Source organism: Bombus vancouverensis, chromosome 7 (genome assembly GCF_051014615.1).
Source record: "Bombus vancouverensis nearcticus chromosome 7, iyBomVanc1_principal, whole genome shotgun sequence".
Classification (NCBI taxonomy): Eukaryota; Metazoa; Arthropoda; class Insecta; order Hymenoptera; family Apidae; genus Bombus; species Bombus vancouverensis.
In genome coordinates, this window is record NC_134917.1 from 3,772,601 (window position 1) to 3,916,779 (window position 144,179).

Below are 144,179 nucleotides of genomic sequence, written 5' to 3' on the forward strand. Positions count from 1 at the left end.
CGAGGTTACGCGGTCGCTATAATTTTGTGATTAAACTCCTTCTGCCATGCTGTGTGTGCGTGGCCGTTCGCCTGTTTCCTCTCTACATATGCGTTTATCCTGTATCGACGATAAGGAAAGAGGAACGAAAGAAAGGTAGCGAAAGAGAGACAAAAAAGAGGGTGAAGAAGAAGGGGGAACGCGAAGGCCGTGGATCGATCGATGATAATGATCCCGTTGATGATAGCTCGCTCGTTATTATACGCGTCTCATCGGTTAAACGAAAGAGGAAAGACGTACCTATAAAGAGATGCAAAAGGAAGAGAAAGAAGAAAAAAGGAAGGGAGAGTGGGATAAGAGGTGCGTTCGTGTTTTAAGAGCTGGAAGCGATTGGTCGACGCCATTACTCACACCGTTTGCGCCTGCCACATGGCTCGATGGATCTTTTCTTCTCTGCTCGAGCCCCTGTTCCACTTTCTTCGTTCTTCTTTTGAGTTTGTAACTTGCACTTTCACGGGTATCCGATGTGCATGATTGTTAGGCTACGTGCGTGCATTTGTTGTCACGTGTGCTTCAATGAAAAAGTTATGGAAGTTTGTTAGATAAATGGAAGATTGTCGGATAGCGTCGGATAGAATTTATATTATTTATCGCATTAATACACTGTATCTCTGATCTTTTATATCCTTGCATTATATATTTCTACATATTAACACGAATTACCTTTGTATTAACGCTTGCACTCCTATGTCGAGTGTGACTCGACATTAGTTTTTAGCTCAGGAGCTCCTTTGTCGAGTCCGAAACGTGCGAAGGAAAAGCAGGATTGCGTCCTGGAAATTGTTTCAAGATATATCATACACTTAAAAATTACAAAATACAACAATAGCGTGAATAAAACTGGTATTTAAGTGAATTTCTTTCTTACCTTATTTATTTAAATTGTCCTATTTTTTAGTTAAAGTAAATTTCAAATAAAACACTTAAAAACGTTGGGAGCTGCTGCTAACGAAATTGAAACAAATTTCGGAGTGCAAAGGGTTTAAGGAACGAAGTATGCCGTGTTTGAAACATCCTTTCCTTCTTCCAGAAAAATAGATAGTTTTCACTATAAAAAAGAAGAACATAGAAGACATTATTTATTCTTGTTGAAAAATCAAACTCTGGATACGATAGAATGAAATTTTAACGCTAATTTTTATAGATTTGAACTGTTTTTTGCTTACATACTGCTAAATCTGATTTTATCTCTTGCACCTTGTATTTGTACGAGTATGAAAAATCTTAAGCTGGTTTTACAGTTACTTTTTTCCTTAATACGCGATACTTCTGGTACTTTGACATTTCGCAAAGGACATAATCTGATTGCATAACGCGCGATTAATTTCCGATGTCTTCACACGACAACAACCGTCAGAAAATTCTAACTTTCCATTTCTCGGCCGTCTATTTGGATTCGTCATATCGTCTCATATTCACAGACAAACAATATGGTGGCAGCTCGTTGGCTACGCGAAACGATCCGTCAAATTGGCCTTATCGCGCTGTGTCTGTGCGTTTATGCGAACCCTGCCATTAGCGGGAAACCGACGCGCGTCAATCCGTTTTAAAAGTGGTGCGTCAAACTCGCACGCCAGCACCAGGATCCCAAGGAACACGTGCACGCTCGTCGAAGGGAAACGTGTTCATACGACTCGTCAACGGCTTGTTAAACACGACGATGGCGCGTGAACACTGTACACGAACAGAAAGTTCAACAAGGGTTCATCGACTGGAACCGTGCATCATTGCAAATGAATTCGCGTGCAGCATTTAGGTAACTTAATCGTATAATAGAACGCCTATTAGTATCCAGAAAAACTGGAAACCACTTTAAAAACGACCATCTATTACACGTGTATTCGATTTCTGAAGATTAACGATTCTAGATAGTTTAAGACTTAACTTTAACCTTTCGTAGTATGTGATCACGTTTCAGCATCAATGAATTTTTATTTAGTTAACGAGGCAAGCGAGTAGGAGACAATTTTACTCGAACGTTCTTTTGATATAGTAGCGATGAAGCAGCGTGGTGTTGCAGAAGTACAAGAAACGCGGCTTATCTTTGTGCGCTTTGGAAGACTACGAGTATCCGAGGCTCTGCAAAGATTAGCTTCCAATCTACGAGGCAATGTATTAGGTCGTTCGAAAAGTTTCTTTCATTTTATAAGGAAATAATGGATGCACAACATTTTCCATTTTATATTATGTTATCGAATTACGTACGATCCATTTTGTTCTATAAAGATATAGATCACAACATTCGACAGAGCAGGTTTCATGTTTCTATAAAGATGCATCGTTGTAAAAGACGTGTCTATGAAAAAAAGACACTTTTCGGACAAACTAATATTTCTCGATACATTGCTTCTATTTTGTAATATTTTCTGTACCATTTCGATCTTCCGTTCCATCACGGCATGTAAAAAGTATGTTTCTGTGCAGCGCACTAAATAATTGCAAACAATTTCTTCATACTCGAAACGAAGTATCAGAATAGTAGATATGTTACGTCCGGTGACTCTTTACATCAAACAGAATTCATCCCTCGGTCAACGCGACCACTCGCTGTGCAAATATAATTAGTCGGACCGTAATAATCGTAAGGAACTGTCATAAACCTAAGCTTTTCAATTTTACCGTTAAGGCCGTTAATTGGTATAAAACACCTTCAACTCAAGAGGTTCCTTATGGCTATTGCTCCATCAGGTAAAAAATGAGAAAGTCGGCTTTTTCCCATATTCGACGGTCATTTCCACCCGCACGCAACCGGTGGTGGGGCGACCAGCAATAGTTTTCCTCTGCGACAGCATCGTCATCGAACTTCACTGATTCATCATCTTCAGATCAGTCAACATCTCTTCACTGTCTATATCTACTTTAGATCAGTCATCTGTTTAACCTATATGTCTACAAGTTGTTGAAATAAAGTGTAAATTGTAATTTGTTAACTCAGTGTTATAATCAATTTAACCACCTCTATTATCCTAAATGAAATAGGGGATCGATCATTTCGTGGCGCCGATTGTATAATCGTAACGAGAATTTACGACTCCTGTTCACGCGCTTCCTCGAGATCGCGTCTCTCCGCGAACGGTCGAACAAGATATAAAATATGAAATAGACTACGAATAGATTATATAATATAAATAAATAATATAATATAAGTAAAATATTAAAAAATCAAGTTAAATTACAAGTTAGAAAAAAGTACAATTATACCGGTGCTTGAATAACTTACTTAACTTATTTTTAAAAAAGTGATCAAGAACAGGCTAGAAGGACGTAATTAAATAATCGTCTTCTTATTAAATTTCCATAAAAGTTACACCATTCGATTTTTCTCGTCATCAGTATGGAATAAAACGTGTCTCAAAATTGCTCTTTTCCGTCAAACACGAACCTGTAACCTAAAGATTTTCATATTATTTCATATTATTCGACCAAGATCAAATAAATCTTAAAGAACTTAAAAAAATTTGTTCAATAAGAATATTGATGATGAACGTTGAATAATTAAAAAGATAAAAAGGTGGAACATCAGATACGAGAATTTTTGGATCGATTGAATCGATGTTCATGGGCCATGACGCAACGACGCGACGCGACATGACAGTCTTTTTGTCCAGAACGTTATGAAGATGTCGCTGAACAAACGCCACCATGGAGACGTGCGAAGCGTTTACAAAACGCTTACGCGTACCATGGGCCGCGTACACATCAACGCCGGTCGCATTATCTGATGGCACCGACATACGTCTTCGCTGTCAGCCGATCGTTAAGGGAACAATCAGACATGTCGGAGACGGATCGGCTGCCAACCACTTCTACCCTTCCTCTCTTTGATCGCAATCCTCTTTTTCCTTCTTCACTATTCTTTTATTCCTTCCTGTGACACGTCTTTCCATTCGCAAACGTCGAATCCGTCACTTTGTTTCGCAGCTTCTTCGACTATATAATAAAAAATAAGCGATAAAAAGATTCATCATTTACATGAATTGACATAAAATTTTACAGAATTTCGCTTTTTTGCTACGGTAGAATATTATATGTTTATTTATCTGCTATAAAATCTAATTTGTAACCGCGTGAGACATGGAATGATTTCATCTGTTCACAGTGTTATAAGGTTATACTTTGTTAGCGTTATAAAGTGTCATAAAGTATAGGAAACTAGACAACATCGAAAATTCTACGTCAAAATTTGTAATATTTGTAACGTCAGATCCAATAAACGTATACTTTTAAATGGATAGCTGCTAAATTTTAATTAATAATTGCGCTGTGTACAATAACATTTAAAACTTACAAAGTTCGTAGTATACATATATTATTGTTGTCCTATCTCTCACATCCGCTAAATTGGTTTTATTTGATCAATCAATCCATGTTATTAGTTAACCTTAACCTATAATTCATACTACAAACACGACAAATTTTTCAATTTTGGTCCAGAAATATCACAAATTTCCACACAATATCATAAAACAAGAAGTTAAATTCAAAATTACTAAAGGATTGCCATTTTTCATTTGGTAGGGCGTATCATTCTTATAAAACGATCTATAACCGTTTTACGCAACGCTGGAAAGATCCAATGGCGACCGAATGGAAATTCGATTACTCGTGTCCCGCAGGTGTTTCCCTCGCGGTGTCCCTTTATTACGTGACAATATTGCAAACGTTTCTTGTCGGCAATAAAGCGTCTTAAGATCCGTGCCAGATGTCACCGTAGGTAGCGTCATATACGAGACCGAAATCTCAAATATTAGCAGATTCCCGGCCGGATAGAGAGAATGGTGCACGTCCACGCTCTAATATCGCAGCTTTTTTCCAGCCCTCGGCGATGCGATGCGCGCCGCGACATGTGCGCGAAACGGCTTATGAAACTTTCGTCGAGCACAGCCATCGCGAATAGCTATCATCCCCGACATTACTTATCTCCGACTGATGAAACTGGAGTATACATGAAACAAGTGTTTAAAGAAAATAAAAATGACGTCCTTAGTTATACTTTCGATGTGTGTACTTATATCGTTTATTCTTGCTTGATGAAATTTTTAGAAAAAAACTTTTTCTTTTTATATGAAATAGGATATTGCAATTTTGATAAGGTAAAATATATTTAACTTTGCTATTTCTTCACAGTTTCGCTATTTAATATTTAATTATTAAAATTGTATATTTTCATATACATACATATTTTAGATGATCAGAAGAATTATTTGAAAAGGTTGTAAATATCTGTAATTCGTGGAATATGTCATGCACTGCCATCTATTCATATTTCCTCGAATCTGAAATTTTTTGACATTTAACCATCTGTCGATAAATTAGAAGTGAGAAATAAATCTTTATTATCACGACTGTCTTACCGCATCGCAATGCTGATAATCAATAATGTTCACGCGCCATTATTTCGCGCACCGATGATTCCAGCGTTATGTAACGATGTCAACGAAGTCTACTTCGATTTTTCTTTAATTTCATATCGTAAATTTGTGAAATAACACGCAAACAACATAGTGTCCTTAGTGTATTTATTTTTTTTTCATATGAATTATGTATATACATGTGAATTCTTTTGAGACAAACATCACGGTCTCCATGCCTCTTAGTATTCGAGCTTAATCCTTTCAACGTGTAATGAGAGAAAAAAAGGATGATGTTCTTTCCTGATGACGTAGTGATAAAATAAGATGATGTCACAATGATAGCTACGACGTAGCATACCCTACTGCAAAGTAGCTTCATCACATTGTCAATTCCTGAAATCCGACAAAAAACAAAGTATAAGTTTTTAAATGATATAGGTGAAATCGTTTTTTTTTTATACACAGATTTAATCAGTCTGCCAAGATTTTCAACAATATTATAAATCTGATTATAAAATAAATGCGAAACCGTTGGTAAAATCATCACATAATTGTGTTCTATAAAATTTTGTATTTCCGTTTGTAAACTTACCATAATAGCATTGACAATATCATTCTGATTATTTTTAAGAGCTTTAATAGCCTTCCCTCGAGACACATTGGCTTGACACATTACTAGGTCAATGTCTTTTTCTTCGACACCCGTTTCGTCTACTTCTTCTTCTGATTCTTCTTGTATTGGTGCAACAACCTTTAAAAATACAAAGTTAAAAGATAAAGTTAGTATCAAATATGAAATGTTGCGTTAGAGTTTTTTATAGCAACCAAATACGATATCTTACCGTAGTACTACCGCCAGCTTCAGTTGCTGGAATAACCGGTGGTTCCTTAAACTTCTCAGCTGCTGCTACTTGAGCTTGTTGGCTCAGATCCTCAATCTGTAAAACAAATAATTTCGTTAAATAATTAAAAACCATAATATTTGAAAAAATATACAATTATTAAACGTATCAGTCTGCCAAGGAATTTTTTCTACATTTCTTTAATTCATAGTATGCGAAACACAAAACTAATCATCACCTTCTCTGAGATATTATTTCTCTAACATACTACTTCAAGTTATTTCCAGAATTTTACCTTGGCTTCGCCAAACACTATGTAAGTATCTGAAGCTGGATTCTTTAACACATCTGGCTTATTGATTACAAAGAGAATATTTTTTGATTTACGAATAGTCACTCTGTTAACTCCTTGCACCTGAACAAAACAATTTCAAGTATTTATTTATTCATACATATAAAACAATATATGGCATATTGCATTCATCTAACATACAGGCTTTAATCCCAATTTGCTCATAAGCTTCCTGGCTTTTTTCTCTCCTCGACTTTGTTTTGCTTTAGAAACCATATCAATGGGAAGACCAGTGACGGTTGTCCCTGGGAAACCAACAGTACCCCCAGCTCCTGCATCGTCCAATTCCGGGATAGTATCATCTGAATCTGTATCAGTTCCAGATCCTGTTGCAGCTGCTTCGACCTTAGTAGGTTCAGAGCTTGCAGCTTTGTCGAGTTCAGTTAGTTCTGGCATATTTGTTGATCTGTAACAAATAATTACATTAAATAAATAATAATATACATTTACCACTTTTTATTATATATTACAAACTGAAACAAATTGCAAAATATATATGGTCAGCATTTACTCTTTTTGTAAAAAGTATAATTTTATACGATATGAACGAATCTGTATATTAACATAATTTATACATTGATACAATCATTCTCCATAAAAGTCGGCCACACGTGTATTACACCGGGTTAACAAAATCTGCCCCACCTAATATACCCTCGTTTGTAGTATGACTTTCAATGAACATGAACGACTTCGCAAGTGTAGATAAAATAACGATGAGATTGATGAACAAATTGTATGTTATTAATAAATATAAAACAATTAAATGGAGAAAATAAACACTTATCACACAATGATTGTAACAGACAAATGGACGTTGTTATGGCGCCCACTGAAGGTAGTCGAAAAATACTTGCAAAGATACGACCGACAATTCCCGTTGCTATTTATGTTTAACTATCGTGACAAGATTAATTGCGTTCCAATAATTGTGAGTGACACATTTTCAGTCTATCCGCGTTTTTATACGGTGTTTTATATCGTTATGCAGCACGATGAATTTCGTGCGTGAAAATCATCGAAGCACAAACATTTCGCACGTTCATCGTTGACAATAAATCATTACACGCGATATGATTCACACAAAGGGATATGTTTGTTACTTGTCTCTCGATATTCGCGCTCTTTTACTATCATTACAGAACGATGCCGAAAAAATCGTTAGATTTACCTCGAACGATAATCCGTCGACGACCGAGCACTATTTTTACCATGTAAACTGAGACCAATTCACACGTGTACTCGTATGAGCATAATTTTGTACTTTTAAGAACACAAAGCGCAAGCAGACATTTTGTTAAATCAGCACCCGCAATTGGCTACGCAAACCAAAAAGAAAACATTGCGTTTTACGGAATTCATTTCGAAAATAATTTCAAGAATATTAAACACGAATAAATATTAAAAAGAATATAAAAAGTTTATTAAAAAGGGAAATATTTACATGTATGTATATCCGTACATTTATATGTATGTATGTATATCTCCATGTATAGTATAATGAAAACTATAATATATGTTTATAGTGTACACATATTGTAGTACGCATATTTTATAACAGTTTTACAATGGAAATTACTTCTACATATTTTTTTTAAGGTTCATCGGAAATTCATCGATATCTATTTTTTCTATGCTTTCTTCACGATTATGTACCTTTTTTCGTTCCGATTCCGCAGTATCTAGTTAATCTACATAATTGCAATTATTTTTTTTAGAAAAAATATTGAATTATAAACATGTTTAATTGTTATTAACTCTATTGAGTTCCTTACCACATGTATTTTTTTCTGATTTAGTATCTGTATCAGTATCTTTAGTATCAGTAACAGATTCAATCTCTTTCAACGTTTCTGTAGATCTTTCAACTGCTTTCATATCTAAATTTAAAAATAATTTAAAAATAATTGACTCAGATTATTTTTTTTAAATCAACAAGATCATAGTAAATATACTCGTAAGATCACGTATTTATTTTCCTTTCAAACCTAAATCAGATGTATCCTTTGATTCAGTTTGTTCATTTTCCAAAAGTTCTGTACTGGTGTTAGCTGATAAATGTTCAGAATTGTTTAAAGATGGATTACTAAGTGTAATATTGTGTTCTAGTTTTGGAGCAGATGGCTTCTGTTTCCTTGCAGGATTCAAAAAATTGCAGTAACAACATCTAAATCCTACAAAATAAAAATACATATATTTTGAATATTTATTATTATAATTAAATTTTTATACATAATTCTTGCTGGCAGATTATAACAAATATTTACCAAAATATTCAAATTCCTCTTTGAGAGCCATTCCATTGTGCAACTCACAACCTCGACAAATTAATGCATATCGATTAGATGGACCATCCCCAATGAGATAATCAATTATTCGATCCAAATTAGTCCTTTGCGGCGATAATATTGGACGTGGTAAGATTGATGAATAGAATAAAGGAGACTCTATTATGTAAAATTTTGCTTTGATAAATTTACAATAGAAGGTAATAAAATACAAATGAAATAAAAAAATAAAAGTTATTAACTGTAATCCACAGGATACTAACTATGATTCTGATTTGGAGTATTGACTAGTTTATCACTACTCTGAAGAGGAGTATTTGGTAAATTGCGAACAGGAGTTATGCCAGCTGGGGCAGGGCCAGTGTTAGAAGATACGCAGCTTTGCGCATTTAATGCTTGATTTTGACTTATTGTTACACGCTTCCTCAGTTCCCCAAAAGGAGATCTAGCAAATTTTATACATTGTGGTGTACTAGATTGTTCAGGAATTTCTATTGCAGGCTAAAATGAAAGATTCTTTTAATAGATGCATTGCCTTCCTTTTCAAACTGTTTTCATATAACTAACTGTTTGAGATATAAACCTGTATATTATAGACAACTGAAAAATGAGTTAAAATAAAGAAAATTATATTAATACTATAGTCAATGCACTTACTGGAGTCATTTTTAGTTGATCAGGCGCAAACTTTAACAGAATTTCTTTAGCTTTTTTATATGTTTCAATCTCTGCAACTACATCCAGAATTTTCTTTTTTTCAGATTGCATATAGATTAATCTATCTTGATTTTTAGAAATTTTATATTTATAATACCAGGTTACCATCTTTTTTGTAAGCAATATTCTGTGACAATGAGATACATTTTGTCATACCTCTTGAATAATTTAGTAAAGGAAATAAATACAATTAGAATACTTACAAAATTGGAAAAATTAACAGTGGAATGATATAAAATATTTGATCATATAGTGATGCAGGGGAGAAATAGAAGTAAAAAATGAATGCTGTTATAATATAAAGTATCGCACTGTATAATATCAGAATTCCAATAATTTTTTTATGTCTTTGTTCTATACTATATCCATATCTTTCTATCTCTTTAATTTTCTGTTAAAGAAGGAATTTTCGATTACTTATCTAGTTATCAACATAAATACAAGTAAAAGAATATAAATATTTTACCGCATCAAGATCCTCCAAAATTTCAATTGTTGTTTTCTTCCTCTGAAATGTAAAAATAATTTACATTATAAATTTATATTACAAATATTGGCATATTTATATATGAGATCAATTTTCTAGAAGTATTTATTTTACTTTATGAGCATTACATTATATACATTACATTTATTCTCTTTTTCCCTTAGTATATATATTTACATATTTTAAAAAAGATGAATTTCAATTATTCAATTGAAATGAATTCAACACAATGAACCAAGGATGTTCTTGGCATAATAATTAATATGAAACTTTATAAATAACTACATGCATAGCATATTTAATTAAAACTTTTGTTTGGAAGTATGATATCATATTTTTATATAGTAGTTTTTATTATGTGACATGAAACACATACGTTTATACCATATTTTAATAAAAAAGGTTCTCATATATTTCTATTTAAAAGATATTTACAGATATCTCTATGTATATAATCTTTCAACTGTTTTTAATTCAACAGTGACAAAATTGAAATAATATGGATGTAATGTCATTGTATAGTAATTTCGTATTGCGTGACCATTCTATATGAATTTCAAATCGATGTTGATTAATCATTCAATATTATGAATCTTATTCTAATTAGGTTAAAAAGCTTAAATCTCCTCTTTATAAAAATTAAAGGTTATAAACTTTTAAGTCATAAATTTGTACTACTTATAAAATAATAAGGTATGTACTTATAAAAAGTTGATGCACTGACTTACGCTAAATCTTGATAGAAATCTAAACAAGATTTCCATCTTAACCAACCGTTGGTGCCGATCGATCCAAATTTAAACTTAAATCACTTTGTGTTTTGTTTCGATGTTTATAGTTTCAATATTTATAAGTGTCATGATTTCTAACATATTTGTCATGACCTTTATAAAAAAGTACTTTTATGGCACAAGATGTTCATTTAAATAATATATCGGTAAATTAGTAGATATCAAAAAATTTTCTTTTCACTTGTCACTTTCTGTTGAATAAATCAATTGAGCATAAATATATTGTTTTCAATTAAAATGTGTATTAAGTTACGTTCCTTGTTATTTCGTGTTCGTTCCTATCGGCTATTCACCAGTCGAGATACGCTCCGTTTGAAACTACAAATCAAACTGATACGAACAACTCTACATTGTATGTATATGTTATAGAATAACGACTCGGCTTGTGCATCAATAAGAAAGAAATGCAAAGAAATAAATAAAATATATGTTAATATTATATATCACTAAAAATATTATAAATACTTGTAAAAATAATTGCAGCTATTCTTCCGAGAACGACCTTTAATTTAGACGAAACATTGAAAATATAATAGGTTCCTTTTAGATAAAAACAATGTTTAGGAGACAAATTTTTGACGTCTCAAAAATTAAGGCATCTTTTTAACATTTTTCATCTTTCCTACACATATTGAAGTATAATTTTTATGTATACAGTATAAACTTCAAACATGATATTATTATACATACATAAATAGAACAGAGGTATTATGGTCGATCACATAATAATCGATACATTCCTATTACTTTTATTGTATACGAAACAGTAGAGAGTAAATGGTAAAAATTTAGGCATCTTTCCTGTTAAATTACCTGAAAAAAAAGCTAGTTTGCATTTAATAACAAAGATATTATTATAACAACTCCATGGAGTTGTATAATTTTTATATAAGATGAAATCATTTATAAAAAAAAAAAGATGAATTTATACAGTTTTCAGTGTGATATGTCTATTATTATGTACTGTTTTCGATCCCATTTCGATATATTCATTGATAGAAGGGATTGCCTGTTCTACAAGTACTATTTCCGCAGCAGACATCTTTGGTAGTCCAAAATTTTTTTGTATGCCGCCTGGGCCGAATTGCAATTGGCTGGTGAAGTAGCGACATCCCGGCAAAATATTTGATCGTACATAAGCAGAGGAAATAACATTTTTATAACCGCTAAGTCCTTCGACAAGCGCAAGGATTAATTTGGCAGCTGCAGCTCCATCAGACAGCACTGGACCTTTAAATTCAATATTTGCCATTTCTTTATCTGCGGCACGTAATGATTGTAACAACATTTCTTGTTGTGCCTACATGAATTTTTTATATAAGGTGTTAGAATGTGCATAAAAGAATTCTCTCCCTAAATATATATAACAGTTTAATGTAAATGACTACATTTTCATACATTGTTAAATCGATTGATTGGAGAAGCACACGACAAAAGGGGAACAATAGTGTTTGAATCTGCCCCGCCAACCATTGGAACTGATAAGAATGCAGGATTTAAATCCAGAAGATTCGCGGTTAATGCCTCCATTCGCATACGATCATGTGCAGTGGAACCAATAATTCTGTCTGGATCCCACCATCCAGCAAGTTTGTAAATTTCTGACACCATGGGAAGTATAGCCGTTACTGGCCGAGTAAAAACAGCTACCAAAGATTCTGAACTCAATTGCACCATTTGCTCAGCCATTTCGTTCACGTATGTTGATGCAGCCTCAAATTGTGCTGCGGGACTTACATCAATATTAGCATTTGTCTCATCCATCAATGCGATAATATCTATCTGTAAATCATATCGATTTCTACGTATCAATTTTATCAACGTTGGGTCAGTGTTGTATTGGAGACTGTACTGCTCATTTTGTTTCATTGTTTAATAAATAAATACATACTTCTTTAAGAGCTTCTTTTAAATGTTTTCTTTTAAAATATTTTACACGAGGTGATGTGTCAATATGACTAATATCTAAAATTGCATTAGCCAATGAATCTTTTGTATCTACCACATGTATTCGTTTTATAAGACGAAATTGTTTTAGAAGAACAGCAGCGTACATCAATGACTCGCCGCCTCCAATCATGCAAACTTTTATGTCACCTTTATGATCTGGTGAAAAGGAATCATAATTTTTTAATTGAGGTTTGATGTTAACATTAGCTTCTTTTTTCGATTTTTGACCATTTCCTTTATCTTTTGCACATTTTGATTTTTCATCGTCAATCGGCATATTTGAAATGTTGCGGTAAAAACGGCGTGGAATGCATTTTTCCATAGATACCAAAAGATATCGCTTTGATCCAATCATATCCAAACATTAATTTTTATGTGAATCATTGACGATAATTTCTTAATACTGTCGAAGATGATAAAAAGATAGAATTTGGAGAATGCTTAGGTTATTGACTTAAAAGTACATTGATTCTAACATAAAGATATAAAGATAGAGTGCGTGAGCGAGCCGAAAAAGTGACATTAGAATAGAAAGAAAACAATAAATATACGTATTGTCTATGTTGTTTATATTTTTCATTTATTCACATTATATTTACAAAAGTTAGAAATTTTTCGTTCATATATATATATGTACTTAATGTAATTAAAGAATAATGAAAAGAACTAGACACAACTAGATATTAATAAAACTCTGTTTTAATGCACGATTTATATAACGTCATCACAATATATAAAATAATATTTGCATTTTATTATGGACTTAATATTATTCTGTTATTTTATTGTTGATTATAGTATATATGTACTTAACTTGCTTCTATGATAAGATCAGACATATCTGGAACAGACTGTATTTTTAATGTCTTTTCATTTGCTAAATGTAGCAATGATACAAAAGAAATAGGAAAACTTAGGACTTCTATATTGGCTTTTGTTAATAAATTCGGTAATGTTTTACAAACCTCACTAAAACATCTATTTTCTTTCATTCTATTTTCTTTTTCTCGGTTTTCAATATTTTCTGTATCATTGCACATAGTTAGGCTTTTCCAAATGGATTTTTTTAGTTGTCGCATATCGATTCTTTTAGCACGTGTACTATATGCAATGGATATCTTATTTGTTAATTTAGGAATAGCTACTAAGTTATCTCCAGTAAAAATCATTTGTGCTTCTGCTTCATCATTTTCAACTTCGTCATTATTTTCAAGATCATTATTATCTTCATTTAATGCATAGTCTTCATTAGAGACACATGGACAATAATTTGATATATCATTTTCATTATCATAATTATAATTCTCTATATCAGATACATGAGTGGCATCTAATTGATCCTTTTTCATATTTATATGTATTAATTCATGAAGGTACAATTTAGCAGCACTTGCAATATCATAATGCATATCTCGTGGTAATGTAAGTCTTTCTTCATACCACTCTAAATTGGCAGCATCAAACTTTGTAACTTTACTTACTAGAAATTTTGGTACTACTGTTGTTTTTATACTGTCGTCATAACATATTTCTATTTCTTTTCTTTTTCTACCTGGCTTCTGTGGACAAGCGGCGATAATTTTACTTCCAGATAGTTTTGAAAAATTACTTATTCTCCAATGAGATGGACCAGCCCAGTGTATATTCAAACTTTTCTGAAGGAAGGAATACTCAGATGTTTTAATCACTCCAACATTAGATAAAACTTTACATAAGTCTACAATTTTTTCTGTTGATTTTTGTACCTCTGCACATTTCTCTGTATTTTCCACATCATCTTGAATATCTAAATAATTCATATCATCATGAGGCACTTCTTCCTCAGATGGTAAGCTAGCATCTAAATCAAACTGAAATCCACTTTCATTGTCACTCTTTGACTTTATACCTTTATCTTCTTCTTCTCCTTCTCCTGTTTCTTTCTCAATATCGTTGATCCAATTTTGAAATTCAAAATTGGTTAAAAGTGGACATATTTCTAATTTAGAAAAATCTTCCATTTGGGGAATAATTATTTTTGCGTCTTTTTTGTCTATTTTTTGTTCTACAACATCCACAATAACATCATGATATAAATGTAAAGAATAGTTTGAATTTGCATGATTTGACAGCATTACTTGATATAATGCATCTGTAGTTTGTGAATCCTCATTTTCCATTATCCACAAAGAAGGCTTCATAATTTCTACAGTTCCTTTTAAGCTATCTGTCGTACTAAAAATCTTCTGTTTGTTTTTCTTTTTCCCCTTTTTCTTATGTATTCTTATATCTTTCACTTGATCTCCTTGCTCGGTATTTAGCTCTCCATTTACTTCATCAATTGAGCTATCATTTTGTTGCTTATCTATTCCACTAGCTATTTTCATTATTTCAGTATAAACTCCATCTACACGAAAACCATAGATTTTTGTGCTTACATCTAAAGATGTACTAGCTGCTTGCAAATTAGATATGTTGGCATCTTGTTTTTTTATCATATAGGACATGAAGTCAATTATTTCAAGACTAAATGCATTTTTCACATTAATCTTGTTTTCAATATTAAGTTTTATACATTCAGCCATACGATCCTTTATCTCATGTGTCGGCATATGTGCTAGAAAACCAAGACCCAAAGATCTTCGTTTTTTATTTGTGCTTAAATTTTCTACTGATGCTGTGGAAGCATTTAATTCATGACGTCTAGCCAATCTTTCAGCTTCGTCATTGTTTTCTACCAATTTGGGTGATAATGTACTTTGTAGTACAAAAGATTTTCTTCGCAGAGATGATGACGATGATGTTCCTAATATTATTTCCTTTTCCATTTTGCAGACTTATTTAAATATATACACAGAGATCAAATATATATAAATGTATTTAAAGATGCCTTTTCTCATTCATCTAAAACAGATATTTCCGTTTATGTACTTTACCAAAGTGTTAACAAAGTTTAACGAAAATGAACGAAAACAAAAAATACTTACCACTTAACGAAGTAAAATTGCCTATAATCTTTTCCAAATCAATCCTCATTAAACGTAACAAAGTATAAAGTTGTTGGAGTTCGAGTTGCATTTGTCGAAGTGCTATCAGTTCGTTAAAAAGCTCCTGAAAGTAACGCATTAATATTTACATAAATTCAATGAAACTTTACTTTTGTATACCTTATTATCCATTTAAAAGAAAGTTTGTAGAAATAGATACAAGAAAAATAATTTGAAAATTAACTTAATATTATGCATTCATTCCACAATGTTTTTCTTTGATCAACCGAAATTATCACAAATTCAAACAAGTTTGAATGCAAGTGTTCTTAAAACCATTTTATTTGGATAATAATAAATAATTCTTATTTTCATGGTATATTTACTATATTATTTTTCTAAATATATTGTTTCTGATAAATAAGAAATCAACTACAACAAAACAATTAAAACAATTACATTTATTTAATAATTTAAAAATTTTATTTGACATAAAAGAATATAACATAGCGACTACTAACAGCTGCTACTAAGCACATAGAAAAGCGCCAAGAGGCTGCGACATTAGCGCACCCCATTTCTAGCGCGGAACTAATTGAAAATTATAAAATACCTATAATTATCCTCCCGCGTAAAGACAACAAATAGCCGATCAGTTTTCGAAAAAATATTCTTAGATTATCTATGCTTTTCTTTTTTTTTACAGGTTGTTTTTTTGTTTATTTGTTTTTTTATTCCTAAGAGTTCAGATTCATCACTAGTAAAGATGGCAGATTTGGATTGACGTAACTATGAAAGATTTATCTCAGAGAAAAATTTGCAAAAGAACCCAATATCACGATTATTTAGTAAGTATATATTTTACTTATATAGTAAGGATTCATTATAAAGCATGGACTTAGGGTGGACCTTTTGCAGATCTTACGATTGAGATTGAACAAAATTTCATGTTGCACATTATTTCAAAATATATTTTGTTAACACATAACGTTTCATAACAAAAAGTTTCGTGTTATAAATTATTCCAAAATATATTTTTTTAAGACGATGATTCGTCGATATCCATTTTTTCATCACTCTCGTCACAATTATGTGCTTCTTTCGTTTCGGACTCCATAGTGTCCGATTCCGCATTGTGTGGCTCGGCATTGTTTGGTTCATCTGTGATTGTAATTATTTATAATACCAAAAAATATATTAGATTATGAGTATGATTAACAACAACGTTACTTACCACATGTATCTTTAACTGGTTCAGTAACGTGTTCAATCTTTTCCAATGCTTCTGTTGGTCGCTCAACGACTTCGATATCTGAATCTAAAAATTATTTTCGATTGATTCCAATTATTTCTTCAATCCCAAACAGTTTATACATTAGCTTTCTTTTTATTCAAACCTGTATCCGATGCATTTATTGATTCCGTTTGCGGAGGTTTTAAATGTTCGGCTACATTTGGATCAGATGCTACATATTCAGAAGTATTTAAAGATGAACTATTATGTGCAACATTATACGTTAATTTCGGAGCAGATGGCTTCTGTTTTCTTGCACGATTCCAAAAGTTGCAATAACAACATCTGAATCCTACAAAATCAAAATACATATATTTTGAATATTTAGTAACGTAATTAAATCTTTATACTTAACTCTTTTTGGCAGATTATGACAAATGTTTACCGAAATATTCAAATTCCTCTTTGAGAGCCATCCCATTGTGAGACTCACAATTTCGACACACTAATGCATATCGATTCGATGGACCATCTCCAACAAGATAATCAATCAATCGATCCAAATAAGTCCTTTGCCGCGGTAATACTGGACGTGGTAACGGAGTTCCTAGTAACAAAAAACCTCAATAAAAAAAATTTTACTTGAATAAATTAATTTTTAATAAATTAAAAAAATAAAAATTAGCAATCGTAGTCCTGAAAATACTAACGATAATCACGAATTGGAGTATTAACTGGTCTAATACCACCCTGGAAGGAAGTATTTAATGGATTCTGAGTGGGAGCTGTGCCAACTGGGACAAGACCAGTGTTAGCAGGTATACCACTATGCACATTCAGTGGTTGATTTTGATTTATTATTATACGTCTTCTCAGTTCCGTAGAAGGTGATACTGGAGATATTATATGCTGTGGTGTACTTGATCGTTTAGGAGTTTCTGCTGATGATGACACTTTAAAAGTTGTCTAAAATGAAAGAATCTTTTACTAGACTTTTTATCTTCTATATATTCAAATGTTTCTCTAGTACTTTCTTATCCAAAAAGATACTCATAATTATCAAAAATTCATTCTTCATATATTTTATCGTGTAAAATACAAACCTGCGGGGACAACTGAAAGATGTAAAAATAATTCAATTATTAAAAATTTGTAAAGATTATATTATGTAACTAAAATAAAGAAATTATATTATAGATTTACTTACTGGAGTCATTCTTAATTGATCAGGTGCAAACTTTAACAGAATTTCTTTAGCTTTTTTATATGTTTCAGTCTCTGTAACTTCATCTAGAATTTTCTTTTTTTCAGATTGCATACTACTTAATCTATCTTGATTTTTAGAAATTTTACATTTATAATACCAGGTTACCATCTTTTTTGTAAGCAATATTCTGCGACAATGAGATACATTTTGTCACACCTCTTGAATAATTTAGTAAAAGAAATAAATACAATTAAAATACTTACAAAATTGGAAAAATTAACAGTGGAATGATATAAAATATTTGATCATATAGTGATGCAGGGAAGAAATAGAAGTAAAAAATGAATGCTGTTATAATATAAAGTATCACACTGTATAATATCAGAGTTCCAACAATCTTTTTATGTCTTTGTTCTGTACTATATCCATATCTTTCTATCTCTTTAATTTTCTGTTAAAGAAGGAATTTTCGATTACTTATCTAGTTATCAACATAAATACAAGTAAAAGAATATAAATATTTTACCGCATCAAGATCCTCCAAAATTTCAATTGTTGTTTTCTTCCTCTGAAATATAAAAATAATTTGTTTTAACCCAATTACATTTGTAATAAAAGGAAAAGTATTTCCATATATAATATTCTCTTTCTCTCTCTCTTCTCTCATTGTACTTATTTATATACTAACATATTTTAAATGAAAATGAAATTTAATTATCAAATTCAAATGGAAATTTATGTTATGTTTCAGGTTATAATACTTTATTTTTATATAATAATTTTTATTATACAACATAAAATAGGTAAGTATCTTTATACAATTTTTTAAGACAAAGCAGTTACAAACATTTGTATGTATTTTCAAACATTTTTATTTTCTTGTATTTTTACTTTGTATGTATATATTACTTTCTGCCTTTTTGGTTTGACAAAATTTAAATAATTTGAACGTAATATCATTGAATAATAATTTTATATTGTACGAGAATTCTGCATATATTAAAAGTCAATGTTAATTAATTATTCAATATTGGAAATCTTATTCAAATATGGTTATAGACATTAAGCTACAAAAATCATAAATTATAAATGTTTAAGAATTTATATTGTTATATATTATGATAACAAAGTTATTCTTTAGCAAACTTATTCAAAACTTCCTTATTTTCGCGCCTAACCTAAAAATTTGTCATATATAAAGAAATGTGTTTGAATTAATTGCATTTAAATATTATAAAACATAATACATTATGCGTTAAAAATTTAAGCATTTGTTATAAAATATTATATCTAAATTATTTTTGAATGCTTAGTAAAAGATTTATAACATGACAAAATGTTAACCTCAGTAATACAGTATTAATGTTATTTACATACTACCGGAGACTTACGCGAAATCTTGATAATATAATCCCCATTATGTCCAAATTTTAATAAGTTCTCGTCAAAGATAAAACCGATCAAACGTAAGAGATTCATGCAATTTTTTTCTTTTTTTTTATTGAGCAGACTTCGAACAGCTCCAAATTTGTAAAATATTCTTGGAATCGAGCCAATGCTGACCCATAAGCGAAGATACATAGATATTTAACATAATATATATGTATACAGGTGAATATATATGTGTGTATGACTAGAATATGTATTCTGTATAATGCAGCAGAAAATGCACGGTTACGCTATGCTGACAATGATATATATATATATATATATATATATATATATATATATAACACCTGGAAAGAGTGCAAAGGAATCGTTAAGGATAATTCCTATGTAAAACTAAAATTTTCATTTAGAAAATGTATCGTCCTAGGGATTATAATATTTTCATGTTACAAACGACAATAGTAATAAACTACTTACATAAAGAGATTAAATTTATCCTGATTTGTTATAACCTATAAAAATTTATGATTAATTAAATTGTAGAACATTTAATTCATAACACCTACCTAATGTACCAATTTCATTATATGTTTTTTCATTTTGCAGATTTATTTAAATATATACACAGAGATCAAATATTTATATTCAAAAATGCTTTAACTCACTCACCTAGAAGAAATATTATTAAATTTATGTACTTTACCAAAGTGTTAATAAATATCATTAATCTAACCCCGTTAATAAGAATAAAAAATTAATTATAATTTAACGAAGTGAAATAATCTATAATTTTTTTCAAATCAATCGTCATTAATCGTAACAAGTTATACAATTTTTGTAATTCGAATCCTATTTGACAGAGTATTTTCAGTTTGTTTAAAAGTTCCTGAAAATAACATTAGTATTCAAATAAATTTTGATAGTGACAGAGAATATTTTCAAAATATAGCGAGACTTTATTCTTCCATACTTTATCATCCATTTGAAATCTGAAATAAAATTACTAAACATAAAACAAGACAAAACATTAACGCTTATTTCCGTGGATTGCTCTTTAGTTTACAGTATGTTTTGGATACCTGAAATTGTCATAAATTCAAATGCTTGAATATAAACGTTCTTAAAATCATTTTATCTGAATATATATTTTCATTGTATATCTACACATGATTTGTCTAAATACATTTCATCTGATAAATATACAACAATATAGGAGATTTTATACTTATTCAATAATTTCAAGACTTTGTGAGTATATAACTCCTGTTTGACGTAAGGGGAGCTTCTCAGGGGTTAATTTTTGATACGAGGATTATGTAGAAGCTTCTACTGTTGGCAGTGCCGTTAAATGTGACAGGTCAGTCTGCAAGAATGGCGACCATGGTAGAAGAACAGAATTCGGTTGACATGGGCGAAGATAAAGAATCACAGTGAGTTGTGATATATTAATTGTAATAGAAAAATCACTGATAACTAACGTGTAATTACATGGAAATATTAAAATAAGAATGTTACGTTTACAGCTAGGCTTTGGGAAAATAACCTAACGTATAACATTATTTGTAATTCTCGGCGATATTTTTTAATTTTTATATCTATTTACATTGCAGATTCGACCAAGTTACTTACAATTGGGTGGATATTACCCAAGAATTTTTCGATGCCATTACAGGTGCTTATTTACAAACTTATTTTCTCCTTTGCAAATGCTTGCTTTACAAGTTCTTTTTTATTTCTTTTTCTCCCCCTCATATTTTTTTGTTTTATTATGGTAGAGACAATTTAGTTTTCATTTGTATACAACTTGTTTTGTTCAAATAATCATGTAATTTTATCCAATAACATTGTTAGCATTTAAGTATCACTATTTAATGGGAAATTAATTTATAATGATTAATGATATGAATTAATCGAAACAATATTTTATATACAAAATATTTATTTAATACAATACAAAACACTTTATTGTTATGTTTATTTAGAGTTGGAATTGGGTGAACTATTGCGTGATGAGTTATTTGGATTATTTGAGGCCATGTCTGCAATTGAAATGATGGATCCAAAAATGGATGTTGGCATGCTATGTAATAGAGGCAACAACAAACCATGCACTTTTACACAGGCTGTTGACTCTGGTGCATTGAAATTGGACAATTTGACACCATCAGAAGTTATAGGAATAATAGATTCAACATATGCGTGCATAGTGTCTTGGCTTGAAGGCCATAGTTTAGCGCAAACAGTTTTCACTAATTTATATCTTCACCAACCGAGTCAAATAGTGGATAAACCTTTGAGAACCTTTTGTTATGCTGTATATAAAATAATTGAAATAATTAAAGATTGCATCAATAAAGCATTAGTTTTTGAGGAAGAAGATTTCCAGAGTGTTACTTATGGTTATAGATTGCAACAGGATATTACAGAACAAAAAATCATATCCATGCTGAGAGAAGTAGAAGATGAACTACCTGGGAAAAGAATAAAACCAATTCATATAGTATCAGAGAAAGAAGTAGGTGCATGTTTTGGAACACAAGATACATTTATTGAACTTTTGTGAACGACTAAGGATATAACTAATTACTGAAATTGTTATTATTTCTTTCAGTATGGTGATAGATTAGCACTCTATGCCAGAATTAGATTTACAAAAATATTTTATCAAATTTTATCATTAATGGGAAAGAAAGAACAGTTGCAACAAAATTTAAACGATTGTCATACATTGTTATCAAGATGTTCTTATATGATTCAAATGATGATTAAAACAGTAAACAGTGGAGAAAAAGCTGATGAAATATGTAAGTTTTTCAAAATTTATAGTTTACGTCATAGTATATAGTTTACATCATGTATTATGTAATGATTGTAGCAAATTATCCAAATATTATGGGGTTTGACCCTATGGTGAATCAAAGATTATTACCACCAACATTTCCACGGTATACAAAAATAAAGCCAAGACTAGAGGCTTTAAAATATTTGGATGAGCTATTAAACAGATTTCGAACAGTTACTACGATTACTAATCAGAATGGTTTTCATGCAGCTTTGGTAAGACAAAATCTATAGGTTACTAAAAATTTTTGGCATAAATTCCAAGTACACTGATTTCTTTTTAGGACTTTTTTTTAGAATTTTCACGACGAAGTCCATGTATATTATCCAGATCAATGTTGCAAATAGTTTATTTACCTACAACAAATCGAGTATTTGGTGTGCAAAATTTTGCCGATGTTTTGAAAGATGCAGCGCGGAATTTCATAGCACCTCCGGTACTAATGCCAAAGAGCACGTTACTTCAAAATCATCAAGCTAAGGAATATGTTGATAGTTTTTTATCTCATTGTGTGGGTCTCTTTGGTAGTTTGTTGCAACTTACTGGCCATAATAGAGCAAGACAGAGAGACAAATTAGCACATTTATTGGATGATTTTGCAATATTACAGGATGAAGTGAGTTTAAAAGCTAATTTATATTTCATAACATTGGAATATTTCATAACTTCAAACTAATGTATGTTTGAAATTTTGCCAGGCTGAAAGAGTTGATGGATTTTTACATGCCTTGTCAATGAAAAGTGATACACCAAGGTCACATTTAGCTTGTTTCGGAACATGGATCTTGTATCATACACTACGAGTTATGGTCATGTATTTATTAAGTGGCTTTGAATTGGAATTATATTCGGTGCATGAATATCACTATATATTTTGGTACCTATATGAATTTCTTTATGGATGGCTAGTATCGGCTATTACAAGAGCCAATACGTTCTTGATGGAACATGATGTACATAATGATACACATAAAGGTAGAGGTGGTAAGAAAAGTGCGAAAAACAAGAAGAAAAAATCAACATCAAGACCGTACAATTTAGAAATATTAATGTATCAAGCGATGCAAAATATATGTGGAGGATATTACAAAGTAAATTGCGCATGTCTGATTTTTTTATAAAATGTTATCTTCATGATTTAATTTCATCTATAAAATTTGTTTTATAGGCTTTAGTTGGTTTTCGTATGGATGGTAAAATACCACTTCCCGAGTCGCCATTTGATTCAGAACGAGTACGATATGAGCACAGGTTATTACCATTTTCTTCGTTACTCACTCCACCTCCGGTACATTATCAAGAATTCTTAGATATGACGAATGCACAGATGCATAAAAGAAACGTGAGTATAGTGGCCTATTCTTCTTGATTTTAACTAGCATGGAGCATTTTTTCTTAACTTCTATTTTCCTAGGAAAAGGTTACTAGTGAAATGCTGTACTTAGCCGGTTGTCGTCATTTTCATCAAGCTAGAAATATGTTAGAACGAGCTTTGTCTTTTTATCCACAAAATTCTAGTACTCTAAATGAGGTAAATATTTTTAAACCTTTCGATTCCTATGTTTGTATTAAACATATTTTACTCATTATAGCGCTTGATTTACAGATCAATGATTTATTAAAAGTGGCGAAAACGAATTTCGTGGTTCTAAAGTTACTCGCTGATGGGCATAAAAAGGATTCCAAAGAACCTCCAGTATTTGACTTCTCGTATCATCAACATTTCCCATTGATAAAATTGATCTAAATCATTTGCAACGGTCATCATTTCATGCTATAAATGACATATTATTTATTCTAGCTCTAATCGTGCAGAAAATATTTTTGTGTTGTTGATTTTGGATGCCTTTTTTTGTCTAATACAATGTTTAAAGCTCCCCCCCTTTTTTGTTTTATTAACGATACACCCTTCATTGTACAGATATATATTATTTATCATACATATTTTGTGGATAAATTTCTATAAAGAATGAAAATGATATTTGTATATAGTTTATCATAAATCGTATGTTTTAAGTGAATTCATGTGGATATTAAGAATGAATGCGTCGGTCGTTTGAAGATAAGGTTCGTGAAATTTACAGATCGTTATGAAATGTAAATAACAAAAGTATAGAATGTATAGTCTCAAAATGTTGTATAGTAACACATCTTATCAATGAAATTGTTAACAGTTCTTGTTAGTGACATCTGCAACATTTTGAATATATATTGCAGGCTTCAGCTATGTAACACATGTTCCGATAACAATCTTTTTTATAATAACAATCCGTAACATTATTAATCAAACGTGATCTAAATTGTTTGCGTCTATGAGTATTATATTCCCTACATTTTAGGAAGACATGATTTATACATTATTAAATTCTGTATTGTACAGGAACGAGAGAATATTGTAACATTAAACTGAAACACTAAATTTCACTGTAAAATCAGAAAGAAGAGAAAGTGATGTATGTCTAATAAAAATAATACTCTGAAATGGTTGTGTATTTAATAAATAACATTATCCAATAATAATACATTATGTTATATATATATATATACATGAATATCAATAAAAAAATGAATAACCAGATTTGTTTGAGTTTGCATCTATATTCAACATCTAATCTATTATTCCTTAAAACCAAGTCGTTTTAACTAAGCAAATATTTTTTTGTTTAAAACGTTTAAAACGCCTATTAATATATACAAAATTTCAAAATGGTTTGCTGCCGTTCCGTAGAAGTGGAAGATCGAAGAATAAAAAAACCTTATTTGGGAGGATGGAAGCATAAAATTACCCAAGTAGAGTATTTAAATGCCGAATCGCAAACAGGCCCCCTAAGGAAGCCAGAAAAAGAAAAGTGCAGTAAAAAAGTGCAATATATTTCTTGGACAGATGTATTTACGCAAACACCATGCGTTCACCCAACACAGATGTGGCGGTATACGTGGTTTTCTTCCATTTAAATTAAAACAAATACTTCTAATTTTATTTTCAATTCCTCCTTTAATTTCTTAGTTTCCTTTGCTTGGTTTCAATAATCGAGAATTTCTTTTATCATTCTTTTTCGTTAATTTATATCTTTCTCTCTGTTTAGATCTGATTACTTTATATCGGCCGAATCGGATAAATATGTAACATCAAAACCATACGAAACATACGAAGAAATGATGAAACGGCTGGATTACGATGGAAAGGCGCGAATTATCCAAAGAAACTATAGAATATACAAATTATTGAAGTATATCAAAGAATATGCGAGACAGTACCGAGAGTTAGTCAAAGGTTGTAAGCTATACGAAGCAGAAAAGATAATGTTATACAGGTATGTAGCATTTAAAACACGTGAAATGTACAAAGTCGCTCAAAACCATATTATATATATCGATTGACGTCTCAGGAAGAGGCATCAGCAGGAAATTCTTCGAACAATTCATCCCAAAACTCGATCGGATTTTGATCTGTTATATGGTTTGGTTGAAAAATGGAGACGCGATCGCCTTGAATGCGCGAAGCTACGTTTCTTTAAACCTGCCAGATGTGCAGAAAATCACGAAATTTTGGAAAAAACCATAGAAATGTTGAATGTAATCGACGAGAAAAGACAGGCGGTGAGGCAGCGCTACAGGAAGCGGAAACGCGCGAAATTTGTTGCAGTTAATTGCAAGCCTATTTTGTGGAACGGTTACAAGAATAAATTGCTGGAAATGGACACAATGAGAAACCAGAAGGCAAGAGAATTGAAAATGATTTACGACTCGTTGATGAACTACGATGTTACTCGCGAGGAACGCATGGAGATGCTCACGATACTGAAGAAATCGTTGGAGTTACACAACTGTGTGTCTGTTTTCCATTTGATACGACTCTTGGACGAAGAGCTGACCTACTTGGCAAGGGGGATGAAACGCATGTCACTAGGCTACTTTCGAGAAAGGATAGTTTGTAAGAAAAAAATAATATACGAGATTTTGTCCTGTGACGTTCCAAGGTGGCAGAAGAATTGTTAACAAAACTTCTTTCCGCTTTCTCTTTCACGATGTAGACAGTTACTTGAACTTTTTACGGACGTCGCACTCGTGCTGTTGCGTGAACAACGACAGATACTTTTGTAAGAACGTAGATGACGAAAAATTGCGAGAACCAATTGAACCTATAACGAAATTGTGTCACAGTTGTTTGAAATTGCTTCCTATTCACCAGTTCACTGTTCATGGAAGGATGAAAAGGCTGTCTACTTGCGTTGGTACTATCGATCTCGTTTGACGTTAAATTTCTCGAAAAATTTAAACGGAAAATATGCATTAAACTTTTTCTTTTTTACTGCTTTAAGGTTGTACTTGGTTGCGTGAACGAAATATTAGACACGTGAACTACGACCCTTACAAATTTCTACTGGACTGTGTGCGCTATGAGGAAACGAAAAGAGAATCACCTTCGGCCATCGCGTTTATGATGCAAAAACACGACATGTACCATTTGGTGAACAATATTTGGCACGGCCACTCTGTAGTCAGTGAAAATAGAGATATGTTCCTATTACGGATCGTTCGATACGACGTAAACGAGGAGTGGTCACCGTGGAATTGTATCCTTTTAACCGAGGAAGAGGCTGACGTTCATTGCAGTATCAAGGATCTCGCGAGCGTATACTCGAAGCCACTTATCGAAAAAATCTTGTTGTCTCATCAGTTAGCGAAAAACCAATTCAAGTACGTGCACATACGGTTTCAAAGATAGAGAAGTGGAAATAACGTATCGATTGAACTGGTTGCAGGCATTTGAGACAGTTTGAGAAGGAGTTTCAAGGTAAATTTCAGAAAATCGAGGATAAAGCGGTGTACAATGCAGCGATCAAAGTGGACGATTATCTTTTTACGTGATATACTTTGCTGTATCTAATCGTCTGTTCGCTCTTTCAATATAATCAAATTATAAGGTTATTTTCTACTTAAATATATTTATATATACATATAATTAATTGTTATAGAAAATAAGTATGTCGGGTTAACATTAGAATTTAAGGCGCGTAACGATTCTTCGTTTGAATTAGCCATCGTTTTACAAAACAGAGATTATATTTACGCATATATACAAGATTTTACAAAATATTACGAATATCGAGTTTAATGAATAATAAGGTTAACAAATAATAAGTTTAACTAATGATTAGATTAAAGAATAATAAGTTTAACGAATAATAAGATCAACGAATAATATGTTTTACGAATAATAAGTTTAACGAATAATGAGTTTAATAAACGCTATTAACAATGTTCTTGGGTTCAAACGAATCCACGGTCAGCGGGATAACTCTCTACTATGCGCAGAATAATTTTAGACACAAAAATACGATTGCTGAGATGCTCGGTAAACTGCTCGATGTATCACTTTCCAAGGCGATCACACGAATGATGATCTGATGAAAATCTTTCTCGCTGTACGACTGCATTTGTTTGTTATATGCTCGCTGGAGGCATCGAGAAGGTTCTAATCGCCGTTGCTAGGCAGTTTCTGCCAAAAGTTTGTTGTATACTCTTTGGAAGCATCGAGAAAGATCCAAACGCCGTTGCTAGGCAGTTTCTGTCTGGAGTTTGATTCCTAATACAACGTGTGTCCCATTATATCGACATCTCCAAAATACAATTCTATGTGATTTCTAGGGAGAACAATACAACCGATCCACACCTTCGTCAGGCAAAACGTTTATCCCGTGACCGTGGCTACGTTTGGCGACCGGTTGTCACCTCGAACCCACTTTCGCTATCACAAATATCGAACAATTACAATCAGATTGAATGACAACAATTGCTTAATTACAGCTATGATAGAATCTAGGCTAAAGCATTAGAAGACTTTCCCAAAATTGCAAAGGGAGGACTCCGGTTTTCCTTTCATCTCCGACAAGTATATAAAAAGAAAAAAATAGACGATTGCAAGATAGACGATCTTCATCTAGATTTCTTCTATCTTGTTCTTGTATCTGGCAGCGATCGAGGGGAGGAGAGTTGGAGGATGGTGATTTCCTTCCTTTTTTGAATGTGCGATATATAAAATCGAAAAATAATGGACTAGAAAGTGCTTTCGATCGACCAAGCAGGTTGTCATTGGCAACGGTGGATTTAAGGGTTTGACCTTTAAGATGGTGCAGAAGTCTCTTATATGGATTGCGTCGCATTGAAAGCTCCGTTCTTTCTTTTCAGTCTGATCGTTGCCGGCACCGATTTCACGTTTTTTATCTGTGCAACGATGTCGTTTTGATAAATCTAATAGCATGCGTTATTTCAAGGCACGCTATGCCGCCATCGCCGTTGCCGTCGTTCGCCTCTTGGTCGTTAGTGCACGCGTCGTTGGGCAATTTATAGCTGAACAAGACGAGAGACAATAAATTTCTCGGTGACGACGACAAATCACGACGAAACGAACGATGAATAATCGTGAGACTAAAAGCAACTGATAAACAGAGGCGTTATAAAAGTAACACAGAGCGTCGTAAACTATACAAAACAAGAGTAACATCGAGTGAGTTGAGGTATAGAATAGCTTAAAGTAGCTTTAGTGTAGAGTACAACAATATTATTTGAATCGAAAAAGGACGAATTGTATTTTGCATACGTTGCAATTCAATTCTTTACTTCTTCTGCTTCTTACATTTATACATTTGCTTTGTCGAATTTTTTATGTCACGAGTTACTTAAATATTTTCTCGTTTATCTATGTATAATGAGGTTAATTTTTAAATTTGATTATTAATTTATCGGAAAAGAATCATTTGTTATTCGCGCGTTTCGAGATAAATACAGTGTGTTGCGAATCCATTCGTCTTTTTTTCGACGATGGGTGATAACATTATCAACGAAACCCGACTCTTAATTATCATTTATTTATCATCGACACGAACCTCCGTTTTTGCGAGTTCGTCTCTTTTCTACTTTCTTTTAACGATAACGATTTAATCGAAATATTCAGTAATATTTCCTCCGGTTATATCCTTATATTTATAAAATGTATCTTTCGTTGGGTTTGGCTCGAAAATGTTGTTCATTTTCGACGCAGAACTCTTCCGAACGTGAATTTCAATGGAATTTCAGCAAAATGGAGTTTTGCAGTTATCGTTTCAGGGTATTGGAATATTATTTTAGAATATTTATATTTGATTTCGAAAAGGAAAAAAAAACGTTAATCCCGATGGAGGGATGAAAAACCATCCACTCGGCGGTTGAGCGCGAGTGCGCTCGCAGATGCAGCGGTTACATTGGCGATTCCCTTTTTGCATTTCTTCGCCATTCCAGTCAATTTACTCAAATATTTTTGCATTCGTATCGGTATCTTAACAAACTTTGTTTTCGTTTCCCCGTTAAATAATTCATAATTCACGGTGAGTGGAAAATTTCGAAAAATCGTACGTAATAATTTATGGAAACTTTTACTCGGGCGTTCTTTCGATCTTGGAATATCTTCAGATGTTTCTCGTTGCTTGAGAAGATAATAGATTTTTCTGACAATTTCGTGACACAAAAATCTCTATAGAATATGAAGATACATGGTGGCAAACATAAATATTAAAAACCTAAATAAACAAACAAATGCTTGCAATGTAAATAAACAAAGCGAGAATGTTTACGAACAAGTTGGCAGCGTAGACAAATAGAAAATACAACGTCATTCTGTATTTCATAAATTGAGGAGAAATATGATGCCCGCTATTTTTATTTCTTGTTAACACAAAAAAACAGAATTGTGGATAAAACGCGATTCGAAGAAGATGCTTGCTCGCACTTGCTTAGTTACGATTCGTACATTTTTGACTTCATCGCCTCCTCGCAGAATCACGAATGTTTCATGTGCAGATGTATCTTTAGTCAGCTGCTGGCGATCCAATTAAACACAAATTAAATTTCCGTGTTCAGTCGGCCACAAACGTTTAATAAGCGAAATGTAAACACTTAGTTCATGGGACTAGTTTACACGTGCAAAATGAATTCTCCATGTTATTACACGTTCCACGAAATCTAATTAAATTACAATTCGTCCAATCCAAAATCTATAGCGAGTCTTACTATGTATATAATCCAGCCAACCTCCAACCAACTAAGCTTACTATTTCTCTGAAGCCTGCGTATCCTACGTACAAATTCAGAAAATCGTAATTTTCATTTTCCATCTTTTACTCCAGTATCATCTTATTCCAGAGTTTCCAATGTTTCCGTGAGCAAGATGAAAGACAGACAAAGAAAAAGAGAGAGAGTGAGATATCTGGAACGACCCGGTATTCTATAATGACTCGATTGAAACTGTGTTAAACGAAAGAAGGGGGTGGAAAAAAAGTAGAAAAGTTAAAATCATTTTAAACGAAATAAGAGGGTGCAAAAAAAGTAGAAATAAACTACACGCGGGCACACATGCGTGTTTTTCTTGTTTAAAGGGTCAAATTATACGCGATGCATTGAATGCATCGACCGTACAACGCGCGCTGGTACACAAGTTTTACGGTTCTCCGCGTTCTCGCCGGTGCATTTCCGCGCACTCCGGAATTACCAGCTGGATTTCCATCAGCCATAAAACCTTGAAGGGTGCATTCCTCTGTTCGCCGCAGATGCTAAAGCTTTAGCCGGCGTTTGGCAGGATAACAAAGAATTAAGCGCTGCTCGGGGCCTGAATTAACAGGTATTTATAATTTGGAAGTCTGTGGAAGTTAAACTTCCTCACATAGTACGTCATATCCTTTCGTATCTTTAGTTGTGTGCGCAAAAAGATAAAAATTAAGCTGTTCAGAAAACATATTTTTCGGTTTTTTTCTGAATTATGATATTTATGTTTATGGAAAATTGAATCATAATTTAATCATGATCATAACAGAAGAATATAATCAGTGTATTTTTGTTACTCTTCTGATGTAAATGTCTCTTTTTTTATTAAATAATAGAATTTTAATATAATATATGTCGGGTTATCATTAGGATTTAAGGCGCGTAATGATTCTTCGTTTGAATTAGCCATTGTTTTACAAAACAGAGAATATATTTACGCGAATAAACAAGATTTTACAAAATATTATGAATAATGAGTTTAATAAATGATAAGATTAACAAACGATAAGTTTAACTAATAATTAGATTAAAGAATAATAAGTTTAACGAACAATAAGAGGAACGAATAATATGTCTTACGAATAATGAATTTAACGAATAATGAGATTAACGATTGATAGGTTTTACGAATAATGAATTTAATTAACGCTATTAACAATGTTCCGGGGTTCAAACGAATCCACGGTCAACGGGATAACTCTTTACTATGCGTAGAATAATTTTAAACACAAAAATACGATTGCTGAGACACTCGGTAAATTGCTCGATGTATCGCTTTCCAAGGCGATCACACGAATGAATATCTGATGAAAATCTTTTTCGCTATACGACTGCATTTGTTTGTTATATGCTCGCTGGAGACATCGAGAAGGTTCCAATAGTTATTGCTAGGCAATTTCTGTCAAAAGTTTGTTGTATACTCTTTGGAAACATCGAGAAAGATCCAAACGCCGTTACTAGGCAGTTTCTGTCTGGAGATTGATTCCTAATACAACGTGTGTCCCATTATATCGACATCTCTAAAGTACAATTCTATGTGATTTCTAGGGAGAACGATACAACCGATCCACACCTTCGTCAGGCAAAACGTTTATCCCGTGACCGTGGCTACGTTCGGCGACCAGTTGTCACCTCGAACCCACTTTCGCTTTCACAAATATCAAACAATTACAAATGACAATTGCTTAATTACAGTTATGATAAAATCTAGGCTAAAGCATTAGAAGGCTTCCTCAAAATTGCAAAGGGAAGGCTCCGGTTTTCCTTTCATCTCCGACATATAAATTGAAAATGAAAACAAGTTGGTAGGTTTATAGTGCATGTTTTTTAAAAATAGCTCATAGGTTGACGAAATTTTGTGCAAGCCAAAGTTATAATTGGTACTTGTCATGATATTTAGTGTACGAAACTAATTTCTGCTCTGGTTTTATTTCTTCCGTTGTATTCATAAAAATTTAAATTTTCATAAATCTTCATAAAAAGCCACAGTCTACTCGTAATTTATTTTAATTGATTAGTCGCGTGGAATATTTTGGCGAACGAAACGATAGTTTTCTGGTTCCAACTTATTTGCGGTCAAATTTACGTTTGCAATGTACTTATTCCTAATCGAATTTGTGCCAGTCCATGTTCGTTTACGGTGAAATTTATGCTACACTAAGCGGTCACCGATAACATCTACGTTTATGACTGAATTTATGACGCAATACGCGATACGTCGATGATTGACGTTATAATATTTACGCTGTTTACTTATTTCGGATATCAATGGCTAACTTTATATGCTTATGATTTTTTCATTGGCCATTACGCGGCGAAAACTAACGGGGAAGAAAACACATTCGACCACGATGTTCAAGACTAATAACTTGAAAGCTACTCGTGCCACGGAATATTATACTTTCATTCTCTAATGGGAAATTTGGACCTTTGCTTCTTTCAAAGAATTAAATACAAATGAAAACGCTGTACCATTAAAAGCATACTAATTTCTGCAATTATCTTTATTCTAACGGAACTGAACAATTTTAAATTGATAATTTCCTAAAAACTTTCTTACATTCTATGTATGCATAAACATCTTTTGTGAATCAGTAGAGAGTATACGAATAAGTGATAAGTTTAGTAATCGATGTTTAAATTGCATTTAATAGGGACCCACTGCATTGATTGCATTTGCGGTATTTTATGAGGTTGCCAGATTCACCAGACAGCCTGTTTGCCCTTTGTGATTTCTAATGTCACATCGGTGCTTTACACTGTTAATGGCACGTGATTATGTTTACAATGCGCCACGTGTCCTCCAACGTTACTGTTCGTTGTTTGTGCAGAGTATCATGTGACTTCTGGTTTGCGATACATTTGTAATGGACAATACCGAATTGCATTTACCCAGCCTAAATTATGGATTTCGTGTAAATTCGACAATTAGACCAAGTGGAATATTGAGTTACGGTAAATGAGATTCAAGGACAACGATCCTTACATTTATTTACAATTGATCTCTTATTTTTCCTAGAGTACAATGGGCTCGAATACAAGTATTCCACATTAAAAAGATGAAAGAATAAAAAATATCAAGAAATCTCTTGTATTTCCAGGTGCAGTTTGGTTACAAGCAGGAGAAGCTTCTAGGAGGAAATTATCGAAGATCGAGAAAAGTGAAACGACATAAAGATATTGGCACTATTTTACAATCGCTGGTCTTCCATTTTTACCAGGTAATAATAATTTTATTTATCACACCAGGAAAAGAAAAAGACAACAAGATTAAGAATCTTTTTGTATTCCAAAGATCAGTTCGATTTTAAAATCGAGAAGAAACTTACACAAGGAAATTATCCAAAGATAGATAGAGGAAAGTAAAACAAAACGATTATCAACGTGGAAAACGACGGTGGAGGTCGGAAGACACGCAAAAACAATTCCGGCGATTAAATCCGAGTAGTCAGTTTCGGTCGCTCTTCCTCTCGTGGAGTCCAACAACGCTCGTTTGGAATTGTAAAACGGCGGACGATGCAATCCTCCGAACGAATCCTTTAAACCTTGGCACAGTAATTTTCTTTACTAGCCACATTACCATTATCTTCAGGCTAGCTCTTAGCCGATGGTTATACTTTCACAACCGCGTTTCTTCTTTTTTTTCATAGTTAATTCGATCGACCGTGTAGCCATACCACTGATGACTAATTAAAGTTCAAATGGAGAATTCAGAGATTAAAACACAATCATACTTAGTTGGCTGGAAACACAAACTGACTGGAACTATTTATCGGAACACGTGCACGCAAACTGGTAAACATGACGGCAAAAATGACAAAAGAACGCAGACAAATTTTACTGTGGATAAATTTACGAATGTGGAATGCGACGTTGAAGTGCAGACGAATTTCTTTCCTAACGTCCGCGACAGATTTATACAAAGTTTTAGAAATTCCAAGGAACCGAGATTCAAGGATTACTCGAACGAGAAGATTCTAGAGAGCATCGTAAAGATACAGAGGTTTTACAGGTAAAGTAACGAACGGCGGATATTAAGGTAGCGAGTAGAATACGAGCAGGACAGGGCAGGTTTTCGCCATATCTCGCGACTGGCAGAAATAAAGCCACGAAGCTTCGTTAAATCAGTTATTTTTATTAATTAAGTGCTCTAGCCGGTACGAAGAGAAGCGTAAAGCTCGATGTTACGGTAAGATACACAATTTACTCGCGTTGCATAGGTAGGTCGAAGAGAAACTGGTTAAGAGAACAGAATTTCTCTGTTCCGGGTCTCGAAACTTTCTCACGCCATTTACAATAATTTAACGTAATATAGATCAATTTTAAACCTCTCCAATCTTATCGAATTGTTACTTCGATTAACTTACACAGTTTTACAATTCAAAGTATTAGTTTAGTACTTGGCGCTTAATGCTCTCCACTGACTTTCCACCCGATGAAATATTTCCAAGAGCCCAGCTTTCAACCCCCGAACTTCGCCAAACCGTCTGCTCCCCAAAATCCTTTGGATTTCCTCGAATCGAACGTGTCAACGAAGAACACAGCGCGCACACGAGCTCGTAACTCCGTGGCGTAAACTTTTGGCGACGAACAAAATCTCCGAGGAACACCTGTTCAAACGTCTGTTCGACGTTGCCCGCAGAGCTCACCGCGGCCGGCAAACCACGATCTCGTCGAGCGGCGTTTCAGCCTGCGCTAAGAACACGAACCGGCGGCAAATACAGCCAGTACCGAGATTCTATCGCAGCCGGGATTTCGTGATACTAAACCGCACGTCGCCGAGTACCAGGGCGGACTTCGAGTTGCTGTACAATCTGCTGGATCGTTGGCGTATCTACGAGACGAAGAGTGCGAGTGAACAGCTGTTCGTGTCGTCCAGGATCGCATTGTGCAGTTTAATCCTATCAAAGGAGGTAGAGCTATTGCGAGCTATTGATTCGAGGAAAACCACTATCAAATTAAAAAAGAGAGAGCAATCGTACAGAAAATTCTTGGATGAGTTGTGCAAGCCTGTCGTATGGAAAACCAGTCATGGAGAATCGATTCCTGTAATTACACCGTTTGTACAGCACGCCAGATGCTTTAGAGGCACGTTCGAAGAGTTGTCGAAGGAAAATATGACTGTTAAGGAAAGAATTGAGATGTTGTCTAAATTGAGAAAGGATATAGAGCCTCATACGTGTAAGGAATCTGATGAACTGGTACGTCTGTTGAATCAAGAGATTGATCTGTTGACCCGTAACGTGGAGGAAAGTAAGTTGAATTGGTTAAGAAGTGGCCTGAAGATGGCTTTTTTGAGATTGGCAAGGGAGTCCTTGAGAAACGAGCGAGAGGATTCGAGGCTGATCAGTTGGTTCCGGACCAGTTGTAAAACTATCTGCAGGAGCTGCGGCAGACTATTGCCTCTCGAGAAGTTCCCACGCGAGAAATGGTCCCGTTCCTCTTCGTGCAATTACTGTCTCTACGTGAGAGTTCGCACTGGGCCTCGGCTCGTATACGAGCCCTATCAAAGACTTCTTCGTGATATAAGACGTCGCGAAGCTAGAATCTATTGTTACACCAGTCTGGCTTTTGTTATTGATGCAAAAACCGTTTACCATTTGGTGAACGATATTTGGCACGGAAAATCGGCCATTTCTGAAAACGATAATTTAGAAGAGTTGAGGTTGGTGAGATTTCGAAATGACGAAGAGTGGTCACCGTGGAATTGTCTTTTATTAACCGTGACGGAAGCCTCGTTGCATCGAAAGGTAGTTGACCTCGATAAGTTTTACGGACCGATGATACTACAAAAGTTCTGCACGAAGAATCTTCAGGCCAAACTTCGGTTCGAGTTCGTGGCCAAATTCAAGAGCCTTCGTGGGAATAAACAATGATATTAAACGCTCATTTATTATTGTTCTTCGTGGGAAGTTAATTAACGAGTTGCGGATACTTTCTTCAGCGTACAGTAAAAGGATAGAGTAAAGAAAGCGAAGTTTGATATCACGTTGAGAGTGTTGAGCGAATAGTTAGATGCTGAGAATATTTAATTCGTATACATGGAATATCTGATATAAAATAAAAGTATTTTCATGATCGTCTAAATTTATTCAATATGAAAAATCTATCACCTTACACCTGCACGCGATCTCAATAGAAAGATATTAAAGGATAACAAGTACCGTGTATTTCTTGAAGCATCCAATAAATAATTATTCTTATAGTAACTTTTACATCAACAAAACAGGATATGTTATTTGTATCTTTTATTTTTTATCGCAGTTAATCATCTGACTTTCTTAGTTCTGTTCGTGTGCAAGTTTATTAAAGGAATAACATCGACACCAAAATGTGATTTTCTCATTTAAGAAAGTTTAAAATTGATATTATATTGGTATTATGATATATTATATTATCTTCTGTCATATGTGTTATAGGAGAATTTTTCGCGTTGAAAATACCTTACATAGCGTATGCATAGAAACTGAAGAAGATCTCTGCTGTACGTTTCTTTTTCAGCAATCCTGCAGTCTGTTTCTGTAATTTCATTCTGGGTAATCCTAAATATTTTCCAACCATTAGACGAAGGTCCAGCTTTATGGAGGGGAAGTAAAAAAGATATCTATGTGTTTATCCTTACAATTTAAAAAGATGGAAAACAGTAATAAAGCCCAACGAAATGGTCGTCTTATGGTTTATCGCAGGGTGCGTAACGCGCATGTCCTCATAAAGCTGCCAACTTTTATTTCCTGGTGAACTGTGTCGTAACGTGAAAATGTTCCGTGATTTAAATTTAAGACCGTAACCTCGTGAAAGTTATTCGTTTAAAATTTTAATTTGTAGACGAGGTCTACGATCCCAATTGTTTATCAGAAATTGTTAAGATACTACATCGAAATGTATGTAGGACGTGGAATGCCGTAATGGATCTTATTCCTTCTGCGGTCAAGGCTTCTAATATTGATAAGGAATATGACACCGCATTCAATTTGCTTAATAAATGTATTCACTGAAGAAGCTTTCAGCTGTATACGACGTCTGATCAAATGGTCGCTAAGCCAATGCCATAAATTTCAAATACACTTTGAGTCGTTCCGCGTCAAAGCGATTAAATTGACCGTGGTATCGTCTCTGATATCACACTTACACAACACTTTTCGGATGTTCTGCTATCTATCGACTAAATCGATCTAGTCGCTTATAAATAAATCTATTAATCTATTATCTGTAAAAGGTGAAAGTTGCCTAAATGTTGATTGGATATTAATCGAACGTTCAAATTGAATTTTTATTTATGAATAAGTTAACTGTAATTGTTTGAAATTCAAAGTCTAGATGAAGCATTTAGTTTAGTAGTTTGTGTGATAACAGATAATAACAGAAACGTTCCAACTGTCGCAGATAATGTCGCCGCATCTACTATAGAACGCGGTTAAGTAGCTTAGGACTGCATGTGGTCGGACACAAAGTTTAATATAAGATGATTAACGCTCAATGCGATAAGCACATGTTAAATACGGGGCGCAACTATGTCAAACTGACGTACCAGTCTCTTCCTGTGATATACAAAGATCAAATGATCGCTTGTGAAACTGTAATTGTCCAATGTAATTGTCAAATGTTCATTTCGTAAAATAACGGTACAAAAAAGCGACAACAATGGAGGAACAGCGCGATATTCTACGAATGCCCATTAAACGGCCTTTTCAACGTTGTTGGAACTGTTCGAAAACTAGGGGAAACACCGGAAACTCTCTAGAGCGATCTGCAGCAATGTTGCAAACTACAAAATTACTTCCTGTCACTTTGCAACGATGCTTGGAAAGTTCAGCGATGTTCGTGAAATTGGAGACTACATTATAGATCGTGTTTTCTTTTCGTAGAATAAACATTGTCTTTTAACGAATTAATCGTACAGGTGGATTCTAACGGGACCGGACGTCGCACAGATATAGAGTTTTCGTCTTGGTGAATGCATAAACAAGTAGCGTCTTTCACGGAGAAGGAAAACGGTCACGATATTCAGCGAAGAATTGTCAAAGTGAATTGAGTTGCCAGAACTTCTCTCCCCCAGCGAACTTTTCGATTATTTGAAATTATGGCAGCTCCCTGGAGAAGTAGAAGGAGATTTTCAACGATTTGTCCCTGTGGAAAGCTCTTCCATCGTATTCACGATAAGATATTATCATCGATTTCTTTTAATAATTTGTCAAGTGGTCGAAAAATTCGATCTCGTATGGATTTATCGCGATAAACGTGGCATTTTAAAAGTTGAAACTGAATTATCGATACTTGAAGAAACTAATTACGAAGTCGAAGTCGAAGACAGAAGTTCAGCAGCGGCCAGGAAGAAATCATTTTGCAATTATCGAACGTAAACTTCAGTCAGCTCACGATTTAATCAACTGGTCCGATGCAGTTTTGATTGCTACCTCTGATCTAATCGAATTGTTCACTTTCATCGTTACTTTCATTATTTCTACGTTTCAGCGTGGAAATGATGTCTATAATTTCGGTTGATTCGATTGCAATCGTTGGTGGGGAGGATTGAGGAGAAGATGTTGAATCGATGAACCGTTTAATTTGTACTAATAATGTAGGTATGCGTTTAACGAGCCGCCTTTAACGACGAGATATACGACATCGATAGATTAAAGCTTTCAATTAATTAGCCATCGAATGGCAAACGATTAATCATTTCTATTGATAGTGGCTAGTGAAAGGAAACTAATAAACCGAAATGGGGTTGTGGCAACGATTAATTTTAATTTTTTTTCAATCCCCTACCTCTATTCTGATTGAGAGTCTGTCCTCGGTGAACCAATAACGCGACAAATCGATACATACCTACACACGGATTCGATTATAGCCAGGTTACAGGCGAATTTTCAACTTTTTACCAGGCCCGTACGTCGATAGTTTCGCCATCGATTAATCATTTCTTTCAATTAAACAACCGACGAAAGTTAATAAACCGAAAAATGGGCTCCGTTACAGTCATCAATTTAAATTTGTCAGAAGTTGGCTGACCGTTTAATACCCTATCATAGGTGTCTGTGCAAATCGATCGACTCGACGTTCGCTCGATTATTACGTCCGACAAAATGAATTGAAATAAATTAGCGATATACCAGACCAAGCGATTGTTATTCCCGGTTTCACGCGCAAGTAACTTGGTTATTCATAATTTAATTGCCGGTGATCGAATGGTCTCCGAACGTTGTAATTATCATAATAACGCGGGCCATGTAATAATGATCATTATTAGAATGATACGAGCGACCATTATTAATTTCTAAATAGCTGTTGCAATTTAAATGCGATTTAAACATTCTGTAGATTAAATGACAAGTTGTAATCATTATCCACTTTACTTTTCTTAATAAGATTAAAATTGTAACATAGGAATCTATTATGACGTCTTGTCAAATTTTTCTGCATGGAACAATAACGAGACAGACGGGGATACCTCACATTATCGACCACAAATTCGAGCGCGTTAACACCGCTTTCGATTTCAATATATCGTTAATGAGTTTTATACGTAGCCACGGACAAAGCGGTCGGGGTATCAACGCCACTATTAAAACGTTTGTACGGTGACGTGATCGTTAGCAGACTGATGTAATGACAGCTTATCGATGAATCAGTCTACCGCTAATCGTATGCATTCGATTTTAACGATTAATTTGTTTATACGACCAAACATCAGCATCGTGGACGCTATCGATGTTAGAGCTATGGATGGAAGTTTTGCACCTTTGTTTATTGATGAATTAGATTAATCTTTTTACTACATTAAAATTCTTGTATTTTATTCCAAAGTATATTCACAAATATATAGTCTCCTTTTCATAACAACACATTTTCTCACAGTGGTCTCTGTTCCCTTTTCTTATTTCTTTCTACTCGCCTAGAAAAATATACATATAATACGATATACGTTTAATATACGTAATACGAAAAATATATGTGGCTAACATGTGGAAAAAATATAACAACATTGACAAATTTTATCACGCGTTCGTTTAAAAATATCTATATGTTAGGTCGTCCGAAAAGTTTCTTTCGTTTTATAAGGAAATAATGGATGCGCATCATTTTCCGTTTTATATTATTTTATCGAATTTCGTATGATCCATTTCGTTCTATCAAAATAAAGATCACAACGTTCGACGGATTAGGTTTCATGTTTGTATAGAGATGCATCGTTGTAAAAGACGTGTGTGTAAAAGAAAGACACTTTTCGGGCAACCTAATGCTTTTATAAATCTGCTCGGATCAATCACGTTATTGCAAGATCAATTATTATGCAACGAAATTACGCGTAAGCCGATCACTATCCGATTCATGAAATCATCGATATCATAAAATCTTCTGAATCCACTCCACAAGTTATTCACAAATGCCCAAAATCTCTTCAATGATATCCCTCAATCGCGGAGCACTTTAATCATTTTCCGGGACCTCTAATCACACTCAGAGAGCCGCAAGCGAATCACACGCGAACGGCATCACCGTCAGCGTGTTTGAAATGCGGGGCATTAGTCGAAGCGCGGCTTCCAACGCCATCAGAGGAGATTTCGCAACACGATGAAGCCACGGTCACGATCATCGCGATAAGTATGGAAATTAATATGAAATCGGCGAGAGAAAGGCGGAGACTTGCACGCAGGTAACGCACATACGTTACGAAAGTGGTGGTTTGGAGGCTGACAGGAAAACACGGAGGTTGGACCCCAGTGATTCATAACACGGGTGTCGCATAAATTGCGGGTGATATGTTGGCGCGCAATTAGGGTTTGCTAAATCGGCATTACTAATTAGATTTGGTGTACCGAGCTCGTCTGGCCGACCGAGCCGCCTCCTCCTCGTCGTGCGTATAATTGATTCGAGTTTCAAACTAATCTATACTCCCGGTTGCCTCTCGATAGTGATCGATAATCGTTCGTGAGGGGATGAAACCGGTGCTAAGACCGGTGAACCTTGTCATCGGCTTGTGTAAGAGCTCTCAGGGGGAATCAGCGTCAAAAATCACGTGAAATGAGAACGCCTTGGAATCAACGTAAGCTCTGTCTGCGTCTAAGTATGGGTGGTTCGCTAGAAAGTAAGAAAGTTGTTTCGCTGCTAAAGACGTCTTTTCGTTGAAAGCCTGGTCTTAATATTAGAACAAGTAAAATGTGTTAAAATGAAAGGTTCTATATATTTTGTTTGTGCAGCTATTAGGTTCATATATTGCTGTACTTAATTAATGTTGACTTTGAAAAGTATGGTATTTATTAGATCTTTATTAATTTTTGTCTTAAGGACTGCAAATAATTTACAGTTTTTGCAAGTATATGTTTTTTTTCTAATTTATTCCTTCGCTTCCTCGATCGTTTTCAGTTCACATTTTCCTTTCCTAAAAAAAGGCAGAAAATAGTGTGAAATTAAAAATTTTGGCGGGTTTAAAGAAAACATGTGTTTTATAAAAGGAAAAAGTAAACTTTAAGGTGCTATAACAATTATTTAAATAAACTTTTTGACGAACGTTTTTAGTTCATCGTGAAGAAAAATATATAATAATTTAATCCTTTTTTGGTTTTTTGTTTCGGTCAAGAATTACGAGGTGGATCTTTCACACCGATTAAAAACTGCAGCCCATGAAATAGGCTTAGAAATCTGTTATAATCTTCTTTTTTACTTAAAAAAAATTTTTTTGTATTCGTTAAATATGTATAAAACCATACCTCAAAATTCAATAACTTAATTTCATTCTTTCCCTTCTAAAAAAAATCACAAAAAGACGCTGTTTCAGACCATTCTAATTCAGGACACCCCCTTAAATATTTCAAAATATCCCTTGTGTGTTTGTATAGTTTTGTTCCTCGTTAATCTTCAAATTTCATGCTTAAATCTTTTACTATCAGAGTCAATCTGTTAAATATATTACACTATTAATAATGAGCGGTTATTTACCAAATATTTGCCGAGATTTATTCTTCCATAAACGTGCGATAGCTCAGAAGTCCCATGATACCGGTCTACTGTTTAGAAATTTACTCTCACGGCGCAAAAGGCTTGGTTTACTAAATATTTGATGGCAGTCGATTACCGTGTATCGTTACGCGGAACTATCATCGATTAATTTTGCAGCTAACTGAGGGAATAGTGGAAGCGTCTGCTTCTAACGATAGTTACTGTCCTCGCGGGACCAAAGACCTACGATACTTTGTCAAATCTCGGCTCGAAAAGAGGTTAAATCGCATCCCTCTCGTCGTCTACAAGAAAGATGAAGACTCGTGATACACCGTTTAACGTTTTTCCTTCATGTGAAAACTTTTCAAGGAACACGAAAATGCAGTTGGAAAATTAAATTAACAGACATCTTCAAGGTACATTCTAGCGAAGAAAAAAGGAAAAATCGTATATTAGAAAGTCGGTTCACTGTTTGCGAATATATTACGCAGTTACGAACGATAAATCTGTCCATATCGCCTAGATCTCGACGAAATAACTTTAGCGCTCATTTTCCTATTTAATAAATAGCTTCTCTGGGCACGTTGTTCATTGTTCATTGGATACCTCGTATCCGTTTTTGCACCCCTATACCCCGGTTGTAATTAGCCCCCCTCGAGGAACACTTTATCAAACCATTAACTTTCTCCGTAGAAGAAAATTAATTTACCCGATATCCATCTCCTCTAGAACGCCTTTGCGAACGTGTTTTCCTCATCGAAATAGACTGATGAAATTAAATCAATATATTGGGTGATTAGCTATTGATAATTCAATACTAATTAACAAACTATCTGCTACAGTGAATACTTCCACTGATATTTTTCACACTGAATTTTAATCTACAATTAGACATTTTCCATTAGCTGTTATAAAAAATGCAATTAAATATATTAAATTTAGAACTACCAATTTCTAAAGTAATATAATTCGTATCTGTAAGAAATCAAAATGTGTATGAGAAAAACATAATTTAAGAAGAAAAATAATCCGTTATATTTGACAAAAAATCATTCAAATTTCCAGAAATCCCTTGTCGGAAATTGAAGCATTAATTAATTCATCATTTTCACTACTCTGATGCTTTTAACGCAATATTTTACGAACTGTAGAAGTAATTAACGGCAACGTTCTCGATTTAACTGGCGACCATCGAGGCTACTTCTATCGCAGATTCGCGTCGTCCGTTACTGTACCGGAGATACTAGTAGTAACTGTTCGAAACGTAGGACAGGAGACAAAGAACCGGCTGGAGACGCTTTAAAAATGCCTGTCGTTACGGTATAAGGCAAGCCAGCCTGGTAAACAGATTATACGTACGTAACTGTTGATAATTTATGTGACTGGAGACCGAACAGACCGTGGACGCGGAATAAAAATTATTCTCCGGGGCAATCGTCGAGCGAAAAGTTTTCCGCGGTTTCTTGTTTCTCGTATGCATTACCGGGGCCGAAACTTTTCGACACGGATGACATCACGCGACACATCGCGATGTTCTATCTCGAAATTATTAAGCGTTTCGCCAAAGTTCGACCGGATATTACAGCGACGTTGAATCGTCATTCATCCAGGCGAATCTCATCGAAATTTTCGCGTTCACGCGCTACGTGTTCTGTTAATCTGTTTACGAAACGAACAACAGTGCGAAATGTTTTGCTGAAAATGCGTTGCAAATTGTTTTCACCAATCTCTAACAGAGTATATGTAAATATTGTACATGTAATTTTGTATACTGTGCACTGGCACATTCAAGAGCTTTCAACTCCAGTATTTTGAGATAATAAAATTTAATTTCATGACCCGTGGATATACTTTTCCTGCTTTTTAAAATCTATTTCCGGATGTAGGTTTCATTAACTTTTAAAGTCATTTGTGCGACTTTCCGCTGTGCAATTTTCTGATTTCCATCGTGTCTTTATCCTTCTCAGTTTCTGGTATTAAGTGGTACTCCGTGATAATTTTTTATAATTAGAGTAGTTGGTCCATACAAACCACCTAAACCTCCATTTCACTCTTTGTCATTAATCGTAGTGATCATATGTTAAACATATGATATTGTTTATAAAAAGATTAGTTCGGTAGAAAACTACAAACTAAGATCTTTAAAAACGGGAAAGACATGAATTATTTGATAGTACTTGTAATACGATAATTTACGAGCTTGTAATATCTCAATTTCTGATTTCTATACTAAATTCTAATTTTCTTATATATTTAAAATAATGAAAAACAGATACAAAATTATGTTTCTATAAACACAACAAGAACTATATTTTATTAATTTTTAACGAAGATAACTGACCGATTGGAGAAAGTTATATTCGAAATTATAGTTCTTGTAATATTTGTGGAGGATTATGTAGCGGATGGTTGATCGTGAGATTTGTAAGACGAGATTGCTCGTTCTTGAAAACCGTCAGATATAAAATGATAAATAAATTAATACAGACAATAATCGCTCGTGCTAATGAATTCGCTAGGACAGTGTATAAATCGTAAATAAGATCGCTGATAACTCGTTGATAACTGATAGACACTTGGTAGATACTGAACTCCTTACGATCGCGCCCGTCTATTTATAGTCGTCGGGGAGAACCGGAAAATTCAAATTCGTCTACATTTGGCGATTGCACGTAGCAGCGACATTGTTTTGCCCCAAGTTTATTTATTATTACGTTATGTGCATCCTAACGATATTGCTACTCCGAGGCAAAACAACAACATGATTTGAATTATCCTCTAGCTCGTGTGCCACTACATGTTAATAACTTTTAAATCTGTATAAGTTAAATATGATAGACGTTCGATACGTTATAGCCATGTCTGGTTGAAAGTAATGGTAGAACAAGCAGGCGAATCGTTCGCAATGTATCTATTTCGGTGCCTGGAAACGCACAAAGCTGTCGTTTCCGTTTAACGCGATTACAGTTATAAACGTCAAACGGTATAAAGCGTTTCTTTTTGGGGACGCATACGGTCCGCGATACTTCCGCCTCGTCCCACGCATATGCGCCTCGACCAGAAGCCGCGTGAACACGCCAAAGGGATTTTCGATAATAGCCGAATTTATGGTGCTGCGAAGAGATAGCCTCGTTTATGGGGTGGGCTTTTAGCGCTCATAGGCTCACGCCTCGCTTGACAAATGCAGCACAGGATCGAAACGTGATTTTGCCCTGATTCAGCTAAATATTCTTGAAACGTCGTGAAAATTGTAAATGAAACGTTCATACATAAATTTATGGGAAGAGTTATTTGTTGTATGTCTTTAAATCGAAGGGGGATGAATTCGAAGCTTTGATACACTTTCTAATTGTAATTTATTACACTGGAGTTTCTAGAAATAATTGATTTATCGTTTCCCCAAAGGAATGACGATAGAAAAGGAAATGCTTTTGCACATTTTTCTGCTCTATATAAATATTCGATGTAATTGCTGATTGTAATATATTAAACAGTGCAACTTTAGAAAATAATCGATTTATTATTTCTTCGAAGAGACAAAGATTGAGATAAACCCTTTTGCACATTTTTCACGTTCTAAATAAATTGATGAAAACCACTTGAAAGAAGAGAATAAAAGTGATTGTCCTTGTGGCGCAACAGGACGTAATAAGCGATACGATTAGATATACGACACTTGAAACTTAAAGCGGTCGGTTTGTCGATGGAAAAAGAAGAAAGAAAGTGTATCCGATAATATCGTACTTTATCGTACGGTGCAAGCGTGCAAGAGGCAAGCGGGTAATGAACGGTAAATTTCAAAGTGAAACGTAATGAAATATTGGAAAAATTTAGAAGCACTTGTCTCACACACACGATGGAAATAGAGGTCGACGCGAGTAGTTTGAAGTCTCGAGTCTTTCAGCCGAATAGACGGACGAGAAAATGGCAAAAGGAAAAGAGAAAGGGGACAAGATCTGTTTCAGAAGGGCAGTCCTCGATGAGATCTGCTCGTAATTACGACCATGTTTGAGCGACTGACAGGTGCTTGACGAGCAGAGCCAATAAAACCTTCGAGGGCCTCTATCTTGCAGAACGACGTTGCGGGTTCCGGGCTCTTTTCCCGACCTTTACCTTTTCATCTTTTTCCTTCGGTCTTTCCAGCGTTTAAGATAGATCCTTTCGTTAAGCGCACAGAGGGCAAATGGGCCGGCTGAGAGTTATTAAAAAATCGGTTACACTGGAGATCAGTGGATGGTGGAAATCGACTGAACACGCGGAGATGAATTCGTTTCATATTATGATGTATGATGTTTTTCGAGCTGTGTATGATGGTGAGAAAAAGTTTCCTTTTTTATGGAAAAAAGTGATACATACTTTAATTTTTGATGAGGCTACCGTAGAATTTTTGACAACTCTTTTTACGTCTTTCCGCGATCCTTTTTGTTGAAGTAATTACTCCAAGAAAAACTCTACACCTTTTTTTTTGTATATTCGTGACCTGGAAAAAATTCAAAATAAGGAGAGGTCCGTATTATTGTGCGTTTGAATATAAATTTTGTTTTGGGCTACAAGGCCTAGAAACAAAAGAGCTATAGGTAGATTTCTATTGCTGTTTCTTGTAACCTTCAGCTAGAGCTACGCACCAAGGTTAACTTTTTGGTGATATCCTTTGCTATAAATATATGAACGTGTTCCCTATCATTTTCTTATTGTATTGTAATACTTAAAGACTGAGTATCTGAATCAGCATACACTATACCTGTACTTATACCTATACTTATTTCAATATATTTTTCTATTACAAATTCATCCACTCGTTCTTCTATCAGTCGACCTCAACACTTTTACAAAGATCTATCGAAGGATTAATGTCTTATCTCGTGATAAAAGATCAATTTTCGATAAGATGGTAACTAAAGTACAGCGGGGTTATGCTATGTTTTGCGGAATAAAAAGTTTTCTTCTCCGAAGAAGCTTTTCCGTAATTACGAACGTGTTCTCTTGGAATGACGATCGGTTGACGCTCCGGAGTGCCAATAAAAGTACGATTCCACTGTGAAAATTCTCCGGAGAATTTCCTGTTACTTGGTTTGTCTCAAAAGAAATATTTTTTCCTCGATTCGATGTTTATCGACGCAGTTTCAAAGTTTTTCAACAGATCGGCTGACATTCGACGAACTTTCTAAGAATCTATAAGATACTTGGAGCGTCTACAGATGTTGTGTAACATTATTTATAAAAGCGTCGAACTCATCCATCGGCCAGCCGCTAAGGACCGATTTATCTTTCTGGCGGTTCTCTCGACAATGACTATGCTGCAAGTTGAACTTAGTTAATAAATTTTTAACGCGTTTGACCTGTGCACGTGAAGAGTAGGAAGATAATGTGTTTTCTTTCTTGTGGTACCTGTTAGTCGGTCGCAGTGAAGATGAATTTCTTAGAATTTTATATAGAGCTCTAGTCTTCCGTTATTTATTATTATGGACATGATATATAGAACTATTGTGCGTGTATATCTTAGGATGAAACTCTATCTAACAATACAATACCTAATTGTTACCGTAGGCCTGATTAATTGACCGAGGAACTATTCTGACATCCCGTGTCTGACTAAATACGGTATATACTACTTGGGACCAGAGCGCATGCTGGCGTCAACAAGGCCATTAATACGCATCTTGCAGGTGTCTGACCAAGTACTGTCCATTACCACTGTCTATTCCTCATCAATTCAATCACAAGATTTACTGTTACTCTCTTAATGAAACGTTATAAACAATAATACTCAACTAGATATATATCGTTTTACAAATTCTTGTTTTATAGACGATCTTTCTTGTTACAAAATGTAATATTCATGTATAGTTACGTGTTTGTGTGTTTGTATGTCTGACCAAGCATATATCGCTCAATGAAACGCAACAGCTGTTTATATTCAAACTCTTGACCATTCTATTAAATTGCGTTAACGTTTCACCTACTGTACCAAGAAGTATAGATAATATTGTAGTATCGTGGACGAGGGGCCTCAGGGATGTCGCGCGAATTATAAACAAGCGGTTGCGGAACATGTGCGTGGTTGGGTCAAGACAAAAGACAAGGGGTTGCTAAGAGACATAAACGAATTAACAGCATTGTGAGTTGAGAAGTCAGAGACTGCGAATTGCCTTGTCGAGGTAGTGTTGCTAGTGTCACACGTTCAAGAAGGCCACACGCTCAGAAACAGTAACAGGATAGGCTAGATATCCTGCATGCCACAGCCATCGAAACAATAACCAAATAGTAACGGAATAGGCGCCTCTGAGAAACACCAGACTACAACCCCTCCAGAGGGACTAAAACCTCAGTATAAAAACTCTCCCAAACAAGCGCTCGAGACCAGTCTGTTGCAACATTTTGAATCAGTCTGTTGTAACACTTTGAACCGTCACTCTGTTGGATTTGTATAATAAATTCTATTACTATAGACTAAGTTCAATTTCTTCACCTTATTTGTGAAACGTTCGAACTGCGACGTGAGGAGATCACCAGCGACCTATCATTTTCGTGAGAGTTGCAAATTGATTGTCTAGTTGTCTTAATTATAGTATGCTATTGTCATTAGCTCACGTTAAACAACCATCGTTTCCTGTTTAATCAACCTGTTTAATCCATTTATTGTAAATAAACTAATTGTAGGAAAGATCTTACAATATGTATATGGTTTGTGGTATCAAGCTAGCTACTATTATTCGAAGCTTCAAATAACGAATAACAGTCAAAGTAACTTCATTTAATGTTCTATCTTTCAGTCAGTTAATACTCGGTGACAAACATATGTTTTGCAATGGTTTATATTTCTATAAACATATATAATTATACAATTTGAATTGCGCTTCACTGTCGCTATTTCTAAGATGTTCAGTTGACCTCCGACTCGATACAATACTGCTCGTTCGCGTTACGGGAAGGAATGACCCTCCTACGAAGGGAAGTGGCCTCGTTGCCACCTAACAAACATCCTCCATCATTCCCTGTCCGTTATCTTACGTCCTTGCATTTCACATGGGGGTTTCCATGTGGCGTATCACGTATCCTTCCCAAGTTGTGTTTGACAAAGCATAAACATACGAGCCGATAGGTACAGAGTCACTCGCTGACCCTCGTAAATGCGTTATCCTTACGACTGACCCTACTTCGTGCACATCTAATACAAATTCTATAAACATAATCTACGAATTGGGGTGGAATTACGAAAATCGCAAAAAAAGCGAATGAGAAAGTCAGAACTTCAATATTTCCAATTCCCCGGCTGAAAACGAAATCCGCCACCGAATTCTCGTTCCTTCTTCTTCATCGATCCCATTTCTGGAATGGTAGCCAGATTATCCAGCCGAATGGTCCGCCAGACACATCATCGGCGGCTTCTTTGTTTCCGATGATTCTCCCAGTGGGAATTAGGTACCGCTGTCTTCCCGCGGGATGGCCCGAGGGGAATGGCCGTTGCTGAGGTGGCGATTGGAAACAAGGGAATAGTAGAATAAAGAGGGATGACGAGGTCTTCCACTGGGACGAGCCAAAGGAATGTCGGTAGAGGCACGAAGGAAAAGCTGTCACGGCGCGGTGTCTTGCAACAAACGTGGAAGATCATTCCGAGTAACTATATTTCCTTCTCGCACTTTTATTCGTGTCTCCTTCCGGGATAGGAATCCATTATTTCTTTAAATGGTATTTTTGAAATAACGTTTATTATTATGGGAATCAGGAGGTTCGTTTTTGTTTTTTTTTCGTCGCTTTATGACTCTAAATTTTAAAATTTATTGTAATCGATAATATTCACTATTTTTGAGGATTATTTACATTCCCATCGTACTACATTATTTTACCATTTTTTACTTATCTAACTTTATGTTTAGATTGATAAGGCATTGGACACTTAATTGATATTTAAATGCTCAATGTTTTCTGCTTAATTTATTGGCAACTATGTGATATATAACTATACTTTATCGTAATGTCGTAAATACTTCAACTTTGTTAGCTTTTATAAAATTGTAGAATCTATGAAGAGGAAATAATATAATAAACACAATAATAATATAATACAGAAAACAAAATTATGCGAATCTCTGAAACTTACACTTACTTGCAACAGGACTTGTGATTGGGTAGATTATTGTTCTAAAAATGTTTGTAAAAAGATTTGACGACAGATAGATGATTAGACTGTTAACTTCACAGGTTTCAAGAACCTTCATTTATATTTCCTATTAGCAAATAACTTTTTTTTTATTCGCTTCATGATCGGTTTCACGAACATGGTAGCAGCCAACAGAGTTTAAACTGTTAATTTCATGGTAAACCGTTGGGACGGAGGAATTACCTCAAATACTCTTTCCAGAAGTATACTACCGATTCTACGTTCAGCCCTTGATACCCATTCTACTCGTTCATACGAGCACAAAGAATTCGTGCTGTACGTGATACTCTCTACCAAGGGTTACCTTATTCACCAAAGAAAGCTACAAAGCGCATAAGGAAAATTGAGTTTCGAGTAGCTCCACGTGGGCTGCACGTTTCTTCGGAGACCTTTCCTCTCGCTCTTCTTCCTTTATTTTGTTTTTTAAGTCTCGATTTTTCCCTTCTTTCCTTCCGTGGTAAACTTGCTCCAAGTTGGAACTTCAACGCAGTTTCTACGGACTTAACGGAGTTACTGACGCCGAGTGTAAAAAGTTTGGACTTTGGTAGTCAGATTTTAAGATTCTATTCTTTAAGTTTACACTTAGTATTAGGCTTTCGAAATTTCAAATCCTTGGAGAACTGAACAACAAGTGTTTGCTTCAGAGTTAACGAAAATGGGTGATTGGTATTTAATTCAATATTATACGCAGTTCACGCCTTTTAATGCTGTTTTCCTAATAGCTTCCAAAAGATGCAAATTTACAAGATATCGACTATGGTAAATTTCTCAAGGAACATGGTAATACCATAATAAGACAGAGTAAAAAACGGAGAACATAAATCAGATTTTGAAATTCTATTCTAAGAGTTGCCACTTACAAGACAAGTTTGGCAAAACGAAAATTCAGTTTCAATTTTTTTGAATATTCAAAATGTCGCACTTTCTTCATTAATGTATTCAGATTAAAAAATTTCAAACCCCCTGAAGGTCGAACAAAAATGTTTATCTCAAAGTTAATAACTGGTTGGTATTAATCCGTATTATTTACAGTTCAGTCCTTCTTACGCTTCCTTCTTAAAAGTTACGAAAAGACGCATAGTTTGCAGAATGTCCACTTTGATAAGCTTCTTGAGGAACTTAATAATTCCATAATTAACAGGGAAGAGGAAAAAAGAGCAGTGAATACACAGAGATGCTTCTGACGCATCGACTTCATCAAAGAGCTGGAGACAGAGAAGTGTAGGTAAAGAACAAAAGTTCTTAATTAGCGGCCAAGCTAAGTAATTAATTACTTAGTAATGTGCACATTAAGGGATCCTTCGTTTGAAAGCGAAGAATCTTTCTTTCTCGTTATACCGCTGCCAACCTTCCGAGAGCGAGAGACTTTGGTCGACAATCCTCGCCTATTTTCATAACTTTTTCGCATATTTTGCATTACGTAACACTAGGAAGAAGAAAAAAGATCTACTTGCCGCGGGCGAGTGGGTTCAACTTCGCCGCTTAAAAGGCCGCTTAATTACAATTTATTTAGACCAAGTTTTCGTTGCATTTCCTTAAAGATGATACATGCACGTTCATAGCTGAGAACTGCTTGAAAATTACGCAAGTTTTTGCATATTTGTCACAAATAAAATCACCCAGTAACAGAGGCGGTGTATTTGGTGTATACAATATCGAATCATGGAACCATGTGTTAGATATACTCGTATAAAAATTAATCTGGAAACATATTACATAGAAATTGAAGATATCAAAATGTCGTTTGTCTTAATAGTTATATCTTTGGTTCCTAGAAAATTTTAACTCATAAGCAACTTATAGAAGACACTTATATCTTTGAATCTAACGAATGGTTTTCATTTATGGAAGATTTAAAAATGTAAAAATTCATAGAATACATAACACAATATGTGAAGATACGTAGGATAGTCAATGTATAGTACAATACTTCTTGCAATATTTAACAAATCAAACAAATTATTGCTTCGGTTCGATTTTTCTAATTCTCAACTGAGAATATGAATTTGCTTAAATATGAGAAATTTCATATTGTATCTACTGGTACATTAGAAGAGTTTTATATGGTGACGTTTTTATCCGATACAATTTAGTGTAAACGCGTACGGAATGTTCAGAATGTGGCTTTGACGCGTTGTAATGTTCATACTGCGCAGAGTATATTGTTTCCTCTGGCAAGAAGAAGATATCAATTACACAAATTTGTGTTTCAACATTGGAAAATTGAATTTTATTTTTATCATCTGCTGTTGTAAACGTATTTTCCTCAGATTTTAATCGTTGTATTAAATTTCACTCGTGTAGAAATAAGAGACGCGAAGGAAATAGAGAACAAAACGACCGAGATCTTGACAGCCGTGAAGAATGCAAATTGGCAAAGCTCGTGGCCCGCAGTTTGAAAACGTAGAGACTTTTGCTTCCTCTTTTCTACAGTGTCGTTGTGGTTTAAGGTTTTCAGGAGCTTCGTCTTATTTTTACATGCATTTCCTCAACGCCCGGTTGCGGCAACATAATCCTTCTTTTTAAGGTGAGGTACTTTGGAAAAGTAATGCAAAACCTCGCTACAATGATTCGCAATTTAGCAACTTCTCCTCACCTTTCCCACCGTACCATCAGACTTTCAGATTTCCCTGTCTTCTTCGTACGAAATTTCCTTCTTTTTCCGACATTAAACGATAGAATGCAATTTTTCTTTTCAGTCACAAGATTCACCTTTTTACCATTTTTAGTGGAAAATTTTACACGTTAATTACTGTAAAACTACCGGTGACCGGAAGTAGATTTGTCAGTGATGGTCATAAGTGGTCAGCAATATTGGAATTAATTAAAGCATTTGAATTAAAAGGACAGTCGCATTTGTAAAACTCCTAACATTTTTAATACCGTAGCAATGATATGAAGTACTGAATGTTACTATAAAAAGATTAAATAATTTTATTCTTTTCAGAAACTTATATGAATCGTGCGGAAACTATAAGATCAATTCCCTAAACTAAGAAGTGGAGGAAGATGATGGTGTCATAAATGTTTTTTACAATTTACAATATCACAGATACCATTTTTAAAGAAATATACATTAAAATTTATGATCTTTTTAGAAAATGTTCTGACAATAAACAAGCGTAAATATAATTTAGTTATTTGTTTTTGAAAAGTTCAATACTAATCTTATATTATTATTATTATTTATTATTGCTTAATCCGTGCCTTTCGACTTTGGACGAGCTTTCGGTTTTACATCTCGTTTACCTATTTTGCTTCTTATACAGGGTGGTTGGTAGCTTGTGATACAAGCGGAAAGAGGGTGATTCTACGCGAAAAAAGAAGTCGAAAATGTAGAATAAAAATTTTTTTATATTTTCGATTTTCTCGAAAACAAAGTCTCAAACGAAAAATTTTTATTCCATATTTTCGACTTCTTTTTTCACGTAGAATCACCCCCTTTCCGCTTGTACCACCAGTTACCAACCACCCTGTATATCTACCTTCCCTCTTATCCACTCTATTATATCGCACTCCCTTAATTATTCTGTCTTTAAAACTATGGCAACTTTTGGGCTTTTGCCTCCTTGCTGTGCTTCCTTATTGTCGTTCTTCCCCGTCTTGTATTACCCTTCTCTTCTCCATTATTGTTTTTAATTCCGTTAGTCCTTTTCCAGTCTCGTTTAGTATTTTTTCTGTGTCCTTTGGTCTTCCTGTTTTTTCGCATTCTCAGGTCTTCTTCTTTCCTTTTACATAATCTGCATCTTTTTTCTCCCTCCTCTTTCCAATATTCCCTTGCTTTGGTCTCGTTTCCACATCTGAATCTTGCTAATATTTTTCTGTCCTTCCACTAATCTTATATTCGAATAGAAACAAAAAGATGCAGTTAGTTTAGTTTAGCTTGAGAGTATCCATCATATAAAAGTGTACCGTTTTGGAACAACTGATTGTCCTTCAACATTATGGATAAACACACAAAATTCGTGTGACACCCAACGTGTCAAAATTCTGCAACCCTTCAGTCCCGATTGTAGCGGCACACCAGCTGGAGGACGATGCAAATCATGTTGTAGTATCAATATCGTTAGGATACACACAATGTATAATAAATAAACTTGGGGCAAAACAATGTCGCCGCTACGTGCAACTGTCAAACGAAGACGAATTTGAATTTTCCGGCTTTCCCCCGACCAATCTATATCAGAGTTACCAACGAGTTATCAGCGAGTATTTTAGCGATTATACACTGTCTTAGCGAATTTGTTAGTACGAGCGTCTTAACGACATTATCTGTATTTATTTATTAATTATTTAAAAATACACTTGACGGATTTCAACAGCGAGTTATCTTGTTATTCGAACAGACCAACCAACCTATACAGAGACTAAACACCTACACAATCCTCTACATGGTACTTCAAAACCATTGGAATAGAGGGTCAGGAAGAGGTGACAAACTTTTTCATCAGCCGATTAATAGGTAATCATGTGAACAGTATGCGCGAACGCTTTCCGGCCGACACTCGACCGCAATTCGGTTCGATTTGCACCTGAATGAGTCGATTCACGGGACAGTGCATAATAAACGCGAACGAGTGTGACTTCCAACAGGAATTTCGCGTCCCTCTATCGAGCCAAATGAAACGTTCTGTTGATCAATGACGCCGTTATGTGGCAGCCGATCGCCGGAAGCGTCCGTGGTTTCGCGTTGCAATGTTATCCTTTCCTGTGTGGAGTCGCGGCTGCATAAAACGTGTGCCCGACCGTGATTTCCACGTGTGAGGGAAGTAGCACAGAGTACAGAACCGATAAGTGACGCGCGAATTACAACGTGCTGTATGGGAACACGTTCGTGTTCTACACGAGAGGAGTGTTTGACTTGTAGCTTTCGATTTGACCACGATACGCACTTATCAAGTTGACTCGACGTGACAGGTGATCGGTAGGGTGTGAGGATGATAGGTGATTGAAGGAAACGTGGTTCGTTAACGCTACAAAGACCAGTTAAGTTTCAACCAATGGTTTCTAAAATGAATCAACAAAGATGATTCGTTTCAAAGCAAATATTCGTGTGTTTTTGGATTTTAAGGAGATATACGTAAATGTTTCTCCGTGTTTCGTTTAAAATAAGTTTAAAATAATTCAACAGAAATCTTTTTCAACGTATGTATTTAAAAGGAATATTAGGAAATAAAAACCCTGGTATTTTTAGAGTGAAAGAATTATCGAGTTGTTAAAAAAGTTTGTCTGTTAAAAAGAATTTAAAGAGAATGTGTCTCGATATAAATATTTCTCATTGTTGTAGATATAACTTAACACCATGAGAATTTTGTTTTAATTTTATCGTCTTGTAACAATGTAGGAATGTTTATTATAAATTAACAGAAAAGACAATATGATAAACACAATATTGTAACACTCTCACAAAATTGAATATAATATCGCACTTCACGAATTCGCTTACCACTATTTTGACATTCCAGAATCAAAATGTTCAAAAACTGTACTCATACTCGCGTTTCACACAGATCGTCTTAAACTAATGTAGTATCGTGAGTGAGAGGCCTGGGAGTTGGCGGGTGAACCGCGTGGAATGTCGCGAGAGCCGAGGCGTTTGTTTTCGATCGCGTAGTTTTGGAAAGAGGAGGCCTACGTGATCTTGGCCACGAGCGATTGCCAAGCGACGGGAAAAAAGGGAATCAACAAACGGAGTTTGCGAGTGGCGTTGCCGAGAGAGTGTTGATTGCATTTTGTGAAAGTCGAGACGTTATCTAATTATTTAGTTGTGCTGTTTTCTGTACGTTTGGTGTGAATAGTTCAGGTTGAACAACAATCGTCTTTTTCTGTCCGATTAACATCTGTATCATCCATTCCTTGTAAATATATTATATCACGATATTACACTAATGTACACTGTTTACAAGTGCTACGCGGTAACTAACTACTGTAATTCCTATATTGTTTGTATTTAGAAACTCACGGTCTGAGGTTACGAAGGCACATGAGTTGAAGAACAGTTCGAATCATGTTGTTGTTTTGCCTCGGAGTATCATGATCGGTAGGATACACGTAATGTAATAATAAATAAACTCCGGACAAAACAATGTTGCCGCTATGTGCAACCGTCGAACAAAGACGAATTTGAATTTTCCGACTCTCTCTCGACCAGTATAAATAAGCGGACGCGATCGCAAGAAAGAGTTACAGTCAGTTGTAGATCAGTTATCAACCAGTTATCAACGAATTATCGATCTAATTAACGAGTCATTAACGAGCCTATTTTACGACTTATACACTGTACGATCGTCTGAGCGAATATAACTAACTATATACTAATGTAGGAATGTTTATTATAAATTAACAGAAAAGACAGTATGATAAACACAATATTGTAACACTGTCACAAAATTGAATATAATATCGCACTTCACGAATTCGCTTAACACTATTTCTACGTCACAGCAACACGATGAACTTCTCTCGATCACGATTAATTCAACTCTGACCATTACCATTACTGTAACAAACCCTGGCAACGGTCACAACACTCCATAACAACATTAACATATCTTAACAACGTTTATAAACAATCAGCCACGTCTTTCGCTAACGTCACACCATCCCACAACAATACTATCGTAATATTATTTTAATCACTGTAAACAATACTTTTTCTTTACTAATAACACGTTTATTGAAAGATAACATTTATTCTTTGAATCAATTCTGAATTTTGCTTTTTAATTTTAACATTTATATTTAACATTCAACTAACAATAAGAGTAGTGTTTGCGTCGATGCAGTATTTTGTTATTTGACAGATAAAATAAATCCTGTTTCAATTTAACCAAACAATCAATCTATACAGCAGAATGTAGGTATCGAATGTCAAAAACATTACGAACATTTCATACTACCCAATACTATCCATGTCATGTATTTGAAAAGTGTTAGAAAAATATTTGCAACATTTCGAATGAGATTTGTTACCTTCTGTGAGTACAATTTTAGGGAATTATAGAACAGTAAGCGTTTTTGGAAATAAAGTTAATTATAAATTAGTATTATCATGTAGTAGTATTGGTATAGCTGTATTATTGTGTTAATTATCAACGAAGATTTTCCTAAAGTTACTTAAGAATATTCCAGTTTAAACTTGGCATTCTTCGTGATTCTCTTTGACCTAAGCACTAAGAACTTCTTGGCTCGTTTAGAGCTCGCGTCGTTGGTAATTAGAAGGATTGGCCAAAGAAGCAAAATTATTAGCAAACGGTCGATCGAGAAATTTCATATCATACGGGTCTCTTACAGTCCTCGACAAACTTCACCCTGCAAAGCACTTTCACATAAAGTTTGATTAATTCAAGGTAGAATCCTTGACAAACTTACGATCGGGAATATAATACGTGCTGTACGTGCTGAGATTTTGATTATCCCGTGACGTAATGGCTATTGGTCCAGAATTGAACGTTTGCTCTGGTATGTACGCGCGACAAAGCTGATGAATTTCGTGTAGAACGTCGATTAACTTGCGGTGGAATGTTCAAATCGCGTATGGGCGCGATGGAAGTTATGTTAACTCCCTGGATGGAATCTTGATTCCAGTGAGATGTTTGTATAAGCTTCATTTCACAGAGCTTACGTTAATTTAAACAGAGAGTCAGTTAATTAACGTTCGTATTTTTTGATGAAATTTTTCAAAATAGATCATCAAGTTTGCAATTAAATATATTAACCTCACTACGTTTTTTCGTATTTGACTGTATCGTATTTTTTAGAAAATTTCTTAAATTTCAGGAAATATGAAAGAATCATTATTTATATGCGCAATTTCTCGCTTAAATTTCTTGTTGGGAATTTTCTGGAAATATCAAAGATTTTTTTCTTGGGCTGAAACTAAAACGAGTTTTTTTCAAAATATTTTTCCAATATACGCTCCAAATGAAATATATTAATTAAATGTTTGATTATTACCTTAATTCTCCAAAATTTGTTCTCATTTTTTATCCTTTTAAAAGGATAGTACGCTGCGTGAACAGAACTAAGAAGTCGCGAGATAAATCTAAATATCTTTGGAAATATGATAGCCATATGTAGGTTAATATCCTCAACTCGAAGTAAACCCACTTCGCTTTAATCCACGTTCGAAGCTTTGGATTTTCCAAGCACTTTTCCCAATGGAAATATTTAAAATCATCGAGTTTAAATTTTGGATGAAACAAGATTGTCCGTTTTTCCTTTAAACATTAATCCTTGATACTTTTTGGACACGTTCGAGGATTCCTCGAGCTCGAAAAATACTCTCTGGACAGGAAAGGTGGTATTCGCGAGTCGATGGAGAAGTTGATGCGGGAACGTGCGGGAAATAGCGAAGTGACTTTCAGCTTGAAGAGAAATTATTTTACCCACGAAAAATGATTTCACTTCTCGAGCAAATATCTTCAAACGTGTTCCTTTAGTTAATTCGAAGCAGAGATTTATGTAATATCCCGCTGCGAGGAACTACTATTTCAGAGGTCTATATTGTACTTGGGACTAAAGTCGTTTAAGTAAAATCTTGATCTTCAAGCAATTAGTCATTTCGTTATCTGTTATCCTTTGACATCGACGAGGGACTTTGTCTTTTTATAAATGAGAAAATGATAAGCTTCCCGTCGACGATTTCTGGTCAATAGTATCATCGAGGGAATTCTGTATCTATCGGAGAGAATGATAGGGTCCGTGAGTTTTTTCGAGAGTTGAAAGATCAAGCTGTCATTGCGTGGAAAACGATTACAAAGAATTGACCTTATTCGACTCGTGGAGCTTCCTCTGGCATCCAGGGCTACGTAATATGATTGAGCAAATAAAAGTTCCCTCGTTCGATCTACGCTTATATCCCGGAATTGAACGATGAAGATGTAAGATATATCTCGTCGAAATGTAGTATTCATTTCAGAAATCGTCCCCCTTTCTCGATAAGAAAGATTCTACTATAATTCATGGTATTAATATCGTCTACGTTTCTTTAGGTTTATTTCAAATTCAATCATATAACGAGAATGCAATTATAAATGAACATTTTGTATTTTGACTGGTTATTGATGAAAAACAATCATACTAATATCTGATAGGATGAAAGAAGAGTTTTACTGCCAAAAATAAGTTTCCAGAAAATTTTCTCTTTCTTCGTTATAGTTTCATTATCATAATGGAAATTATGAAAAAAAATTAATGAAAACAATTAATGTAAATTTTTTACCCTCACGTATAAAATAAAGAACTATAGAGAAGTGTAATATTGGATAAAGTTTAATTTTTAAGATGAAAACTAATTTTGCATTTTTTTGTACCTACTGCACTGAAGAAACTTCAGACTGCAGATTTTTTCCCATCTTTTTTTCAATGTTTCTTCTACAGTAATCAAAGCTCACTGCGTTCTTCCACGGCCTCTTACAGCAAAAGGAGAAGGGTTCAAAGTCTACAAAGAAGCAGGTCGACCCGCGATAATCTCAATTTTCCAGAAGATTGATCGTTCGTCGAGAGGTATACAAGGCACAGAGGATCCAAATCAAAAGTCACGCGTTTCGAAGTTAGCCTGGTAAGATGTTCCCTCGGTTGAAACAATCCTTTGACTTCCACGTTGGTCGTATATGACCAACCACGGTTTCTCCTGTGATGCCACAATGGTCATTGGTGACAGGAGCGCTTGAACTTACAATTGTAAAAATGGTATGAAAATTGACAATTAGGGGATTTTGAATATAAGCGACAAATAAAAGGTACTTTGAAATAAAAAGTTCCCTATTGAACAATTAAACATTTTTATTAGAACATCAATAAAAAAAAATGAGAACAAATCTTGCATCTAACGGGGCACTATGTTTGCATCCATATCTTTGAGGGGTAATCTACGAATATTATTATAAACACACCTTAGAAAATAATCGTAAATGCTGCTTTATAGTCATATAATTAATAGTTAGAAGTGTGATCATACCCTACTATTATATACATGTCGGAGATGAAAGGACATCGGAGCCTTTCTTTTGGAATTTTTGAGATCCCCAATACTTTAGTCTAGACTATTTATTATAGTTGTAATTAAATAATAAAACTTAGAAGTAGTTGTTTATGATTCAATCCGATTATGTTTGCCAGAGATTTGTGACAGTGAGCTTGGGCTCGAGGTGACACAACTGGTCGCTGAACGTAGCCACGATCACGGGATGGACGTTTTTACCTAACAGAGGTATGGAGTAGTTGTATAGTTCTCCTTAAAAAAATATAGTTGTAGCAGGTTCGAGGACAAATCAAACCATGTGTGGTTTTGCCTCAGAAGTGTCAATATTGTGGAACACACGTTGTATTCATAATCAAACTCCGGGCAGGGACAATGTCGCCGCTACGCCGGACTGCCTAGCAACGGCGGTTGGAATTTTGTTGATATCCCCGACCAGTACACAACAAAACAAACGCGATCGTAAGGAGAGGAAAGTTTTCATCAGTCTTTTATTCGTGCCATCTCCTTGGAGAGTTTTAACATCGTCTTTACGAGCGGTATATACCCAGCGTCCCAGCGAACGTTACTTTGTGTTTCAAAATATATTCTATTGAACAAAGACCTTTCCCCGTTGACCGTGGATTCGTTATTGAACGTAAGATCATTGTCATTAACATCTCGAGTGTCTAATCACCACGGTTATTTGTCAAATTGTGTAAAAACCATATTTATACCAGTAAATATAATCTTTGTTGTACAACAACGACGGCTAGTCCAAATGAAGATTCGTTACACGCCCCTAAACCTAATGATAACTCGACATTTAGAATGAGCAAATACTGTTTACTAGTATCTTGTACACGTTTCGACAATATATTCGGCACGTTTTGCTTACGACGAAATGACAAATGCGAATGGTTTGTTGAAATAAACGGAGCCTTGTTATAATACGTCGCCATCAACTGTTACCAAGGCGCTGTCACGTAAAAAATAACTCTTGTGATAATATATATATATGTCGGGTTATCATTAGAATTTAAGGCGCGTAACGATTCTTCGTTTGAATTAGCCATTGTTTTAAGAAGCAGAGATTATATTTACGCGAATATACAAGATTTTACAAAATATTATGAATAATGAGTTTAATGAATGATAAGATTAACAAACGATAAGTTTAACTAATGATTAGATTAAAGAATAATAAGTTTAACGAATAATAAGAGGAACGAATAATATGTCTTACGAATAATAAATTTAACGAATAATGAGATTAACGATTAATAGGTTTTACGAATAATGAATTTAATTAACGCTATTAACAATGTTCCTGGGTTCAAACGAACCCACGGTCAACGGGATAACTCTTTACTATGCGTAGAATAATTTTAAACACAAGAAAATACGATTGCTGAGACACTCGGTAAACTGCTCGATGTATCACTTTCCAAGGCGATCACACGAATGAATATCTGATGAAAATCTTTTTCGCTATACGACTGCATTTGTTTGTTATATGCTCGCTGGAGGCATCGAGAAGGTTTTAATCGTCGTTGCTAGGCAGTTTCTGTCAAAAGTTTGTTGTATACTCTTTGGAAGCATCGAGAAAGATCCAAACGCCGTTGCTAGGCAGTTTCTGTCTGGAGTTTGATTCCTAATACAACGTGTGTCCCATTATATCGACATCTCCAAAATACAATTCTATGTGATTTCTAGGGAGAACGATACAACCGATCCACACCTTCGTCAGGCAAAACGTTTATCCCGTGACCGTGGTTACGTTCGGCGACCAGTTGTCACCTCGAACCCACTTTCGTTATCACAAATATCAAACAATTACAAATGACAATTGCTTAATTACAGCTATGATAAAATCTAGGCTAAAGCATTAGAAGACTTTCTCAAAATTGCAAAGGGAAGGCTCCGGTTTTCTTTTCATCTCCGACATATATATAAAAACTTTATTTCTCAAGAGTCCAAGACCCTTGAGTACCAATATTACAATGCTTGTTTATTCGACCAATCGCGGGGAGACGTAGTCGCTAGGAGAGACGTCAACGGGAGTCGTAAATTCCCGTTACGATTATAACAATCGACACCACGACTTGATCGATCCCCTGATTTCCGTTGAGATAATAGGGGTGATTGAGTTTGTATAACACTGTGATTCACAGAATTATAAATTATATATTTCCAACACTTAGATTACACTGATGAGCATAGATAGATAGATAATCACTTATCGCACGAAGATAAGATAGATATGTACGTTAGAGCAGGGCTCTTGTAATTGGATTTAATGTATTAGTGGACATAGCACTATAAGATATTTAGGAGAGGAAATGTATGCTCGACAATACCGAGACCGACTCTCGCGTTATGCTTAGACTGCCCCGATGGGCATTAGCGGTAGACTTAGTAGTTGACTTTTCCAACGATGTAGAAGAAGTGAAGTTGAGTGACGATGCTGTGTCGGAGGAAAGCTAAGGATGGGTGTGTCTAGCGCACGGGACCATCGGATTTGTTGGTGACGATTTTAGTTAGGAGAGTGAGGGAATAGGCTTCGTTGTTAATTGGTTAAACGAAGGGTCTTAACCGCCCTCGAGAGAAAGTGGTTAGTGGGAGGAAAGTTGCAGCATACGTGAGAAAAACTAACTTTCCCTTGTCAAGCCGTGGTAGACAAGAGTTTTTAGAAATTCTTCGGAAATAGACGTTTGTTTGGTTTGAAGGACCTCTACTAGGAAATTCCTGAGATTTATGGAAGATACTTAAGGCTATTGAGGGTACGCCGTACGGAAGAGCGGACATCTGGTGTCCATCTGGCCCGCGGTGTGTGACCTGGGCCAGGCAGAGGGTCGCCCGGCGTAACAATGCTCAAGTATCGGCTTATAATTCAGACTGGTTTGGCCGTCATTATTCGGAGTCTGAATACTAAGCGAAAACAATGGAAATAGTGGAGGGGATATTATTCTTGGAAGTTCCTTATCAGGGTGGCGAGGTGTCAACTGTCCGGAGGATATCTAGAGGTGGTCGCCTAAGGTGACGTCAGGGTAAGAGATTTTGGGGTTACAGCGCCACGGTGATCACCCGAGACCACCAATAAGATAAACGGTCCATTGGGGAAGAATGTTGTCTTACATCATCAATTTATTATTATTTTGCCATTATATGCTTTGGATAATAAAAATACTCCCGTGGCGCCTCGAGTGAAACATGTGATTTCGGCGTGGCAGTCAAAGTATCAAACATGCTTGAGGTACGTGCCAATTGGTCTTTGGCCGATTTTCGTCACCGCGTTATGATCGTTAGCAACGGCTACTAGGAGGCTCACGTAGGAAGAAGGACCACGCTAACAATGCTTAGACTATCCAAGTTACGGTTCGTTTGAGCTTTCATAGGCGGATCTTGTTTGAACTTGAAACATTCCTACAATCTGGTTTACCTTTTCTTCGACCATCTTCTCCAATCCCCAGGTCACCATCAACAATGCAACAGTTCCTAGCAGGGACACAGTCCGATACCTGGGCATGACCCTGGACAGGAGACTAACGTGGAAGACACACATCTCAGATAAAACGAAGCAACTAAAGGACAAACTAAAAAAACTCCATTGGCTCACGGGCCGACGCTCCAAACTAAACATACAGAATAAAATTACCCTCTACAAGACCGTAATAAAACCCGTCTGGACCTACGGAATCCAACTATGGGGAACAGCAAGTAACTCCAACATTGAAATACTCCAACGCTTTCAATCGAAAACGCTAAGATCCCTAATTGACGCACCTTGGTATGTAACCAATGAAACAATACAAAGGTCAAAGAGGAAATAGCAAAATATAGCGACAGATATAGCAAAAGAATCAACAAACACCGAAACCCCCTAATCACTGGACTACTCGATACGACGGACCAGATTCGCAGGCTGAAGAGGCACTACCCGCTAGACCTAAACGTTAGATTCATTTAATTATCCAAATCAAGCATATGCACTTACTTATAATACTTATAAATTATACCTATCTATAATAAGTATTAACTTATTGTAAATAAACAGCCATGTCACTGCGCCACGCCAGAAAAATTACTGAAAATTCTCAACGCGAGAATTGATTGTAATTTCAACAAATAAATAAAAAAAAAAGAAAAAAATCTTCTCCAATGGTATTATGTGACTATGTTCTTGTAAAATGTTAGACTCGTTGTGTGTAAAACGGCTAGAAGTGTTCGAGATAAGAAATTTTGGTAATAGTTTCGGGAGGTTTCAAAGAGAAATATAAAACGCGATTAGCGTGTATCTATTGTATTTGTCAATTTGCTAATGAATATGTAACAGGACAGTTCGTTGTATTTGTTCGTGGAGTTACGGTTTCAGAGGGAAACACGGAGCTCTATTTGTTAATATTCTGGAGCTGGAGCAGATTTCATTGCTACGTCAATATGTTTCACGTGAATATATTGACGTACAAATATTTGATGAACGGTTTTCAAACGTATTCAACCTTTTCAACCATCAATTTTGATAATTAAATATCGTCTAATAACAGTTGCAAGCCTGAACGGTGTTTGTTAATTAATCAAGAAATATTGAAAAAGTTGTGTCAATAATAAAAAGAATATTTTTATATATCTAAAAAATATATAAAAATCGTGTATGCCGGTCGTCGGCCTATTCGAGAAATCGAATTAAAATCAAGTCGTTTACGAGACGAACGCGAATATCAAGGCAATTCATTCGTCACGTGATCGGAATGCCACAATTGCCAGCTACTTTTCCAATAAAATTGTTTGATTGTATTATTCATCTATTTTAATTGGCGCTCTAAATGAGAAACTATTAATGTTCTATGTATTTTAACGTTTATATAGTAAAAATTTCAGATTAATAATTCAGAATTCGCAATTCGATATTCAGTGTTAAAATTTTAGCCAGAGTTATAATTTGATTAGTAATATTGTATTATCTAATTCCTGTATAATGGAAAGTATACTGTTTCTTATGAATCATTATTTCCTTCAATTGTTAACACTCAACAGTTTTGTTCAATGATAAAACGAGAAACTGTTAATGTTCTATGTATTTTAACGTTTATATAGTAAAAATTTCAGATTAATAATTCAGAATTCGCAATTCGATATTCAGTGTTAAAATTTTAGCCGCAGTTATAATTTGATTAGTAATATTGTATTATCTAATTCCTGTATAATGGAAAGTAAACTGCTTCTTATGAATCATTATTTCCTTCAATTGTTAATACCCAACAGTTTTGTTCAATGATAGTAGCAAGAGATAATTTTATTTTTGCATTTAAACATTCAACAAATTTAAATATGATTTATCATCGTAATACATACATCTTCTTAATATTGATCTATTAATCCGTTCTCATTCTCCATTTATCAATAGACATTAAAAGATGAATAATTTTCGAAAGGGTCTCTTAGCAACGATCATTACTTAGCCATTATTTATACTTATCTGTATTCATCCTGTAAAAATACATAAACTGTAGAATTTCTAAAAAATCTGTCAAACAACGATCGTTTAAAACTATTGTTACAATTAACCATGGATCCCCTAGAAATAAATAAAAAGAAGAATTTTGGAAAAATCACTCAACAACAATTGACACAAATGTACTGGGTCGTTAACAAAGAATATTTGCAGAGTCGTTACTCGGGTAAGCCTGTGAAAATTTAATACGAGCCTGCTGCAGGTGTGCGTATCGCGAACGAAGGTTCGTTTAACACGCGCGTGCCAGGTTAACGCGTGCAATCCGTATTACAGCGATTAACCTTGCCGCTTTATCGGGTCGTGTCGTGAAGTGTCGCCGGGGAGAAAATTGAATCGTCGTCGCCACAGCCTTCGACGATCGATAGGCTTTGAAATCGGCGTATGCCGCTTAACGTCGCCGCCCGAAATTGGATCTCTGTTGTCGAACATGCTCCGAGCGAGTTGTTCGCACCACTCTGCTAGGCATATTGCGTTTCGCCAGCGAAAGGAAGCGCTCGCGTGCTTCATCGTTGTTTGCACGGCCGCAGAGGAATGAAATTTTCGAACTATTTGATTCGACGCCTCTGGCCAATCGCGATGCTTCTTTTGTTGTCCTTTCTTTTTTCCCCCTCTCCATCCCCCGTCGTTTTCTTTTCTCTTCCTTGTTATTTTCCATTTCGTGGCGAAAATCTTCGGTGCGACGCTGCACGATTTTTATATGCAAACGCGATTTTTGGATGCCTTCGGAAAAAGTTGAAAGTAGAATTCCTTGACGAGACATATTGTACGGTGATGAATGGGTAACAGATGTTTATGCACTTATGGGTAATTTAAAATGCAAAAATGCACAGAATACAAGATTTCGTAAGATATCCAAAATAAAATACTCGTAATATACTCAATCCACATATTCCACGGTACTTTGAAAACACGGTTCCGATATAACACGGTGCAAAAATTTCGATAGCTCTCCTATACCATAATATTCTTATAACACGATTTCCATACAGCACGACTTAAACTCGGTCATATACAGGGTGGTTGGAAAAAAGAAGTCGAAAATATAGAATAAAAATGTTTCTTTTAATTTTTTTTTTTTCAATTTTTCCATCGAGACAACGATCTACAGTGAGATCCGTTATAACGAGAAGTGAAAAGTGCACGCATACCGAGCGAAAATTCAAAGTCGATTTTCTCGAAAACAAAGCCTCGAACGAAAAATTTTTACTCCATATTTTTGACTTCTTTTTTCGCGTGGAATCACCCCCTTTCCGCTTGTACCACCAGTTACCAACCACCCTGTATATATAACACAAATGTTTCCATCGCGCTGTTTTGGTTTCACTTAACACGGAACGAATTAATTGAATTTACCTACGCAAGGGTAAATATATATTTGATTGTATATTGATCTACATTGATAGATAGGTCAGTTAATAACATTGATGCTAGTACCAACTTGATTGCAGTCAATCGCATGTTATAGTATGTTAAACATGGAGCGTCATGTAACAAATGCGTCCAGATTTGAAATACACGCTGTTATCAATGTTAAAATGGTATTGGAAAATGAAAACTTGAATGCTTTGAACATACAATTCATAAATTAGTTTCTGCTCATAACAAATGTTTGCTGATGCCGGGGAATTATGTTGAAAAGTATTAATTATATACAATTTTATGTTACCAATACTTTCTTTATTCATTTATACTCCCTTTAGTGGTTATGTTCTCTACAGACAAGAGTAACTCACTTATTGATTGACTTAAGTAGCATGTGAAACAAATCATCGTTTACACTCCATTTTTTAAATTGTATTTATAAAAATATGGATTTACGTAAACATCCACAACCTAATGACGAAAATCTATTTTAATCTTAATACGGCTTTGATGATTAAAAATTAATGTTATTAATCTTTAATAACCACATGGTGTGCTCATTAAACTGTTCGATATCCTTGGAAATACACACTTTCTCTATAACAAAATTATCCAGAGAGAGAGAGAGAGGAGGTACATAGACTCTTTTACGATGTTTGTGACGAAGTTACGTAAAGTATTTGTCTTCCTTTTACTCAGACAATTTGCATACAAAGGATACTTTTCGAATATTACGTAAGGAGAGAATTGTTTCTATCGATGAATTGGAAATCCCCATTTCTTTGCAAACACATTAAAACTTGCAAAAGCATCGAGCTTGCAATATTAAAAACTAGTAAAATAATAAAGTATTTTATTTAAAAATTCTCGACAAATTATTGTTTACATAACGTACATTTAGGAAGAATTCATTTCATTATTTTATAGCTTGTGACATGTGACGAATAATTAGAACATTTTTATTATGTGTATCAATCTATAATGTAATTTTTATCATAATAATGACTTAATATATTTTCATCCTATCGAATAATTGGAAAATCTTCATTAACATATTAGAAGTATGAAGCTTGTAATATTAAAAAATAAATAATAAAATGTAATCCTTTATTTGCAAATTGTCGACAAATTATCGTTCATATAACGACTCTATATATATTTTTATTGCATTGAATGATACATGACAAAAAATTGAAAAATTTCCAAATTGACGATATTAAAATTCAACAAAGTAAAATTTTATACACTAAAGTCTCTTATAATATGGTATTCCGAATACACGGTTTCGACATAACACGATGCAAGAATTGCGACATATACAGTCCTCCTATAACACGATATTTTTATAACACAGCTTCCATATAACACGATTTAATAAAGTTGGACAACCTCCATATAGCACGAATGTTTCCATAACACTGTTTTGATTTCGCTTAACACGGTTTCGATACAACGCGGGACGAATTAAGCGTGTTATAGGAGTGTTGACTGTATAATAAAATAAAATTCTATTGACTTTTATTCCCAAAATTCTCCATAAACTGTCGTACACAGAACGTCCATTAATTTACGCAATTTTCATAATGTGTACTGCCAAAATAACGACTCAATATATCTCCACCCCATCGAATGATACATGGCGTGGATAAAGTAGCTCTTTTGCCCGTAAGTCATTCCGCTTTCATTCCAATATCGTGTAGCGTAAAACCGCTCGGATGTCTAGTCCCGAATATTCCACGCACGTACGTTATAACATCCGGTCGATTCTCGCAAAATGTACGCTTCTCGGCGTTTACCTTGGTTCCAATGACAGTATCCGCGAATGAACGTTTAACAAGATTCGAGTTGATATCACACTGTGACTCCACAATACACGAAATAACTTATTCTATCAAGATTACACTGTCTTTGTATGGAATCAGGAACGAAAAATTGTTTTATTAATGCGGTCTGAATAATGCATCGCGTTCTGATCGAGTTCTTCGATCCCTCTGAATATACCGTACTCGGATATAGAATATATCGCAGTGTTACAGCATACAATGATCACGAAATCGGATGGAATTTCGAACGAAAGGACGAATAAAAGTTTCATTTCTCAAGTCTTTTTTCTCGTTAAATTTTGTAGATTTTGTTTATTTCAAGGTTTTCTTCAAAGAATTCGAAGTATTTCAGTCATTATTAGCAAACTCGCGAAGTATAATCGAATAAATGGGATGTATATACTTCTTATTCACGGTAGTTTCACTTACAAGCTGATGGAAGCGAGATGATGGAAGAGTTTGGAAGAACGCGCTATGTAGCTATGAAGGCGTATCGTGTGCATATCGACAGGATGATCCAAGAATTCTCAGTAGCGTGTGTTGCTCGATCTGAACAGCCTGGGAAGGATCCACGTTGACGGGTCGCGCGTAAATCCTGCCCGTTATCGAACTACTCAAATATTTCTGCGGAGAAATCCTCCAGCCTCTTGTGGTGCAAAGATTTATCAGCAGCATCGAATCACAGATCAGAGTTGTCGGTTGAAAGGAGCGTCGATATGCTGTCAGATAGAGCTGGAATTGCTCGGATCTCGATACACACGAGCCTTGGAATGCATCGAATCTTTTGTCGATGTTATAAATATTTCTTAGATAGCTGATATGCATAATGCATCTCAAAATGTACCTTTGATGTTTACTGTTTATGAAAAGCGTGTTATTGATTCATTAAAGTTTGCATATTTATTGTCATAAATATTAAATCATGATATTAGATATTACATTATTTCAATCAACACGTAAGATTAACGATTTAGCTTTTCTACAGAACGTTATTAATCGATTATATATCGAATAAAACTATTCCAGAATTTAACTGATATTGTGACATTTCATATATTTTAAAATTATTAAATATTCACACTGACTAGTCAGTGTACAATAGTCACTCATAGAAATCTTCATACATATTATAGAAACGCCATTTTTATTCAAATAAAATGCTACAGAATGTTACTTTATATCCAATGTAATTTATAATTAATTTATACCTGTCGGGTTATCATTAGGATTTAAGGCGCGTAATGATTCTTCGTTTGAATTAGCCACTGTTTTACGAAACAGAGAATATATTTACGCGAATATACAAGATTTTACAAAATATTATGAATATTGAGTTTAATGAATAATAAGGTTAACAAACGATAAGTTTAACTAATGATTAGATTAAAAAATAATAAGTTTAACGAACAATAAGAGGAACGAATAATATGTCTTACGAATAATAAATTTAACGAATAATGAGATTAACGATTGATAGGTTTTACGAATAATGAATTTAATTAACGCTATTAACAATGATCCTGGGCTCAAACGAATCCACGGTCAACGGGATAACTCTTTTCTATGCGTAGAATAATTTTAAACACAAAAATACGATTGCTGAGACACTCGGTAAATTGCTCGATGTATCACTTTCCAAGGCGATCACACGAATGAATATCTGATGAAAATCTTTTTCGCTATACGACTGCATTTGTTTGTTATATGCTCGCTGGAAACATCGAGAAGGTTCCAATCGTTGTTGCTAGGCAATTTCTGTCAAAAGTTTGTTGTATACTGTTTGGAAACATCGAGAAAGATCCAAACGCCGTTACTAGGCAGTTTCTGTCTGAAGATTGATTCCTAATACAACGTGTGTACTCTAAAGTACAATTCTATGTGATTTCTAGGGAGAACAATACAACCGATCCACACCTTCGTCAGGCAAAACGTTTATCCCGTGACCGTGGCTACGTTCGGCGACCAGTTGTCACCTCGAACCCACTTTCGCTTTCACAAATATCAAACAATTACAAATGACAATTGCTTAATTACAGTTATGATAAAATCTAGGCTAAAGCATTAGAAGGCTTCCTCAAAATTGCAAAGGGAAGGCTCCGGTTTTCCTTTCATCTCCGACATACCTAATGTATCCTATTCTAAGTTACCGAAAACTGTTTGCTTATTATTTTATGTATATTACAAAATAAATGCGTTATTGCATGATGTTAAATATACTTTATTTAAATAAACATGATCTTCTTATAAAGTGTAAAAAGATTGTTACGTACATACAATTTTAGCAAAGTTATTGACTATAGATTATAAATTGCGAGTAAAAATATCCATATCATAATTAATTTAATATTTGTAATACTTATATACAAATTACTATTTTTAGTGACTGTATTCATTTATTAAACAAATAGTGTGCGCATGAATGAAGTAGTAATTTATTGAATTAATAATTTATGTAACGAGTCTGAATGAAATTATCCTTATTATAGAATGAAACGAGAAAATATTTATGTCGGCATACAGGTTTCGTGAAATAAATTGCATCACCAAAGAATTCCCAGGATGAAGATTTACGTCTGGATGCGTTGTTACACGTGAAATGATCGAAACGTTGGTGTAACTTTGCTGTCAATTGCATTAGCGTTTTCTTGCGTTAAGGCAATCTGTCCCCATGTGATTTCTCATGAAATTGCTTCTTGACGATTGAAAATCACTTGTATCTTATTTGTGGTGGATTTGTTAAATAGTAAATTTTGACAGTTAATTACTGGCAATAAATATCTCATAGTTTCTATATACACTTTCAAATTGATTTCAAATTTTATCAATATAATAATCTTATCTTATTACAGTTTTAATGAAATTTCAAAAAGTTTGTTGAGAGCACCTGCACGTTTTCATTAATTTCAGGAACTAACAATCTAAAACTCGTTACTTCGAAGAGATTGAGTTCTAGTTTTACAACATGTAGAAGAAACACCAAAGTTTTATTCTTCAGTAGATTTTCATCGCAGGAGAAAGTGTTATCGATCCCCATTCTTTTCCACTCTTTATAGATCAGCGGTGTTCATTACGCGTGAAAAATCCAGACGAGGTAAAAAAGCTCGCCCTATGAATCGCCATAGTTTCTAGACGATTGCCACGAACGAACCGATCTCCAAAAACTCGCACAGATCTCATGAACGCCCGACCGTACGAACGTTGCATTTGATTGCATTCAATTTCCCAGTAAGTTCGCCTCTTTTTCCGCTCGATGACGAGGCTGAGTAAAATGCTCGCAAACGCGTCGCCTTCATTTTCCACCTGATTCCCTTTGCTCCTTTATTTCCCTCGTTTTTTCCTTTTCTGCTATTCAGAATTGTTCGAAAGTGATTGCCAGTCGTTTTTTAATTCCAAATCGTCGTCGAATCAGATTCGTCTATGGAGATCGCACGAGATTTTGCAACTTCTCGCGATATTTCGCACAATCGATGGCTGGAATTGCAGTGTACCAGCGAGAAGCACTTGGGAAACACGAAACGCAGCCGGCGACAACGATATGACGCGCGTTTATGACGTCCACTGGTAACATGTGGCACTGTTTGACTGATGTCCACAAATCACTATTTCGGTGCATCAGATACACGTGCTTGGTGCCGCGGCGAAATAGCCGGCGATTAGGAATAGCCGATCGTTGCCCGATCCAATATGATTTTCCTCCATTTGCACGGAGATCGTTCGACGATTGGCAGCGATCGAGATTCCAGCCCTCCATTCATTCTTCGCGATATCATCTCTAATGGTATTGTGTTATGTACAAGAAATGTGAAATCAGATTTATCTTTTTAAATGGAATGATCCGTAAGCGAAATATGGATTTCTTTTAGATGTGATTTTTGGAGAAATTTAAATTTTATATTGTTTTTCTGGATTATTTCTTTTATAATACTATATTAACTCTGAATCGTTGAGGTAGGATTTTAAAGAACTCGTGAATTTTCTAAACAAATAAAAATTGGTAGTCACCGGCTTTCTATTACGGTTCAGTCATTATGTAATCATTTTTACATATATTTTCTTTCTTATATTTTAAGAATTAGCTCTTGGATATTTATATTTTCTTGCTCATTTCCTAGTGTAAAAATACTAAAATTATTCAGTATTGACTAGAACTTGTTTAAGGAAAATTTTCTATTAATAGAATGAATTTTTAACTTTACATTTCGGATCACGTATGTAGATACCGATACGTATAATACCATGATATGTAGTATATATATCGTTAAATTAGCTCGTTTAAATGGAGCATAAAAAGATACAATATATGTACCTGTGTATTTGTCAGAGACATTGCATCATTTTAGTATGAAAGAGAATTCAATAATTTTTCTTCAGATCGTATGATATTTCGGAAAAATTCTAACTGACTGTATGCTTGAATGAACGCGGTCGATTGAATGTTCCCAGGATCATAATAATTTTACCGTCACAGGCAGACGCGGCATGTTAAGTTAGACGTTTCCAGTATTTTATGTAAATATGTGATATAATACCGCGACACTACCACGCTTCATTTTAGTCAGTTTAGTATATTTCTCCACTCTTTCATATAATAAAATCTAACTCCGGTTTAGTTTGCAACGAAACAAGAATTTTCTATATTTTATTATTTATTTATACTTAGTCCATACCTTTCGGCTTTGGACGACTTTCGGTTTACATCTCTTATATAATTCCATTATATCACTTATATATCTCTTACACTAGCTCTTCTATAACTATATATAACTGCTTATACTTAACTATTGCACCTTACTTGATCTATCTCTATGTACTAACTTATAACTAACACTTATAACTAAGTGCTCTTTCCGTCTTTGGCTTTTATTTCCTTGCTGTGTTCCCTTCCCATCGTTCCTCCCCCTCTTCTGCTACTCTTCTCTTCTGTATTATCGCTTTCAATTCTGCCAGACCTTCTCCAGTCTCATTTAGTGTTTCTACCACGTTCCTTGCTCCTCCTGTTATCTCACATTCCTCTGATATGTGTCTCAAGTCCTCCTCTCCTTTTTTGCATAATCTGCATCCTCTTTCTCAAGAATTTTCTATATCTTTCTCTTCGATAAATATAGATATTTTTATAAATGTATTTGAAGTATTTTGATGTATTTTGAGTCGAAATTGAGTGATACTGAGAATGCCAGTTCAGCATCGAGTACTTTCTTCATATTTTTTACATCGCCAAATTATATTAAATATTACAATAAATTATATCAAAGAATATTAAAGAATTTTAATATATTTATGTAAACTCCCTAAGAGTTTAAACGCGGCTAAACAAAGGGACTTTCTCTGCTTAACGGAGAGTGTGGCCTTATTTGTTGTTACGGACAACCGATTTGCCAAACAGTCATTTCACAGACAGACGGTTAGAGAAGAAGAAGGATTTCGAGCGTTAGAAATAGACACGATCATAAGAAAGAAATTATTATTTAAAGTATTGAAGATTGACAGAGGAAGAGTGGTAGTTTAGGACGTGGAAAATCGGTTCTCGATTTTCAGGTAGACCTTATTTTCAGAATCGATCCCTGAATTATCCTAGTATTGAACTTTATATTTATTTAGAATTTTATATCAGTATATAAAAATGTTGTTACAATTTCATCTATTCGGCGTTCTTGAAATCGCGCAATAAAATTTTTACAAATGCTATGAGTACAACGTAAAAAAAGTAAATACTGTGAAGCGTAACTCGAGTGCAATAGGTTCTGATGCATCAGCGAGATTCATTTCGGTGGTATCATAAGAATTTCAAATGGCAGGGAGTTGTTCCAACCGCGTACTCGTAAACACTCCCCATGGATTCCGAAGCTCTTGCAATAGGATTAAGTTACACAGCGAGGCTCACATTGTTCGAAATAACGCGCGAGGTTAATTGCGATTCGCGTAACCACTAGGCAAGATTGTAAGACACGATACCCGTAATAATTATACTCCTCGTTATATCTCTCGTCCGTAATTGAATTTGCGATAACATCGTCGATGCAGGATCATTCTTCTCGAACCGACATTCGAATCGACTTTACTCTTGCGATCGTACTATATCTCTTACACCTAAGCCTTTTATCTAACCTCCGATTTTTTCTTCGTTCCACGATGCATTAAATATATGTCGGGTTAACATTAGAATTTAAGGCGCGTAACGATTCTTCGTTTGAATTAGCCATCGTTTTACGAAACAGAGATTATATTTACGCGAATATACAAGATTTTACAAAATATTATGAATATTGAGTTTAATGAATAATAAGATTAACAAACGATAAGTTTAACTAATGATTAGATTAAAGAATAATAAGTTTAACGAATAATAAGAGTAACGAATAATATGTCTTACGAATAATAAATTTAACGAATAATGAGATTAACGATTAATAGGTTTTACGAATAATGAATTTAATTAGCGCTATTAACAATGATCCTGGGCTCAAACGAATCCACGGTCAACGGGATAACTCTTTTCTATGCGTAGAATAATTTTAAACACAAAAATACGATTGCTGAGACACTCGGTAAACTGCTCGATGTATCACTTTCCAAGGCGATCACACGAATGAATACCTGATGAAAATCTTTTTCGCTATACAACTGCATTTGTTTGTTATATGCTCGCTGGAGGCATCGAGAAGGTTCCAATCGCCGTTGCTAGGCAGTTTCTGTCAAGAGTTTGTTGTATACTCTTTGGAAGCATCGAGAAAGATCCAAACGCCGTTGCTAGGCAGTTTCTGTCTGGAGTTTGATTCCTAATACAACGTGTGTCCCATTATATCGACATCTCCAAAGTACAATTCTATGTGATTTCTAGGGAGAACGATACAACCGATCTACACCTTCGTCAGGCAAAACGTTTATCCCGTGACCGTGGCTACGTTCGGCGACCAGTTGTCACCTCGAACCCACTTTCGCTATCACAAATATCTAACAATTACAAATGACAACAATTGCTTAATTACAGCTATGATAAAATCTAGGCTAAAGCATTAGAAGACTTTCCCAAAATTGCAAAGGGAAGGCTCCGGTTTTCCTTTCATCTCCGACATATATATACAAATTTGAAAACCGATCTAGATGAAACGAAAGCTTGTTACCTATCCAAGTTATCTCTTTGAGCGTCAGTTGATATTTTAATTAATTTATCACGTTTCCTTACCGCGTCCCAGTTTAACATCTTTGACTTTGCAATTTTTTAAATCGTCTCCTAGTACCGAGCATAGCAGCCAGAGACGAGAAGTAAAATATGAACGTTGGACGAGGGTCGATTTATCTTTCCATGCATTTGCTAACACCTTCCTTTCTTACGTTGAGAATATTCTCGGTTCTTATTCCGCGGAATGTACACGGTCCCACGGTTTTATTATGATCATCCTTCGGCATCGGTCCAGCTTTATACGACACGAATCGATTCCTTCTTTTCTTTCTCATTCGTCTCCTTTCTATCGCTGATAAATTTTTTTAGAATTCGTGTCTTCCTGGTCGACCTATTCGTAGAGGCGTACTCTAATGCATTAAAAATGAGGAGTTCGATGGCTTAACGACCAAAGAGAAGTTGACGAACAATGGAAGACAGGAAGAGACGTACAGCAATGGCTAACGGTCCTCGTAATTTATGTTTTACGATTCCACGCTTCTATTCCCCTATTCTGCTCGTCTCTTTGCGATCATATCGCGTTTATACACGCAATCACGCTAAGTGGATCCTGTTTTCGAAAACAGGACGATTCTTCCGCGCTCATCGACGATTCTCTTCCTTTTTCTCGTTATGGAACTTGGATTCTTCATTGAAAATTATCAGATGGCAGAGGAGGATGGTTGCACGAGGATACTTCTTTTGTCAGACGAGGAACAAAGAAAGCGTCCAGATGAAACGAGATACGCTGCGTGCAATTTAACAAAGTGTGTCCCTTTTCTCATCGTGTACCACGTTACGAAGCAACGCGGGCGCATCTCGTCTGCCACGTGAGAATCTCTTGCGTTACAAATAATTTCTTTTGACCCTTTTCCTAGCCGTACATCGGACTACGCGACCGTGCTCCAGCACACAAGCTCACATAAAGGCTCTAAATTGCCGCTATTACGTAGTACACTTGATAGATAACAACCGATCCTTTTACTCTTTGTGAATATTTCAGTTGTTCACGGAAGAACCACACAAAGCTTAATCGTGAATACGTTAGAGGATGGTCCTTAACGCGACAACGTGATGCTAGCTATGGTGAATTAATTAAAAAAGACTGCAAAATGTGAAATTGCATTGCGATCTTCCGGAGCATCCCACTTTTTCAAGTTAATTCGTTCAGGTTTCATTCACCTGTGAATCGTTTACAATTTTTTATTGACTCTGTTTTTGTAATCTATAAACGATTCTTTTTTGTTTCCTTTTTTTTTTTTGGTTTACATTCGTTCGGTTACTCCGCGATCATTGTTTTTTCATTCGAACTGTTTCAGTAGAATTTTTCTTTCCGTAGCAGAGTTTCAACCCATATCGTTAAATATTTGCTTTTCATTTATTGAGCGAATTAACGCGTCTGCGTGCATTGAAATCAGCAAACAGCGCCGCATGTTGTTTATACGTATCAACTGAACATGCGCAAATGTTTAGATATAATAATGATTTATTAATTCCGCGCGTGCAACGTGATTTTTCTCTGTTTATCCGATTATTAGTGCCAGTGATAGACAATATATCTATTAGAACATGAAGAATCGTTTCGATTATAAATTCTCTTCTATTTCTTTCTCAAATTCTCTTGTATATTTTTCTTTAATTTTGCGCATCTGATAGGTTAAATAATTAAGAAGATCGCATTGTAGATAAATTGCAAGCGTCACGATATTTCTTCGAATCACGAACATTGGTCTATGCATTTTATCCAATGGCGCTTTTCTCAGCTGATTTTCTAGCTGTTTGTTGCAATAGTAATCTATCACCGTAGCAGGCGTCACGCTAATAAACCTACAATACTATGGCTACAAATAGTATACGCACACCATTGTATTTATTATAGCATTTACCTATTTACCTTCTTGCGAAATAAAAATACTTTCTGTGCCAACACCTTTTGTAATCATTGTAGCTTCTTAGCGAGCGAACTTGTCAAATTGTTCTTGATTTGTCCTCTATCATTATGATAAAAATGAATAAAGATAAATCTTACAAGTTGTGGCAGAAATTACTGACGCTAAGAATAAGTATAAGCGAATATCTCAGACGATTATCTCTGAAAAAAATTCCAGATTTCAGCATCAGCTCCGTATCTTCGTCCCAATCCTTCCTTTAAGCATAAATCGCAGCGAACGTATGTTATCGAAACGATCTCTATAAGCGAGATCGTCGCCGCTTAAAAAGGAGCAACCTTGCTTGCCTTTACAAAACGATGTGGTAGAAAAAGCAGGATGCGGCTACCCATTCAATTTGCGCTTAACAAAGCCCCAGCCTTCCTTCCTATCTTCTTTTACAGCCGCTTGCGACTCGACTGCGTTCATGTAAGAAAAAGCAGCGACTTTCCTCTTAATTCTCGTCTTTTCGTCACTCCGTTTCCATCCGCAGAAAATAGTGGGCGTGAAAGCTCGAGGATTACCGAGTGTCACGCATAATTTGATCGCTTCGACTTCCGAATAAATGATGATCGCTTAATAATTCGAATTTCATGGTTTTATCGTTGGTGAAAGGAATTCAGATAATTTTCATCAAGAAGAATCAGAAATATGTTTTGTTCAATGATGAAATAATTTCTAATGAAAGTAAAAAAGATCAATAGAAATAGAGAAGTATAGAAATAGTCATCGGGTCTCTACTTTCTTTCTTCCAACTGCCCTCTCGTATTTGTTCTGTGTCCTTGCGTCTCTTTGTGTTTTCTACGCATTTACACATTGTATTAGGTTGTCCGAAAAGTTCTTTTCGTTTTATGAGGAAATAATAGACGCACAACGTTTTTTGTTCTGTTGACATAAACACCGTGATATTTCACAGACTCGTTTCAAGTTAAAAGTTTAAGACGAAATGGAAGAAGTAAATAATTGATTTACTTTCCATAAAAAGTATAAATACAGTGTTCTACTTTTGGTATTAACTAATTGGACATTTGTTTGTACATTTATGAAAAAAATTTCATTTTGATATTTTGCTCAGTAGCTAAGTTATAAAAAAGGAACGAAATCTGTATAATATTTGGTCGGTCAAAAGTGTAAGACTACACAAAAAATATTAATTTTTGGTGAGAAAATATACACAATTTTTGTTTAAATTCAATATTTTGTCCAATATCACTTCGGTACATCTTCTTGGCATAGAATCTATTAATTTTTTACACTGATCTACCTATCTAATAATATTACTCCAAGCTTTTTCAATTGTAGAATAAAGTTCGTTAAAATTTTTCGGTTTATAACCTTGTACTGTCTTTTTTATGATGCTCCACAAATTCTCCATTGGATTAATGTCCGATGATTGCGATGGCCAGGGCAGCACGGTAATATTTTCTTCTTCAAAAACTGTTTCACAACCGGAGCCGTGTGCTTCGGATCATTATCATTTTGAAAAATAAAATAAAAGGCAACATTGTGTTCTTGAGTATGTCCATGTGTTGAAAACGGTCCATAATTCCATTGATACGACATATCAGGGCCGCCTCGAGAAAAACACGCCCATACCACAACGTTCCCACCACCATGTTTAAGAGTTTTTAAAACGCACTGTATTTTCAAACTTTCGCCAATTCGACGTCTAACATACCGTATCCCGTCAGAAGAGACGCGATTAAATTTCGATTCGTCTGAAAACAATACATTTGCCAATCTTCACTTGTCCAATGCTTACGAGCTTTAGCAAATGCAAGTCGTCTTTTTCGATTCCTAGAACTCAGCAGTGGTTTCTTTTGGGGTTTTCGTCCTCTTAAGTTCAAGTCTTCTAATCTTCTCCTAACAGTTCTAGCACTAATTTGTGTATTTTTTTTATAGTTTATCTCCGCAGCAATATTATTTGCACTACGAAAACGACCCTTTGCGCTCAATCGATGAATCCGGCGATCCATTTTCGGCGTTGTTTTCCGAGGTCTTCCGTTTTTCGGTTGATCGCAATACACACCTGCCTTTAAAAATTTGTACCAAGCTTGCTCACAAGTCGTTTCTGACCTGTTCACTATATTTGCTATTTAGGTAAAGGTGAACTTTGCTTTCGCAGCCTTACGATTTGCTCCCTTTCGTTTTCAAGTGAATTCTTTGTTTTACCCATAATCTGTTCCTACTTTAATGAATTTTAAGCAATAAAAGGTACACTAAACAATGATTTTGACATTCCAGAATCAAAATGTTCAAAAACTGTACTCATACTCGCGTTTCACACAGATCGTCTTAAACTAATGTAGTATCGTGAGTGAGAGGCCTGGGAGTTGGCGGGTGAACCGCGTGGAATGTCGCGAGAGCCGAGGCGTTTGTTTTCGATCGCGTAGTTTTGGAAAGAGGAGGCCTACGTGATCTTGGCCACGAGCGATTGCCAAGCGACGGGAAAAAAGGGAATCAACAAACGGAGTTTGCGAGTGGCGTTGCCGAGAGAGTGTTGATTGCATTTCGTGAAAGTCGAGTCGTTATCTAATTATTTAGTTGTGCTGTTTTCTGTACGTTTGGTGTGAATAGTTCAGGTTGAACAACAATCGTCTTTTTCTGTCCGATTAACATCTGTATCATCCATTCCTTGTAAATATATTATATCACGATATTACACTAATGTACACTGTTTACAAGTGCTACGCGGTAACTAACTACTGTAATTCCTATATTGTTTGTATTTAGAAACTCACGGTCTGAGGTTACGAAGGCACATGAGTTGAAGAACAGTTCGAATCATGTTGTTGTTTTGCCTCGGAGTATCAAGATCGGTAGGACACACGTAATGTAAGAATGAATAAACTCCGAGCAAAACAATGTTGCCGCTATGTGCAACCGTCGAACAAAGACGAATTTGAATTTTCCGACTCTCTCTCGACCAGTATAAATAAGCGGACGCGATCGCAAGAAAGAGTTACAGTCAGTTGTCGATCAGTTATCAACCAGTTATCAACGAATTATCGATCTAATTAACGAGTCATTAACGAGCCTATTTTACGACTTATACACTGTACGATCGTCTCAGCGAATATAACTAACTATATACTAATGTAGGAATGTTTATTATAAATTAACAGAAAAGACAGTATGATAAACACAATATTGTAACACTCTCACAAAATTGAATATAATATCGCACTTCACGAATTCGCTTAACACTATTTCTACGTCACAGCAACACGATGAACTTCTCTCGATCACGATTAATTCAACTCTGACAGTATTACCATTACTGTAACAAACCTTGGTAACGCTCACAACACTCCTTGACAACATTAACATATCTTAACAACGTTTATAAACAATCAGCCACGTCTTTCGCTAACGTCACACCATCCCACACTAATATGCTATAGTATCGTAAATATAATAATTAGTTTATTAATAATAACTGGATTAAACGGAAAACAATGGTTATTTAACATGAACTAATCGTGGCAACGTATTATAATTAATTAACAACTCTCGTCAACACAGATTCAACTCTCTCTCAACAACGCTACCAACACCATCTCGACAACGGAATCCGCGCTCTCTGGCTTCTCAACTCATACTGCTGTTAATTCGTTTATGTTTCTTAGCAACCCTTTGTCTTCTGTTTTGTCCTATCTTTTGTTTAAGCCCTATCACGCACACGCTCAGCAACCGTTTGTTTATAATTCGCACGACACCCCCCTAGGCCCCTCGTCCACGATACTACAATACTAATGTAGTATCGGGAAGAAGGGCCTAAGAAACGTCGAGCTAACTACAGACAATGTCGCGAGAGCCGAGGCGCTGTCGGCTCCATCAATGCATTACCGGGTCCTTCAAATAAATAGCTTCGCCGAAAAGACCTACGTGACCCTGGCTACGAGCGTCTGCAGAACACGTGTGCGGTGGGCCTAGCAAAAGACAATAGAATGCTACAACGGCCAGAGAGTGCAGTCGAGAAGCAGAGTGCGAGTTGAGCTGATACGGAGTGTGAGTCGGCGTGCGACGATATCGTAGTCGGTCCTTTTGTTATTGAATATCACTTATTAAAATACATTAAACTTTGAACCTACCATCATTACTTGTCCTTACTCTAAGAATCCATCAGTTACTACACTAATATACAGGGTGGTTGGTAACTGGTGGTACAAGCGGAAAGGGGGTGATTCTACGCGAAAAAAGAAGTCGAAAATATGGAATAAAAATTGTTTTTTTCTAATTTTTCCACCGAGACAACGGCCTACAGTGAGAGCCGTTATAACGTACCGCACGTGTACCGCATGAAAATTCAAAGTCGATTTTCTCGAAAAGAAAGCCTCGAACGAAAAATTTTTATTCTATATTTTCGACTTCTTTTTTCGCGTAGAATCACCCCCTTTCCGCTTGTACCACCAGTTACCAACCACCCTGTGTTACTTTATATTGTATACTAATTTGTTGCTTTAAATATATTCGACGGTTTTAACGACGAGCAATTTCGTTCAATAAATCTCACAGTCAAACATTCTACACAAGTCTTCTACAGGTCAAACATACAGCTATGTTATTCCAAGCAGACAAACCGAATAGAAGAACAATATGCGTATAAGATGCTTGTAATCCGGTTTACAAATCATCGTCCTAAATTTTTGTCCGCTTCTACTGTAGATAACGTTTCAAAAATTTGACGAGTTTCAATAAGTAAAGAAGACGTTTCACTCTACGTACAAATAATATAAACGTCACCAAGTTTCTTAAGCGTTTCGAGAAACAGCTTGACAAAGTATATCACGGACAAATTTATGATCCTAAAATCGCGGACAGACGATTTTTTAAACACGAGAGCGCGGAGACAAAGAATAGCAGTCGGAAATGCAGCTGGTCAAAAGGTTGAGATAAGATGCAAAAACACGTAACGCGACTAGTCACGCAATTAAGGACGAAACAAAAGGGCCGACCTCTTTTTCCCGCGCATGAAAACGCTGCCGCGTTTCCCTTCATTTCCTTTCCTTTATCTTCGCGTCCACCCGGCTACATATATGCGTTTTCCTTCAAGCATTTCGCTATACGAACCGTAATTAAGTCTCCACTTAATCTTTTATGCCCAAAGTCGCAGCGTAAAATGGAATTTTTCGCTTTCTTCCCGTGTGTTTTTTCACTACATTCTGCCGGAAGATCGTCCGTAATCTTCATTTTCAGTCACAGAGGAATTAACCGTCTCTTTGATGTGAAAACATGGGATGCAATTTTCTTGTTTTGTAATTCTTAACACAGACTCTATACATTTGAAATATTATAAATAACGATATTAGATTCGTTCCAGTGCCGTACTGAGATATAATACAACGAACGGTGCTACAGCGAATAATTTTTATCAACAATATCAAGATATTATGGCTTATCGTTATTTATCTTTATTTTTGTATGTATTATATACTATTTTTTTTTTTTTTACTAGAGATAAAACTAAAGTTTAACGATGATAATTGATGATAAAATTAAACGTTTATCGTCTTTTAATTGCAGTTCGAAAATATATTTTTGTTTCTGTGACAAAATATGTTTTCAAACCTCTTTGAATAAGTCAAATACACGAAATCGATAAATGTATATAAATAGACATTAGTGATCGAACATAAATAATTTCTTTAAATTTTGCAGTTTTTGGTTTCCAACAGTCTTTGTTATATTCAAATTAATGCCTGGCCGTTGTTCAATTAGCGAGCAAGGCTTCTCGACTGACAATATCAGTTACCGAACCGTTTCGATGCGTCATTTAGGTAATCCATGGAAATGCGCGAGCAGCGTGCATGAGTCCGGTACGAATTTATAGGAGGATATTACTAGGGCATTATAAATTAATAGCGGTGACAAAACTATTTGTATGGTTGATTAATGCCGCGATTCGTAATACGCGGATAACGACGGTACCAAAACGGTCCCACGAAATCGATTGTAGCACGCTATTTAAAATAATTGTCACGAGAGCGATATACAGAGTGGTTGGTAATTGGTGGTACAAGCGGAAAGGGGGTGATTCTACGCGAAAAAAGAAGTCGAAAATATAGAATAAAAATTTTTCGTTCGAGGCTTTATTTTCGAGAAAATCGACTTTGAATTTTCGCTCGGTACGCGTGCGGTACGTTGTAACGGATCTCACTGTAGATCGTTGTCTCGATGGAAAAATTAAAAAAAAAAATTGTTATTCTAAATTTATGATCTTTTTACATAATGTTCTGACAATAAACAAGCGTAAATATAATTTAGTTATTTGTTTTTGAAAAGTTTAATACTAATCTTATATTATTATTATTATTATTTATTATTGCTTAATCCGTGCCTTTCGACTTTGGACGAGCTTTCGGTTTTGCATCTTGTTTACCTATTTTGCTTCTTATACAGGGTGGTTGGTAGCTTGTGATACAAGCGGAAAGGGGATGATTCTACGCGAAAAAAGAAGTTGAAAATATAGAATAACAATTTTCTTTTACTTTCTTTTTGTTTTTTAAATTTTTCCATCGAGACAACAGTGAGATCCGTTGTAACGAAACGTGATAAAGTGCACGCGTACCGAGCGAAAATTCAAAGTCGATTTTCTCGAAAACAAAGTCTCAAAAGAAAAATTTTTATTCTATATCTTTGACTTCTTTTTTCGCGTAGAATCACCCCCTTTCCGCTTGTACCACCAGTTACCAACCACCCTGTATACTCAGACGCGGGAAGATTGAATTTCGTTTCGAATCTGTCTTTGGTGCCTTTTCTACAACGGCGTAAATATACTCAATGAAATTACATCTCTAAGCTTGTTAAACAATTATAGATGATCCATTTGCGATACGACAAACATAAAAGCGAGACAGATGAATTTAATCTGCGAGTCCACCATTCAAGGTTCAGTATTATTTTATCGAGAAATATGTGGGGTTAAGTCATCAGACGCGTCGTATAGAGACACGAATATTCGAATCGCTTCCTTCTGTTTCGCTAATTCCACTGCACATGTCGCTAATTATCATATTTATAAAACGCTACTGTTCCATATTCAGCCGTGGAAATTTCCAGGAAACTTGGACCGTGATTAATTTTTAACCTAGATTCTCCTTTTCTCTCGCGAAAAAGACACAGTGACTCGTTTTATTTAATTACATGCCATCGTGGAAATAACGAATCTAATGTGTACCGAATTCAAGTCGTTTTTCTAAATACTACGAGAATTAAAAAAAAAATCAAAGTGGAAAGAGAAGAAAGAAAAAAGCAGGACAATAAAAGTCCCTCTATAAAACCTTAATCGCGTGACTTTTATGCGATAAAAGCTTCTTGTCTAGATTTTATCAGGTTTTTTGAAACGAAAAAAGAAAAATTAAAAGTGATTCTATTTCCTTAGAGATGAGCGAAAGTCTGTGAAGATTGAAATTTTCCCACATCTGTCTATCTTTTTAAACGATCTTAACGAGACTGCAGAAACAAGCCTCTTTTTCAGAAGATGACGCGCCTTCATTTTGTTACGGGAAAATAACGTTCACGGTTTCGCTGGCGATTCACCTGGAAATTCCCCGTATGTAAAAGGGGCGTCATCCTTCCGGTAGAAGAGAAATCTCGTCAACGTAATTTCCATTCCAGCGTGTTGTGTGCAATTTACAGCACGACGCCCGATCCCCGAGCTATTTAAATTGGATTGTCCGCGGTATGTTGGTGAACGCGGATTATACTCGAGATTAATTCGCGAATATACACTTAAGTGATCGTTATATGATCAACGGCATTGCCGTTGTAATAGAATATTGTGTGCTTTAGAATGATAATTTTTCGCTGAATCGCGAACATGAAAGTTGTACAATTTGATATTAATAGTAGGAACTCGAGTAATCTGATGAAGATTTTATTAAAATTTACTCGATATCGAGGATTAGGAATCATTTCTTATCAATTTATCTGTTTCGAAGGAAACGTCTTTGAAGTCCTTGGAAAATATTCCAAAATGAAAGTTGAAGATATAATAGCATCAAATGTAATAAAAAGTACTGTTAAGAGTATGTTTACTTTATTTATTTATTTATTTTAAAATGAAAGTTGAAAATATAGTAGCATTAAATGTAATAGATAGTACTGTTAAGAGTATGTTTACTTTATTTATTTATTTATTTTAAAATGAAAGTTGAAGATATAGTAGCATTAAATGTAATAGCTAGTACTGTTAAGAGTATGTTTATATTATATATTTATTTATTTCAAAATGAAAGTTGAAGATATAGTAGCATTAAATGTAATAAAATGTACTGCTAGGCGTAATGTTTACTTCATTTATTTATTTATTTCAAAATGAAAGTTGAAGATATAGTAGCATTAAATGTAATAAAATGTACTGCTAGGAGTAATGTTTACTTCATTTATTTATTTATTTATTTCAAAATGAAAGTTGAAGATATAGTACCATTAAATGTAATAAAATGTACTGCTAGGAGTAATGTTTACTTCATTTATTTATTTATTTTAAAATGAAAGTTGAAGATATAGTAGCATTAAATGTAATAAAATGTACTGCTAGGCGTAATGTTTACTTCATTTATTTATTTATTTCAAAATGAAAGTTGAAGGTATAGTAGCATTAAATGTAATAAAATGTACTGTTAAGAGTATGTTTACTTTATATATTTATTTATTTATTTCAAAATGAAAGTTGAAGATATAGTAGCATTAAATGTAATAGATAGTACTGTAAAGAGTATGTTTATATTATTTATTTATTTATTTCAAAATGAAAGTTGAAGATATAGTAGCTTTAAATGTAATAAAATGTACTGCTAGGCGTAATGTTTACTTCATTTATTTATTTATTTCAAAATGAAAGTTGAAGGTATAGTAGCATTAAATGTAATAAAATGTACTGTTAAGAGTATGTTTACTTTATTTATTTATTTATTTATTTCAAAATGAACGTTGAAGATATAGTAGCATTAAATGTAATAAAATGTACTGCTAGGAGTAATGTTTACTTCATTTATTTATTTATTTCAAAATGAAGGTTGAAGATATAGTAGCATTAAATGTAATAGATAGTACTGTTAAGAGTATGTTTACTTCATTTATTTATTTATTTCAAAATGAAAGTTGAAGATATATTAGCATTAAATGTAATAAAATGTACTGTTAAGAGTATGTTTACTTTATTTATTTATTTATCTATTTCAAAATGAAAGTTGAAGATATCGTAGCATTAAATGTAATAAAATGTACTGTTAAGAGTATGTTTACTTTATTTATTTATTTATTTTAAAATGAAAGTTGAAGATATAGTAGCATTAAATGTAATAGATAGTATTGTTAAGAGTATGTTTATATTATTTATTTATTTATTTTAAAATGAAAGTTGAAGATATAGTAGCATTAAATGTAATAGATAGTACTGTTAAGAGTATGTTTATATTATTTATTTATTTATTTCAAAATGAAAGTTGAAGATATAGTAGCATTAAATGTAATAAAATGTACTGTTAAGAGTATGTTTCCTTTATTTATTTATTTATTTTAAAATGAAAGTTGAAGATATAGTAGCATTAAATGTAATAGATAGTACTGTTAAGAGTATGTTTATATTATTTATTTATTTATTTTAAAATGAAAGTTGAAGATATAGTAGCATTAAATGTAATAAAAAGTACTGTTAAGAGTATGTTTATAATATTTATTTATTTATTTTAAAATGAAAGTTGAAGATATAGTAGCATTAAATGTAATAGATAGTACTGTTAAGAGTATGTTTACTTCATTGATTTATTTATTTTAAAATGAAAGTTGAAGATATAGTAGCATTAAATGTAATAAAATGTACTGCTAGGCGTAATGTCTACTTCTTTTATTTATTTATTTCAAAATGAAAGTTGAAGTTATAGTAGCATTAAATGTAATAAAATGTACTGTTAAGAGTATGTTTACTTTATTTATTTACTTATTTATTTCAAAATGAAAGTTGAAGATACAGTAGCATTAAATGTAATAAAAAGTACTGTTAAGAGTATGTTTATATTATTTATTTATTTATTTCAAAATGAAAGTTGAAGATATAGTAGCATTAAATGTAATAAAATGTACTGCTAGGCGTAATGTTTACTTCATTTATTTATTTATTTCAAAATGAAAGTTGAAGGTATAGTAGCATTAAATGTAATAAAATGTACTGCTAGGCGTAATGTTTACTTCATTTATTTATTTATTTCAAAATGAAGGTTGAAGATATAGTAGCATTAAATGTAATAGATAGTACTGTAAAGAGTATGTTTATATTATTTATTTATTTATTTCGAAATGAAAGTTGAAAATACAGTAGCATTAAATGTAATAAAAAGTACTGTTAAGAGTATGTTTATATTATTTATTTATTTATTTTAAAATGAAAGTTGAAGATATAGTAGCATTAAATGTAATAAAATGTACTGCTAGGCGTAATGTTTACTTCATTTATTTATTTATTTCAAAATGAAGGTTGAAGATATAAGAGCATTAAATGTAATAGATAGTACTGTAAAGAGTATGTTTATATTATTTATTTATTTATTTCGAAATGAAAGTTGAAAATACAGTAGCATTAAATGTAATAAAAAGTACTGTTAAGAGTATGTTTATATTATTTATTTATTTATTTTAAAATGAAAGTTGAAGATATAGTAGCATTAAATGTAATAGATAGTACTGTAAAGAGTATGTTTATATTATTTATTTATTTATTTCAAAATGAAAGTTGAAGATATAGTAGCATTAAATGTAATTGATAGTACTGTTAAGAGTATGTTTATATTATTTATTTATTTATTTCAAAATGAAAGTTGAAGATATAGTAGCATTAAATGTAATAAAATGTACTGCTAGGAGTAATGTTTACTTCATTTATTTATTTATTTTAAAATGAAAGTTGAAGATATAGTAGCATTAAATGTAATAAAATGTACTGCTAGGCGTAATGTTTACTTCATTTATTTATTTATTTCAAAATGAAGGTTGAAGATATAGTAGCATTAAATGTAATAGATAGTACTGTAAAGAGTATGTTTATATTATTTATTTATTTATTTCAAAATGAAAGTTGAAGATATAGTAGCATTAAATGTAATAAAATGTACTGCTAGGCGTAATGTTTACTTCATTTATTTATTTATTTCAAAATGAAAGTTGAAGGTATAGTAGCATTAAATGTAATAAAATGTACTGTTAAGAGTATGTTTACTTTAGTTATTTATTTATTTATTTCAAAATGAAAGTTGAAGATATAGTAGCATTAAATGTAATAAGATGTACTGCTAGGCGTAATGTTTACTTCATTTATTTATTTATTTCAAAATGAAAGTTGAAGGTATAGTAGCATTAAATGTAATAAAATGTACTGTTAATAGTATGTTTAGTTTATTTATTTATTTATTTCAAAATGAAGATTGAAGATATAGTAGCATTAAATGTAATAGATAGTACTGTTAAGAGTATGTTTATATTATTTATTTATTTATTTCAAGATGAAAGTTGAAGATATAGTAGCATTAAATGTAATAAAATGTACTGTTAAGAGTATGTTTACTTTATTTATTTATTTATTTTAAAATGAAAGTTGAAGATATAGTAGCATTAAATGTAATAGATAGTACTGTTAAGAGTATGTTTATATTATTTATTTATTTATTTTAAAATGAAAGTTGAAGATATAGTAGCATTAAATGTAATAAAAAGTACTGTTAAGAGTATGTTTATATTATTTATTTATTTATTTCAAAATGAAAGTTGAAGATATAGTAGCATTAAATGTAATAAAATGTACTGCTAGGCGTAATGTTTACTTCATTTATTTATTTATTTCAAAATGAAAGTTGAAGGTATAGTAGCATTAAATGTAATAAAATGTACTGTTAAGAGTATGTTTACTTTATTTATTTATTTATTTCAAAATGAAAGTTGAAGGTATAGTAGCATTACATGTAATAAAATGTACTGTTAAGAGTATGTTTACTTTATTTATTTATTTATTTATTTCAAAATGAAAGTTGAAGATATAGTAGCATTAAATGTAATAAAATGTACTGCTAGGCGTAATGTTTACTTCATTTATTTATTTATTTCAAAATGAAAGTTGAAGGTATAGTAGCATTAAATGTAATAAAATGTACTGTTAATAGTATGTTTAGTTTATTTATTTATTTATTTCAAAATGAAGATTGAAGATATAGTAGCATTAAATGTAATAGATAGTACTGTTAAGAGTATGTTTATATTATTTATTTATTTATTTCAAAATGAAAGTTGAAGATATAGTAGCATTAAATGTAATAAAATGTACTGTTAAGAGTATGTTTATTTTATTTATTTATTTATTTTAAAATGAAAGTTGAAGATATAGTAGCATTAAATGTAATAGATAGTACTGTTAAGAGTATGTTTATATTATTTATTTATTTATTTTAAAATGAAAGTTGAAGATATAGTAGCATTAAATGTAATAAAAAGTACTGTTAAGAGTATGTTTATATTATTTATTTATTTATTTCAAAATGAAAGTTGAAGATATAGTAGCTTTAAATGTAATAAAATGTACTGCTAGGCGTAATGTTTACTTCATTTATTTATTTATTTCAAAATGAAAGTTGAAGGTACAGTAGCATTAAATGTAATAAAATGTACTGTTAAGAGTATGTTTACTTTATTTATTTATTTATTTATTTCAAAATGAAAGTTGAAGATATAGTAGCATTAAATGTAATAAAATGTACTGCTAGGCGTAATGTTTACTTCACTTATTTATTTATTTCAAAATGAAAGTTGCAGGTATAGTAGCATTAAATGTAATAAAATGTACTGTTAAGAGTATGTTTACTTTATTTATTTATTTATTCCAAAATGAAAGTTGAAGATATAATAGCATTAAATGTATCAAAAAGTACTGTTAAGAGTATGTTTACTTTATTTATTTATTTATTTTAAAATGAAAGTTGAAAATATAGTAGCATTAAATGTAATAGATAGTACTGTTCAGAGTATGTTTACTTTATTTATTTATTTATTTTAAAATGAAAGTTGAAGATATAGTAGCATTAAATGTAATAGATAATACTGTTAAGAGTATGTTTATATTATTTATTTATTTATTTCAAAATGAAAGTTGAAGATATAGTAGCATTAAATGTAATAAAATGTACTGCTAGGCGTAATGTTTACTTCATTTATTTATTTATTTCAAAATGAAAGTTGAAGATATAGTAGCATTAAATATAATAAAATGTACTGCTAAGAGTATGGTTACTTTATTTACTTATTTATTTATTTCAAAATGAAAGTTGAAGATATAGTAGCATTAAATGTAATAAAATGTACTGCTAGGCGTAATGTTTACTTCATTTATTTATTTATTTCAAAATGAAAGTTGAAGGTATAGTAGCATTAAATGTAATAGATAGTACTGTTAAGAGTATGTTTATATTATTTATTTATTTATTTTAAAATGAAAGTTGAAAATATAGTAGCATTAAATGTAATAGATAGTACTGTTAAGAGTATGTTTACTTTATTTATTTATTTATTTTAAAATGAAAGTTGAAGATATAGTAGCATTAAATGTAATAGATAGTACTGTTAAGAGTATGTTTATATTATTTATTTATTTATTTCAAAATGAGAGTTGAAGATATAGTAGCATTAAAAGTAATAAAATGTACTGCTAGGCGTAATGTTTACTTCATTTATTTATTTATTTCAAAATGAAAGTTGAAGATATAGTAGCATTAAATGTAATAAAATGTACTGCTAGGCGTAATGTTTACTACATTTATTTATTTATTTCAAAATGAAAGTTGAAGGTATAGTAGCATTAAATGTAATAAAATGTACTGTTAAGAGTATGTTTACTTTATTTATTTATTTATTTCAAAATGAAAGTTGAAGATATAGTAGCATTAAATGTAATAGATAGTACTGTTAAGAGTATGTTTACTTTATTTATTTATTTATTTTTAAATGAAAGTTGAAGATATAGTAGCATTAAATGTAATAGATAGTACTGTTAAGAGTATGTTTATATTATTTATTTATTTATTTCAAAATGAAAGTTGAAGATATAGTAGCATTAAATGTAATAAAAAGCACTGTTAAGAGTATGTTTACTTCATTGATTTATTTATTTCAAAATGAAAGTTGAAGATATAGTAGCATTAAATGTAATAAAAAGCACTGTTAAGAGTATGTTTACTTCATTTATTTATTTATTTCAAAATGAAGATTGAAGATATAGTAGCATTAAATGTAATAGATAGTACTGTTAAGAGTATGTTTATATTATTTATTTATTTATTTCAAGATGAAAGTTGAAGATATAGTAGCATTAAATGTAATAAAATGTACTGTTAAGAGTATGTTTACTTTATTTATTTATTTATTTTAAAATGAAAGTTGAAGATATAGTAGCATTAAATGTAATAGATAGTACTGTTAAGAGTATGTTTATATTATTTATTTATTTATTTTAAAATGAAAGTTGAAGATATAGTAGCATTAAATGTAATAAAAAGTACTGTTAAGAGTATGTTTATATTATTTATTTATTTATTTCAAAATGAAAGTTGAAGATATAGTAGCATTAAATGTAATAAAATGTACTGCTAGGCGTAATGTTTACTTCATTTATTTATTTATTTCAAAATGAAAGTTGAAGGTATAGTAGCATTAAATGTAATAAAATGTACTGTTAAGAGTATGTTTACTTTATTTATTTATTTATTTCAAAATGAAAGTTGAAGGTATAGTAGCATTACATGTAATAAAATGTACTGTTAAGAGTATGTTTACTTTATTTATTTATTTATTTATTTCAAAATGAAAGTTGAAGATATAGTAGCATTAAATGTAATAAAATGTACTGCTAGGCGTAATGTTTACTTCATTTATTTATTTATTTCAAAATGAAAGTTGAAGGTATAGTAGCATTAAATGTAATAAAATGTACTGTTAATAGTATGTTTAGTTTATTTATTTATTTATTTCAAAATGAAGATTGAAGATATAGTAGCATTAAATGTAATAGATAGTACTGTTAAGAGTATGTTTATATTATTTATTTATTTATTTCAAAATGAAAGTTGAAGATATAGTAGCATTAAATGTAATAAAATGTACTGTTAAGAGTATGTTTATTTTATTTATTTATTTATTTTAAAATGAAAGTTGAAGATATAGTAGCATTAAATGTAATAGATAGTACTGTTAAGAGTATGTTTATATTATTTATTTATTTATTTTAAAATGAAAGTTGAAGATATAGTAGCATTAAATGTAATAAAAAGTACTGTTAAGAGTATGTTTATATTATTTATTTATTTATTTCAAAATGAAAGTTGAAGATATAGTAGCTTTAAATGTAATAAAATGTACTGCTAGGCGTAATGTTTACTTCATTTATTTATTTATTTCAAAATGAAAGTTGAAGGTACAGTAGCATTAAATGTAATAAAATGTACTGTTAAGAGTATGTTTACTTTATTTATTTATTTATTTATTTCAAAATGAAAGTTGAAGATATAGTAGCATTAAATGTAATAAAATGTACTGCTAGGCGTAATGTTTACTTCACTTATTTATTTATTTCAAAATGAAAGTTGCAGGTATAGTAGCATTAAATGTAATAAAATGTACTGTTAAGAGTATGTTTACTTTATTTATTTATTTATTCCAAAATGAAAGTTGAAGATATAATAGCATTAAATGTATCAAAAAGTACTGTTAAGAGTATGTTTACTTTATTTATTTATTTATTTTAAAATGAAAGTTGAAAATATAGTAGCATTAAATGTAATAGATAGTACTGTTCAGAGTATGTTTACTTTATTTATTTATTTATTTTAAAATGAAAGTTGAAGATATAGTAGCATTAAATGTAATAGATAGTACTGTTAAGAGTATGTTTATATTATTTATTTATTTATTTCAAAATGAAAGTTGAAGATATAGTAGCATTAAATGTAATAAAATGTACTGCTAGGCGTAATGTTTACTTCATTTATTTATTTATTTCAAAATGAAAGTTGAAGATATAGTAGCATTAAATATAATAAAATGTACTGCTAAGAGTATGGTTACTTTATTTACTTATTTATTTATTTCAAAATGAAAGTTGAAGATATAGTAGCATTAAATGTAATAAAATGTACTGCTAGGCGTAATGTTTACTTCATTTATTTATTTATTTCAAAATGAAAGTTGAAGGTATAGTAGCATTAAATGTAATAGATAGTACTGTTAAGAGTATGTTTATATTATTTATTTATTTATTTTAAAATGAAAGTTGAAAATATAGTAGCATTAAATGTAATAGATAGTACTGTTAAGAGTATGTTTACTTTATTTATTTATTTATTTTAAAATGAAAGTTGAAGATATAGTAGCATTAAATGTAATAGATAGTACTGTTAAGAGTATGTTTATATTATTTATTTATTTATTTCAAAATGAGAGTTGAAGATATAGTAGCATTAAAAGTAATAAAATGTACTGCTAGGCGTAATGTTTACTTCATTTATTTATTTATTTCAAAATGAAAGTTGAAGATATAGTAGCATTAAATGTAATAAAATGTACTGCTAGGCGTAATGTTTACTACATTTATTTATTTATTTCAAAATGAAAGTTGAAGGTATAGTAGCATTAAATGTAATAAAATGTACTGTTAAGAGTATGTTTACTTTATTTATTTATTTATTTCAAAATGAAAGTTGAAGATATAGTAGCATTAAATGTAATAGATAGTACTGTTAAGAGTATGTTTATATTATTTATTTATTTATTTTAAAATGAAAGTTGAAAATATAGTAGCATTAAATGTAATAGATAGTACTGTTAAGAGTATGTTTACTTTATTTATTTATTTATTTTTAAATGAAAGTTGAAGATATAGTAGCATTAAATGTAATAGATAGTACTGTTAAGAGTATGTTTATATTATTTATTTATTTATTTCAAAATGAAAGTTGAAGATATAGTAGCATTAAATGTAATAAAAAGCACTGTTAAGAGTATGTTTACTTCATTGATTTATTTATTTCAAAATGAAAGTTGAAGATATAGTAGCATTAAATGTAATAAAAAGCACTGTTAAGAGTATGTTTACTTCATTTATTTATTTATTTCAAAATGAAAGTTGAAGATATAGTAGCATTAAATGTAATAAAATGTACTGTTAAGAGTATGTTTACTTTATTTATTTATTTATTTTAAATGAAAGTTGAAGATATAGTAGCATTAAATGTAATAGATAGTACTGTTAAGAGTATGTTTATATTATTTATTTATTTATTTTAAAATGAAAGTTGAAGATATAGTAGCATTAAATGTAATAAAAAGTACTGTTAAGAGTATGTTTATATTATTTATTTATTTATTTCAAAATGAAAGTTGAAGATATAGTAGCATTAAATGTAATAAAAAGTACTGTTAAGTGTATGTTTATATTATTTATTTATTTATTTTAAAATGAAAGTTGAAGATATAGTAGCATTAAATGTAATAGATAGTACTGTTAAGAGTATGTTTACTTTATTTATTTATTTATTTTAAAATGAAAGTTGAAGATATAGTAGCATTAAATGTAATAGATAGTACTGTTAAGAGTATGTTTATATTATTTATTTATTTATTTCAAAATGAAAGTTGAAGATATAGTAGCATTAAATGTAATAAAATGTACTGCTAGGCGTAATGTTTACTTCATTTATTTATTTATTTCAAAATGAAAGTTGAAGGTATAGTAGCATTAAATGTAATAGATAGTACTGTTAAGAGTATGTTTATATTATTTATTTATTTATTTTAAAATGAAAGTTGAAGATATAGTAGCATTAAATGTAATAATAAGTACTGTTAAGAGTATGTTTATATTATTTATTTATTTATTTCAAAATGAAAGTTGAGGATATAGTAGCTTTAAATGTAATAAAATGTACTGCTAGGCGTAATGTTTACTTCATTTATTTATTTATTTCAAAATGAAAGTTGAAGGTATAGTAGCATTAAATGTAATAGATAGTACTGTTAAGAGTATGTTTATATTATTTATTTATTTATTTTAAAATGAAAGTTGAAAATATAGTAGCATTAAATGTAATAGATAATACTGTTAAGAGTATGTTTACTTTATTTATTTATTTATTTTTAAATGAAAGTTGAAGATATAGTAGCATTAAATGTAATAGATAGTACTGTTAAGAGTATGTTTATATTATTTATTTATTTATTTCAAAATGAAAGTTGAAGATATAGTAGCATTAAATGTAATAAAAAGCACTGTTAAGAGTATGTTTACTTCATTGATTTATTTATTTCAAAATGAAAGTTGAAGGTATAGTAGCATTAAATGTAATAAAATGTACTGTTAAGAGTATGTTTACTTTATTTATTTATTTATTTCAAAATGAAAGTTGAAGATATAGTAGCATTAAATGTAATAGATAGAACTGTTAAGAGTATGTTTATATTATTTATTTATTTATTTTAAAATGAAAGTTGAAAATATAGTAGCATTAAATGTAATAGATAGTACTGTTAAGAGTATGTTTACTTTATTTATTTATTTATTTTTAAATGAAAGTTGAAGATATAGTAGCATTAAATGTAATAGATAGTACTGTTAAGAGTATGTTTATATTATTTATTTATTTATTTCAAAATGAAAGTTGAAGATATAGTAGCATTAAATGTAATAAAAAGCACTGTTAAGAGTATGTTTACTTCATTGATTTATTTATTTCAAAATGAAAGTTGAAGATATAGTAGCATTAAATGTAATAAAAAGCACTGTTAAGAGTATGTTTACTTCATTTATTTATTTATTTCAAAATGAAAGTTGAAGATATAGTAGCATTAAATGTAATAAAATGTACTGTTAAGAGTATGTTTACTTTATTTATTTATTTATTTTAAATGAAAGTTGAAGATATAGTAACATTAAATGTAATAGATAGTACTGTTAAGAGTATGTTTATATTATTTATTTATTTATTTTAAAATGAAAGTTGAAGATATAGTAGCATTAAATGTAATAAAAAGTACTGTTAAGAGTATGTTTATATTATTTATTTATTTATTTCAAAATGAAAGTTGAAGATATAGTAGCATTAAATGTAATAAAAAGTACTGTTAAGTGTATGTTTATATTATTTATTTATTTATTTTAAAATGAAAGTTGAAGATATAGTAGCATCAAATGTAATAGATAGTACTGTTAAGAGTATGTTTACTTTATTTATTTATTTATTTTAAAATGAAAGTTGAAGATATAGTAGCATTAAATGTAATAGATAGTACTGTTAAGAGTATGTTTATATTATTTATTTATTTATTTCAAAATGAAAGTTGAAGATATAGTAGCATTAAATGTAATAGATAGTACTGTTAAGAGTATGTTTATATTATTTATTTATTTATTTCAAAATGAAAGTTGAAGGTATAGTAGCATTAAATGTAATAGATAGTACTGTTAAGAGTATGTTTATATTATTTATTTATTTATTTTAAAATGAAAGTTGAAGATATAGTAGCATTAAATGTAATAATAAGTACTGTTAAGAGTATGTTTATATTATTTATTTATTTATTTCAAAATGAAAGTTGAGGATATAGTAGCTTTAAATGTAATAAAATGTACTGCTAGGCGTAATGTTTACTTCATTTATTTATTTATTTCAAAATGAAAGTTGAAGGTATAGTAGCATTAAATGTAATAGATAGTACTGTTAAGAGTATGTTTATATTATTTATTTATTTATTTTAAAATGAAAGTTGAAAATATAGTAGCATTAAATGTAATAGATAATACTGTTAAGAGTATGTTTACTTTATTTATTTATTTATTTTTAAATGAAAGTTGAAGATATAGTAGCATTAAATGTAATAGATAGTACTGTTAAGAGTATGTTTATATTATTTATTTATTTATTTCAAAATGAAAGTTGAAGATATAGTAGCATTAAATGTAATAAAAAGCACTGTTAAGAGTATGTTTACTTCATTGATTTATTTATTTCAAAATGAAAGTTGAAGATATAGTAGCATTAAATGTAATAAAAAGCACTGTTAAGAGTATGTTTACTTCATTTATTTATTTATTTCAAAATGAAAGTTGAAGATATAGTAGCATTAAATGTAATAAAATGTACTGTTAAGAGTATGTTTACTTTATTTATTTATTTATTTTAAAATGAAAGTTGAAGATATAGTAGCATTAAATGTAATAGATAGTACTGTTAAGAGTATGTTTATATTATTTATTTATTTATTTTAAAATGAAAGTTGAAGATATAGTAGCATTAAATGTAATAAAAAGTACTGTTAAGAGTATGTTTATATTATTTATTTATTTATTTCAAAATGAAAGTTGAAGATATAGTAGCATTAAATGTAATAAAAAGTACTGTTAAGTGTATGTTTATATTATTTATTTATTTATTTTAAAATGAAAGTTGAAGATATAGTAGCATTAAATGTAATAGATAGTACTGTAAAGAGTATGTTTATATTATTTATTTATTTATTTCAAAATGAAAGTTGAAAATACAGTAGCATTAAATGTAATAAAAAGTACTGTTAAGAGTATGTTTATATTATTTATTTATTTATTTTAAAATGAAAGTTGAAGATATAGTAGCATTAAATGTAATAAATAGTACTGTTAAGAGTATGTTTATATTATTTATTTATTTATTTCAAAATGAAAGTTGAAGATATAGTAGCATTAAATGTAATAAAATGTACTGCTAGGCGTAATGTTTACTTCATTTATTTATTTATTTCAAAATGAAAGTTGAAGGTATAGTAGCATTAAATGTAATAGATAGTACTGTTAAGAGTATGTTTATATTATTTATTTATTTATTTTAAAATGAAAGTTGAAAATATAGTAGCATTAAATGTAATAGATAGTACTGTTAAGAGTATGTTTACTTTATTTATTTATTTATTTTAAAATGAAAGTTGAAGATATAGTAGCATTAAATGTAATAGATAGTACTGTTAAGAGTATGTTTATATTATTTATTTATTTATTTCAAAATGAGAGTTGAAGATATAGTAGCATTAAAAGTAATAAAATGTACTGCTAGGCGTAATGTTTACTTCATTTATTTATTTATTTCAAAATGAAAGTTGAAGATATAGTAGCATTAAATGTAATAAAATGTACTGCTAGGCGTAATGTTTACTACATTTATTTATTTATTTCAAAATGAAAGTTGAAGGTATAGTAGCATTAAATGTAATAAAATGTACTGTTAAGAGTATGTTTACTTTATTTATTTATTTATTTCAAAATGAAAGTTGAAGATATAGTAGCATTAAATGTAATAGATAGTACTGTTAAGAGTATGTTTATATTATTTATTTATTTATTTTAAAATGAAAGTTGAAAATATAGTAGCATTAAATGTAATAGATAGTACTGTTAAGAGTATGTTTACTTTATTTATTTATTTATTTTTAAATGAAAGTTGAAGATATAGTAGCATTAAATGTAATAGATAGTACTGTTAAGAGTATGTTTATATTATTTATTTATTTATTTCAAAATGAAAGTTGAAGATATAGTAGCATTAAATGTAATAAAAAGCACTGTTAAGAGTATGTTTACTTCATTGATTTATTTATTTCAAAATGAAAGTTGAAGATATAGTAGCATTAAATGTAATAAAAAGCACTGTTAAGAGTATGTTTACTTCATTTATTTATTTATTTCAAAATGAAAGTTGAAGATATAGTAGCATTAAATGTAATAAAATGTACTGTTAAGAGTATGTTTACTTTATTTATTTATTTATTTTAAAATGAAAGTTGAAGATATAGTAGCATTAAATGTAATAGATAGTACTGTTAAGAGTATGTTTATATTATTTATTTATTTATTTTAAAATGAAAGTTGAAGATATAGTAGCATTAAATGTAATAAAAAGTACTGTTAAGAGTATGTTTATATTATTTATTTATTTATTTCAAAATGAAAGTTGAAGATATAGTAGCATTAAATGTAATAAAAAGTACTGTTAAGTGTATGTTTATATTATTTATTTATTTATTTTAAAATGAAAGTTGAAGATATAGTAGCATTAAATGTAATAGATAGTACTGTTAAGAGTATGTTTACTTTATTTATTTATTTATTTTAAAATGAAAGTTGAAGATATAGTAGCATTAAATGTAATAGATAGTACTGTTAAGAGTATGTTTATATTATTTATTTATTTATTTCAAAATGAAAGTTGAAGATATAGTAGCATTAAATGTAATAAAATGTACTGCTAGGCGTAATGTTTACTTCATTTATTTATTTATTTCAAAATGAAAGTTGAAGGTATAGTAGCATTAAATGTAATAGATAGTACTGTAAAGAGTATGTTTATATTATTTATTTATTTATTTCAAAATGAAAGTTGAAGATATAGTAGCATTAAATGTAATAGATAGTACTGTTAAGAGTATGTTTATATTATTTATTTATTTATTTCAAAATGAAAGTTGAAGATATAGTAGCATTAAATGTAATAGAATGTACTGTTAAGAGTATGTTTATATTATTTATTTATTTATTTTAAAGTGAAAGTTGAAGATATAGTAGCATTAAATGTAATAGATAGTACTGTAAAGAGTATGTTTATATTATTTATTTATTTATTTCAAAATGAAAGTTGAAGATATAGTAGCATTAAATGTAATAGATAGTACTGTTAAGAGTATGTTTATATTATTTATTTATTTATTTCAAAATGAAAGTTGAAGATATAGTAGCATTAAATGTAATAGAATGTACTGTTAAGAGTATGTTTACTTTATTTATTTATTTATTTCAAAATGAAAGTTGAAGATACAGTAGCATTAAATGTAATAAAAAGTACTGTTAAGAGTATGTTTATATTATTTATTTATTTATTTTAAAATGAAAGTTGAAGATATAGTAGCATTAAATGTAATAGATAGTACTGTTAAGAGTATGTTTATATTATTTATTTATTTATTTTAAAATGAAAGTTGAAGATATAGTAGCATTAAATGTAATAAAAAGTACTGTTAAGAGTATGTTTATATTATTTATTTATTTATTTTAAAATGAAAGTTGAAGATATAGTAGCATTAAATGTAATAGATAGTACTGTTAAGAGTATGTTTACTTCATTGATTTATTTATTTCAAAATGAAAGTTGAAGATATAGTAGCTTTAAATGTAATAAAATGTACTGCTAGGCGTAATGTTTACTTCATTTATTTATTTATTTCAAAATGAAAGTTGAAGTTATAGTAGCATTAAATGTAATAAAATGTACTGTTAAGAGTATGTTTACTTTATTTATTTATTTATTTATTTCAAAATGAAAGTTGAAGATATAGTAGCATTAAATGTAATAAAATGTACTGCTAGGCGTAATGTTTACTTCATTTATTTATTTATTTCAAAATGAAAGTTGAAGGTATAGTAGCATTAAATGTAATAAAATGTACTGTTAAGAGTATGTTTACTTTATTTATTTATTTATTTCAAAATGAAAGTTGAAGATATAGTAGCATTAAATGTAATAGATAGTACTGTTAAGAGTATGTTTATGTTATTTATTTATTTATTTCAAAATGAAAGTTGAAGATATAGTAGCATTAAATGTAATAAAATGTACTGTTAAGAGTATGTTTACTTTATTTATTTATTTATTTTAAAATGAAAGTTGAAGATATAGTAGCATTAAATGTAATAGATAGTACTGTTAAGAGTATGTTTATATTATTTATTTATTTATTTTAAAATGAAAGTTGAAGATATAGTAGCATTAAATGTAATAGATAGTACTGTTAAGAGTATGTTTATATTATTTATTTATTTATTTCAAAATGAAAGTTGAAGATATAGTAGCATTAAATGTAATAAAATGTACTGCTAGGCGTAATGTTTACTTCATTTATTTATTTATTTCAAAATGAAAGTTGAAGATATAGTAGCATTAAATGTAATAGATAGTACTGTTAAGAGTATGTTTATATTATTTATTTATTTATTTCAAAATGAAAGTTGAAGATATAGTAGCATTAAATGTAATAGATGGTACTGTTAAGAGTATGTTTATATTATTTATTTATTTATTTTAAAATGAAAGTTGAAAATATAGTAGCATTAAATGTAATAGATAGTACTGTTAAGAGTATGTTTACTTTATTTATTTATTTATTTTTAAATGAAAGTTGAAGATATAGTAGCATTAAATGTAATAGATAGTACTGTTAAGAGTATGTTTATATTATTTATTTATTTATTTCAAAATGAAAGTTGAAGATATAGTAGCATTAAATGTAATAAAAAGCACTGTTAAGAGTATGTTTACTTCATTGATTTATTTATTTCAAAATGAAAGTTGAAGATATAGTAGCATTAAATGTAATAAAAAGCACTGTTAAGAGTATGTTTACTTCATTTATTTATTTATTTCAAAATGAAAGTTGAAGATATAGTAGCATTAAATGTAATAAAATGTACTGTTAAGAGTATGTTTACTTTATTTATTTATTTATTTTAAAATGAAAGTTGAAGATATAGTAGCATTAAATGTAATAGATAGTACTGTTAAGAGTATGTTTATATTATTTATTTATTTATTTTAAAATGAAAGTTGAAGATATAGTAGCATTAAATGTAATAAAAAGTACTGTTAAGAGTATGTTTATATTATTTATTTATTTATTTCAAAATGAAAGTTGAAGATATAGTAGCATTAAATGTAATAAAAAGCACTGTTAAGAGTATGTTTACTTCATTGATTTATTTATTTCAAAATGAAAGTTGAAGATATAGTAGCATTAAATGTAATAAAAAGCACTGTTAAGAGTATGTTTACTTCATTTATTTATTTATTTCAAAATGAAAGTTGAAGATATAGTAGCATTAAATGTAATAAAATGTACTGTTAAGAGTATGTTTACTTTATTTATTTATTTATTTTAAAATGAAAGTTGAAGATATAGTAGCATTAAATGTAATAGATAGTACTGTTAAGAGTATGTTTATATTATTTATTTATTTATTTTAAAATGAAAGTTGAAGATATAGTAGCATTAAATGTAATAAAAAGTACTGTTAAGAGTATGTTTATATTATTTATTTATTTATTTCAAAATGAAAGTTGAAGATATAGTAGCATTAAATGTAATAAAAAGTACTGTTAAGTGTATGTTTATATTATTTATTTATTTATTTTAAAATGAAAGTTGAAGATATAGTAGCATTAAATGTAATAGATAGTACTGTTAAGAGTATGTTTACTTTATTTATTTATTTATTTTAAAATGAAAGTTGAAGATATAGTAGCATTAAATGTAATAGATAGTACTGTTAAGAGTATGTTTATATTATTTATTTATTTATTTCAAAATGAAAGTTGAAGATATAGTAGCATTAAATGTAATAAAATGTACTGCTAGGCGTAATGTTTACTTCATTTATTTATTTATTTCAAAATGAAAGTTGAAGGTATAGTAGCATTAAATGTAATAGATAGTACTGTAAAGAGTATGTTTATATTATTTATTTATTTATTTCAAAATGAAAGTTGAAGATATAGTAGCATTAAATGTAATAGATAGTACTGTTAAGAGTATGTTTATATTATTTATTTATTTATTTCAAAATGAAAGTTGAAGATATAGTAGCATTAAATGTAATAGAATGTACTGTTAAGAGTATGTTTATATTATTTATTTATTTATTTTAAAGTGAAAGTTGAAGATATAGTAGCATTAAATGTAATAGATAGTACTGTAAAGAGTATGTTTATATTATTTATTTATTTATTTCAAAATGAAAGTTGAAGATATAGTAGCATTAAATGTAATAGATAGTACTGTTAAGAGTATGTTTATATTATTTATTTATTTATTTCAAAATGAAAGTTGAAGATATAGTAGCATTAAATGTAATAGAATGTACTGTTAAGAGTATGTTTACTTTATTTATTTATTTATTTCAAAATGAAAGTTGAAGATACAGTAGCATTAAATGTAATAAAAAGTACTGTTAAGAGTATGTTTATATTATTTATTTATTTATTTTAAAATGAAAGTTGAAGATATAGTAGCATTAAATGTAATAGATAGTACTGTTAAGAGTATGTTTATATTATTTATTTATTTATTTTAAAATGAAAGTTGAAGATATAGTAGCATTAAATGTAATAAAAAGTACTGTTAAGAGTATGTTTATATTATTTATTTATTTATTTTAAAATGAAAGTTGAAGATATAGTAGCATTAAATGTAATAGATAGTACTGTTAAGAGTATGTTTACTTCATTGATTTATTTATTTCAAAATGAAAGTTGAAGATATAGTAGCTTTAAATGTAATAAAATGTACTGCTAGGCGTAATGTTTACTTCATTTATTTATTTATTTCAAAATGAAAGTTGAAGTTATAGTAGCATTAAATGTAATAAAATGTACTGTTAAGAGTATGTTTACTTTATTTATTTATTTATTTATTTCAAAATGAAAGTTGAAGATATAGTAGCATTAAATGTAATAAAATGTACTGCTAGGCGTAATGTTTACTTCATTTATTTATTTATTTCAAAATGAAAGTTGAAGGTATAGTAGCATTAAATGTAATAAAATGTACTGTTAATAGTATGTTTACTTTATTTATTTATTTATTTCAAAATGAAAGTTGAAGATATAGTAGCATTAAATGTAATAGATAGTACTGTTAAGAGTATGTTTATGTTATTTATTTATTTATTTCAAAATGAAAGTTGAAGATATAGTAGCATTAAATGTAATAAAATGTACTGTTAAGAGTATGTTTACTTTATTTATTTATTTATTTTAAAATGAAAGTTGAAGATATAGTAGCATTAAATGTAATAGATAGTACTGTTAAGAGTATGTTTATATTATTTATTTATTTATTTTAAAATGAAAGTTGAAGATATAGTAGCATTAAATGTAATAGATAGTACTGTTAAGAGTATGTTTATATTATTTATTTATTTATTTCAAAATGAAAGTTGAAGATATAGTAGCATTAAATGTAATAAAATGTACTGCTAGGCGTAATGTTTACTTCATTTATTTATTTATTTCAAAATGAAAGTTGAAGATATAGTAGCATTAAATGTAATAGATAGTACTGTTAAGAGTATGTTTATATTATTTATTTATTTATTTCAAAATGAAAGTTGAAGATATAGTAGCATTAAATGTAATAGATGGTACTGTTAAGAGTATGTTTATATTATTTATTTATTTATTTTAAAATGAAAGTTGAAGATATAGTAGCATTAAATGTAATAAAAAGCACTGTTAAGAGTATGTTTACTTCATTGATTTATTTATTTCAAAATGAAAGTTGAAGATATAGTAGCATTAAATGTAATAAAAAGCACTGTTAAGAGTATGTTTGCTTCATTTATTTATTTATTTCAAAATGAAAGTTGAAGATATAGTAGCATTAAATGTAATAAAATGTACTGTTAAGAGTATGTTTACTTTATTTATTTATTTATTTTAAAATGAAAGTTGAAGATATAGTAGCATTAAATGTAATAGATAGTACTGTTAAGAGTATGTTTATATTATTTATTTATTTATTTTAAAAAGAAAGTTGAAGATATAGTAGCATTAAATGTAATAAAAAGTACTGTTAAGAGTATGTTTATATTATTTATTTATTTATTTCAAAATGAAAGTTGAAGATATAGTAGCATTAAATGTAATAAAAAGTACTGTTAAGTGTATGTTTATATTATTTATTTATTTATTTTAAAATGAAAGTTGAAGATATAGTAGCATTAAATGTAATAGATAGTACTGTTAAGAGTATGTTTACTTTATTTATTTATTTATTTTAAAATGAAAGTTGAAGATATAGTAGCATTAAATGTAATAGATAGTACTGTTAAGAGTATGTTTATATTATTTATTTATTTATTTCAAAATGAAAGTTGAAGATATAGTAGCATTAAATGTAATAAAATGTACTGCTAGGCGTAATGTTTACTTCATTTGTTTATTTATTTCAAAATAAAAGTTGAAGGTATAGTAGCATTAAATGTAATAGATAGTACTGTTAAGAGTATGTTTATATTATTTATTTATTTATTTTAAAATGAAAGTTGAAGATATAGTAGCATTAAATGTAATAATAAGTACTGTTAAGAGTATGTTTATATTATTTATTTATTTATTTCAAAATGAAAGTTGAGGATATAGTAGCTTTAAATGTAATAAAATGTACTGCTAGGCGTAATGTTTACTTCATTTATTTATTTATTTCAAAATGAAAGTTGAAGATATAGTAGCATTAAATGTAATAGATAGTACTGTTAAGTGTATGTTTATATTATTTATTTATTTATTTTAAAATGAAAGTTGAAGATATAGTAGCATTAAATGTAATAGATAGTACTGTAAAGAGTATGTTTATATTATTTATTTATTTATTTCAAAATGAAAGTTGAAAATACAGTAGCATTAAATGTAATAAAAAGTACTGTTAAGAGTATGTTTATATTATTTATTTATTTATTTTAAAATGAAAGTTGAAGATATAGTAGCATTAAATGTAATAGATAGTACTGTAAAGAGTATGTTTATATTATTTATTTATTTATTTCAAAATGAAAGTTGAAGATATAGTAGCATTAAATGTAATAGATAGTACTGTTAAGAGTATGTTTATATTATTTATTTATTTATTTCAAAATGAAAGTTGAAGATATAGTAGCATTAAATGTAATAAAATGTACTGTTAAGAGTATGTTTACTTTATTTATTTATTTATTTCAAAATGAAAGTTGAAGATACAGTAGCATTAAATGTAATAAAAAGTACTGTTAAGAGTATGTTTATATTATTTATTTATTTATTTTAAAATGAAAGTTGAAGATATAGTAGCATTAAATGTAATAGATAGTACTGTTAAGAGTATGTTTATATTATTTATTTATTTATTTTAAAATGAAAGTTGAAGATATAGTAGCATTAAATGTAATAAAAAGTACTGTTAAGAGTATGTTTATATTATTTATTTATTTATTTTAAAATGAAAGTTGATGATATAGTAGCATTAAATGTAATAGATAGTACTGTTAAGAGTATGTTTACTTCATTGATTTATTTATTTCAAAATGAAAGTTGAGGATATAGTAGCTTTAAATGTAATAAAATGTACTGCTAGGCGTAATGTTTACTTCATTTATTTATTTATTTCAAAATGAAAGTTGAAGTTATAGTAGCATTAAATGTAATAAAATGTACTGTTAAGAGTATGTTTACTTTATTTATTTATTTATTTATTTATTTCAAAATGAAAGTTGAAGATATAGTAGCATTAAATGTAATAAAATGTACTGCTAGGCGTAATGTTTACTTCATTTATTTATTTATTTCAAAATGAAAGTTGAAGGTATAGTAGCATTAAATGTAATAAAATGTACTGTTAAGAGTATGTTTACTTTATTTATTTATTTATTTCAAAATGAAAGTTGAAGATATAGTAGCATTAAATGTAATAGATAGTACTGTTAAGAGTATGTTTATGTTATTTATTTATTTATTTCAAAATGAAAGTTGAAGATATAGTAGCATTAAATGTAATAAAATGTACTGTTAAGAGTATGTTTACTTTATTTATTTATTTATTTTAAAATGAAAGTTGAAGATATAGTAGCATTAAATGTAATAGATAGTACTGTTAAGAGTATGTTTATATTATTTATTTATTTATTTTAAAATGAAAGTTGAAGATATAGTAGCATTAAATGTAATAGATAGTACTGTTAAGAGTATGTTTATATTATTTATTTATTTATTTCAAAATGAAAGTTGAAGATATAGTAGCATTAAATGTAATAAAATGTACTGCTAGGCGTAATGTTTACTTCATTTATTTATTTATTTCAAAATGAAAGTTGAAGATATAGTAGCATTAAATGTAATAGATAGTACTGTTAAGAGTATGTTTATATTATTTATTTATTTATTTCAAAATGAAAGTTGAAGATATAGTAGCATTAAATGTAATAAAATGTACTGCTAGGCGTAATGTTTACTTCATTTGTTTATTTATTTCAAAATGAAAGTTGAAGGTATAGTAGCATTAAATGTAATAAAATGTACTGTTAAGAGTATGTTTACTTTATTTATTTATTTATTTCAAAATGAAAGTTGAAGATATAGTAGCTTTAAATGTAATAAAATGTACTGCTAGGCGTAATGTTTACTTCATTTATTTATTTATTTCAAAATGAAAGTTGAAGTTATAGTAGCATTAAATGTAATAAAATGTACTGTTAGGAGTATGTTTACATTATTTATTTATTTATTTATTTCAAAATGAAAGTTGAAGATATAGTAGCATTAAATGTAATAAAATGTGCTGCTAGGCGTAATGTTTACTTCATTTATTTATTTATTTCAAAATGAAAGTTGAAGGTATAGTAGCATTAAATGTAATAAAATGTACTGTTAAGAGTATGTTTACTTTATTTATTTATTTATTTCAAAATGAAAGTTGAAGATATAGTAGCATTAAATGTAATAGATAGTACTGTTAAGAGTATGTTTATATTATTTATTTATTTATTTCAAAATGAAAGTTGAAGATATAGTAGCATTAAATGTAATAAAATGTACTGTTAAGAGTATGTTTACTTTATTTATTTATTTATTTTAAAATGAAAGTTGAAGATATAGTAGCATTAAATGTAATAGATAGTACTGTTAAGAGTATGTTTATATTATTTATTTATTTATTTTAAAATGAAAGTTGAAGATATAGTAGCATTAAATGTAATAGATAGTACTGTTAAGAGTATGTTTATATTATTTATTTATTTATTTTAAAATGAAAGTTGAAGATATAGTAGCATTAAATGTAATAATAAGTACTGTTAAGAGTATGTTTATATTATTTATTTATTTATTTCAAAATGAAAGTTGAGGATATAGTAGCTTTAAATGTAATAAAATGTACTGCTAGGCGTAATGTTTACTTCATTTATTTATTTATTTCAAAATGAAAGTTGAAGATATAGTAGCATTAAATGTAATAAAAAGCACTGTTAAGAGTATGTTTACTTCATTTATTTATTTATTTCAAAATGAAAGTTGAAGATATAGTAGCATTAAATGTAATAAAATGTACTGTTAAGAGTATGTTTACTTTATTTATTTATTTATTTTAAAATGAAAGTTGAAGATATAGTAGCATTAAATGTAATAGATAGTACTGTTAAGAGTATGTTTATATTATTTATTTATTTATTTTAAAATGAAAGTTGAAGATATAGTAGCATTAAATGTAATAAAAAGTACTGTTAAGAGTATGTTTATATTATTTATTTATTTATTTCAAAATGAAAGTTGAAGATATAGTAGCATTAAATGTAATAAAAAGTACTGTTAAGTGTATGTTTATATTATTTATTTATTTATTTCAAAATGAAAGTTGAAGATATAGTAGCATTAAATGTAATAAAATGTACTGTTAAGAGTATGTTTACTTTATTTATTTATTTATTTCAAAATGAAAGTTGAAGATACAGTAGCATTAAATGTAATAAAAAGTACTGTTAAGAGTATGTTTATATTATTTATTTATTTATTTTAAAATGAAAGTTGAAGATATAGTAGCATTAAATGTAATAGATAGTACTGTTAAGAGTATGTTTATATTATTTATTTATTTATTTTAAAATGAAAGTTGAAGATATAGTAGCATTAAATGTAATAAAAAGTACTGTTAAGAGTATGTTTATATTATTTATTTATTTATTTTAAAATGAAAGTTGAAGATATAGTAGCATTAAATGTAATAGATAGTACTGTTAAGAGTATGTTTACTTCATTGATTTATTTATTTCAAAATGAAAGTTGAAGTTATAGTAGCATTAAATGTAATAAAATGTACTGTTAAGAGTATGTTTACTTTATTTATTTATTTATTTATTTCAAAATGAAAGTTGAAGATATAGTAGCATTAAATGTAATAAAATGTACTGCTAGGCGTAATGTTTACTTCATTTATTTATTTATTTCAAAATGAAAGTTGAAGGTATAGTAGCATTAAATGTAATAAAATGTACTGTTAAGAGTATGTTTACTTTATTTATTTATTTATTTCAAAATGAAAGTTGAAGATATAGTAGCATTAAATGTAATAGATAGTACTGTTAAGAGTATGTTTATGTTATTTATTTATTTATTTCAAAATGAAAGTTGAAGATATAGTAGCATTAAATGTAATAAAATGTACTGTTAAGAGTATGTTTACTTTATTTATTTATTTATTTTAAAATGAAAGTTGAAGATATAGTAGCATTAAATGTAATAGATAGTACTGTTAAGAGTATGTTTATATTATTTATTTATTTATTTTAAAATGAAAGTTGAAGATATAGTAGCATTAAATGTAATAGATAGTACTGTTAAGAGTATGTTTATATTATTTATTTATTTATTTCAAAATGAAAGTTGAAGATATAGTAGCATTAAATGTAATAAAATGTACTGCTAGGCGTAATGTTTACTTCATTTATTTATTTATTTCAAAATGAAAGTTGAAGATATAGTAGCATTAAATGTAATAGATAGTACTGTTAAGAGTATGTTTATATTATTTATTTATTTATTTCAAAATGAAAGTTGAAGATATAGTAGCATTAAATGTAATAAAATGTACTGCTAGGCGTAATGTTTACTTCATTTGTTTATTTATTTCAAAATGAAAGTTGAAGGTATAGTAGCATTAAATGTAATAAAATGTACTGTTAAGAGTATGTTTACTTTATTTATTTATTTATTTCAAAATGAAAGTTGAAGATATAGTAGCTTTAAATGTAATAAAATGTACTGCTAGGCGTAATGTTTACTTCATTTATTTATTTATTTCAAAATGAAAGTTGAAGTTATAGTAGCATTAAATGTAATAAAATGTACTGTTAGGAGTATGTTTACATTATTTATTTATTTATTTATTTCAAAATGAAACTGAAGATATAGTAGCATTAAATGTAATAAAATGTACTGCTAGGCGTAATGTTTACTTCATTTATTTATTTATTTCAAAATGAAAGTTGAAGGTATAGTAGCATTAAATGTAATAAAATGTACTGTTAAGAGTATGTTTACTTTATTTATTTATTTATTTCAAAATGAAAGTTGAAGATATAGTAGCATTAAATGTAATAGATAGTACTGTTAAGAGTATGTTTATATTATTTATTTATTTATTTCAAAATGAAAGTTGAAGATATAGTAGCATTAAATGTAATAAAATGTACTGTTAAGAGTATGTTTACTTTATTTATTTATTTATTTTAAAATGAAAGTTGAAGATATAGTAGCATTAAATGTAATAGATAGTACTGTTAAGAGTATGTTTATATTATTTATTTATTTATTTTAAAATGAAAGTTGAAGATATAGTAGCATTAAATGTAATAGATAGTACTGTTAAGAGTATGTTTATATTATTTATTTATTTATTTTAAAATGAAAGTTGAAGATATAGTAGCTTTAAATGTAATAAAAAGTACTGTTAAGAGTATGTTTATATTATTTATTTATTTATTTCAAAATGAAAGTTGAAGATATAGTAGCTTTAAATGTAATAAAATGTACTGCTAGGCGTAATGTTTACGTCATTTATTTATTTATTTCAAAATGAAAGTTGAAGGTATAGTAGCATTAAATGTAATAAAATGTACTGTTAAGAGTATGTTTACTTTATTTATTTATTTATTTATTTCAAAATGAAAGTTGAAGATATAGTAGCATTAAATGTAATAAAATGTACTGCTAGGCGTAATGTTTACTTCATTTATTTATTTATTTCAAAATGAAAGTTGAAGATATAGTAGCATTAAATGTAATAAAATGTACTGCTAGGCGTAATGTTTACTTCATTTATTTATTTATTTCAAAATGAAAGTTGAAGGTATAGTAGCATTAAATGTAATAAAATGTACTGTTAAGAGTATGTTTACTTTATTTATTTGTTTATTTTAAAATGAAAGTTGAAGATATAGTAGCATTAAATGTAATAGATAGTACTGTTAAGAGTATGTTTATATTATTTATTTATTTATTTTAAAATGAAAGTTGAAGATATAGTAGCATTAAATGTAATAAAAAGTACTGTTAAGAGTATGTTTATATTATTTATTTATTTATTTCAAAATGAAAGTTGAAGATATAGTAGCTTTAAATGTAATAAAATGTACTGCTAGGCGTAATGTTTACTTCATTTATTTATTTATTTCAAAATGAAAGTTGAAGGTATAGTAGCATTAAATGTAATAAAATGTACTGTTAAGAGTATGTTTACTTTATTTATTTATTTATTTATTTCAAAATGAAAGTTGAAGATATAGTAGCATTAAATGTAATAAAATGTACTGCTAGGCGTAATGTTTACTTCATTTATTTATTTATTTCAAAATGAAAGTTGAAGGTATAGTAGCATTAAATGTAATAGATAGTACTGTTAAGAGTATGTTTATATTATTTATTTATTTATTTTAAAATGAAAGTTGAAAATATAGTAGCATTAAATGTAATAGATAGTACTGTTAAGAGTATGTTTATATTATTTATTTATTTATTTTAAAATGAAAGTTGAAGATATAGTAGCATTAAATGTAATAAAGAGTACTGTTAAGAGTATGTTTATATTATTTATTTATTTATTTCAAAATGAAAGTTGAAGATATAGTAGCATTAAATGTAATAAAATGTACTGCTAGGCGTAATGTTTACTTCATTTATTTATTTATTTCAAAATGAAAGTTGAAGATATAGTAGCATTAAATGTAATAAAATGTACTGCTAGGCGTAATGTTTACTTCATTTATTTATTTATTTCAAAATGAAAGTTGAAGGTATAGTAGCATTAAATGTAATAAGATGTACTGTTAAGAGTATGTTTACTTTATTTATTTATTTATTTCAAAATGAAAGTTGAAGATATAGTAGCATTAAATGTAATAGATAGTACTGTTAAGAATATGTTTATATTATTTATTTATTTATTTTAAAATGAAAGTTGAAGATATAGTAGCATTAAATGTAATAAAGAGTACTGTTAAGAGTATGTTTATATTATTTATTTATTTATTTCAAAATGAAAGTTGAAGATATAGTAGCTTTAAATGTAATAAAATGTACTGCTAGGCGTAATGTTTACTTCATTTATTTATTTATTTCAAAATGAAAGTTGAAGGTATAGTAGCATTAAATGTAATAGATAGTACTGTTAAGAGTATGTTTATATTATTTATTTATTTATTTTAAAATGAAAGTTGAAAATATAGTAGCATTAAATGTAATAGATAGTACTGTTAAGAGTATGTTTACTTTATTTATTTATTTATTTTTAAATGAAAGTTGAAGATATAGTAGCATTAAATGTAATAGATAGTACTGTTAAGAGTATGTTTATATTATTTATTTATTTATTTCAAAATGAAAGTTGAAGATATAGTAGCATTAAATGTAATAAAAAGCACTGTTAAGAGTATGTTTACTTCATTGATTTATTTATTTCAAAATGAAACTGAAGATATAGTAGCATTAAATGTAATAAAATGTACTGCTAGGCGTAATGTTTACTTCATTTATTTATTTATTTCAAAATGAAAGTTGAAGGTATAGTAGCATTAAATGTAATAAAATGTACTGTTAAGAGTATGTTTACTTTATTTATTTATTTATTTCAAAATGAAAGTTGAAGATATAGTAGCATTAAATGTAATAGATAGTACTGTTAAGAGTATGTTTATATTATTTATTTATTTATTTCAAAATGAAAGTTGAAGATATAGTAGCATTAAATGTAATAAAATGTACTGTTAAGAGTATGTTTACTTTATTTATTTATTTATTTTAAAATGAAAGTTGAAGATATAGTAGCATTAAATGTAATAGATAGTACTGTTAAGAGTATGTTTATATTATTTATTTATTTATTTTAAAATGAAAGTTGAAGATATAGTAGCATTAAATGTAATAGATAGTACTGTTAAGAGTATGTTTATATTATTTATTTATTTATTTTAAAATGAAAGTTGAAGATATAGTAGCTTTAAATGTAATAAAAAGTACTGTTAAGAGTATGTTTATATTATTTATTTATTTATTTCAAAATGAAAGTTGAAGATATAGTAGCTTTAAATGTAATAAAATGTACTGCTAGGCGTAATGTTTACGTCATTTATTTATTTATTTCAAAATGAAAGTTGAAGGTATAGTAGCATTAAATGTAATAAAATGTACTGTTAAGAGTATGTTTACTTTATTTATTTATTTATTTATTTCAAAATGAAAGTTGAAGATATAGTAGCATTAAATGTAATAAAATGTACTGCTAGGCGTAATGTTTACTTCATTTATTTATTTATTTCAAAATGAAAGTTGAAGATATAGTAGCATTAAATGTAATAAAATGTACTGCTAGGCGTAATGTTTACTTCATTTATTTATTTATTTCAAAATGAAAGTTGAAGGTATAGTAGCATTAAATGTAATAAAATGTACTGTTAAGAGTATGTTTACTTTATTTATTTGTTTATTTTAAAATGAAAGTTGAAGATATAGTAGCATTAAATGTAATAGATAGTACTGTTAAGAGTATGTTTATATTATTTATTTATTTATTTTAAAATGAAAGTTGAAGATATAGTAGCATTAAATGTAATAAAAAGTACTGTTAAGAGTATGTTTATATTATTTATTTATTTATTTCAAAATGAAAGTTGAAGATATAGTAGCTTTAAATGTAATAAAATGTACTGCTAGGCGTAATGTTTACTTCATTTATTTATTTATTTCAAAATGAAAGTTGAAGGTATAGTAGCATTAAATGTAATAAAATGTACTGCTAGGCGTAATGTTTACTTCATTTATTTATTTATTTCAAAATGAAAGTTGAAGGTATAGTAGCATTAAATGTAATAAGATGTACTGTTAAGAGTATGTTTACTTTATTTATTTATTTATTTCAAAATGAAAGTTGAAGATATAGTAGCATTAAATGTAATAGATAGTACTGTTAAGAATATGTTTATATTATTTATTTATTTATTTTAAAATGAAAGTTGAAGATATAGTAGCATTAAATGTAATAAAGAGTACTGTTAAGAGTATGTTTATATTATTTATTTATTTATTTCAAAATGAAAGTTGAAGATATAGTAGCTTTAAATGTAATAAAATGTACTGCTAGGCGTAATGTTTACTTCATTTATTTATTTATTTCAAAATGAAAGTTGAAGGTATAGTAGCATTAAATGTAATAGATAGTACTGTTAAGAGTATGTTTATATTATTTATTTATTTATTTTAAAATGAAAGTTGAAAATATAGTAGCATTAAATGTAATAGATAGTACTGTTAAGAGTATGTTTACTTTATTTATTTATTTATTTTTAAATGAAAGTTGAAGATATAGTAGCATTAAATGTAATAGATAGTACTGTTAAGAGTATGTTTATATTATTTATTTATTTATTTCAAAATGAAAGTTGAAGATATAGTAGCATTAAATGTAATAAAAAGCACTGTTAAGAGTATGTTTACTTCATTGATTTATTTATTTCAAAATGAAAGTTGAAGATATAGTAGCATTGAATGTAATAAAAAGCACTGTTAAGAGTATGTTTACTTCATTTATTTATTTATTTCAAAATGAAAGTTGAAGATATAGTAGCATTAAATGTAATAAAATGTACTGTTAAGAGTAGGTTTACTTTATTTATTTATTTATTTTAAAATGAAGGTTGAAGATATAGTAGCATTAAATGTAATAGATAGTACTGTTAAGAGTATGTTTATATTATTTATTTATTTATTTTAAAATGAAAGTTGAAGATATAGTAGCATTAAATGTAATAAAAAGTACTGTTAAGAGTATGTTTATATTATTTATTTATTTATTTTAAAATGAAAGTTGAAGATATAGTAGCATTAAATGTAATAGATAGTACTGTTAAGAGTATGTTTACTTCATTGATTTATTTATTTCAAAATGAAAGTTGAAGATATAGTAGCATTAAATGTAATAAAAAGTACTGTTAAGTGTATTTTTATATTATTTATTTATTTATTTTAAAATGAAAGTTGAAGATATAGTAGCATTAAATGTAATAGATAGTACTATAAAGAGTATGTTTATATTATTTATTTATTTATTTCAAAATGAAAGTTGAAAATACAGTAGCATTAAATGTAATAAAAAGTACTGTTAAGAGTATGTTTATATTATTTATTTATTTATTTTAAAATGAAAGTTGAAGATATAGTAGCATTAAATGTAATAGATAGTACTGTAAAGAGTATGTTTATATTATTTATTTATTTATTTCAAAATGAAAGTTGAAGATATAGTAGCATTAAATGTAATAGATAGTACTGTTAAGAGTATGTTTATATTATTTATTTATTTATTTCAAAATGAAAGTTGAAGATATAGTAGCATTAAATGTAATAAAATGTACTGCCAGGCGTAATGTTTACTTCATTTATTTATTTATTTCAAAATGAAAGTTGAAGTTATAGTAGCATTAAATGTAATAAAATGTACTGTTAAGAGTATGTTTACTTTATTTATTTATTTATTTCAAAATGAAAGTTGAAGATACAGTAGCATTAAATGTAATAAAAAGTACTGTTAAGAGTATGTTTATATTATTTATTTATTTATTTTAAAATGAAAGTTGAAGATATAGTAGCATTAAATGTAATAGATAGTACTGTTAAGAGTATGTTTATATTATTTATTTATTTATTTTAAAATGAAAGTTGAAGATATAGTAGCATTAAATGTAATAAAAAGTACTGTTAAGAGTATGTTTATATTATTTATTTATTTATTTTAAAATGAAAGTTGAAGATATAGTAGCATTAAATGTAATAGATAGTACTGTTAAGAGTATGTTTACTTCATTGATTTATTTATTTCAAAATGAAAGTTGAAGATATAGTAGCTTTAAATGTAATAAAATGTGCTGCCAGGCGTAATGTTTACTTCATTTATTTATTTATTTCAAAATGAAAGTTGAAGTTATAGTAGCATTAAATGTAATAGATAGTACTGTAAAGAGTATGTTTATATTATTTATTTATTTATTTCAAAATGAAAGTTGAAAATACAGTAGCATTAAATGTAATAAAAAGTACTGTTAAGAGTATGTTTATATTATTTATTTATTTATTTTAAAATGAAAGTTGAAGATATAGTAGCATTAAATGTAATAGATAGTACTGTTAAGAGTATGTTAATATTATTTATTTATTTATTTTAAAATGAAATTTGAAGATATAGTAGCATTAAATGTAATAAAAAGTACTGTTAAGAGTATGTTTATATTATTTATTTATTTATTTTAAAATGAAAGGTGAAGATATAGTAGCATTAAATGTAATAGATAGTACTGTTAAGAGTATGTTTACTTCATTGATTTATTTATTTCAAAATGAAAGTTGAAGATATAGTAGCTGTAAATGTAATAAAATGTACTGCTAGGCGTAATGTTTACTTCATTTATTTATTTATTTCAAAATGAAAGTTGAAGTTATAGTAGCATTAAATGTAATAAAATGTACTGTTAAGAGTATGTTTACTTTATTTATTTATTTATTTATTTCAAAATGAAAGTTGAAGATATAGTAGCATTAAATGTAATAAAATGTACTGCTAGGCGTAATGTTTACTTCATTTATTTATTTATTTCAAAATGAAAGTTGAAGATATAGTAGCATTAAATGTAATAGATAGTACTGTTAAGAGTATGTTTATATTATTTATTTATTTATTTTAAAATGAAAGTTGAAGATATAGTAGCATTAAATGTAATAAAAAGTACTGTTAAGAGTATGTTTATATTATTTATTTATTTATTTCAAAATGAAAGTTGAAGATATAGTAGCTTTAAATGTAATAAAATGTACTGCTAGGCGTAATGTTTACTTCATTTATTTATATATTTCAAAATGAAAGTTGAAGGTATAGTAGCATTAAATGTAATAAAATGTACTGTTAAGAGTATGTTTACTTTATTTATTTATTTATTTATTTCAAAATGAAAGTTGAAGATATAGTAGCATTAAATGTAATAAAATGTACTGCTAGGCGTAATGTTTACTTCATTTATTTATTTATTTCAAAATGAAAGTTGAAGGTATAGTAGCATTAAATGTAATAGATAGTACTGTTAAGAGTATGTTTATATTATTTATTTATTTATTTTAAAATGAAAGTTGAAAATATAGTAGCATTAAATGTAATAGATAGTACTGTTAAGAGTATGTTTATATTATTTATTTATTTATTTTAAAATGAAAGTTGAAGATATAGTAGCATTAAATGTAATAAAGAGTACTGTTAAGAGTATGTTTATATTATTTATTTATTTATTTCAAAATGAAAGTTGAAGATATAGTAGCATTAAATGTAATAAAATGTACTGCTAGGCGTAATGTTTACTTCATTTATTTATTTATTTCAAAATGAAAGTTGAAGATATAGTAGCATTAAATGTAATAAAATGTACTGCTAGGCGTAATGTTTACTTCATTTATTTATTTATTTCAAAATGAAAGTTGAAGGTATAGTAGCATTAAATGTAATAAGATGTACTGTTAAGAGTATGTTTACTTTATTTATTTATTTATTTCAAAATGAAAGTTGAAGATATAGTAGCATTAAATGTAATAGATAGTACTGTTAAGAATATGTTTATATTATTTATTTATTTATTTTAAAATGAAAGTTGAAGATATAGTAGCATTAAATGTAATAAAGAGTACTGTTAAGAGTATGTTTATATTATTTATTTATTTATTTCAAAATGAAAGTTGAAGATATAGTAGCATTAAATGTAATAAAATGTACTGCTAGGCGTAATGTTTACTTCATTTATTTATTTATTTCAAAATGAAAGTTGAAGGTATAGTAGCATTAAATGTAATAAAATGTACTGTTAAGAGTATGTTTACTTTATTTATTTATTTATTTCAAAATGAAAGTTGAAGATATAGTAGCATTAAATGTAATAGATAGTACTGTTAAGAGTATGTTTATATTATTTATTTATTTATTTCAAAATGAAAGTTGAAGATATAGTAGCATTAAATGTAATAAAATGTACTGTTAAGAGTATGTTTATATTATTTATTTATTTATTTTAAAATGAAAGTTGAAGATATAGTAGCATTAAATGTAATAAAAAGTACTGTTAAGAGTATGTTTATATTATTTATTTATTTATTTCAAAATGAAAGTTGAAGATATAGTAGCTTTAAATGTAATAAAATGTACTGCTAGGCGTAATGTTTACTTCATTTATTTATTTATTTCAAAATGAAAGTTGAAGGTATAGTAGCATTAAATGTAATAAAATGTACTGTTAAGAGTATGTTTACTTTATTTATTTATTTATTTCAAAATGAAAGTTGAAGATATAGTAGCATTAAATGTAATAGATAGTACTGTTAAGAGTATGTTTATATTATTTATTTATTTATTTTAAAATGAAAGTTGAAAATATAGTAGCATTAAATGTAATAAAAAGCACTGTTAAGAGTATGTTTACTTCATTGATTTATTTATTTCAAAATGAAAGTTGAAGATATAGTAGCATTAAATGTAATAAAAAGCACTGTTAAGAGTATGTTTACTTTATTTATTTATTTATTTTTAAACGAAAGTTGAAGATATAGTAGCATTAAATGTAATAGATAGTACTGTTAAGAGTATGTTTATATTATTTATTTATTTATTTTAAAATGAAAGTTGAAAATATAGTAGCATTAAATGTAATAGATAGTACTGTTAAGAGTATGTTTACTTTATTTATTTATTTATTTTTAAATGAAAGTTGAAGATATAGTAGCATTAAATGTAATAGATAGTACTGTTAAGAGTATGTTTATATTATTTATTTATTTATTTCAAAATGAAAGTTGAAGATATAGTAGCATTAAATGTAATAGATAGTACTGTTAAGAGTATATTTATATTATTTATTTATTTATTTCAAAATGAAAGTTGAAGATATAGTAGCATTAAATGTAATAAAATGTACTACTGGGCGTAATGTTTACTTCATTTATTTATTTATTTCAAAATGAAAGTTGAAGGTATAGTAGCATTAAATGTAACAAAATGTACTGTTAAGAGTATGTTTACTTTATTTATTTATTTATTTATTTCAAAATGAGAGTTGAAGATATAGAAGCATTAAATGTAATAAAATGTACTGCTAGGCGTAATGTTTACTTCATTTATTTATTTATTTCAAAATGAAAGTTGAAAATATAGTAGCATTAAATGTAATAGATAGTACTGTTAAGAGTATCTTTACTTTATTTATTTATTTATGTTAAAATGAAAGTTGAAGATATAGTAGCATTAAATGTAATAGATAGTACTGTTAAGAGTATGTTTATATTATTTATTTATTTATTTCAAAATGAAAGTTGAAGATATAGTAGCATTAAATGTAATAAAAAGTACTGTAAAGAGTATGTTTATATTATTAATTTATTTATTTCAAAATGAAAGTTGAAGATATAGTAGCATTAAATGTAATAGATAGTACTGTTAAGAGTATGTTTATATTATTTATTTATTTATTTCAAAATGAAAGTTGAAGATATAGTAGCATTAAATGTAATAAAATGTACTGCCAGGCGTAATGTTTACTTCATTTATTTATTTATTTCAAAATGAAAGTTGAAGTTATAGTAGCATTAAATGTAATAAAATGTACTGTTAAGAGTATGTTTACTTTATTTATTTATTTATTTCAAAATGAAAGTTGAAGATACAGTAGCATTAAATGTAATAAAAAGTACTGTTAAGAGTATGTTTATATTATTTATTTATTTATTTTAAAATGAAAGTTGAAGGTATAGTAGCATTAAATGTAATAGATAGTACTGTTAAGAGTATGTTTATATTATTTATTTATTTATTTCAAAATGAAAGTTGAAGATATAGTAGCATTAAATGTAATAAAATGTACTGCTAGGCGTAATGTTTACTTCATTTATTTATTTATATCAAAATGAAAGTTGAAGATATAGTAGCATTAAATGTAATAAAATGTACTGTTAAGAGTATGTTTAGTTTATTTATTTATTTATTTTAAAATGATAGTTGAAGATATAGTAGCATTAAATGTAATAGATAGTACTGTTAAGAGTATGTTTATATTATTTATTTATTTATTTTAAAATGAAAGTTGAAGATATAGTAGCATTAAATGTAATAAAAAGTACTGTTAAGAGTATGTTTATATTATTTATTTATTTATTTTAAAATGAAAGTTGAAGATATAGTAGCATTAAATGTAATAGATAGTACTGTTAAGAGTATGTTTACTTCATTGATTTATTTATATCAAAATGAAAGTTGAAGATATAGTAGCATTAAATGTAATAAAAAGTACTGTTAAGAGTATGTTTATATTATTTATTTATTTATTTCAAAATGAAAGTTGAAGGTATAGTAGCATTAAATGTAAGAAAATGTACTGTTAAAAGTATGTTTACTTTATTTATTTATTTATTTATTTCAAAATGAAAGTTGAAGATACAGTAGCATTAAATGTAATAAAAAGTACTGTTAAGAGTATGTTTATATTATTTATTTATTTATTTTAAAATGAAAGTTGAAGATATAGTAGCATTAAATGTAATAGATAGTACTGTTAAGAGTATGTTTATATTATTTATTTATTTATTTCAAAATGAAAGTTGAAGATATAGTAGCATTAAATGTAATAAAGTGTACTGCTAGGCGTAATGTTTACTTCACTTATTTATTTATTTCAAAATGAAAGTTGAAGGCATAGTAGCATTAAATGTAATAAAATGTACTGTTAAGAGTATGTTTACTTTATTTATTTATTTATTTCAAAATGAAAGTTGAAGATATAGTAGCATTAAATGTAATAGATAGTACTGTTAAAAGTATGTTTATATTATTTATTTATTTATTTCAAAATGAAAGTTGAAGGTATAGTAGCATTAAATGTAATAAAATGTACTGTTAAGAGTATGTTTATATTATTTATTTATTTATTTCAAAATGAAAGTTGAAGGTATAGTAGCATTAAATGTAATAAAATGTACTGTTAAGAGTATGTTTACTTTATTTATTTATTTATTTATTTCAAAATGAAAGTTGAAGATACAGTAGCATTAAATGTAATAAAAAGTACTGTTAAGAGTATGTTTATATTATTTATTTATTTATTTCAAAATGAAAGTTGAAGGTATAGTAGCATTAAATGTAAGAAAATGTACTGTTAAAAGTATGTTTACTTTATTTATTTATTTATTTATTTCAAAATGAAAGTTGAAGGTATAGTAGCATTAAATGTAATAAAATGTACTGTTAAGAGTATTTTTACATTATTTATTTATTTATTTATTTCAAAATAAAAGTTGAAGATATAGTAGCATTAAATGTAATAAAATGTACTGCTAGGCGTAATGTTTACTTCATTTATTTATTTATTTCAAAATGAAAGTCGAAGGCATAGTAGCATTAAATGTAATAAAATGTACTGTTAAGAGTATGTTTAAATTATTTATTTATTTATTTATTTCAAAATGAAAGTTGAAGATATAGTAGCATTAAATGTAATAAAATGTACTGTTAAGAGTATGTTTAGTTTATTTATTTATTTATTTTAAAATGATAGTTGAAGATATAGTAGCATTAAATGTAATAGATAGTACTGTAAAGAGTATGTTTATATTATTAATTTATTTATATCAAAATGAAAGTTGAAGATATAGTAGCATTAAATGTAATAAAAAGCACTGTTAAGAGTATGTTTACTTCATTTATTTATTTATTTCAAAATGAAAGTTGAAGATATAGTAGCATTAAATGTAATAAAAAGTACTGTTAAGAGTATGTTTATATTATTTATTTATTTATTTTAAAATGAAAGTTGAAGATATAGTAGCATTAAATGTAATAGATAGTACTGTTAAGAGTATGTTTACTTCATTGATTTATTTATATCAAAATGAAAGTTGAAGATATAGTAGCATTAAATGTAATAAAAAGTACTGTTAAGAGTATGTTTATATTATTTATTTATTTATTTCAAAATGAAAGTTGAAGGTATAGTAGCATTAAATGTAATAAAATGTACTGTTAAGAGTATGTTTACTTTATTTATTTATTTATTTATTTCAAAATGAAAGTTGAAGATACAGTAGCATTAAATGTAATAAAAAGTACTGTTAAGAGTATGTTTATATTATTTATTTATTTATTTTAAAATGAAAGTTGAAGATATAGTAGCATTAAATGTAATAGATAGTACTGTTAAGAGTATGTTTATATTATTTATTTATTTATTTCAAAATGAAAGTTGAAGATATAGTAGCTTTAAATGTAATAAAATGTACTGCTAGGCGTAATGTTTACTTCATTTATTTATTTATTTCAAAATGAAAGTTGAAGGTATAGTAGCATTAAATGTAATAAAATGTACTGTTAAGAGTATGTTTACATTATTTATTTATTTATTTATTTCAAAATGAAAGTTGAAGATATAGTAGCATTAAATGTAATAAAATGTACTGCTAGGCGTAATGTTTACTTCATTTATTTATTTATTTCAAAATGAAAGTCGAAGGCATAGTAGCATTAAATGTAATAAAATGTACTGTTAAGAGTATGTTTAAATTATTTATTTACTTATTTATTTCAAAATGAAAGTTGAAGATATAGTAGCATTAAATGTAATAAAATGTACTGCTAGGCGTAATGTTTACTTCATTTATTTATTTATTTCAAAATGAAAGTCGAAGGCATAGTAGCATTAAATGTAATAAAATGTACTGTTAAGAGTATGTTAACTTTATTTATTTATTTATTTCAAAATGAAAGTTGAAGATATAGTAGCATTAAATGTAATAGATAGTACTGTTAAGAGTATGTTTATATTATTAATTTATTTATTTCAAAATGAAAGTTGAAGATATAGTAGCATTAAATGTAATAGATAGTACTGCTAAGAGTATGTTTATATTATTTATTTATTTATTTCAAAATGAAAGTTGAAGATATAGTAGCATTAAATGTAATAAAATGTACTGCCAGGCGTAATGTTTACTTCATTTATTTATTTATTTCAAAATGAAAGTTGAAGTTATAGTAGCATTAAATGTAATAAAATGTACTGCTAGCGTAATGTTTACTTCATTTATTTATTTATATCAAAATGAAAGTTGAAGATATAGTAGCATTAAATGTAATAAAAAGCACTGTTAAGAGTATGTTTACTTCATTGATTTATTTATTTAAAAATGAAAGTTGAAGATATAGTAGCATTAAAAGTAATAAAAAGCACTGTTAAGAGTATGTTTACTTCATTTATTTATTTATTTCAAAATGAAAGTTGAAGATATAGTAGCATTAAATGTAATAAAATGTACTGTTAAGAGTATGTTTACTTTATTTATTTATTTATATCAAAATGAAAGTTGAAGATATAGTAGCATTAAATGTAATAAAATGTACTGTTAAGAGTATGTTTAGTTTATTTATTTATTTATTTTAAAATGAAAGTTGAAGATATAGTAGCATTAAATGTAATAAAAAGCACTGTTAAGAGTATGTTTATATTATTTATTTATTTATTTTAAAATGAAAGTTGAAGATATAGTAGCATTAAATGTAATAGATAGTACTGCTAAGAGTATGTTTATATTATTTATTTATTTATTTCAAAATGAAAGTTGAAGATATAGTAGCATTAAATGTAATAAAATGTACTGCTAGGCGTAATGTTTACTTCATTTATTTATTTATTTCAAAATGAAAGTCGATGGCATAGTAGCATTAAATGTAATAAAATGTACTGTTAAGAGTATGTTTACTTTATTTATTTATTTATTTCAAAATGAAAGTTGAAGATATAGTAGCATTAAATGTAATAGATAGTACTGTTAAGAGTATGTTTATATTATTAATTTATTTATTTCAAAATGAAAGTTGAAGATATAGTAGCATTAAATGTAATAGATAGTACTGCTAAGAGTATGTTTATATTATTTATTTATTTATTTCAAAATGAAAGTTGAAGATATAGTAGCATTAAATGTAATAAAATGTACTGCCAGGCGTAATGTTTACTTCATTTATTTATTTATTTCAAAATGAAAGTTGAAGTTATAGTAGCATTAAATGTAATAAAATGTACTGCTAGCGTAATGTTTACTTCATTTATTTATTTATATCAAAATGAAAGTTGAAGATATAGTAGCATTAAATGTAATAAAAAGCACTGTTAAGAGTATGTTTACTTCATTGATTTATTTATTTAAAAATGAAAGTTGAAGATATAGTAGCATTAAAAGTAATAAAAAGCACTGTTAAGAGTATGTTTACTTCATTTATTTATTTATTTCAAAATGAAAGTTGAAGATATAGTAGCATTAAATGTAATAAAATGTACTGTTAAGAGTATGTTTACTTTATTTATTTATTTATATCAAAATGAAAGTTGAAGATATAGTAGCATTAAATGTAATAAAATGTACTGTTAAGAGTATGTTTAGTTTATTTATTTATTTATTTTAAAATGAAAGTTGAAGATATAGTAGCATTAAATGTAATAAAAAGCACTGTTAAGAGTATGTTTATATTATTTATTTATTTATTTTAAAATGAAAGTTGAAGATATAGTAGCATTAAATGTAATAGATAGTACTGCTAAGAGTATGTTTATATTATTTATTTATTTATTTCAAAATGAAAGTTGAAGATATAGTAGCATTAAATGTAATAAAATGTACTGCCAGGCGTAATGTTTACTTCATTTATTTATTTATTTCAAAATGAAAGTTGAAGTTATAGTAGCATTAAATGTAATAAAATGTACTGTTAAGAGTATGTTTACTTTATTTATTTATTTATTTCAAAATGAAAGTTGAAGATACAGTGGCATTAAATGTAATAAAAAGTACTGTTAAGAGTATGTTTATATTATTTATTTATTTATTTTAAAATGAAAGTTGAAGATATAGTAGCATTAAATGTAATAGATAGTACTGTTAAGAGTATGTTTATATTATTTATTTATTTATTTCAAAATGAAAGTTGAAGATATAGTAGCATTAAATGTAATAAAATGTACTGCTAGGCGTAATGTTTACTTCATTTATTTATTTATATCAAAATGAAAGTTGAAGATATAGTAGCATTAAATGTAATAAAATGTACTGTTAAGAGTATGTTTACTTTATTTATTTATTTATTTATTTCAAAATGAAAGTTGAAGATACAGTAGCATTAAATGTAATAAAAAGTACTGTTAAGAGTATGTTTATATTATTTATTTATTTATTTTAAAATGAAAGTTGAAGATATAGTAGCATTAAATGTAATAGATAGTACTGTTAAGAGTATGTTTACTTCATTGATTTATTTATTTCAAAATGAAAGTTGAAGATATAATAGCATTAAATGTAATAAAAAGTACTGTTAAGAGTATGTTTATATTATTTATTTGTTTATTTTAAAATGAAAGTTGAAGGTATAGTAGCATTAAATGTAATAGATAGTACTGTAAAGAGTATGTTTATATTATTTATTTCAAAATGAAAGTTGAAAATACAGTAGCATTAAATGTAATAAAAAGTACTGTTAAGAGTATGTTTATATTATTTATTTATTTATTTTAACATGAAAGTTGAAGATATAGTAGCATTAAATGTAATAGATAGTACTGTAAAGAGTATGTTAATATTATTAATTTATTTATTTCAAAATGAAAGTTGAAGATATAGTTGCATTAAATGTAATAGATAGTACTGTTAAGAGTATGTTTATATTATTTATTTATTTATTTCAAAATGAAAGTTGAAGATATAGTAGCATTAAATGTAATAAAATGTACTGCCAGGCGTAATGTTTACTTCATTTATTTATTTATTTCAAAATGAAAGTTGAAGTTATAGTAGCATTAAATGTAATAAAATGTACTGTTAAGAGTATGTTTACTTTATTTATTTATTTATTTCAAAATGAAAGTTGAAGATACAGTGGCATTAAATGTAATAAAAAGTACTGTTAAGAGTATGTTTATATTATTTATTTATTCATTTCAAAATGAAAGTTGAAGGTATAGTAGCATTAAATGTAATAAAATGTACTGTTAAGAGTATGTTTATATTATTTATTTATTTATTTTAAAATGACAGTTGAAGATATAGTAGCATTAAATGTAATAGATAGTACTGTTAAGAGTATGTTTACTTCATTGATTTATTTATTTCAAAATGAAAGTTGAAGATATAGTAGCATTAAATGTAATAAAAAGTACTGTTAAGAGTATGTTTATATTATTTATTTGTTTATTTTAAAATGAAAGTTGAAGATATAGTAGCATTAAATGTAATAGATAGTACTGTAAAGAGTATGTTTATATTATTTATTTCAAAATGAAAGTTGAAAATACAGTAGGATTAAATGTAATAAAAAGTACTGTTAAGAGTATGTTTATATTATTTATTTATTTATTTTAACATGAAAGTTGAAGATATAGTAGCATTAAATGTAATAGATAGTACTGTAAAGAGTATGTTTATATTATTAATTTATTTATTTCAAAATGAAAGTTGAAGATATAGTAGCATTAAATGTAATAGATAGTACTGTTAAGAGTATGTTTATATTATTTATTTATTTATTTCAAAATGAAAGTTGAAGATATAGTAGCATTAAATGTAATAAAATGTACTGCCAGGCGTAATGTTTACTTCATTTATTTATTTATTTCAAAATGAAAGTTGAAGTTATAGTAGCATTAAATGTAATAAAATGTACTGTTAAGAGTATGTTTACTTTATTTATTTATTTATTTCAAAATGAAAGTTGAAGATACAGTGGCATTAAATGTAATAAAAAGTACTGTTAAGAGAATGTTTATATTATTTATTTCTTTATTTTAAAATGAAAGTTGAAGATATAGTAGCATTAAATGTAATAGATAGTACTGTAAAGAGTATGTTTATATTATTAATTTATTTATTTCAAAATGAAAGTTGAAGATATAGTAGCATTAAATGTAATAGATAGTACTGTTAAGAGTATGTTTATATTATTTATTTATTTATTTCAAAATGAAAGTTGAAGATATAGTAGCATTAAATGTAATAAAATGTACTGCCAGGCGTAATGTTTACTTCATTTATTTATTTATTTCAAAATGAAAGTTGAAGTTATAGTAGCATTAAATGTAATAAAATGTACTGTTAAGAGTATGTTTACTTTATTTATTTATTTATTTCAAAATGAAAGTTGAAGATACAGTGGCATTAAATGTAATAAAAAGTACTGTTAAGAGTATGTTTATATTATTCATTTATTTATTTTAAAATGAAAGTTGAAGATATAGTAGCATTAAATGTAATAGATAGTACTGTTAAGAGTATGTTTATATTATTTATTTATTTATTTCAAAATGAAAGTTGAAGATATAGTAGCATTAAATGTAATAAAATGTACTGCTAGGCGTAATGTTTACTTCATTTATTTATTTATATCAAAATGAAAGTTGAAGATATAGTAGCATTAAATGTAATAAAATGTACTGTTAAGAGTATGTTTACATTGTTTATTTATTTATTTATTTCAAAATGAAAGTTGAAGATACAGTAGCATTAAATGTAATAAAAAGTACTGTTAAGAGTATGTTTATATTATTTATTTGTTTATTTTAAAATGAAAGTTGAAGGTATAGTAGCATTAAATGTAATAGATAGTACTGTAAAGAGTATGTTTATATTATTTATTTCAAAATGAAAGTTGAAAATACAGTAGCATTAAATGTAATAAAAAGTACTGTTAAGAGTATGTTTATATTATTTATTTATTTATTTTAACATGAAAGTTGAAGATATAGTAGCATTAAATGTAATAGATAGTACCGTAAAGAGTATGTTTATATTATTAATTTATTTATTTCAAAATGAAAGTTGAAGATATAGTAGCATTAAATGTAATAGATAGTACTGTTAAGAGTATGTTTATATTATTTATTTATTTATTTCAAAATGAAAGTTGAAGATATAGTAGCATTAAATGTAATAAAATGTACTGCCAGGCGTAATGTTTACTTCATTTATTTATTTATTTCAAAATGAAAGTTGAAGTTATAGTAGCATTAAATGTAATAAAATGTACTGTTAAGAGTATGTTTACTTTATTTATTTATTTATTTCAAAATGAAAGTTGAAGATACAGTGGCATTAAATGTAATAAAAAGTACTGTTAAGAGTATGTTTATATTATTTATTTATTCATTTCAAAATGAAAGTTGAAGGTATAGTAGCATTAAATGTAATAAAATGTACTGTTAAGAGTATGTTTACTTTATTTATTTATTTATTTATTTCAAAATGAAAGTTGAAGATACAGTAGCATTAAATGTAATAAAAAGTACTGTTAAGAGTATGTTTATATTATTTATTTATTTATTTTAAAATGACAGTTGAAGATATAGTAGCATTAAATGTAATAGATAGTACTGTTAAGAGTATGTTTACTTCATTGATTTATTTATTTCAAAATGAAAGTTGAAGATATAGTACAATTAAATGTAATAAAAAGTACTGTTAAGAGTATGTTTATATTATTTATTTGTTTATTTTAAAATGAAAGTTGAAGATATAGTAGCATTAAATGTAATAGATAGTACTGTAAAGAGTATGTTTATATTATTTATTTCAAAATGAAAGTTGAAGATATAGTAGCATTAAATGTAATAGATAGTACTGTTAAGAGTATGTTTATATTATTTATTTATTTATTTCAAAATGAAAGTTGAAGATATAGTAGCATTAAATGTAATAAAATGTACTGCTAGGCGTAATGTTTACTTCATTTATTTATTTATATCAAAATGAAAGTTGAAGATATAGTAGCATTAAATGTAATAAAATGTACTGTTAAGAGTATGTTTACTTTATTTATTTATTTATTTATTTCAAAATGAAAGTTGAAGATACAGTAGCATTAAATGTAATAAAAAGTACTGTTAAGAGTATGTTTATATTATTTATTTATTTATTTTAAAATGAAAGTTGAAGATATAGTAGCATTAAATGTAATAGATAGTACTGTTAAGAGTATGTTTACTTCATTGATTTATTTATTTCAAAATGAAAGTTGAAGATATAATAGCATTAAATGTAATAAAAAGTACTGTTAAGAGTATGTTTATATTATTTATTTGTTTATTTTAAAATGAAAGTTGAAGGTATAGTAGCATTAAATGTAATAGATAGTACTGTAAAGAGTATGTTTATATTATTTATTTCAAAATGAAAGTTGAAAATACAGTAGCATTAAATGTAATAAAAAGTACTGTTAAGAGTATGTTTATATTATTTATTTATTTATTTTAACATGAAAGTTGAAGATATAGTAGCATTAAATGTAATAGATAGTACTGTAAAGAGTATGTTAATATTATTAATTTATTTATTTCAAAATGAAAGTTGAAGATATAGTTGCATTAAATGTAATAGATAGTACTGTTAAGAGTATGTTTATATTATTTATTTATTTATTTCAAAATGAAAGTTGAAGATATAGTAGCATTAAATGTAATAAAATGTACTGCCAGGCGTAATGTTTACTTCATTTATTTATTTATTTCAAAATGAAAGTTGAAGTTATAGTAGCATTAAATGTAATAAAATGTACTGTTAAGAGTATGTTTACTTTATTTATTTATTTATTTCAAAATGAAAGTTGAAGATACAGTGGCATTAAATGTAATAAAAAGTACTGTTAAGAGTATGTTTATATTATTTATTTATTCATTTCAAAATGAAAGTTGAAGGTATAGTAGCATTAAATGTAATAAAATGTACTGTTAAGAGTATGTTTATATTATTTATTTATTTATTTTAAAATGACAGTTGAAGATATAGTAGCATTAAATGTAATAGATAGTACTGTTAAGAGTATGTTTACTTCATTGATTTATTTATTTCAAAATGAAAGTTGAAGATATAGTAGCATTAAATGTAATAAAAAGTACTGTTAAGAGTATGTTTATATTATTTATTTGTTTATTTTAAAATGAAAGTTGAAGATATAGTAGCATTAAATGTAATAGATAGTACTGTAAAGAGTATGTTTATATTATTTATTTCAAAATGAAAGTTGAAAATACAGTAGGATTAAATGTAATAAAAAGTACTGTTAAGAGTATGTTTATATTATTTATTTATTTATTTTAACATGAAAGTTGAAGATATAGTAGCATTAAATGTAATAGATAGTACTGTAAAGAGTATGTTTATATTATTAATTTATTTATTTCAAAATGAAAGTTGAAGATATAGTAGCATTAAATGTAATAGATAGTACTGTTAAGAGTATGTTTATATTATTTATTTATTTATTTCAAAATGAAAGTTGAAGATATAGTAGCATTAAATGTAATAAAATGTACTGCCAGGCGTAATGTTTACTTCATTTATTTATTTATTTCAAAATGAAAGTTGAAGTTATAGTAGCATTAAATGTAATAAAATGTACTGTTAAGAGTATGTTTACTTTATTTATTTATTTATTTCAAAATGAAAGTTGAAGATACAGTGGCATTAAATGTAATAAAAAGTACTGTTAAGAGAATGTTTATATTATTTATTTCTTTATTTTAAAATGAAAGTTGAAGATATAGTAGCATTAAATGTAATAGATAGTACTGTAAAGAGTATGTTTATATTATTAATTTATTTATTTCAAAATGAAAGTTGAAGATATAGTAGCATTAAATGTAATAGATAGTACTGTTAAGAGTATGTTTATATTATTTATTTATTTATTTCAAAATGAAAGTTGAAGATATAGTAGCATTAAATGTAATAAAATGTACTGCCAGGCGTAATGTTTACTTCATTTAGTTATTTATTTCAAAATGAAAGTTGAAGTTATAGTAGCATTAAATGTAATAAAATGTACTGTTAAGAGTATGTTTACTTTATTTATTTATTTATTTCAAAATGAAAGTTGAAGATACAGTGGCATTAAATGTAATAAAAAGTACTGTTAAGAGTATGTTTATATTATTCATTTATTTATTTTAAAATGAAAGTTGAAGATATAGTAGCATTAAATGTAATAGATAGTACTGTTAAGAGTATGTTTATATTATTTATTTATTTATTTCAAAATGAAAGTTGAAGATATAGTAGCATTAAATGTAATAAAATGTACTGCTAGGCGTAATGTTTACTTCATTTATTTATTTATATCAAAATGAAAGTTGAAGATATAGTAGCATTAAATGTAATAAAATGTACTGTTAAGAGTATGTTTACATTGTTTATTTATTTATTTATTTCAAAATGAAAGTTGAAGATACAGTAGCATTAAATGTAATAAAAAGTACTGTTAAGAGTATGTTTATATTATTTATTTATTTATTTTAAAATGAAAGTTGAAGATATAGTAGCATTAAATGTAATAGATAGTACTGTTAAGAGTATGTTTACTTCATTGATTTATTTATTTCAAAATGAAAGTTGAAGATATAATAGCATTAAATGTAATAAAAAGTACTGTTAAGAGTATGTTTATATTATTTATTTGTTTATTTTAAAATGAAAGTTGAAGGTATAGTAGCATTAAATGTAATAGATAGTACTGTAAAGAGTATGTTTATATTATTTATTTCAAAATGAAAGTTGAAAATACAGTAGCATTAAATGTAATAAAAAGTACTGTTAAGAGTATGTTTATATTATTTATTTATTTATTTTAACATGAAAGTTGAAGATATAGTAGCATTAAATGTAATAGATAGTACCGTAAAGAGTATGTTTATATTATTAATTTATTTATTTCAAAATGAAAGTTGAAGATATAGTAGCATTAAATGTAATAGATAGTACTGTTAAGAGTATGTTTATATTATTTATTTATTTATTTCAAAATGAAAGTTGAAGATATAGTAGCATTAAATGTAATAAAATGTACTGCCAGGCGTAATGTTTACTTCATTTATTTATTTATTTCAAAATGAAAGTTGAAGTTATAGTAGCATTAAATGTAATAAAATGTACTGTTAAGAGTATGTTTACTTTATTTATTTATTTATTTCAAAATGAAAGTTGAAGATACAGTGGCATTAAATGTAATAAAAAGTACTGTTAAGAGTATGTTTATATTATTTATTTATTCATTTCAAAATGAAAGTTGAAGGTATAGTAGCATTAAATGTAATAAAATGTACTGTTAAGAGTATGTTTACTTTATTTATTTATTTATTTATTTCAAAATGAAAGTTGAAGATACAGTAGCATTAAATGTAATAAAAAGTACTGTTAAGAGTATGTTTATATTATTTATTTATTTATTTTAAAATGACAGTTGAAGATATAGTAGCATTAAATGTAATAGATAGTACTGTTAAGAGTATGTTTACTTCATTGATTTATTTATTTCAAAATGAAAGTTGAAGATATAGTAGCATTAAATGTAATAAAAAGTACTGTTAAGAGTATGTTTATATTATTTATTTGTTTATTTTAAAATGAAAGTTGAAGATATAGTAGCATTAAATGTAATAGATAGTACTGTAAAGAGTATGTTTATATTATTTATTTCAAAATGAAAGTTGAAAATACAGTAGGATTAAATGTAATAAAAAGTACTGTTAAGAGTATGTTTATATTATTTATTTATTTATTTTAACATGAAAGTTGAAGATATAGTAGCATTAAATGTAATAGATAGTACTGTAAAGAGTATGTTTATATTATTTATTTATTTATCTCAAAATGAAAGTTGAAGATATAGTAGCATTAAGTGTAATAAAATGTACTGCCAGGCGTAATGTTTACTTCATTTATTTATTTATTTCAAAATGAAAGTTGAAGTTATAGTAGCATTAAATGTAATAAAATGTACTGTTAAGAGTATGTTTACTTTATTTATTTATTTATTTCAAAATGAAAGTTGAAGATACAGTGGCATTAAATGTAATAAAAAGTACTGTTAAGAGAATGTTTATATTATTTATTTATTTATTTTAAAATGAAAGTTGAAGATATAGTAGCATTAAATGTAATAGATAGTACTGTTAAGAGTATGTTTATATTATTTATTTATTTATTTCAAAATAAAAGTTGAAGATATAGTAGCATTAAATGTAATAAAATGTACTGTTAGGCGTAATGTGTACTTCATTTATTTATTTATATCAAAATGAAAGTTGAAGATATAGTAGCATTAGATGTAATAAAATGTACTGTTAAGAGTATGTATAGTTTATTTATTTATTTATTTTAAAATGAAAGTTGAAGATATAGTAGCATTAAATGTAATAGATAGTACTGTTAAGAGTATGTTTATATTATTTATTTATTTATTTCAAAATGAAAGTTGAAGATATAGTAGCATTAAATGTAATAAAAAGTACTGTTAAGAGTATGTTTATATTATTTATTTATTTATTTTAAAATGAAAGTTGAAGATATAGTAGCATTAAATGTAATAGATAGTACTGTTAAGAGTATGTTTACTTCATTGATTTATTTATTTCAAAATGAAAGTTGAAGATATAGTAGCATTAAATGTAATAGATAGTACGGTTAAGAGTATGTTTACTTCATTGATTTATTTATTTCAAAATGAAAGTTGAAGATATAGTAGCATTAAATGTAATAAAAAGTACTGTTAAGAGTATGTTTATATTATTTATTTATTTATTTCAAAATGAAAGTTGAAGGTATAGTAGCATTAAATGTAATAAAATGTACTGTTAAGAGTATGTTTACTTTATTTATTTATTTATTTATTTCAAAATGAAAGTTGAAGATACAGTAGCATTAAATGTAATAAAAAGTACTGTTAAGAGTATGTTTATATTATTTATTTATTTATTTTAAAATGAAAGTTGAAGATATAGTAGCATTAAATGTAATAGATAGTACTGTTAAGAGTATGTTTATATTATTTATTTATTTATTTCAAAATGATAGTTGAAGATATAGTAGCATTAAATGTAATAAAATGTACTGCCAGGCGTAATGTTTACTTCATTTATTTATTTATTTCAAAATGAAAGTTGAAGATATAGTAGCATTAAATGTAATAAAATGTACTGCTAGGCGTAATGTTTACTTCATTTATTTATTTATTTCAAAATGAAAGTCGAAGGCATAGTAGCATTAAATGTAATAAAATGTACTGTTAAGAGTATGTTTACTTTATTTATTTATTTATTTCAAAATGAAAGTTGAAGATATAGTAGCATTAAATGTAATAGATAGTACTGTTAAGAGTATGCTTATATTATTAATTTATTTATTTCAAAATGAAAGTTGAAGATATAGTAGCATTAAATGTAATAGATAGTACTGCTAAGAGTATGTTTATATTATTTATTTATTTATTTCAAAATGAAAGTTGAAGATATAGTAGCATTAAATGTAATAAAATGTACTGCCAGGCGTAATGTTTACTTCATTTATTTATTTATTTCAAAATGAAAGTTGAAGTTATAGTAGCATTAAATGTAATAAAATGTACTGCTAGGCGTAATGTTTACTTCATTTATTTATTTATATCAAAATGAAAGTTGAAGATATAGTAGCATTAAATGTAATAAAAAGCACTGTTAAGAGTATGTTTACTTCATTGATTTATTTATTTCAAAATGAAAGTTGAAGATATAGTAGCATTAAATGTAATAAAAAGCACTGTTAAGAGTATGTTTACTTCATTTATTTATTTATTTCAAAATGAAAGTTGAAGATATAGTAGCATTAAATGTAATAAAATGTACTGTTAAGAGTATGTTTACTTTATTTATTTATTTATTTTAAAATGAAAGTTGAAGATATAGTAGCATTAAATGTAATAGATAGTACTGTTAAGAGTATGTTTATATTATTTATTTATTTATTTCAAAATGAAAGTTGAAGATATAGTAGCATTAAATGTAATAAAAAGTACTGTTAAGAGTATGTTTATATTATTTATTTATTTATTTTAAAATGAAAGTTGAAGATATAGTAGCATTAAATGTAATAGATAGTACTGTAAAGAGTATGTTTATATTATTTATTTATTTATTTCAAAATGAAAGTTGAAAATACAGTAGCATTAAATGTAATAAAAAGTACTGTTAAGTGTATGTTTATATTATTTATTTATTTATTTTAAAATGGAAGTTGAAGATATAGTAGCATTAAATGTAATAAAATGTACTGTTAAGAGTATGTTTACTTTATTTATTTATTTATTTCAAAATGAAAGTTGAAGATATAGTAGCATTAAATGTAATAGATAGTACTGTTAAGAGTATGTTTATATTATTTATTTATTTATTTCAAAATGAAAGTTGAAGATATAGTAGCATTAAATGTAATAAAATGTACTGTTAAGAGTATGTTTACTTTATTTATTTATTTATTTTAAAATGAAAGTTGAAGATGTAGTAGCATTAAATGTAATAGATAGTACTGTTAAGAGTACGTTTATATTATTTATTTATTTATTTTAAAATGAAAGTTGAAGATATAGTAGCATTAAATGTAATAGATAGTACTGTTAAGAGTATGTTTACTTCATTGATTTATTTATTTCAAAATGAAAGTTGAAGATATAGTAGCATTAAATGTAATAGATAGTGCTGTTAAGAGTATGTTTACTTCATTGATTTATTTATTTCAAAATGAAAGTTGAAGATATAGTAGCATTAAATGTAATAAAAAGTACTGTTAAGAGTATGTTTATATTATTTATTTATTTATTTCAAAATGAAAGTTGAAGGTATAGTAGCATTAAATGTAATAAAATGTACTGTTAAGAGTATGTTTACTTTATTTATTTATTTATTTATTTCAAAATGAAAGTTGAAGATACAGTAGCATTAAATGTAATAGAAAGTACTGTTAAGAGTATGCTTATATTATTAATTTATTTATTTCAAAATGAAAGTTGAAGATATAGTAGCATTAAATGTAATAGATAGTACTGCTAAGAGTATGTTTACTTTATTTATTTATTTATTTCAAAATGAAAGTTGAAGATACAGTGGCATTAAATGTAATAAAAAGTACTGTTAAGAGAATGTTTATATTATTTATTTATTTATTTTAAAATGAAAGTTGAAGATATAGTAGCATTAAATGTAATAGATAGTACTGTTAAGAGTATGTTTACTTCATTGATTTATTTATTTCAAAATGAAAGTTGAAGATATAGTAGCATTAAATGTAATAAAAAGTACTGTTAAGAGTATGTTTATATTATTTATTTATTTATTTTAAAATGAAAGTTGAAGATATAGTAGCATTAAATGTAATAGATAGTACTGTAAAGAGTATGTTTATATTATTTATTTATTTATTTCAAAATGAAAGTTGAAAATACAGTAGCATTAAATGTAATAAAAAGTACTGTTAAGTGTATGTTTATATTATTTATTTATTTATTTTAAAATGGAAGTTGAAGATATAGTAGCATTAAATGTAATAAAAAGTACTGTTAAGAGTATGTTTATATTATTTATTTATTTATTTTAAAATGAAAGTTGAAGATATAGTAGCATTAAATGTAATAGATAGTACTGTTAAGAGTATGTTTATATTATTTATTTATTTATTTCAAAATGAAAGTTGAAGATATAGTAGCATTAAATGTAATAAAATGTACTGCCAGGCGTAATGTTTACTTCATTTATTTATTTATTTCAAAATGAAAGTTGAAGATATAGTAGCATTAAATGTAATAAAATGTACTGCTAGGCGTAATGTTTACTTCATTTATTTATTTATTTCAAAATGAAAGTCGAAGGCATAGTAGCATTAAATGTAATAAAATGTACTCTTAAGAGTATGTTTACTTTATTTATTTATTTATTTCAAAATGAAAGTTGAAGATATAGTAGCATTAAATGTAATAGATAGTACTGTTAAGAGTATGCTTATATTATTAATTTATTTATTTCAAAATGAAAGTTGAAGATATAGTAGCATTAAATGTAATAGATAGTACTGCTAAGAGTATGTTTATATTATTTATTTATTTATTTCAAAATGAAAGTTGAAGATATAGTAGCATTAAATGTAATAAAATGTACTGCCAGGCGTAATGTTTACTTCATTTATGTATTTATTTCAAAATGAAAGTTGAAGTTATAGTAGCATTAAATGTAATAAAATGTACTGCTAGGCGTAATGTTTACTTCATTTATTTATTTATATCAAAATGAAAGTTGAAGATATAGTAGCATTAAATGTAATAAAAAGCACTGTTAAGAGTATGTTTACTTCATTTATTTATTTATTTCAAAATGAAAGTTGAAGATATAGTAGCATTAAATGTAATAAAATGTACTGTTAAGAGTATGTTTACTTTATTTATTTATTTATTTTAAAATGAAAGTTGAAGATATAGTAGCATTAAATGTAATAGATAGTACTGTTAAGAGTATGTTTATATTATTTATTTATTTATTTTAAAATGAAAGTTGAAGATATAGTAGCATTAAATGTAATAAAAAGCACTGTTAAGAGTATGTTTACTTCATTGATTTATTTATTTCAAAATGAAAGTTGAAGATATAGTAGCATTAAATGTAATAAAAAGCACTGTTAAGAGTATGTTTACTTCATTTATTTATTTATTTCAAAATGAACGTTGAAGATATAGTAGCATTAAATGTAATAAAATGTACTGTTAAGAGTATGTTTACTTTATTTATTTATTTATTTTAAAATGAAAGTTGAAGATATAGTAGCATTAAATGTAATAGATAGTACTGTTAAGAGTATGTTTATATTATTTATTTATTTATTTTAAAATGAAAGTTGAAGATATAGTAGCATTAAATGTAATAAAAAGTACTGTTAAGAGTATGTTTATATTATTTATTTATTTATTTTAAAATGAAAGTTGAAGATATAGTAGCATTAAAAGTAATAGATAGTACTGTAAAGAGTATGTTTATATTATTTATTTATTTATTTCAAAATGAAAGTTGAAAATACAGTATCATTAAATGTAATAAAAAGTACTGTTAAGTGTATGTTTATATTATTTATTTATTTATTTTAAAATGAAAGTTGAAGATATAGTAGCATTAAATGTAATAAAATGTACTGTTAAGAGTATGTTTACTTTATTTATTTATTTATTTCAAAATGAAAGTTGAAGATATAGTAGCATTAAATGTAATAGATAGTACTGTTAAGAGTATGTTTATATTATTTATTTATTTATTTCAAAATGAAAGTTGAAGATATAGTAGCATTAAATGTAATAAAATGTACTGTTAAGAGTATGTTTACTTTATTTATTTACTTATTTTAAAATGAAAGTTGAAGATGTAGTAGCATTAAATGTAATAGATAGTACTGTTAAGAGTACGTTTATATTATTTATTTATTTATTTTAAAATGAAAGTTGAAGATATAGTAGCATTAAATGTAATAGATAGTACTGTTAAGAGTATGTTTACTTCATTGATTTATTTATTCCAAAATGAAAGTTGAAGATATAGTAGCATTAAATGTAATAGATAGTGCTGTTAAGAGTATGTTTACTTCATTGATTTATTTATTTCAAAATGAAAGTTGAAGATATAGTAGCATTAAATGTAATAAAATGTACTGTTAAGAGTATGTTTATATTATTTATTTATTTATTTCAAAATGAAAGTTGAAGGTATAGTAGCATTAAATGTAATAAAATGTACTGTTAAGAGTATGTTTACTTTATTTATTTATTTATTTATTTCAAAATGAAAGTTGAAGATACAGTAGCATTAAATGTAATAAAAAGTACTGTTAAGAGTATGTTTATATTATTTATTTATTTATTTTAAAATGAAAGTTGAAGATATAGTAGCATTAAATGTAATAAAAAGTACTGTTAAGAGTATGTTTATATTATTTATTTATTTATTTTAAAATGAAAGTTGAAGATATAGTAGCATTAAATGTAATAGATAGTACTGTTAAGAGTATGTTTACTTCATTGATTTATTTATTTCAAAATGAAAGTTGAAGATATAGTAGCATTAAATGTAATAAAAAGTACTGTTAAGAGTATGTTTATATTATTTATTTATTTATTTCAAAATGAAAGTTGAAGGTATAGTAGCATTAAATGTAATAAAATGTACTGTTAAGAGTATGTTTACTTTATTTATTTATTTATTTATTTCAAAATGAAAGTTGAAGATACAGTAGCATTAAATGTAATAAAAAGTGCTGTTAAGAGTATGTTTATATTATTTATTTATTTATTTTAAAATGAAAGTTGAAGATATAGTAGCATTAAATGTAATAGATAGTACTGTTAAGAGTATGTTTATATTATTTATTTATTTATTTCAAAATGAAAGTTGAAGATATAGTAGCATTAAATGTAATAAAATGTACTGCCAGGCGTAATGTTTACTTCATTTATTTATTTATTTCAAAATGAAAGTTGAAGATATAGTAGCATTAAATGTAATAAAATGTACTGCTAGGCGTAATGTTTACTTCATTTATTTATTTATTTCAAAATGAAAGTCGAAGGCATAGTAGCATTAAATGTAATAAAATGTACTGTTAAGAGTATGTTTACTTTATTTATTTATTTATTTCAAAATGAAAGTTGAAGATATAGTAGCATTAAATGTAATAGATAGTACTGTTAAGAGTATGCTTATATTATTAATTTATTTATTTCAAAATGAAAGTTGAAGATATAGTAGCATTAAATGTAATAGATAGTACTGCTAAGAGTATGTTTATATTATTTATTTGTTTATTTCAAAATGAAAGTTGAAGATATAGTAGCATTAAATGTAATAGATAGTACTGTTAAGAGTATGCTTATATTATTTATTTATTTATTTCAAAATGAAAGTTGAAGATATAGTAGCATTAAATGTAATAGATAGTACTGTTAAGAGTATGTTTATAATATTTATTTATTTATTTTAAAATGAAAGTTGAAGATATAGTAGCATTAAATGTAATAAAAAGTACTGTTAAGAGTATGTTTATATTATTTATTTATTTATTTTAAAATGAAAGTTGAAAATACAGTAGCATTAAATGTAATAAAAAGTACTGTTAAGAGTATGTTTATATTATTTATTTATTTATTTTAAAATGAAAGTTGAAGATATAGTAGCTTTAAATGTAATAGATAGTACTGTAAAGAGTATGTTTATATTATTTATTTATTTATTTCAAAATGAAAGTTGAAGATATAGTAGCATTAAATGTAATAGGTAGTACTGTTAAGAGTATGTTTATATTATTAATTTATTTATTTCAAAATGAAAGTTGAAGATATAGTAGCATTAAATGTAATAAAATGTACTGCCAGGCGTAATGTTTACTTCATTTATTTATTTATTTCAAAATGAAAGTTGAAATTATAGTAGCATTAAATGTAATAAAATGTACTGTTAAGAGTATGTTTACTTTATTTATTTATTTATTTCAAAATGAAAGTTGAAGATACAGTAGCATTATATGTAATAAAAAGTACTGTTAAGAGTATGTTTATATTATTTATTTATTTATTTTAAAATGAAAGTTGAAGATATAGTAGCATTAAATGTAATAGATAGTACTGTTAAGAGTATGTTTATATTATTTATTTATTTATTTTAAAATGAAAGTTGGAGATATAGTAGCATTAAATGTAATAAAAAGTACTGTTAAGAGTATGTTTATATTATTTATTTATTTATTTTAAAATGAAAGTTGAAGATATAGTAGCATTAAATGTAATAGATAGTACTGTTAAGAGTATGTTTACTTCATTGATTTATTTATTTCAAAATGAAAGTTGAAGATATAATAGCATTAAATGTAATAAAAAGTACTGTTAAGAGTATGTTTATATTATTTATTTGCTTATTTTAAAATGAAAGTTGAAGGTATAGTAGCATTAAATGTAATAGATAGTACTGTTAAGAGTATGTTTACTTCATTGATTTATTTATTTCAAAATGAAAGTTGAAGATATAGTAGCATTAAATGTAATAAAATGTACTGCTAGGCGTAATGTTTCCTTCATTTATTTATTTATTTCAAAATGAAAGTCGAAGGCATAGTAGCATTAAATGTAATAAAATGTACTGTTAAGAGTATGTTTACTTTATTTATTTATTTATTTTAAAATGAAAGTTGAAGATATAGTAGCATTAAATGTAATAAAAAGCACTGGTAAGAGTATGTTTACTTCATTGATTTATTTATTTCAAAATGAAAGTTGAAGATATAGTAGCATTAAATGTAATAAAAAGCACTGTTAAGAGTATGTTTACTTCATTTATTTATTTATTTCAAAATGAAAGTTGAAGATATAGTAGCATTAAATGTAATAAAATGTACTGTTAAGAGTATGTTTACTTTATTTATTTATTTATTTTAAAATGAAAGTTGAAGATATAGTAGCATTAAATGTAATAGATAGTACTGTTAAGAGTATGTTTATATTATTTATTTATTTATTTTAAAATGAAAGTTGAAGATATAGTAGCATTAAATGTAATAAAAAGTACTGTTAAGAGTATGTTTATATTATTTATTTATTTATTTTAAAATGAAAGTTGAAGATATAGTAGCATTAAATGTAATAGATAGTACTGTAAAGAGTATGTTTATATTATTTATTTATTTATTTCAAAATGAAAGTTGAAAATACAGTATCATTAAATGTAATAAAAAGTACTGTTAAGTGTATGTTTATATTATTTATTTATTTATTTTAAAATGAAAGTTGAAGATATAGTAGCATTAAATGTAATAGATAGTACTGTTAAGAGTATGTTTATATTATTTATTTATTTATTTCAAAATGAAAGTTGAAGATATAGTAGCATTAAATGTAATAAAATGTACTGCCAGGCGTAATGTTTACTTCATTTATTTATTTATTTCAAAATGAAAGTTGAAGATATAGTAGCATTAAATGTAATAAAATGTACTGCTAGGCGTAATGTTTACTTCATTTATTTATTTATTTCAAAATGAAAGTCGAAGGCATAGTAGCATTAAATGTAATAAAATGTACTCTTAAGAGTATGTTTACTTTATTTATTTATTTATTTCAAAATGAAAGTTGAAGATATAGTAGCATTAAATGTAATAGATAGTACTGTTAAGAGTATGCTTATATTATTAATTTATTTATTTCAAAATGAAAGTTGAAGATATAGTAGCATTAAATGTAATAGATAGTACTGCTAAGAGTATGTTTATATTATTTATTTATTTATTTCAAAATGAAAGTTGAAGATATAGTAGCATTAAATGTAATAAAATGTACTGCCAGGCGTAATGTTTACTTCATTTATGTATTTATTTCAAAATGAAAGTTGAAGTTATAGTAGCATTAAATGTAATAAAATGTACTGCTAGGCGTAATGTTTACTTCATTTATTTATTTATATCAAAATGAAAGTTGAAGATATAGTAGCATTAAATGTAATAAAAAGCACTGTTAAGAGTATGTTTACTTCATTTATTTATTTATTTCAAAATGAAAGTTGAAGATATAGTAGCATTAAATGTAATAAAATGTACTGTTAAGAGTATGTTTACTTTATTTATTTATTTATTTTAAAATGAAAGTTGAAGATATAGTAGCATTAAATGTAATAGATAGTACTGTTAAGAGTATGTTTATATTATTTATTTATTTATTTTAAAATGAAAGTTGAAGATATAGTAGCATTAAATGTAATAAAAA

At 28.9% G+C, this 144,179-nt stretch overlaps 7 protein-coding genes and 1 long non-coding RNA gene across 12 annotated transcripts; 4 read left to right on the top strand and 4 right to left on the bottom strand.

Annotated features, from left to right (window-relative positions):
* Positions 1-5,541: 5,541 nt before the first annotated feature.
* On the bottom strand, positions 5,542-10,935 carry LOC117164633 (nascent polypeptide associated complex protein alpha subunit). 3 transcript variants are annotated; one of them, XM_033347789.2, is made up of 13 exons: positions 10,808-10,935; positions 10,059-10,100; positions 9,796-9,983; positions 9,533-9,719; positions 9,139-9,376; positions 8,855-9,034; positions 8,576-8,761; positions 8,387-8,467; positions 6,729-6,997; positions 6,531-6,650; positions 6,236-6,331; positions 5,986-6,144; positions 5,542-5,786 (listed from the first exon to the last, which is right to left on the bottom strand). In XM_033347789.2, the coding sequence occupies exons 1-13, from the start codon at positions 10,841-10,843 to the stop codon at positions 5,772-5,774; spliced, it is 1,797 nt and encodes a 598-aa protein (XP_033203680.1). In that variant the 5' UTR covers positions 10,844-10,935; the 3' UTR covers positions 5,542-5,771. The 3 variants fall into 3 exon arrangements, with proteins under 3 accessions (XP_033203680.1, XP_033203678.1, XP_076475956.1); XM_033347787.2 differs by lacking the exons at positions 8,387-8,467; positions 8,576-8,761; positions 8,855-9,034; ... (3 more) ...; positions 10,059-10,100; positions 10,808-10,935 and adding an exon at positions 7,759-7,881 and having other exon boundaries at positions 6,729-6,993; XM_076619841.1 differs by lacking the exons at positions 8,387-8,467; positions 8,576-8,761; positions 8,855-9,034; ... (3 more) ...; positions 10,059-10,100; positions 10,808-10,935 and adding an exon at positions 7,445-7,673 and having other exon boundaries at positions 6,729-6,993.
* On the top strand, positions 8,864-9,511 carry LOC143302902 (uncharacterized). The gene is made up of 2 exons (XR_013058766.1): positions 8,864-9,004; positions 9,130-9,511. It is a non-coding gene; the product is annotated as an uncharacterized LOC143302902 (long non-coding RNA).
* Positions 10,936-11,795: 860 nt separating the features above from the next.
* Positions 11,796-13,351, bottom strand: LOC117164629 (malate dehydrogenase, mitochondrial). The gene is made up of 3 exons (XM_033347782.2): positions 12,762-13,351; positions 12,269-12,652; positions 11,796-12,170 (listed from the first exon to the last, which is right to left on the bottom strand). The coding sequence occupies exons 1-3, from the start codon at positions 13,173-13,175 to the stop codon at positions 11,796-11,798; spliced, it is 1,173 nt and encodes a 390-aa protein (XP_033203673.1). The 5' UTR covers positions 13,176-13,351.
* Positions 13,352-13,382: 31 nt separating this feature from the next.
* On the bottom strand, positions 13,383-16,092 carry LOC117164627 (condensin complex subunit 2). The gene is made up of 3 exons (XM_033347779.2): positions 15,967-16,092; positions 15,787-15,910; positions 13,383-15,703 (listed from the first exon to the last, which is right to left on the bottom strand). Exon 3 carries the CDS (start codon positions 15,625-15,627, stop codon positions 13,630-13,632), a length of 1,998 nt encoding a protein of 665 aa, XP_033203670.1. The 5' UTR covers positions 15,628-15,703; positions 15,787-15,910; positions 15,967-16,092; the 3' UTR covers positions 13,383-13,629.
* A 637-nt stretch (positions 16,093-16,729) lies between these two features.
* LOC117164628 (zinc-ribbon metal-binding protein lunapark) lies at positions 16,730-74,115 on the bottom strand. Of its 2 annotated transcripts, none has more exons than XM_076619885.1 (9): positions 73,967-74,115; positions 18,754-18,795; positions 18,491-18,678; positions 18,228-18,414; positions 17,731-17,986; positions 17,466-17,627; positions 17,184-17,372; positions 17,021-17,104; positions 16,730-16,947 (listed from the first exon to the last, which is right to left on the bottom strand). In XM_076619885.1, exons 1-9 carry the CDS (start codon positions 74,012-74,014, stop codon positions 16,826-16,828), a joined length of 1,278 nt encoding a protein of 425 aa, XP_076476000.1. In that variant the 5' UTR covers positions 74,015-74,115; the 3' UTR covers positions 16,730-16,825. The 2 variants fall into 2 exon arrangements, with proteins under 2 accessions (XP_076476000.1, XP_033203672.1); XM_033347781.2 differs by lacking the exon at positions 73,967-74,115 and adding an exon at positions 19,619-19,828.
* Positions 20,768-24,940, top strand: Naa35 (N-alpha-acetyltransferase 35). Of its 2 annotated transcripts, none has more exons than XM_076619887.1 (11): positions 20,768-20,864; positions 20,956-21,046; positions 21,227-21,288; positions 21,599-22,131; positions 22,228-22,420; positions 22,492-22,673; positions 22,742-23,074; positions 23,157-23,549; positions 23,627-23,800; positions 23,873-23,989; positions 24,065-24,940. In XM_076619887.1, the coding sequence occupies exons 1-11, from the start codon at positions 20,783-20,785 to the stop codon at positions 24,203-24,205; spliced, it is 2,301 nt and encodes a 766-aa protein (XP_076476002.1). In that variant the 5' UTR covers positions 20,768-20,782; the 3' UTR covers positions 24,206-24,940. The 2 variants fall into 2 exon arrangements, with proteins under 2 accessions (XP_076476002.1, XP_076476003.1); XM_076619888.1 differs by having other exon boundaries at positions 23,879-23,989.
* LOC117164646 (IQ motif and ubiquitin-like domain-containing protein) lies at positions 25,165-27,375 on the top strand. The gene is given in 6 exon segments (XM_076619985.1): positions 25,165-25,388; positions 25,545-25,772; positions 25,848-26,392; positions 26,493-26,693; positions 26,781-27,164; positions 27,167-27,375. Coding segments are annotated over 6 exon segments (1,746 nt in total). The 3' UTR covers positions 27,331-27,375.
* On the top strand, positions 33,646-36,584 carry LOC117164645 (IQ motif and ubiquitin-like domain-containing protein). Its single transcript, XM_076619940.1, has 3 exons — positions 33,646-33,758; positions 33,833-34,549; positions 35,180-36,584. The coding sequence occupies exons 2-3, from the start codon at positions 34,239-34,241 to the stop codon at positions 36,411-36,413; spliced, it is 1,545 nt and encodes a 514-aa protein (XP_076476055.1). The 5' UTR covers positions 33,646-33,758; positions 33,833-34,238; the 3' UTR covers positions 36,414-36,584.
* Positions 74,116-144,179: the final 70,064 nt, after the last annotated feature.

Bases quoted from the DNA above. Each gene is read 5' to 3' on its own strand.
- Naa35 (XM_076619887.1), top strand. From the start codon at position 20,783: ATGATTTGTCTAAATACATTTCATCTGATAAATATACAACAATATAGG. The intron at 21,047-21,226 runs GTGAGTTGTGAT...TTTACATTGCAG, and splicing joins GGCGAAGATAAAGAATCACA to ATTCGACCAAGTTACTTACA. The intron at 23,075-23,156 runs GTGAGTTTAAAA...AAATTTTGCCAG, and splicing joins TTGCAATATTACAGGATGAA to GCTGAAAGAGTTGATGGATT.
- LOC117164628 (XM_076619885.1), bottom strand. From the start codon at position 74,014: ATGGAATTATATAAGAGATGTAAACCGAAAGTCGTCCAAAGCCGAAAG. The intron at 18,415-18,490 runs GTAAGTATTTTA...TCATTGTCGCAG, and splicing joins CTGTTAATTTTTCCAATTTT to AATATTGCTTACAAAAAAGA. The intron at 17,628-17,730 runs GTTAGTATTTTC...TTTTGTTACTAG, and splicing joins TACTCCAATTCGTGATTATC to GAACTCCGTTACCACGTCCA.
- LOC117164629 (XM_033347782.2), bottom strand. From the start codon at position 13,175: ATGATTGGATCAAAGCGATATCTTTTGGTATCTATGGAAAAATGCATT. The intron at 12,653-12,761 runs GTATGTATTTAT...TATGATTTACAG, and splicing joins TAAAAGAAGCTCTTAAAGAA to ATAGATATTATCGCATTGAT. The intron at 12,171-12,268 runs GTATGAAAATGT...AAATTCATGTAG, and splicing joins CAATCAATCGATTTAACAAT to GCACAACAAGAAATGTTGTT.
- LOC117164633 (XM_033347789.2), bottom strand. From the start codon at position 10,843: ATGGAAATCTTGTTTAGATTTCTATCAAGATTTAGC. The intron at 6,651-6,728 runs GTATGTTAGATG...TGTTTTGTTCAG, and splicing joins GCAAATTGGGATTAAAGCCT to GTGCAAGGAGTTAACAGAGT. The intron at 6,145-6,235 runs GTAAGATATCGT...GTATTTTTAAAG, and splicing joins AAGCTGGCGGTAGTACTACG to GTTGTTGCACCAATACAAGA.
- LOC117164645 (XM_076619940.1), top strand. From the start codon at position 34,239: ATGGAGAATTCAGAGATTAAAACACAATCATACTTAGTTGGCTGGAAA. The intron at 34,550-35,179 runs GTAAAGTAACGA...CGTTGCCCGCAG, and splicing joins AAGATACAGAGGTTTTACAG to AGCTCACCGCGGCCGGCAAA.
- LOC117164627 (XM_033347779.2), bottom strand. From the start codon at position 15,627: ATGGAAAAGGAAATAATATTAGGAACATCATCGTCATCATCTCTGCGA.